The 140,876-nt window shown below is 34.8% G+C and overlaps 13 protein-coding genes, 2 long non-coding RNA genes and 1 pseudogene across 32 annotated transcripts in view; 7 read left to right on the top strand and 9 right to left on the bottom strand.

The window, feature by feature from the left end:
* Positions 1–3,475, top strand: part of LOC118041373 (squamosa promoter-binding-like protein 7) — a 3,718-nt gene extending 243 nt beyond the window's left edge. The window contains exons 1-3 of one of the 2 annotated variants that reach the window (XM_035048672.2): positions 1–962; positions 1,231–1,349; positions 2,613–3,475. The exon at positions 1–962 is cut by the window's left edge and continues 158 nt beyond it. In XM_035048672.2, coding sequence (XP_034904563.1) covers positions 289–962; positions 1,231–1,349; positions 2,613–3,058 — 1,239 coding nt within the window. In that variant the 5' untranslated portion in view covers positions 1–288 and the 3' untranslated portion in view covers positions 3,059–3,475. Of the gene's footprint in view, positions 963–1,230; positions 1,350–2,559 lie in introns of both variants that reach the window. The other variant, XM_073404314.1, reaches the window with a different exon arrangement.
* A 9,244-nt stretch (positions 3,476–12,719) lies between these two features.
* Positions 12,720–15,419, bottom strand: LOC118041374 (squamosa promoter-binding-like protein 8). Of its 2 annotated transcripts, XM_035048673.2 has the most exons (4): positions 15,069–15,419; positions 14,051–14,784; positions 13,281–13,438; positions 12,720–13,049 (listed from the first exon to the last, which is right to left on the bottom strand). In XM_035048673.2, the coding sequence occupies exons 2-4, from the start codon at positions 14,722–14,724 to the stop codon at positions 12,895–12,897; spliced, it is 987 nt and encodes a 328-aa protein (XP_034904564.1). In that variant the 5' UTR covers positions 14,725–14,784; positions 15,069–15,419; the 3' UTR covers positions 12,720–12,894. The 2 variants fall into 2 exon arrangements, with proteins under 2 accessions (XP_034904564.1, XP_034904565.1); XM_035048674.2 differs by having other exon boundaries at positions 14,051–15,419.
* An 8,691-nt stretch (positions 15,420–24,110) lies between these two features.
* Positions 24,111–30,904, bottom strand: LOC140954496 (uncharacterized). Its single transcript, XR_012167817.1, has 3 exons — positions 30,411–30,904; positions 27,040–27,200; positions 24,111–24,975 (listed from the first exon to the last, which is right to left on the bottom strand). It is a non-coding gene; the product is annotated as an uncharacterized lncRNA (long non-coding RNA).
* Positions 30,905–34,024: 3,120 nt separating this feature from the next.
* Positions 34,025–39,261, top strand: LOC118041375 (3-hydroxyisobutyryl-CoA hydrolase-like protein 1, mitochondrial). 2 transcript variants are annotated; one of them, XM_035048675.2, is made up of 14 exons: positions 34,025–34,278; positions 34,388–34,468; positions 34,546–34,614; positions 34,731–34,794; positions 34,885–34,964; positions 35,214–35,297; positions 35,819–35,903; positions 36,397–36,482; positions 36,575–36,696; positions 36,880–36,940; positions 38,270–38,368; positions 38,460–38,561; positions 38,655–38,696; positions 38,915–39,261. In XM_035048675.2, the coding sequence occupies exons 1-14, from the start codon at positions 34,126–34,128 to the stop codon at positions 39,032–39,034; spliced, it is 1,248 nt and encodes a 415-aa protein (XP_034904566.1). In that variant the 5' UTR covers positions 34,025–34,125; the 3' UTR covers positions 39,035–39,261. The 2 variants fall into 2 exon arrangements, with proteins under 2 accessions (XP_034904566.1, XP_034904567.1); XM_035048676.2 differs by having other exon boundaries at positions 34,142–34,278; positions 34,360–34,468.
* Positions 39,262–39,999: 738 nt separating this feature from the next.
* Positions 40,000–42,638, bottom strand: LOC118041693 (large ribosomal subunit protein eL15). Its single transcript, XM_035049168.2, has 4 exons — positions 42,505–42,638; positions 41,898–42,064; positions 41,542–41,739; positions 40,000–40,455 (listed from the first exon to the last, which is right to left on the bottom strand). The coding sequence occupies exons 1-4, from the start codon at positions 42,506–42,508 to the stop codon at positions 40,210–40,212; spliced, it is 615 nt and encodes a 204-aa protein (XP_034905059.1). The 5' UTR covers positions 42,509–42,638; the 3' UTR covers positions 40,000–40,209.
* Positions 42,639–44,431: 1,793 nt separating this feature from the next.
* On the top strand, positions 44,432–46,064 carry LOC118041901 (uncharacterized). 3 transcript variants are annotated; one of them, XM_035049410.2, is made up of 4 exons: positions 44,432–44,868; positions 44,942–45,071; positions 45,213–45,306; positions 45,704–46,064. In XM_035049410.2, exons 1-4 carry the CDS (start codon positions 44,546–44,548, stop codon positions 45,733–45,735), a joined length of 579 nt encoding a protein of 192 aa, XP_034905301.1. In that variant the 5' UTR covers positions 44,432–44,545; the 3' UTR covers positions 45,736–46,064. The 3 variants fall into 3 exon arrangements, with proteins under 3 accessions (XP_034905301.1, XP_034905300.1, XP_034905299.1); XM_035049409.2 differs by having other exon boundaries at positions 44,433–44,868; positions 45,697–46,064; XM_035049408.2 differs by having other exon boundaries at positions 44,434–44,868; positions 45,691–46,064.
* Positions 46,065–54,809: 8,745 nt separating this feature from the next.
* Positions 54,810–57,408, bottom strand: LOC140954532 (B3 domain-containing transcription factor VRN1-like). Its single transcript, XM_073404433.1, has 3 exons — positions 57,374–57,408; positions 57,095–57,161; positions 54,810–55,370 (listed from the first exon to the last, which is right to left on the bottom strand). The coding sequence occupies exons 1-3, from the start codon at positions 57,406–57,408 to the stop codon at positions 54,810–54,812; spliced, it is 663 nt and encodes a 220-aa protein (XP_073260534.1).
* On the bottom strand, positions 57,081–63,267 carry LOC118041442 (uncharacterized). The gene is given in 10 exon segments (XM_035048782.2): positions 57,081–57,502; positions 57,781–57,879; positions 57,965–58,052; positions 58,356–58,459; positions 59,474–59,551; positions 59,831–59,953; positions 60,459–60,537; positions 60,856–60,940; positions 61,379–61,544; positions 61,546–63,267. Coding segments are annotated over 10 exon segments (2,502 nt in total). The 5' UTR covers positions 63,142–63,267; the 3' UTR covers positions 57,081–57,418.
* Positions 63,268–63,699: 432 nt separating this feature from the next.
* LOC118041501 (carotenoid cleavage dioxygenase 7, chloroplastic) lies at positions 63,700–68,090 on the bottom strand. The gene is made up of 7 exons (XM_035048867.2): positions 67,273–68,090; positions 65,697–65,825; positions 65,477–65,608; positions 64,955–65,227; positions 64,720–64,805; positions 64,205–64,519; positions 63,700–64,064 (listed from the first exon to the last, which is right to left on the bottom strand). Exons 1-7 carry the CDS (start codon positions 68,030–68,032, stop codon positions 63,918–63,920), a joined length of 1,842 nt encoding a protein of 613 aa, XP_034904758.1. The 5' UTR covers positions 68,033–68,090; the 3' UTR covers positions 63,700–63,917.
* A 3,715-nt stretch (positions 68,091–71,805) lies between these two features.
* Positions 71,806–86,409, top strand: LOC118041382 (probable helicase CHR10). 8 transcript variants are annotated; one of them, XM_035048690.2, is made up of 17 exons: positions 71,806–72,055; positions 72,276–72,283; positions 72,943–73,021; positions 73,123–73,283; positions 73,427–73,558; positions 73,767–73,947; positions 79,357–79,492; positions 79,584–79,701; positions 79,854–79,943; positions 80,902–81,009; positions 81,105–81,302; positions 82,412–82,537; positions 82,619–83,283; positions 84,074–84,219; positions 85,147–85,311; positions 85,783–85,897; positions 85,983–86,409. In XM_035048690.2, exons 1-17 carry the CDS (start codon positions 71,866–71,868, stop codon positions 86,005–86,007), a joined length of 2,643 nt encoding a protein of 880 aa, XP_034904581.1. In that variant the 5' UTR covers positions 71,806–71,865; the 3' UTR covers positions 86,008–86,409. The 8 variants fall into 8 exon arrangements, 5 of the variants coding, with proteins under 5 accessions (XP_034904581.1, XP_073260480.1, XP_034904585.1 ...); XM_073404379.1 differs by lacking the exon at positions 72,276–72,283 and having other exon boundaries at positions 71,892–72,055; positions 84,074–84,192; XM_035048694.2 differs by lacking the exon at positions 72,276–72,283 and having other exon boundaries at positions 71,892–72,055.
* A 699-nt stretch (positions 86,410–87,108) lies between these two features.
* LOC118041881 (uncharacterized) lies at positions 87,109–88,107 on the bottom strand. Of its 3 annotated transcripts, none has more exons than XR_004686386.2 (4): positions 87,939–88,107; positions 87,770–87,862; positions 87,528–87,638; positions 87,109–87,438 (listed from the first exon to the last, which is right to left on the bottom strand). It is a non-coding gene; the product is annotated as an uncharacterized lncRNA (long non-coding RNA). The 3 variants fall into 3 exon arrangements; XR_004686387.2 differs by having other exon boundaries at positions 87,770–87,842; positions 87,929–88,106; XR_004686385.2 differs by having other exon boundaries at positions 87,770–87,842; positions 87,939–88,105.
* A 2,171-nt stretch (positions 88,108–90,278) lies between these two features.
* LOC118041934 (pentatricopeptide repeat-containing protein At1g02060, chloroplastic-like) lies at positions 90,279–95,775 on the top strand. The gene is made up of 6 exons (XM_073404432.1): positions 90,279–90,564; positions 90,659–92,742; positions 93,024–93,133; positions 93,216–93,280; positions 94,301–94,599; positions 94,685–95,775. The coding sequence occupies exons 1-6, from the start codon at positions 90,464–90,466 to the stop codon at positions 95,650–95,652; spliced, it is 3,627 nt and encodes a 1,208-aa protein (XP_073260533.1). The 5' UTR covers positions 90,279–90,463; the 3' UTR covers positions 95,653–95,775.
* Positions 95,776–101,265: 5,490 nt separating this feature from the next.
* On the top strand, positions 101,266–106,876 carry LOC118041491 (uncharacterized). 2 transcript variants are annotated; one of them, XM_035048852.2, is made up of 9 exons: positions 101,266–101,388; positions 101,525–101,590; positions 101,659–101,776; positions 102,624–102,867; positions 103,649–103,777; positions 103,859–103,908; positions 104,675–104,772; positions 104,849–105,136; positions 105,917–106,876. In XM_035048852.2, the coding sequence occupies exons 2-9, from the start codon at positions 101,531–101,533 to the stop codon at positions 106,403–106,405; spliced, it is 1,476 nt and encodes a 491-aa protein (XP_034904743.1). In that variant the 5' UTR covers positions 101,266–101,388; positions 101,525–101,530; the 3' UTR covers positions 106,406–106,876. The 2 variants fall into 2 exon arrangements, with proteins under 2 accessions (XP_034904743.1, XP_034904741.1); XM_035048850.2 differs by lacking the exon at positions 101,266–101,388 and having other exon boundaries at positions 101,432–101,590.
* Positions 106,877–107,569: 693 nt separating this feature from the next.
* Positions 107,570–119,248, top strand: LOC118041376 (E3 ubiquitin-protein ligase BRE1-like 1). 3 transcript variants are annotated; one of them, XM_035048677.2, is made up of 20 exons: positions 107,570–107,733; positions 107,882–108,079; positions 109,642–109,803; positions 109,950–110,034; positions 110,849–111,076; positions 111,173–111,334; positions 111,824–112,017; positions 112,109–112,192; positions 112,343–112,462; positions 112,564–112,750; positions 112,848–113,008; positions 113,090–113,161; positions 114,431–114,507; positions 114,883–115,077; positions 115,220–115,292; positions 115,375–115,461; positions 116,184–116,321; positions 117,059–117,261; positions 117,335–117,500; positions 118,484–119,248. In XM_035048677.2, the coding sequence occupies exons 2-20, from the start codon at positions 107,966–107,968 to the stop codon at positions 118,613–118,615; spliced, it is 2,640 nt and encodes an 879-aa protein (XP_034904568.1). In that variant the 5' UTR covers positions 107,570–107,733; positions 107,882–107,965; the 3' UTR covers positions 118,616–119,248. The 3 variants fall into 3 exon arrangements, with proteins under 3 accessions (XP_034904568.1, XP_073260394.1, XP_034904569.1); XM_073404293.1 differs by lacking the exon at positions 107,570–107,733 and adding an exon at positions 108,280–108,325 and having other exon boundaries at positions 107,744–108,079; XM_035048678.2 differs by lacking the exon at positions 107,570–107,733 and having other exon boundaries at positions 107,744–108,079.
* A 9,883-nt stretch (positions 119,249–129,131) lies between these two features.
* LOC118041936 (ethylene-responsive transcription factor ERF039) lies at positions 129,132–130,492 on the bottom strand. Its single transcript, XM_035049445.2, has one exon. The coding sequence runs from the start codon at positions 130,397–130,399 to the stop codon at positions 129,605–129,607; it is 795 nt and encodes a 264-aa protein (XP_034905336.1). The 5' UTR covers positions 130,400–130,492; the 3' UTR covers positions 129,132–129,604.
* Positions 130,493–136,602: 6,110 nt separating this feature from the next.
* LOC118041389 (dnaJ protein homolog 2-like) lies at positions 136,603–140,871 on the bottom strand (annotated as a pseudogene).
* Between the last annotated feature and the right edge of the window lie 5 nt (positions 140,872–140,876).

The raw sequence follows: 140,876 nt of genomic DNA, 5'->3' as shown, positions 1-140,876 counted from the left end.
GATATCACAGCTTTTTAATTCAAAGCTGATGATCTCTCTTATCACTCATCGAGGACAACAGGCACCTTCATTCAACCAAAGTTCTGTCTCTCTCAATACTTTCTTCTTTCATAATAGAAGCAAACCTCAACCAAATCTCTCTCTACCCATTTGCATTCTTCCTTGCATCTTTCTTATACTCAAAAACAGCGAAGTCCCTTACATACAACTGTACTGTCCCGGACACAGAGAGAGAAGGAGGACCAGAAACAAGAAGCAGTACAAATTAATCTTGTTAAAGAACGGAAGATGGAAAATGGCGGGAACAAAGGTCAAGAGAATGATCATGCAAATCTTCCCTGGGATATATGGGAGCTTAATACTTCAAGATTTGACTTGGTTAATAGTAGTAATAACACTGCTGCTGCTGCTGCTGCTACCGACACATTCTTCACCACCTCCGCCACTAGTGTGGTGGAGAGCGGCAGCTCCTGCACCCACCCAGAAGGCACTTCTGCACATGGGTTCTTGTTTCCTTACCAAAACAGTTGGCTTTACCACCACAGCAACAATAACAGTTATCAGCAACTCTCTCTTTATGCCGGGGATGGGTCCAACTTGCCTCCGGACCCGCACCTAATGTGCTTGAAGCTAGGCAAGCGACACTACTTTGAAAACAGTACTAGTAATAACAATCACAACAACCACCCGGTGAGTGACCGACACGAGGTTGGTGGGTTTTCTATAGGCAAAAGAGGCAAACCCTACTACAGCGTCGGTGGTGGTGGTGGTGGTGGTGCTCACGACGGACCCTCCTCTTCCACGTCAGTGAATGTGCCGAGGTGTCAGGTGGAGGGGTGCCATGTGGCGTTGTTGAATGCTAAAGATTATCACAGGAGGCATAAGGTTTGTGAGATGCACTCCAAGGCTCCTAAAGTAATTGTGCTAGGTTTGGAGCAGCGGTTCTGTCAGCAGTGTAGCAGGTAACACTGGCGTTCCTCACCGTCTCTCAATTACAGCCAGCTTATTTGATTTCGCCTATAGTAACTGTTCCTGGATTTTTGGGATTTTCCTCAGTGGTCTTTTTTTCTCTCGCTCTCTCTATCTCTCTCTCCCTCCCCCTCCCTCCCTTTGTAATAGTCGTAGTTTTCTCAGTTGTCTTGTCCTAACAAAAAATCTGGTGTGAAGTCGTAATTGCAAAAAAGGATTGTTGATGAGATTGATAGTGGGCTTAGCTTGTTATTTGTGTAGGTTTCATGTAGTGTCAGAGTTTGATGATGCAAAGAGGAGTTGTAGGAGGAGATTGGCAGGGCACAATGAAAGAAGAAGAAAGAGCTCTCAGGATCCTGTTTCAAGGAATTCCTCTCAAGGTATGTATGTAATGATCTTGTAATTGAGTTGGTTATCCATTCAATTTCCATTGTTGGAATTAGATAATGATGTCTAGCTTTTGTTCTAAAGAATTGTCAGGAATAAGACATATTGTTGTTTGATCGGGAAAACGGAAGGGCCCTATTTTCTAGCTTCTACTTTTCAAACCATGTTTTGATTTTTATCACTTTTTTAGCAAAAATAAATTTTAAAAAATAATTTTCAATTGAAAAACACTTTAAACAAACATTATTTTTCCTTTTTCCCAAAAATAATTGCAATCACGAAGCAGAAATTCGAAATAACGAAGTATTAATTAGCTGGATCAGATTTTGAATTAAAGGGCCTGCAAGACTGCTTTTGTAAGGGCTTGCTGGTAATAGGAAAAACGTGCTCCTGTCTGAAATTTTATTAGGTGCTTGTGTACTTGAGACTGCTCCTGTGGATGCCCAACACAAGAAAAAGATGAGCAAGTAAAATAAATTTTATGTTACTGAAGGAGGACTTGCTAACTAAACTATCAGTTGAATCGGACGCCTTTAGTTATGACTAGGCTGGCTGGATAGTCTCCCGATATGGTATCAATGCATTTATTACTACTTGTAGATAGGTTTAGCCGACATGATATCAGTTAACCTTGGTTAACTTCTGTTCATGCTAGGAAGGGAAGAGTTTTAGAGGAGAAAATTATCCTTTCTGGGTAGCTCAACGAGGCATTCAATTAAGGAGAAAAGCAATCATTACTATTGTAACTACATAATCTAGGGTTTGCTAGAACTTTCATTAATATTAATGCTGCATCATGAAGATTTATTTTTTAGATTTGAATTATTGATCTTCAATTTACACTCTCTAATGTAAAAAGATTTTTCATGATTGATATACCATATCACCATTATTTACTCGGTACTTTTCAAAAATCCCACCTTTTCGACTGGGGACTTCATGAACTTTAATTAGAAGTGAAGTAGGAAAGATGTTTGGACTAAACAGACAGAAAACCTGTTTGGGATGAGAGGAGTGTTATGAACTCGTGGCCTTTACCTCTCGGAGAAGGTGGAGATTGCTTGGCAAACATTATTACAGATGCTTTACGATAATCAACTTAAGTATATTCCTTTGAGGAAGATGGCAAGTGATTTTGGTTCTAATAGAATGATCTTTATGCTTTATTTGCTATCATTAATCATCGGTGAATTGCAAACGCAGTTGAAAATTTATGAACATGAAAGAAACTGAATGGACAATTTTCTCCTCGACAGAAAGATTGATGGCTGGGAGATTTCCATACATAGCGTCGCAGACAGGATGTGCTCTCTCTCTTCTGTCATCCAAAGCTGATTCCTGGGTTTCTCCATCTGATCTCTCCTCAAGATCAAGTGCCGCGCTCCGTGAATTGATTGCAGAACACCGCGCAGCCATCCTAACTAGACAGCTTATTCTTGAAAAACACATGCACCACCATGCCATGGAAGACCTTGGTGAGTCCCAACCTAGCTCCAATTTTCTTATAACCCATCAGCAACAAGTGCTGTCCGAGCCGCGCGATTGGGACCGGTTAAACGACACCAGCACACATGTGACCTTGGACCTCATGCAGGCTCCAAGTGCAGCATTCGGATTCTTGTCTCCCAGAGGGAAAAATAAAGAAGAGGAAGAAGAGTGTTCTGAGTTATGGACCACCTTGGAAGGAGCCCATGTAGTTTAAAATTAATCTACAACACCTTCTTTATTCTTTTGCATTTGGTGTTAATTGTTTGGTCAGTGAGGCTTTTGGATCGTTCAACTTGCTGTATAATTCTTTCTTGTTTGATTGGAAACTTTTATTTTGTTTTCGGTCTCTAATTTTTACCATAATTTTCAAAGTTCAATTCAATTGTGTACAGTGACTGGAATAATTAATGCACTTGGAGCAATTTGCAAATTGAATCACTGTTTTTCTTTCAAGTTCTAAGTTGCAGTAGTTGAAAGTAGATCTCACTTCAAAACTAATTCTAAGGATAGCTGATTATATATGTGAGTTTACAGAGGAGCATACACCATTTTCTTTTTCATTTTTTTTTTCTGGCTCTTAATTGACTTACATTAAGGATTTTTCCGAGTTGGTATTTTTACATGATCTGTGGCTTATCATTGGCAGTTTACATAGGGTTCCAAACTCGATAATGGCAACTAAACACGAGATTGCTCAATCTTAACCTAACACTTTATAGCACGAATTCGTGGCATGTCAAGTCTTGATAAGGTTTTTTGCTTTGCATTGAATTAAACCACATGCTCATCGTTTTGTGCGGGCCTCTCTTCAATTCTTTTTAATATGTTAGAGAATAATATAAATATATATTAAAATCTCATTTAATGACTAAATAATAATGAATTTGAATTTCATATATTCATTCTCTCTTCTAATTAAAAATCTAATTAATAGCAAAAGATAGTGTGGGTCTGTATAAGTTTCAAATTTAAAGGGTTTTTATATTTAATTAATAGCACAATATAATGTGATTTATGCAAATTTCAAGTTTAAAAAACTTTCATTTGAAGAAGTATGTTAGAGAATAATAGAAATAATATATTGAAACCTCACCTAACAACTTAAGTATTTAGATTGAGAAAATTCTTTGACAAAATAAAATATCTACAAGAATTTATATATTTATATAAAATATATTTTTAAACCTTCTTTTAGGATTGAACCCTAGCTAGATTGCTTTAGATTAGATTATGGAGACTAACTATGTTTGTTTACTAGAAAGTATTTTTATAAAATGTGAATTTTTGAAAAATAGATATATTTTTATGTTTGATAGAGTTATAAAAAATAAGCTGAAAAACAGTTTTTAGTATTTAGTTATATTAGAGAAAGTAAAATGAAAAACACTTATTAATGTTTTATTTTTTTAAATTATTAAAAAATAAGGAACAAATATGATATATTAAAATACTGAAGTAGAATGAAATTAAAAAAAAATTAATTTTAAAAAATATTTCAAAAAAAATAAAAAAAAAACCAAATCTAACAAGTAATAAAATTAAAAAATAATTTGAAAAATGATGTTTTTCTATCTATAATTCGTCACATCTTTCAAGATTAGAAAGAAATCAAAATCTCAAGGTGTCATGCTTGTGGGACTCTCTCCCGTATGAAATTAATTGATATGAAAGGCTTGTTTAATTATATAAACAAAACATGCCTCTAGCTTTCCATTGTGCCACGAAAAATGCAACATCAAACCGGTGCTCTACTTTTGGGGGGAAAATGTCAGGGAAAGCATATGCTAGAACAAAAGTTCCTTTAGTTAAATTAAAACCCCAAGTAAAGTCGGACTGCCTGCCATAAAGAACATATTGGAAAACCTTTCTGATCTTCCAAGATAAAAAAGAAAAGAAGAAGAGGGCCCTTCTCCTTCTTTTATCTAGGCTACTTCACAACTTTCAAGTTGTTCATCGTAAGCAAAGACAACATGCGAGAAAGATACCATGAGATAAAAGCATAATTATGAAATTTATTCCACCCAATAATTTGCCCGACCCAAAACAAACTCGACTTGGATTTTATTTAGTAAAAATCATCATTTCATTTTAGAAACTCTCAAAATAAAACTAAAAAAAAAACCTAGTTGAAATCATCAGTTTACTTTATTAACTACGATATAATTCTCAGACCAAATCAATTGCAATCCAGCTCTTAAATTGAACGAGTATTTTTGTATTATAAACTATTTTTTAAAATTATTTTTCTTTAAACTGGTGTTTTTGAAAGATTTTAATGTATTGATATCAAATTAAAAAAAATCTAAAAAATTTATTTTTATGCATTTTCAATTAAATAATATTTTTAAAGATATTTATGCATCACAACACCAAAGACACAACAAACAAACAATATTCCAAGTGATATAACTATGAAAAAAAGCTAGCATCCAATGTGCGCACACTCGAAAGACACTTCCAACACCACACATTGGAGAGAAATAAAAGCAAATTTTCTCATAATCTTCGAAAGTTGATTGAAGCCAATCAAGCTTCTTTCTCAAAGTGCACGCCTGCAATTCCAAAGTCGAGAAAGCGTCCTTCGCAACCAAATATAGTATGAGATTCCACGAGTGGTCTATTGATAGTTACAAGACTAGTTGTTTTCAAGTTTTGATGAGAGTTGCTTGGTGTTGAAGGCTTATTAAAGTATCACCATGCCTCCAAACAACTATTATGTGGCCACGCACCATGCACTGTTGATCCTGTCGTGGCACTAGCTAGCAGCATGCACTCCTCCTTTTTATCAATTTCCAGTGTATATGTGTGTGTGCATCACCATCTTACATTTCTCATCACGAAAACGATCCCTATACATGAATTTTGGAAGCGGAGATTGCCTAATTTTTTTATTTTTTTTAGATTCGAGAAAATTTTACCTCCATATTTTATGAGCCTAACTGAATGAGTAAAACCTCCAAGCTAGCAATTATGAAACTCTTAAAAGACTCTTGTTTAATTTCCAAGGCCTCATGCACCAAGGGCTTTAAATGTTTTAGAAGACCTCAATCTAGTCCCAAACTTGTATACTTGTTATTTTTAACTGAGTCCCAAACATGTAAAGTTTATCAACTATGTCCCAAGAGTTTCAAGAAATTCTTAACCAGGCTCTATTGTTAATGTTCATTAATGTTTTCATCAAGTATTTCTCAAATTAATGTCATTTTAGTGTATGAATATTCATATTAGACCGAAATTGCTAAAATCCATTAACTTTTATGTCAACTAAGCATATTAAAAGAATTCAATATGTTGATTCAACTAAGTTGTAGTACTGTATATCCAAAAACAAAGAGACTTCTGGTTTTCTTGACTATTCCAACCAAGCGAGTTTTTTCCCCCTTCAATAACTGGTGATGGGCTGCAGTGCTAGAGGCTAAATATCAAACCTATTTCTGTAGAGGTAAAGAAAGTCTTGTCATAACTTCAACAAAACCTAATCACCAATGCTAGCTCCTGGACATCTTCAGAATCCAAACAAGATTTGTATTTTTTTTTGCTAATTTAAATAAACTTCATATAATATTATTTCAGCTATACATAAGTCTACAAGGAAGGAGTTTTAATCTTATATTTAAACACTATTCTAAAAACACCCCAACTGCCAACTAAACAGTTAAAATGACCATCGCTCTGCTAATAAATAAAATTAAAAGAATTAGGCATGAAAATAGACCGATCTGTCTCTTCCTTTGTTTTTATCCGAAGAGGAACCAGGGTATAATGACCTCTCACAAACCACCACATTTCTGTCCAGCTGTGGATGAAGTCCCACCACCGCAAAGGAGGCAAAGGACAATCACTGAATACTGATCACGTGCAGTGCACGTGAATCTGCAAAAACACATATCACCCAAAAATCAGTTGCAGCCCCACAGTATACCTACTAACCCTAAAGAAAAGTCTCTGCGTACAGAGGGTTTGAAAAGTATTCCCCTCCTCCATGAGCAGTAGCAATGGAGTGAGCAGTTGCCTTTATTAATGGGCTCCACATCCTCATCACAAAGTTTATGATGATCAGAGCAGAGGGCCCGACTGCATTGATGAAAGATGAAAGATGAAAGATGAAAGATGAAAGATGATCGATGTGTGGTGGGGGCGAGCATAAAAACTGGGGATTGGGGAGCTAATGCAAATGCTGCACTTGTTCCATGGGGCAAGCGCCAATGTACCTTCCTTGCCTCTGTATAGCACAGAGGTTAGATCAATTTCTTAGTCACCAAAATCATGGACCACTTTTTTTTTATAAAAAAAACTAGTTCCTCCATGACTTGATGATTATGACAGCTAAGGGAGGATTTGTAACTTGCTACGTTAATTGTAGCTAAGAGAGTTTTTTTCAGTTGTGCTGTTTAAAAAAAAAATCTGTAAAAAATTATAGTTTTTTAACTGAGATTTTAAAAGATTTTTTAATGGGATGTATGTAAAATTATGATACATGTTAATCAACAAAGTATTTTTAAAATTATAATCGGAGTTAAAAACAGTTTCAGTACGCTGTATTTTTAAACTAACCCTAAATTTCAGATAATTTATTTATTTAATTACTTTATTTTGCATTGACTCGAATGCATAGCAGTCAAATTTAATTGTTCCGCTGACTTTTTTATACTCTTGCTCCTTTTCTCTTTTGACCATTTCGTTTCGTTTACTTTTGGGTTAATGAATAGTGGTTTCCTCAGGCCAATTTTGGGCTTCTAGGTCACTACTGCACTTTGTGTTTGGAAGGGTGGAAAACGAGGAAAGTAATTTTGGGACATAAGAAAATATGAGAGGAGAGTATATGGTCTCCTAAATGTGGTCTCCAAGCTAGGACAAGAAGAGAAAATGAAGAGAGAGGTACGAATTATCTTGCAAGGGGCTCCTAAATGTGGTCTCAGGTTGAAGAGATGATGGAATTTATTTTTTATAGATTTACAAATTTGTTCTCAATAATCAATATGAAAACAGGATTTAATCTTTTGCCAAAGGCAAGAAAGTTATAATTATAATTTTCTTTACCCCCCTTAATTTTTCCGCTTTTCCCTTTAATCCTAAATTCTAAACACTAAATCTTAAACTTTTAATTTTAATGTAGACTAAATGAATTATTTTCTGAGAATAGAATGAGAACATTTTGAATTGCAGTTAAATTACCTTCTTAAATTTTCATCTTAACTAGTCTAGATTAAGGGATAAGAGATCCACCCCCCCCCCCCCCAAGAGCAGAGCAAGGGACCAAGGGGACAAAAAAATGAGGTGAAAGGTGCGAGAAAGAGACCTTTCTCCAGATTCTTAGAGATACGATACATGATATTAGATTTTTGTTGGTCCACTTTAAGTTAATATGAAATCTATTGGCTGATGAGGGAAGGCTAGAAGTGATCAGTAATTGATAATTTTCATTGAATTTCTGCCGTTCACACCAAGGTTTCTTTGGTGGCCCAAAGGAAAGTCACCAGCAGGATTCACAGTACAAGTAGATAAGTACTATAGGCCCTTAATTTAGAGGCAGCAGCAAAAGCTTAGGAACTCCCTAAAATCTTGAATTAGGTGGCCTACGAGATTAAGAGAGTGTTTGGATGTGGGGTAATTTGTAATTTTTTTTAAATAAAAAATATGTTTTTATAGTTTTGAAGTGTGATATGGTTTTTTGCTTAAAATGTATTATATCTTTAAAAAAAACCACCATACTTCTAAATCAAACACCCTCTAAGAGACATTAATAAACAACTCATCACATAGGTTCAATCTCTTGATCCTCGTGGATGTATAGTTTGTTTTTGATTAAATCATATATTTAGTTAATTTCAGCGTATAAAAGTTGGTTTAAGAGTACCCATTTCTCAATGTAAACCCCCCCACAAAAAAAAAATAAATAAAAAATAAAAATATATATATATCACACACATATGATCATAGGAAAATCTGGCTACTTAACTAGACATATATGACGCACACATGACAACAAACCCTCGTAAATATTGCGCCAAGGGCTCCATTGCTAGGGATTGTGGCACCGTCATGTCACAAGAATTTAATTTCGATCCCGCGAATTCAGAGAAGGAAATTTCCTGGAATTTGATTCAATAGGATCATCAAGAGTGAGACAAACTCATGCAGAAGTTTCTTGCCAGTGTCCGATGGTGGACGATCCCATCATCATATATTAAATTCCCTTTGATAATTATTAGATCTGAGATAAGGACTGGGGGCAGCAGCAGCAGCAGCAAATAGAATGATGTTTAAGGTTGTCTTTTTCTCTTTACCCTCCACAAACTGGATTATTGTAGAAATAACACGAGTATGTGTATATATATATATATATATATATATATATATATATATATATATATATTAATTTTGCGAGAGGACATTGAACTTGCTTCTCGGTTTGAAATCCTTGAAGTTTTTTTTTCTTTTCTCATGGCTTGACTAGATATTTAAACATTCCTTCTGTTTTCTACTAAAATTGTATGTGCAATAAACCATGCCATAGATGGGAATAACATTGGACATCCAAAATTATCATTAGAAGCCAAAATGCATGGATCGAGAAAGGGAAATATTATATACTTCGATCGAATATAGCCATCCGAAACTTTGACAGAAGCTAGCTTTTTGTTGTATGACATTTTCGGTGTTAGTGTCGGGGCCCCAAATCAAGCTTCAAATCAATTTCTTGTAATTGACTCATAAAGATAAGGGTATTTAATTTATCGTTACATATAACCAAGGGTGTTAGACATAATGATTTGATTTGAAATCTTGTTAATTTTCTTGTCTTCTCTTTTGGGACCAAATAAATTAGCAAAATATGGTTCGGAGAAAGCACAATAAACAAATATTAAACAAGTACAAAACAGATGAGGCGTGGACCCACGATTAAATTTCGTCGAAGGTGCAAAGAGGCTTCAAGATCATTAAAAAGGTATCCCAACATAACATGTTGTAGCTAGGAGAGATTATTTCCTGTGAAAACTTTAGCCCGCAATCAATTGGATGCATGGACGAAACCAGCATGTGGGAAATGTGGTCGCTTGCAGAAAGTGCAAATAATAATCAATTGAAGTATATATGATGCGGAATTCCATAACGAGAGTTTTGATGGATAGAACAATTAATTAGAAGAAATTTAAAATTAAATGTGTTTTGAGAATGCAAAAATAATTTCAAAAAATAAAAATAAAAGTTAAGAAAGAACTGCGTGAAAAAAATATTGGTATGAACCCCGATTAAAAATCAATAACGTTACTATAAAATTGAAATAACTCTGTAAATGAAAAAATGATGAAAAAAAAATAAATATAGTATGGAATATGAAAATGATCTCAAGGACATATTAAAATACTTGATACGATTCTAGCAATAATTGAATAAGAAAATTCAGGTTTTAACGTAAAACTATATATATTGACCGGTTTTACGCTATCAAGCATAACTTTCAATTCAAATGTCGGATTGAGATGAAATTTTACAAGGATCCTCCTCAAACATTTCTTCATCTTGGGTTAAAATTTTAGGGTAATCAAAGTTTGAAAAGGTTATGCGAGAATATCAATAGTCTGGCAAAAAACATGTAGACACATTAATGGCATTTTCATAAATAAGTTAGAAAAATTGAAAATTCAGCTTCTTCTTCCCCTTTAAACTGCCTACCGATGCTGAAAAAAATTGAGTTTCCTCACTAAAACACTGGATAGAAAACAAGATTTAAAACAAGATAGATAAGGTAGAGAGTTTTAAACATATTTAACTCAAGAATTAAAGAGCAAAATTAAGTGAGGGAAATAGAGCAGAGAGGAAACTCATGGTATTAAAAGGAAAAAAGAGGACGAGCACAAAACTTTGACCGGTAAACATTCGAAGTTCATATCATTATTAGGCAAGATGTTATAAACTTGATTGTACAAGTTTAAGAAAATTTTAACAATGTTTATGCAAAATTCTTAAGTTTTGAATTAGGGTTCTTAAATGTTAAATTGAGAAAAAGTGAAATTATAAAAATGTGATTTTCTTAGGATGGAATATGATGTAAATGACTTTAAATATAACATAATTGAAAAAGAAAAATTGGATGTGAATGTTGAAAGTAGGGCTGCTCGTTTTAAAGTGGGGAATGCGAACTTTTGAAACCAAAGTAAATATTTTTTTGTTATGTTTATTTAGTATGTGTTGTTATGTTGATAGGATTGAAATGGATTTAATTATGTTTTAGTTGAATTTTTAATGTAACTTGAAAAAATACTATGCAAATTGATGAAATAAATAATTTATGGTTATGTGTTGGTTGGTTGAAATAAATAATTTATAGTTAGTTATGATTGGTTGAATGATTATTTAATTATTTATATTGAAAAAAAAATATTTGAAAGTGAGAAGATTTCTATGATGTTTTCAATAAATAAAGTCTTGTAAAAAGAAATTGTAAACTATATAAAAAAATAGAATTTTGTGAAGTCGTGTTTTAATATATATAAATTTTTAGACATTTTGATCTTAATTAATTTAGTTATATACTTATATTATTTTACCCCTACTGAAATTTGATGGGAATCCGTCCCTGATTGTATACTATATAATAAAAACTAACGTGAGATTTCAGCATCATCTTTTATAATATATAATCTATGATCCACTGCCATGTAACTTTATTATATGATGCCGCAGGATAATTAAGTCCATTAATTCTCAGTCAGAATCACACATGAGAACAATGCACGTTGTCCCAGGAGAAGTTAATTAATGATACCTAGTTCTTAATGGCAATTAATTAGGAGAGGTCACTATTGGAACACCATTTCTTTTGTAAGAATTATTTCTTAGAAAAGGAATATACATGTAAAGAGGGAAATGAGAAAGAAAATAAAAAATATATATTTATATTATTAGACAGAAATATTTAAATCATTTTTTAAAAGATTCATTGTGATATTGTATTTGACTCCTCTATTTTTTTTTCCTTAAAATGAAATCATAAAATAGCTATTAATTAATAATTACTTGCTAATAGTTTTTTTTTTTCAATTATATACCATATCATGTTTATATGTTTACCCTGAATATTCACTGTGGCAAATGCCTGCGAAAGTCTTTACTGAAAATAATTTGCAGTTTCTTCTGCAGTGCAGTAAATTTCATATAATTATCAGATGGTTTTTATTAATTCTCTTGTAATTGTTCCTTGCCACTGGCCAAAGGCTCAACGCACCAATTAAACTTCACATGAAATGCTATCTCAAAGACAAGAAAAGCGCGATAGAAGTAGGCTAAACCTCTTGTTCAAAGAACCCGAACACGAGCTCCCAAGACCTTCACCACCTGGCCTGGTAGGTGCGGCTAGAGGTAATGTGGCTTATGGGCGGTCTTAATATTTTCACAGCTGCAACACTCCCTTCATGAGACAGAGGGGAAGAAAACACTTACAGAGACTGAAAGGATAGGGAAAGAGAGATAAGCTCATCTGAGCTAAGTTCTAAATAGCTAACTATCCATGCTTAGTGCAGCTTCTCATCAGTGCTAGCAGACAACTTGATCTCCTTCCTATAAATTTCTTTGAAGATTATTGATAATATCGCATGCATGTTCATTTTCTTGTTTTTATGCATGTTTGATTTACAGCCTTTATCCTGGTAAGGATCCGACAAATGGATAATAATGGAATGCCCTAAATGATAATAATCTTGCATCCCCGTGCCTATCTAACCATTTCTGAAACCAAACAGATACTTCTGTTAGAAATGTCCTCCTGGCAGTGATTACTTTTTCCATTTTTGGATACATCTTCCGGTGAATACAGAAAAATGTATGAAAGGCTACCACATCAACAGGTATTAAATCGCTTGAAGAGAGAAATATATTAGCAGAGCAGATACTCCATTTTTTACTAACACAATCAAGAGTGAGCATTAATCAACAATAATTAAAGAGAGAGTAAATTAAGAGGGAAAAATAAATAAAACACTGGAGTAACACTATGTTACTGCTTAGTTAATATTAAATCCTCCTTGATGATCAGGTCATTGACATTTTTTACCCACTTGAGAAAAACAGTGAGCTTGAAGATGTAGAAGAAGAAGCAGTGGCTTGATACGATCTTTGCTTGAAACAATCCAGAGACATTCGAGGAGGGGACATCGCCACCGTCACCGATGAAGTAGGATGAGCTACAGAGTCCGGTGGAGACCCTATATAAATTCCCATAAGAAAATACCATGCAAGTTAAATTGATTTCCTACATATCTTGCTCAGACATGCATATACTTCTTAAGCCAAAAAAAAACAAGTGAAAAAAATTTAAATTTATTAATGTATATAAAAAATAATGGTATACAGGATAAACCATTTATAAATTAAAATGTTGATCCATATCGATTCAACATGACATTAATTATATGAACATGGAAAGCGGAGCTTACTTGTGAGAATCTCAGATGAGGAAATGGCGGCGTTTTCTAGATGCGATTTCTGATTTTCTTGATTAATTTGGTGTGATTTTCGCCTACGACGATTGTGATCAGCTAATCTCTTTCTGCAACTACGCTTTCCATTATCAAATTCTGAGAGAAGATGAAACCTGTTGAAAAATTCAACGTAACCAATCACTGTCAATTACTCCGAAACCATGCTCAGAGCTGCTAATTAATTACGTGCTGTCTAAATATGTGAAGAAGAAAAAATCAGTACGTAATGAGTATAGATACGGACACAAATGCCCTAGGGATTTCCACATGTACGGCCCAACCAATCATTGGTCGCCAAGCACAACCCCAGGGGTATTGTCGTCAGGCGAGTGTTCTCTGACCGTGCCCGGATATCAAAGGCAGAGAAGGAACCATTGAAAAGAAGAAAGAATATTGAGGTAGTTTTTGTAATTTCAAATCCTAAGCTTATATTATTATTTAAATTAAACTAATTCAAGTACGTAATGCTGCCTTGATATAAGAACAGAAGAAATGGTACGTAAAACGGAAGGTATATTTTACGGACTCAAATGCCCTCGGGATTAACCCATGTACGGGCAACCAATCATTGGACATCATCATGACGAGAAAAAAATCACAGGGGTAATAGAGTAATTTGGGATCGCATCTCCGTAGTCGGTTAATCACTATCATACAACCATCTACAAAACGTTGGATAAAATGGAGAAAGTGCATGGGAAGGGCAATAATGTAATTTAAAAAACCTGCTACACTGCTGGCAGAATCGCTGAGTCAACCCGGCGGCAATGACAGTCGAAGCTTTAGAGTGAAACTCGCAGACTTTATGGCGTCTATGGTAGTGTTTAGCATGAGTAAGATCAGCATTGCACCCTTCAGCTTGACATCTTGGAGCATTAGATGAAGAACCGGGATCGAGCGGTCTAGACCGGCGGTAAAGCCGGTTCACAAAATCATCCTCAGCCGAAGAAAAATAAGTTCTTCCTCCCAAATTCAGTCCTATCCTTGAAGTGATCAAGTCGGAATTAGAACGAGGAATTTCCTCACTTTTTGGGATAAGGAAATAAGAGGTTGCAGTTGCGACTGATGTGACTGTTGGGATTGGATCAAGGGAAAGGAGGGAAGGATGATGAGTGGTGGGAAAAGAGGAGGGGCCGGCGCCGGCGTAAGCACGAGGATCGAAAAAAGAGTTGATATTGTGATGTGTAGCGTTGGTGGTGGTGGGGTGGTTCTGAAACATTATTGTTGGAGAGTTATGTTGAGGAATGAGGTTGTTGTCGTTGAAAGATTGAGTGGTGTAGTGATCGAAAATGCTAGCTTGACGATTTTGATCTTGTACTTCGTGGTTGCTTCCGGCTTGTTGATCATCTCCACCTGATAACATTATTGTTGACGGGTTTCCCCATTCGTACTCCAACATTTTGTTCTTCCTTCTCTAGACAATATGAAAATCTTAATCAGTCTACCTAGCTTAATTTACCTGTAAAAGAAACAAAGGAAGGAAGAGGTTATGATCATCAAGAGAAGGAGCTGGTCCTATACATAGATGAATACAAAAGAGAAGATAAAAGGTAGTGGCTGGGAAAGATTTGATCTTTCTTAATTTTTTTTTGCTTCGCTTTGATTTATGCTGAGTGGTTTTGTTGAAGTGGGGTTTTTGCTTTTTGAAAGGTAAGACTGTCTTGAGGAGACATGTCGGTGTTAAGGTGGGCTTTTATGGGATATTACAAACAGTTTACAAGTTGAAAAAACACTCTCTCTCACCTATGGAAATTAAACCGAGTCAGTGAACTGAAAGAGAAGAAGAGGATGCGAATTTCAAAAACACTAAAATTGGCCATTTGCAGAGTTTCAATTGCTGCTTTCTTTTCTCTCTTTAACTGGGGTGTTGCCCATTTAAACTCTCAAAAGCCTCCCCCTTCTAGCTCCCCTCTCTCTTTTCTTTATTTAGCTCTCTGTCTACGACTTTTTAAAGCCACTAAACGAGTCTCTCTTTCCTTCTGGTACCAGTCTCTCTCTCCCCCTCTCTCTCTCTAGCTTGCTAGGTGAGAGTCTCCGAGAGAGAGAAACTGATTTATGAGGCGGCTTGTGCAGAGGTAATTGGGTGCTGTGTGTGTAAACCCGAAAACTACCATTTTACCCACTTGATGGTCGCATATTTGTAGATAGAGCCACTGCAATGGAATTCTGTGTTAAAAAAGTTAAAATACGTGGCTGGGGGTGTGGTTCCCCGACTAGTCGGGGTTCGTAGAAAAGCTGTGGCCTACCTCGTAGTAAATGTTGGCTGGCTACAATAATAACGGTGCTGTTGTTTTTGGTAAAGAGGTTAAAATGCCACGCGGTTTCTCCCTCAAGAACTTGGGACCTACCCACTCGCTGCTTTGCCCTTGCTAATTTTGATCAATTTGCACAGAAGGGCCACTGTGACTGTCTATGTTGAAGTTTCTGCTTCACATTTTTTTTCAAGTTCCTATTTTCGCGATGTGATTTCAGAAATTCAAGGCAACTTCGTCTATTTTGAAAGGGACTGGACTTGGATATGTAATGATGATGTGTTTTTCGCCTCATCCCTTGATAATTATGCAATGTGTTTGATAGAGCCATGATGTGCATGTACACAGGAAATGAACTCGATCGTGTGCTGGTGATGAAAAGAAATTAAAATTGAGATGATTGTAAGATGGGTTTGTCCCTTCTTGCATTTATTAATTATATATATTGTACTGGAAACCAAACCAATTGTCATTAATTTGTGAATATAAGTTGTTCCATGAAGAGAAAATCTGCCCTTGCCTTTAATTTTACATTAGCATACTGGTTTATTATCACGAGTAAAATATTTATTGCCTGTGTTTCATAAGATATACCTTCCAGTATAAAAATCGTATTTAAAATAATTTAAGTTAGCATGAGAAAAACTTATCCTGAGCAATTTCACATATTTGATATTCCCAATATAATATATGTTATTCTATGTACAATCATATTTAATATGGTAGAATCAGGGGCAGAGACAGGAGGGCTAGCAGAGCCCCGATTCCTGCAAGAAATTTTTTTTTTCAGCCCTTCTTTAATAATATTTATAGTTTTAGTATAAATATTAAAACATCTAAAATCTAAACTCCTTTTAATTTTAGTTTTTAGTTCTATCCTTGGGTCATGAAATCCCTAATTAAATTTGCAGTGAAGTGTTATTTTTTTAGTTTTGTCATGTTATTAATAATTTTATTATTTTTAAATAATATAACTGATAAAATAATTCATGAAGAGAAAGTCCTTAAATAAAAACTATGATGAATGTAGATTCAAACAAACACATTTATGTCATGTTTTATATTTATCTTTCATATCAATAAACCAACGAAACACACTATTTTAATTTTTAAAAATGTTAGATGATTTTTTTTTATTTATGTGAGTGTCCGGGCCAGCTTGCGCGCACCACAACTAATCCCATGGCCCACTAAACACCCTGCAAACCTAATGAGCATGTAAGGTACTACAGAGATGACAGACATGCACATGAAGACTTGAATTCAGGAGCAGCGGAAGGAGACAAGCTCCTCTCACCGCCAAGCCAAGGCCATCAGTGCAACGTTATTGCTTTAACGTAACAAGCAAGTTTAGGTTTTAATTTCTTGGTCTTCGAGCACTTTTCAACGAATCCGGCTTGGGATGTATGATTTTCTTCTTCTTTTGATCATGAGCGGCATGCTCTTCTAAATGCATGTCAATCAAATCGATGTTCTTGGAGTCATGGGTCTCCTATACTTACCAAAAATATATATGGCATGGAGAAAATTATGTAATACAATAAATAATTTATTATGGATTGTAATAATAAAATGATGTTTTTTTTATTGTTCCTCAAATCAAGTTAGAATACTAAGTTTGCGGTAAAATGATTTTTTTCATGTCATCCATTTATCATTTTTATTTTTAGTGGGGATACATATGTATTTTTATTTCTTTTAGTGAAAAATCTTCACTGCCCTTGAAAGAGTCTTTCTTAAGAATTTATTTCTTTTTGTATGGTTTAATTACTTCTTTATCTTTTATGTCATTGATTATTGATGCTTGCTTGTGGGGGTATTTGTGTATTTTCTTTATTCTTAGCATAGTGAAATCAACTTTTATCTTGGTTGCATGTTTTCATGTGGATTTTTAGTTATAAATAGGTTAGTTGAGAAGTAGATTGATTTTTTGAAGTAATTTTTTTTAAAAAAAAAGTTATCAAGCGCGTGGCAGAGGTTGTCGCTCTTTGGTGGTGTGTGCACCTTCATACAACGGTCAAGATATTCCTTTCATCATGTCATTGGATTCCTTGCAACATCCTCTTCCAAAGCAGGCGATGCGTGTTGCTTTTTGATGGACAAATTGTCACCAGAGAAGGTTTTTTTTTTTTTTTTTTCTCTCATCTCTTAAGATTCGCGTCTGACATTTAAAATTTCTGGTAGTTCTCTTGGTTGGGTATATTTGCGTATGAATCTTCACTCTTTGGATTTTCCAATTTTTATCCATGGCTATTCTGTAAGTTTTTTTTTTTTTTCAATTGCATCCATCAATCTAGAGTTTTCATTTTTCAGCTTTTCAAAATTGATCATGGTTATTTTTTTTCTTCATTTTTTCCTTGCTTTTTTTATAAACTTTCAATTGTTTTCAATTTCATCCTTGAATCAAGATTTTTCAAATTAATCTTTTTAGATTTGATCCTCATTCTTTGTCCGTTTCTTTCGTGGAATTTGTTTTTCTTTTTAATTTAGCACTTCAATCCAAAATTATCCATCCTCTCATTTTTTTTTCAAATTATATCATTGTTCTTTTATTTTTAATTTTTTTTGTGATTTTTTTTCAATTTTATCTAACAATTGATTTTTTAAAATTTAGGAATTGTGGTTTTTTCAGATTTGATGCCTCCAATCAAATGGCCTAGGTCACGAGTTTTATAAGCTAGCATGGGTTTCCTATTTTTTTTAGACTTTTTTTCTTTTTCGGTCTCATTAATTGAAGTGTTTTTTTTTTTAATATGCTTCATGGTTTTCTTTGTTTATATATATATATATATATATATATATATATATATATATATATATAGAGAGAGAGAGAGAGAGAGAGAGAGAATTATCATGATCTCATGACCTGACCAATGAGTTTGAAAAGTTAACCTAGGTGGTTCGCACCTGTTTTTTTTTTCTTTTAATAATAATTTTTTTTTTGGATCCTTTTGTATCATTGATTTTATTTTTAATTTTATCTTTCAATATTTAATTTATTGAGAATTGATCTTCATGATTTTTTCACATTTAATGCTTTTAATCAAATGTCCAGGGGCACGATTTATAAGCTAACAAAGGTTGTCATCATTTTTCTTTCGTTGTAGGGTTCTTCTAATCTCAATCCTTACTCATGAGTTTGACGAGTTGATTCAAGTGAGTTTAAGCCCTTTTTTTTTTCTTATAATTATTAATTTTATAATCCTTTCCATTGCATAACTCGACATTCAACATTGGTTTTTTTTTTTTAAAATGTAGGTTTTTTTTATTTTTTTTGTTTTATTTTTTGTCGAGTTATCTCAGTTTCATAACATAGCTTTTAGGTTAAGCAAGTTGGCCTAAGTAGCCTCAAGTTTTTTTTTAACCTATAATTGTTAGTTTTTCTCATTTGTATGTTTTTTTCAATTTAATCCTTTAGCATTTGGTTATTTGAAAAGTAAATTTTAAGATTTTTTTAAGTTTATTGCTTGTAATCAAATAACTTGTGTTATTAGCTCAATGAGTTATTATAGTTGACATCATTTTATTTTCTTGTTTTCCTTTACATTTCTATTTTCCAACATTGGATCACAATTTCTGTCTATCCACGGCAGAGTGCATATATATATATATATATATATATATATATCAGAAAGAATACGTATCATTCAAATGGTCACTAGACATAGAACTACTAACAATTAACCTAATTAATTCAAAAAAAAAATTAGCAACATCAAGGATTTATTTTCTTTGACAGATAAAGATTTAATATTTAAAAGCTCAAGGTTTGGCAGGGAATGAAGGATTCCAACCGTGAGATTAATTGCTGGCCTTATCGGTATTTCTTGAGAATTTACTTATCTTGCCATATTAGACAAAGCTAATAAAAGATGGCAAAAAAGCAATCTCCAACAGAGATACTTTCCACTCTCTCTCCAGGCCGTCGCCGACATATTATCACATTGACAAGATTGTCCCTGACGAAAGCTATTAATTATGTTTTAAATGAGAAATTAACGATGCTTCCTAACCTTTGACACAGACAAGAATCCATTGATTTTTTGTTTCCATAGCAGTAGCCATAGCTACATCTATCCCTAGCCTAAGCACACAGAATTTAGCTGTTTGGTATTGCGGTAGCTGTTGTGATTGTGGTTTGAAAAAAATTATTCTATAAAAAATATTTTTAGTTAAAGTTGGTTTGAAAAAATAAATATTTGGTTAAAACTGTGATTGAAATTGAGGTTAAAGAAAAAGTAGTTTAATGTGTTTGGTTAAAAAAATGCTTTTCAAATTGAGGTTATAAAATAATTAAATATATATATATATTAAAATAAAAATAAAAACTGAATTTTTTTTTAACTGGGTCAGGCCTAGCAATAACATAATTGGAATTGCGATCAAATTTCACAAATGCTACGTCATCATGTGATATCCTTTTAATTTATGTAATGTTATTAAATAATATTAAGTACTAGTTTTTCGAGCAAAACACAATTTTTTTTAAAAAAAAAATCAATAATTTCATTACGTACAAAATTCATTCGACAATAACTACAGTTATCATGATTTATCCTGCGTGCAATAAAATTAAGTAAAATATTATCAGGAATAAAATTGAGATTATAGTACGAACAAATTTATTTTACCTTAAACTAATGTTTAAAAAAACAAAAAAAATATTGTTCACGTTCACGTGAACAATACGAGTGCAATTAATTAACTGTATTAGTTTTTTTTTAAAAAAAAAACTTTGTGCACTGGTAAAAAAAAAAACTGTTTATGTGAACAGTGCGCAGTGAAGCCATGCTCCACTGTTCAGATTGTTATCTCATCACGAGAAGCAGCATTTTGCTGCTTCTTCGAACCTGTGGTGCAGCCGTTAAAATTGATAGGTCCCACCAGTAAAAATCACTTTTTTTATGTTACCAAACACTAAAATATATGATTGCGGGTGAACCTCATCCGCAACAAAAAAAAAAAAAAAAAACACCCACTAAATTAGAGAAATGAGCTTTTAGGGTTTGCAAAAGGATGCCTTAAAGAAAGCTATATATATCTACTACCATATGACAGCCAGCTGGGAGACAGCAAAAACCTTAATTAGTCCGATGACAAAAATAACTCAATAATAGCGAGCTGCTGCATGTCCTTTTAACCCTGTTTTTACTGGGGCATAAATATATATAAAATTATTTATTTTTTTTGTGAAAATATATATAAAAATACGAAAAAGAAAAAAAGAAAAAGAAAGACAGAGAGCAGGCATGCACAAAGCGTGGCTAATATTTTCCTGCATGCAGATGAATTCGATGGAAACTGCTAAACGCTAGCTATTAACATCAAATGTTATATTATGTATTTTAAGATAAAATGTGGTGATTGTTTTTTAAAGTATTTTTTTATGTTGACTTGTATTAAAATAATATTTTTTATTTTTAAAAAATTATTTTTAAAATCAGTATATTAAAATAATTTTTAAAATATAAAAATAAATTTAAATTTTTTAAGCACCACGTTACCGAACGTTCTTAATTATTCTCGTTGAAAATTGAGTGTCGAAATACTCTGATTGTATATGTACTTTAAGAGACCATATCATTCTTTTCAGTGAGCATGTGGTCGGTTTTCCAATGGCTGGGTACTGAGCGACTGATAATTCTACGGCCACCTTCCATTATTCTAAAATTAATATTATGATAATTAAGAGCTGCCTTTTCATGTTTCTCTCGAACCAACACCTTAATTTCCTTTTATACGCACCTCTTCGACGTCTTATTCACCTTTCAATTCTTCGGATGCTCATTAGTAAGCATGTGACTATTTTTTCAAATTTTTTAGATCTTAGATCTGTATATTTATTAATTCATATCTAATATGATAACAACAAGCCCATTTATTGTAAAAACCTCCTTCGTGAACTCATCAAAATTAAACTAGGTTTCCACTGTAATTATAAAATCTAACTCTAGTCATGGTATCTGGCTCAAGTTTTAAGTTTGTAAACCGGACAAGTCAACTGGTAGTTTACTGGGTAAAAGATTTTAAAAAATTACTTGGATGATCTCTTCTAGATCTAATTGAATCAATTGAATTATAAATAGATTTGTCAAGTTATCTGAATTTAATTAACTTTATAAAATTTTCAAAATCAAATTTAGTTTTCACCTGATCAATGATCAACCAGTATTTAAATCAAACCTATCAATGGGTTTGTTGCCTTTTCCACTCTTCTGTTACACGTTCAGCTCATATGGGTGTGTGTGTGTGTCCAAATAAATGCACATCCCCTCCTCCATAAATAACGCACCTAATTAATTGAACAAAAAGGGCTGGTCAAGATCCAAGGAGCAAGGAGAAATTTAGGGTTTGATCAAGAGGGGCATTTTGTGTGAATAACAATAAAGAAAAGGTCATAGTAGCAAAATCAGAAAAAGACAGGAGAGGAACCGATCGTATCTTAAACGTACGATGTATTGCAAGTAGTTTGTTTGTTTGTATATACCAAGCCAGAACTCTTCATGTAAATATGTATCCGCGCGAGTACACTGAAATCACACTCGCCTAAGAGTTTTTGGCTTTATCAGATTATATTTTTCTTTTTTCACTGGATTAAAGTTAAAAATTATTAAGATTAAATATTTAAATAAAAGTCTTAATTAAATATTAAATGGAATTTTTTATATATGATGTTTTTTTTTTAACTGGATTAGGCTCGCCTAACAATTTCCATCCGAGCACTTCATATAATTCTAAGATTATTTATTAGATTTTGTTTGATTAGGTATAAGAAAAGTAAAGATTAATTAGATGTATTAAATGATTAAAATTTTAATTTTTAAATAGTGACCTGCAATTAATAATCCATGTACAGACAACTCAACTAGCAGGTGTCATCGATAAAAGGGCGAGTTTAAATTAAGATACACAACATAGCGCGTAAGAAACCTCAAAGTTGAAGTAGCAGAGGCCGAGTTGATAGTTAAAGAGAGAGAGAGAGGGAGGACAGGCTGGTAGCATTTGGTAAAAAAAAAAGCTGACACGGACGTTGACTCTCATGTACGGAATGTCTGCCTCTTTTAGGCAGAGACTTATTTATTTTATCAACAAAACAATTCTCCTGCTTTTTTAATAATTGTTTCTCCTTTTGCCCTGAATATTGTTTAATATTTTACTGTTCTCTTTCTCTGATAGCTGTAGAGTAGAGCCCTAGTAGATAAGAGGGTATAGATTTTGGCATCCTGATCTTTGAAAATTCTCACATTATATTTATGTGTTGTCCTTTAGCAGGCACAAAGATGTCATCCACGATCCCCACCGCAGCTCCCAATTGCATCGCCCTTTTGGTGTTTCTTGGGGAGCTCAGCCGAGGTCATAGAGCCAAGTAGACTTGCAGGCCTGGTCAATGAAACGCATGCCATGCTGTCCAGGACTTCTGTGTACAATTGCTTCAAACACCTCAAATGGGCTGGGCGGAGGCATGTTAAGGCTCGGATGAGATACTATAATTAAGATTTTATTAATATTTTTTATTTTTTAATTTTATATTAAAAAAAAAATTATAGTTCTTCGTTGAGTTATTAAATTTTTTTGAAAATTTACATGCAATCTTCTAATATGATGCTTTAATAAGAGAATAAATATTGAGAGAGAATCAAGTGAAGGAAAGAAGAATTGAGTGAGAAAAAAATTTAATTACTTTATTTTTTCAGTTGACATAAGATTACTATTTTATCACGGTTGAGGGTTGTTACAATATCGATTCAGATTCGATTATAGATTAATTATATTTCATAAAATATTGAAGAATATAACTTCAATAGTGAGTTTATTTTTACTTTTATTTTAATTTTATGTACTTTCAAATTTATTTTTTAATATTTTGAGTAGTGTATTTGAATTAAAACTTTACTGTTAACTTCAAAAATTTATATACATGAATTAATAATTAATCCTTTTTTAAAAAAATTATATTTTATTTAATAGTCCAGGGAGGAAAAATTCCTGGCTCTGCCCTTTGATTACTGGGCATCGCTAATAAATTAACGAACAAAAAATCTACAACAACATCATTATATTCAACACAGATATTAAGAGAGGCTCAATCTTATCTACCTAAACAGACCTCGACCAAGAGAGGAAAAATGTTATTGAACCAGACCTAGTGATGAAGTCAGAATTTTTTAAACAATGAGGGGGTAAATTACTAATAAATACTTTATATTGTGCACTACATAGACATATGTTATATAGAGAAATCAATTTAAAACATGTATACTAACTCATATCAAATGAAATTAATTTAAAAATACTTTTAAAATAAAAAAATCTACATTATAATTGTTTTTTTTTGAGTTTTATATTTTGATACCTCTTCATAACGATTTCATTATCAATCTCATCAAATATATTTTTCTCAAAAATAGGCCAAATCATATAAAATAAACATTGCTGGAAAAACGATTTTGTAGTGTTTTTAATCGAATGCATATAAGAAAATCCAAAAATGAATGATTTTCCACTAAACATGCATTGCATGTTTGCTTTATTTGGACGTAAAGACGGAGTATTCTTTCTCTCTTTTTATTTCCCATATTTTTCTATAACTTTCCTTCCATTCCTGGGACTTTCAACTCATAATTTATGTTTTCTGCTTTCTGCACATAAACATGCTTATAAAAAGTTGAGGGGCAGTTGCCCCCTGATGCCCCAGTGTGGCTTGCCCCAACCAACATCATCCATGCAGATTGAGATTCTAAGGAAACAAGAACCGTCATGTTTTAAATCTAACCATTGATTTCAATAAAAAAAAATAAAATAATAATAAGTTAATTTCTATTCGATAGAAGTTTCAAAATCTCTACATTTTCAAACAACTTTCTCAGCATGGGTAAGGAGAGCAAGAGGGCTTCGCTGGGGGCCACAGCTACATTCTCTACAAGTTAAATGCAAGCACCATCTATGAGATTAACCCGCTATCATGTTTTCCTTTTGACATGGTAATTGCCCATGTCTACCGTATAAGAGTATCCGAATTTCCTATTATAGGTAACAGAGCATCTTCCTTGCCAGTAAAAAAAATAAAAACAAAAGCATGTGTAAATCTCATGAATGATGAATCTTCCTGCTTTTGGAGTTTCTGGATGCTTGGTTTGGCCACTTCATAAATGCTTCCATTAAGTATAAGCATATATGACAAGTAATGCCAACCTTTCATAAAACGCTACTACCTTCCACTAGTGAGAGGAATTCACAGCTCATACACGTAAAACAGTGTCATGGCAGAAAAAGTTGCAATAATCACATTACGATAATGGTTGGCCGGAGTAGTGATTTGTTTAACAGAACTTCTATGCATCTGAGAAGCTTCTTCTGGCCAGAGTCTTGAGAGGAGAATTCCATGCAGATCTCATTATCTACAACAATAAGAATGAGATTAATATAGTTTCCAAACAATGTTTGTGTAAGGACACGGAGGATCAGAACCATGAGCAGGTGATTCTAATAAGTGATAAAAATCAAAGAGTTATGATCCCACAAATTGATAACCAATATCCAATTATGATCCAAACCAAAATGGAATTATGCGAGGAAAAATTCAGCAATAAAATTACATGGAGCATATGTAATAACTGCTCTCAAGAGGGGAACTACACCTTTGTCATTACAAGTTTAAGGTTACAAACTGGTTGAATAATTAAGATACATAGGTAGTGGAATCAATTTTCTAAGTTCCAGAATTATCAAAGAGATGATGCATAGATTAATAAAATCACAAATCCAGTACTTGAGAATCTGAAATGCTCTAGAGATAGCAAGGTTTCAGCATCTATAGGCCATTCATGCAAAACACAGAAAGAGATTGGCTGAGTTTGTACAGTACTTCGATCTCGAAAACTCAAGGTCATGTCAGTGTACACAATTAGAAGAGCGAAAAAAAAAAGGAGAAAATAAAAACAAGATGGGATAGAAGAGAAACAAAAGAGGGTGAATTTTCGTACAGCTATGGAAACGATGTGAAAACTAAGGGTAAAAGGACCACAGGAAAAGAAGAAGACAAGGGTCTAACAAAGTATCTTGAACTGTTTGAGCAGTCCCCGGGAAACTTCCACTCTTTTTTGAGTGAGAAAAATAAAGTCAGATGGTCCCCAAACCTGACACCTTTCTCCATCCAATTTGTGTAGAGAAAGTGAATATGGGAAGGATGAAAGGAAGAAGCCATAAGCTTATTATTTGTGGTCACAAGCCCAAGTGAGACTCCAGACGATAATAGCAAGACAAGCAATTAACAAGATATGGTGCCTTCAGAAGGAGAATTAGGAGAGTGTTTTATTCTGCAGTATTTTTTAGCAATTGGCTTGCTTTATATTTAAACCTCACCAATTCTTTTGTCACCGAAACAGGCAAAGACCCTAGATTGATAAAAATGCAAGCATCATCACAACTATTAAGTGTAGATCAACATAAAAGCTATCTGTGTTCATTATCAGAACTACTAAGTATTGTCTTCAGTGACCAAGACAGAAAAAGAGCTCTTCCTAAACTATCATGATGTAATATCTGCACTTTCAGAGTGCCAAGTTTTGAGAGAGAGAAAAAGAATCCCAGCATCAGGAAAATACCCATAGTAAAACAAGTTAACCAATTTTTATTTCTCTAACATTTTAAAACCAAAAGGTGGATGCATGAACTTAAGCTTCAAACAGGTATAACAACAAAACACATGCATTTTTTTTTTTCTGGTAGACCATATGACCTAGTTTGGAAAGAGGAAAGCAGTAGAAAACAGAAATTACTGCAGAATAATGGCTAAGAATAGGATAAACTGAAGTTGGAACAGGATAATTAGGGTTTAGGGTTCATAAGAAACATCTAGAATCTGAATAGATTGATAAAATAACAAAAACTACTACGAAAGTAATCCTAGCAGCCTATTTATATTAATTTAAGCATTATATCCTTGTAGGAAAAGGATTCCTGGTCTTAGTCTCCAAGCAAAACTATTTAGCCTATAAAGGAAATACTTTAAAAAGTCACATGCTAATCACATGACCATAGATTAATTAACCCTAATATCAGAAATATAATAAAATAAATCCAAGAGAAGGCTTCGTCACCATATGATGAAGCCTATAATATGTTCATAATTTACTTGAATATGGAAACAAATAAGAAAAGACATAAGATGAAATGTACAAATGCATATCCACAGATGGACCATCATGATCCAGTCCAATATTAATATGAATGCTGCAATTGGTGGTCCAGCAAGATACAATAGTCAGAAGAAAGCAATTCTAGAAGCCACCATATAAGTGCAGCTAAATATGAAGACTCAAAGTAGTGGCACCAAATGAAATAAGGCTCAATCTTCATCTGAGTTGAAACAGAAGATGAAAAAATAAACCAGGGAGATAACACACAACATATGCAAAAACCATTATTGAACAGGAACACTAATCTCCCAATGCATAACTCACTTTGGTTTGTCTGGCTAATACTGTCAGCAAGCACACCTTTTTCTGAATTTAGAATGGACTTTTCCTTTACAAAGCTTTGCAGATTTTTTGCTTCATATTCAAGCTGTTCTTGATCAGCATCACAGCAAACACGAGATTCAAGGAATTGCCATTGACGCTTGCTGAAAGAAAAAATTGGCAGACTAAAAGTCTATATTGATGACCAACCATGTTTCAAGCATCATAGTTTCATAGTCTTCATCGATCATAGGTAGCTTTTATATGTCATTTGTGATTTGGCACTTGCAAAGTTTCATGCATTGAGGCTAACCATAACATGTTTTCACTGAAATTTCTCCATGAAGCACAAAAAACTGATAGTAATAGTTTATGGAGGCACCTTGCAACAATTTGCATGCTCTCTGTCCAAAAAATAAGCTACCAATTCACATAATGAATCACACCTTCACAAATTATACATGTCCAAGAACATTAATTGCATTTTGCAAGAACGAGGGAAATTGTATAATATCAGATCAAATGTCTACATATACAACTTTCTCATGATGCATTAGTTCCTCTTTGAACTAGGGTTCTAAGTTCTAACACCGAGCTGGGAGTATTGGTGCAATGCATAAACTCAATCTCAATCTACCATCTCCAGCAACAGAAAAAATCTTTATTCTTTGCCCCATTTGATAAGCAATATCAGTTCTCATTGAGAATTGGCAACATAAGACCTTCAAATACGAGGTTCTCAAAACAATAAAATCTCCCAAGTTTCTCCTATTTCAAGTCTAAATCTCGAGCAACCATGTATTCCAAAAATTCCTCATGTTCTGAGCAGAGAAACAGAAAACAGTAAAAACCCACTTTATTATTCATATCGGTGCACAAATCTAAAACACTAGACCAACGACAAACATGATAAGACAAGTTTCAAACTTAACTTCCAGAACATATTGCGCTCATTAAACCAACACAATTAGTAATTCGACTACATTGACAATGTTGGAATATTGCCAATTATGTTGACATTGTCAAAGAAGGAGGCTTGTTGGTGGCAACCACCAACCTTGACTTTGGTAGCCACCATTGTTGAAGAAGAGAAGAAGTTGGCAGCCACCTTTGTTGAAGAAGAGATGAGTTTGGCAGCCACCATTGATGACAAAGGAGCAAGAGGAGCTGCCATTGATGCCTATAAAAGAGGCATGATCTTAGAGAGCAAAGTGTGAGAGTTGTGAGACATGTAGAGAGAAGAAGAGAGAAAGAAAGAGAAGGGCTGCCATCAGCAGCCCTGCTGCCACCAGCAGCTGTTGCCCTATGTAGCAATGAGAGATGGGAGTTGAGTGAATGTGATCCTCCTCCATGTGTTGTATTCTTTCTCTATCTCTAAATAAAATGAACCTCTCCCGTGGATGTAGGCAATTTGCTGAACCACGTTAAATATTGTGTCTCAGTGTGCTTAACCCTCCTATGAGCAAAGATCAATACATCACCGGTCCCGGATTCCGCCCCATCAAATGGTATCAGAGCTTTTTGGTTTAAAGTGGTGTTTGATCTTTGCTCAAAAATGAAAGTTGTCAAAATTGTGTTTTGACCATCCCACCGTGTAGAGGAGGACGATACGAAGCCACTGGTGAAAACGACGTCAAAATCGGACGTCGGACATGGCCGCACTCTCCATCACTCTCCGGCAAGGCGTCTACCCACGCGCCCCAACGCGCCCCACGCGTCTTCTTCACCCGGATGAGTTGACCCGACCCATGTGAACAGTAGACATGAACAGTGACGTATCATGAACAGTGCCATGCAAAGGATGACGTCATCATGATGCAAGGATGACATCACATACACAGTCAGCAAGTCAATTGACTAGTCAACTAACATGTCAGCATAGCGGGACCCACCTGCCATGTCATCAGCCGCGAGCCGAGCCAGGCTGAGCCGAGTGGAGCCGAGCTGAGTTGGAGCCGAGCCGAGTCTCGAGCCGAGGGATAGGATCCAGTGTAGCGGATCCTACGTGCAACCGGATCTGAGATTGAATCTGAGTCGTTGATCAGGCCAGAATTGTTTTTGATCAAATCTTAGCCGTCTGAAGTGCGATTTGGACGATTCAAGACATGTTTCCAGCTAATTTGATCATTCCGGATGCAATGGTATGGTCCGATCTTTGAGATTTGAGACCGAAAATGACAGTGGTGAATTATTAAAGAGAGATTGCCCGATCAGGAGGCATCTAAAGGTCATCATGGTGGTCGATGGAGATGAAGAAGAAGAAGGTGCACATGTTTACCCAATTATATGTGCCAAACTATGAGCCATGATAAGAGCTCTAGTTTAGACCGTCGCATAACGACAAACGGAGACACCTTAGAGAAGGTGTGAGAGCCATGAAAGGAGCCCATTTCAGAACGCTCCAGAAAGCGTGTGCTGAAGAAGCAAGATGACAATTGCCCACATAAATGGCAAAGGGGGTGATTGTTGGAATATTGCCAATTATGTTGACATTGTCAAAGAAGGAGGCTTGTTGGTGGCAACCACCAACCTTGACTTTGGTAGCCACCATTGTTGAAGAAGAGAAGAAGTTGGCAGCCACCTTTGTTGAAGAAGAGATGAGTTTGGCAGCCACCATTGATGACAAAGGAGCAAGAGGAGCTGCCATTGATGCCTATAAAAGAGGCATGATCTTAGAGAGCAAAGTGTGAGAGTTGTGAGACATGTAGAGAGAAGAAGAGAGAAAGAAAGAGAAGGGCTGCCATCAGCAGCCCTGCTGCCACCAGCAGCTGTTGCCCTATGTAGCAATGAGAGATGGGAGTTGAGTGAATGTGATCCTCCTCCATGTGTTGTATTCTTTCTCTATCTCTAAATAAAATGAACCTCTCCCGTGGATGTAGGCAATTTGCTGAACCACGTTAAATATTGTGTCTCAGTGTGCTTAACCCTCCTATGAGCAAAGATCAATACATCACCGGTCCCGGATTCCGCCCCATCAGACAAATCATCAAATTAAAACCCATCATAAATATGCAATTCTCTTAAAATGAAAAATCAACATTTCTTAATTAAAATAACTAAAACAAAAGGGGGGGGGGTTCTCCAAGATAGTGTGGGCACCATGAAATGAAATAGAAGTAAAAACAACAGTTCCTAGAAACATTATCCAAGTTTTCTCCTTCTCGTCATGATTACCACAAGTCCCACAAATGTCTTTCACTAAAGGAGCAGCCCTTGATCTGGACTTTCATTATAGACCCAAACGGAGACTTTATGCTAGTTTTTGTAGTCTTAGCTCTCTTCCTTAGTGCAGTCAATGCTTCTCGGTTTCCATTCCTCTCTTTATCATTTTCAACCACCTAATAAGAAATAAAACAAGTGATTGTGAAGTTCACCTTATTTCGAGCTAATAAGACATGCTCGGCATCATTTTTCGAGCTCGACTAAGCTTTGTTGGAATTGCTGCATTCCTTCATCCATTTTTTTGGCTTATAAGAGAATATGTAAAAGCCCTAGTTTAGGGTTTTAGAATTAACTTGCTAGAGGTTTTGCAGAGTTTGCTCAACCGGAGAGAGGAGCAGTATCATCAGTGCAAGACAGTTTGTCCGTGGAGGAGACCTAAGAAATTAACTAGGGGTTTTGGGCTTTAGATTTTTTTTTTGATAGTAAACGAGATAATTATATATTAAATAAGCAGCCCCATCAAGTAAGTGGGGCTGAACGAAAGATAGAATACAATGGGAATATGAAGAAAGAAAAGACCAAAGTGATGAGGGACTTAATTAGTTAGTCCAGTTCATAATACATTCAGGATTTCTAAAAAGATCTGAGCCTGTATAGCTGAAATTTGTAACTGAGGACTTCAACCAGAAAGCCAAACGGTGAAAAGTGAGATAAAAAATCATATCCCAATCAGGAGCCTTGGAATCGAAGATTAGGCGGTTGCGCGCTATCCAAATTGACCAATACAGACCTTTACAGAGGAGTGTAATAGCACGACGCTGAAATTTTCCATTAATCAATCCGGGCCATTCCTGCAGATTTTGATTTGGGTCTTTGGGCTTTAGATTTATTAGAGCTCTTCGCCGCTATTTTGCTTCCAGAGCCTAATGATTGAAACCAAGAAGGCTCATGGGCTCAATCTTTTAACACAAATTAAGTACCTTCAGGCCGGCTTCTTACATATAGTATCTTTCAAGATCGATATTACACAAGCCCACATCCTAATGCATTCTTGAATATTTTTTCACAATCTTGTCTTGTGGAGAATAATTTTTTTTTTTTTTGGCTATTTGCTTATCAGAATGAGAGTAAAGCAGGCTAGAAACTCGAGCCTACCGATGATCATCGGCGACAAGTTCTCGGACCAGCTTCTCTGTGATGTTAGCTGTGACAGTGGCATAATTGGCATCTGAAGGCTGCGTTGAAGAGTGATTTCCCCATTTGCTTACATTCTTCACACCACTGTCAAGAACATTTAGCCTGTCAGATAAGTAGCTCAGGGCTCTGTTGTGGTCGAGCCTGGTGAGGCATGTGATGTTTTTTATCCAGGATTGAAGGAGCAGATTCTTTCAAGACGAGCGCCTTAGTGTTTACTGGATTTGCAACCATTAGGATCTGCAATGTACTAGCAACGTGAGGCATCAACTTTGGCGAGAAATAGAATATCAGAAGAGCATTAAAAGGAAATGGTTAATTCCGAAGCTCAACTTATTTTCCCATCTCTTCAATAACTATCAGTTCAAAGAATTTTGAGAAGAAAAAAAGGAAACTTTAAATTTCTTCAGGATTCCTTGGATTCTTGTTATGTTTGGCTATTGAAAATATTATGATTTTGTATCTGCAATTTCTGAATTGTCAATGATCAGACACCCTAAAGTTCTAAATCAAGGTTAAGAACGGATTAAATACAGGAATTCAATAAAAAAAAAAAGTAATTTTCATTCTTGCTCTCTACGTTTTTCTCAGCAATCAACCGGGCCATTAAAAACCTGCAATGCATATAGGAAGCAGAGATTACTAGTAGCTCCAGCTCCAGTGAACAGAATCCTGACTGCATCCTGTGTCATGTTGCAGATCAAATGATAAACACTGAACCAAACAAAAAGCAAAATGAAACGCTAGAGAGAGACCGGTAGCTAGAGAAAGCTTATATCATCGAATCACAGATCCATTAATGGTTAAAATCTTTAGAACTGCACCATTAACTGTGTGCATGATTTCACTTGTCCTTTTGAAGAAAAACCAGTAGATGATTTCACTTATATCTAGCCATTTGTTAAAAAAAATGGCTCAGCAGAGAGGATAAAAAAAAAAAAATGTACAGAGTTTCAAAGAAAAAGGAGGTGATAAGGAAGGAGGTTGGATTGGAACTGATGAAAAATATAATTTAGTGGTTTGCAGTTGAAAGGAACATGTCACCATGAAACAAATGTTGCTTGCCCCTTCATTTTTTATACGCGATCCCCATGTTTATTGTGCTGTATCTTGTGAACAGTGGCAACAAAGAAAGTTCAAATTAATTGTATTCTGCATTTTTGCTTTGCTACTCGAAGTTCTTTTTCTTCCTTTTCTTTTTCTTCGAAAAGAATAATAATATTCTTTTTTTATATTGCGTACACACTCAGGATATCATCCATGAGAAGCCACTTCTAAAAATCAAATCGTAGAAAATAGCTCATCTACTCAAAATTCTATAACAATTATACACTTGCGTATACAATAATTCCCAAAAAATTACTCATCGATCCTAGTATTACTTCAGCTCAACTATATTTTAGTTTAAAGCTCTTGCAGGATTCGATGTATTATGATAGATTTACAAGTGCAATGATATTCTATGAACTCGTGAAGAAGAAGGTTGGAATTCTCTCGCTCTGAATTCTGAAAAGGTCCGTTGATGAATTTTAAGGATAGTGACATGGGCATACGAGTGATAACCCTTTTTAAACATAATCAACTTTTTTCCATGCAGTCCCCTGATTGTTTTTTAAAAAAAATTAAAAAAAAAAATTATTTGTTTAAAATTAATATTTTTTTAATATTTTAAAATTATTTTGATGCACTAATATTAAAAATAATTTTTAAAAATAAAAAAATATTATTTTAATATATTTTAAAGTGAAAAAATGATGTTCACACTCACATAAATAACTAAAAACACATAAAAAATAAACACCACATAATTCCAAGAGCTAATAATAACTAATTTATACAAAAATAACACGAAGTTTTATTATAAAAATATAAATTAGATAACTAATCTATCTTGAAAAGGGAAACAAATTCTCAATTAATAACTTTTGAGTTATTATAAAGATTTCTAATTAAATAGAAATATAAAATTATCAATCTTATATCTAATTTCATAAATAAAATTAACTTACACTAAAGATCTCCTATATTGATTATATACCACGGCACCTAGTAAATCTTATATTAATTAAATTAATGGACCGTGGCTTCACAGCTTAGGGTAGTTTCTCTTCCACTTAAAAACTCCGCCTCATCCTTTTGCCTCATGATGAAAACACACCATGAGGTTCGAGAATAAATTTGTCCTTTTTTTTAAAAAAAAATGAGTTAATTATAAATTAATTATTAAAACTAATCATCATATTTTATTAAAAATAATTCTTTATCAATGTTGACTATGAAGTTAATATTTTTTTTTTTCAAAAAAATATTTTTCATCGTTTTATTTATAATTTATTTCTTCATTTCTGTTCATCTTAAAAAACAAAATAAATTAAAAAGAAAACATAAAATTGACAAAAAAAAAAAAAACTAGATTGAAGATAATTTTAGAAAGATTAAATATATATAGTTTCTAATTTATAAGAACTAATTAATTAATTTAGTTAAAATACAGAGATTAAGTTATAATCAACACTCTCTTTGAAAAAAAAAAAAATTAACTTAACAAAAAGCTTAAAATCTTTGTCATAATAAAGCAAAGCCTTTTTTTTAAAAAAAAAATAAAATAAAATAATTCTCTCTCTCGCTCTCTCCCCCTTTTTAAGGCCCCCAAAATAACTGTGCTTGCAGCGAGGAGTGGCATTTCTAATAGAGAGAAAAACAAGAATTGAAACGAAAGGAAGGAAAGCGCTAATGCAGGGTTTGAAATCAGCAGCGGCTCTATTGATTAGAAGCTGCTGTAACAATAATAAATCTAAGCTTTCCCATAGCTTTCTCGCACATTGCCCACAGCACAGCAGAAGCCTCTCTTCTTCTCCTCCAACTGAAGATGAGCTTAACAACCAAGTTAGTCTCTCTCTTTTTTCGTTCTTTTGTTTAAAAAGACCAAACCTTTACTGGATTGTTTATGTTTTTTTTCTTGTCAAGTTTAAGACTCGGGTTCCTTTTGGGGTAGGTACTCGTTGAAGACAAAGCTAATTCAAGAAGTGCCATTCTTAATAGACCTTCAGCTCTTAATGCTCTTAATACTAATATGGTGAGTGTTTTTTTGAGCTGGGTTTGATTCAAAATTGTTTCTTTTTAATCGAGTTTGTTTAATTTTGGTTTTTTTAGGGTGCTAGATTGTTAAAATTGTATAAAGCTTGGGAGAAAGACTCAAGTGTTGGGTTTGTTACATTAAAGGTAAGATCCCCCCCTATGGTTTCAGCTATGTGTTTCTTCTTCTTCTTCTTTCTTGATTGGTTGTGTTTTAATCTGTGCTAAGGGATACTTGGTGTGTTTGTTTTGAATTTGTGAAGGGCAGTGGCAGGGCATTTTCTGCTGGTGGAGATATTGTTAATCTATATCACCTAATAAACCAGGGTAAGAGATCAGAGTTTCATACATGCGTATTGAAAATATTATTGTGATCTTGCTTATTCGGCTGCTTAATATTTGTTTCAATCAATGCAGGGAAATGGGAAGCGTGTAAGGAATTTTTTGGGACTTTATATACATTCATATACGTGCTAGGTACATATTTGAAGCCACATGTAAGTATTCAAGATTTAAATCGTCAATAGCTTGTATAGATTGCTGGATTTTGAGTCTGGTTTTCTGCATTTCAGTGTCAATTTTTGTAGCTCTGATATTGACATGCATGAATTCCTTGTCGGTGATCAGTATAATTACACTGGTTGATTAATAACTCAAGGAAATGTGGCTGATATCTCATTTATAAGTTTACTTGTGTTAGTAAGTTATCAGCATTGTTACATTGGTGAGTAACAATTTCCTTGTAGGTGGCTATTTTGAATGGCATTACCATGGGTGGTGGGACTGGAATTTCAATCCCGGGAACATTTCGACTTGCAACAGACAAAACTGTATGTAAAAGAAAACAAGTATTGATCCTGTAATAATGCTGTTTATTTACCCCCCCTGCTGCCATTTAAATCTATTTAAAGCTAATCGTGTATCCTTGTGTTATGTTCATGGATGTGCATGTCACAATGGAGTTCTTTAATGCTAATAATCATGAAAGCTGGCACTTCAGCCCATTTAGAGCTTTTGGTGTGTCATTTTTTTTAAAAAAAGTTTTCAGTATGTCCATTGTCTTTTATGGCCATATAGATTTTTATTTGCTACATGTTTTATTGACAAGGGACCAGCTTGTTTTTGAGTTGCCCATATGAAACCCAAAAATCTTGTATTAAGAAGGAAATCTCATTTAAAAACCTTGTTTCTGTACCCTGGTAGTCATGACATTCAAGAAGTGTATATTAGTGATGCTTACTTTCCTATATCCAGTGATGTGAATGTGAAAACAGTGCAGAATCAGTGACTTGTTTAGCATATCTATTTGAGTTAATTGTTTACGGCTATATAAATTTTGCAACTCATGAAGGTTTTCGCCACACCTGAAACTCTGATTGGATTCCACCCTGATGCTGGAGCATCCTTCTTCCTCTCACATCTACCTGGTCACTTAGGTACTCTAGCAGTACTTTTTCTTTCTTGGGTAGTATTATTAAGTTCTGTTACCTGAACTGTTATTTTAGATTTCAATTCTTCTTCTGATTGCATTTCTTTTCTTCCCCTGTATCCCTTTTTTTATGGGCTTAAATGAAAACATCCTTATCTGTAGCCTCACTTCATCGATTAGCAACTATAAGAGACCATTTAGTATTGTGGTAGCTTTTGCTTTTTACCCAACCACAGAGAAAAAACTATTTGGTTAGCCAACTAGCTTCTGCCTTTTGCACCGGGCGCCATACATAATCGTGTTTCAAACATTCGTTTTGTAGAAAGCTAAAGTAACTTGTTTTTTATTTATTTTGCGTGCAAAATCTATCTCATAGCAATTTTAAGAAAACACATTTTTTAAAACTTATCCTTTTAAAACCACAACTTAAAAGTGTTTTTCTTAAACCTACTTTAAATACTCTAGTATGAGTATGGCATAAGGTGTATTCTTGTTTGCAGGTGAGTACTTGGCTTTAACTGGAGACACACTTAATGGAGCAGAAATGATTGCTTGTGGCCTAGCTACACACTACACGAATAGCGAAGTTAATACTGGTGAAACCTTTTCTTGTTTTGTCTTGATTTATTTCTCTGTCCTGGTTGTATGACATTATCCTATGTTGTTTTGATCCTGTAGAAACTTCGTTTAGTTGAACATCATCTTGGGAAACTGGTCACTGATGATCCTTCTCTCATTGAAACTTCTTTAGAACAATACGGTGACCTTGTCTATCCAGATAAGATGAGTGTACTTCACAGGTAATATATTGTCTTTCATTTTCGTTCTGTAGCATGTTCTTGTTTTACTGTAAAATAACATTTGCCTTTCGTAGCATACGCAACAAAACCTAACCCCCCCTCCCCCTGAAAAAAAAAGAAGCTACTATAGTTTAACAAAATGATAATCTTTTCAGTTGACCTTATGTTGTATTGTTTGTTTAGGATTGAAATGGTCGATAAATGTTTCAGCCATGACACGGTTGAAGAAATCTTTGATGCTCTGGTAAGATTTTATTCTGATAGTCACATGTTTTCCTTGACCCAGAACAATATATGCAATCAAATTTCACGTAATAGAATCTTTTTATATAGATCACTCCCCGAGAACAATTGGAAGTTTTAAGCTTTGCATTCTTTTTCATCATTATCGAAGAAAATAAACCTTGTCCAGTTATCGTTCCTCTGAAATTGGTTTTTCTGGGAGAAAGAATTTGGAGACATAGGACTAAGCAGACAGATATGACGTGCAAAGGGTGGGTGCATAAAAAGGAAGGAAAGAACTCCTTCACTTATGGGTATAAACTGAGTTAAAAACGTTCTGGGGTGGGAAATCTTGAAGATTTTCTAGCAGCCCCTTCTTTTGACTCCTTGTGAAGGTCTGAAAAAAGTGATGGTCCTGTCAGCTTTTATCTTGGAAGAGCCGTTAGCAAAGCTCAAGTACTGCCCATTAAAATGCAGCTTGCTGAACAGATTCCCCTGAAAAGCCATTATTTCCCCCATACCTTCCCCCAACCCCATCCCAGGGGAAGAAATAAACGCTAATTGTTATAAATTATAAATATCATAGCTACTAAAAGGAAACATGGATCCTACAGTTCCTTCTAGGTGAAAAGGGAAATGAATGCATATAAAGTCCCAAAACGTAGTTTTCTCAGACAATTTAAGTGATTTTTGACATTTTATTCACTTTGGTCCTTTGATTTTTAATTTAGGCAATATCATCCCTAAATCCATGCATTTTTCCCAAAAAAAAACTTATGTGGTTTTTGTAATTAAATTCACATTAATCCTTAAAATTTTAATACGTGTGATTTGGTCCCTTCATAGACAATTATATGTCAGGTATTTTTACATTCATTTTTATTTCAGTCCACTGACTTTAAATTTATTCAATATATTCCCTACATGTTAAGGCTTTTTTATTTTAAATTTTTCATTTTAGTTTACAAACTCTAAATCCAAAAAAATAGAGTAAATTAATGTGTGGGACGACAAGATTTTTCCATAAAAAATTAAATGAGCTTTGAGTTAAAAAAAAAAAAGAGGGGTTGTCGTGGGTTTTTGGTTTTCTTTAAATACATGTAATAAATAGAAAAATAAAAACAAATCTTGATGCTATAGATTTCGATTCGATATGCAAACTTTTTACTTCATTTGCATATATGAATATTTTTCAAACTTGATTTTAATATATTTGAGCTTTAATTGAATTTATTATAACAATTTTTCTAAACAGACCCATGGAAACACACTGGCCCTATGCTAATAAATTCTAATTATCTTTTTTCCAGCAAAAATTGCTATCATGATTTTAGATAACCATTTCTCTCAGGAAAGGGAAGCTGCTGAAACAAACGATCCATGGTTCAATTCCACTCTAAGAAGACTTAAAGAAGCGTCACCACTGAGCTTGAAGGTTTCCTTGAGATCCGTGAGTCCTCGAACCATTGTCATCTGGCTGACTTTCTCTTCTACAATCATTTCTTTGTTATGATCTAAGCTACAAACATCAACTGGTTCAGATAAAAGAAGGTAGATTTCAGACACTTGATCAGTGCTTGGTCCGTGAATATCGAATGAGCCTACAAGGAATATCCAAGCAAATCTCTGGTGATTTTTGTGAGGTATGAAATGTAATCTATTTTCAATTGAATAATATTTCAGAATCTTTAGCCATCACCATTTAATTTTGTGTTGTGTTTTTATAAACTTGTCAGGGGGTTCGGGCTCGAATGGTGGACAAGGACTTGGCACCAAAGGTATGGATGGAAAGTTTACTTGTATACCAAGATGGAATTTAGCAATCCCAATTATTTGCAGAATGTAGCTCTAAGATAATGTACTACACTACTAGAAAGGTTATCTGATGGATTATTGAAATCATTAGTTCGAATATAGCAACCCTAGCACCATTTATTTAAATAATAGGCGTGTTAGCATTACGTAATTGTATCATCATGCATTTTGAAATATGCAGTGGAATCCTCCAAGCTTGGAACAGGTGTCTGAGGACATGGTGGACCGCTATTTCTCTCCTCTTAGTGAATCCGAACCTGATCTAGACCTTCCAACAAAACAACGAGAAGCTTTTACATAGTTTCCACATAAATGGAATTTTTTTGTTAGAATTTTTATGTTTTTGAAAGATGAGGAAAGGCAGATGAAATAGGCCTTTTACTGTCTCAGATTATTGTAAGAACATATGATAGATACATGTATTCTGGGACTGAGTAGCTTCCAAAATAAGTTCAAATAACCTTTATTAGCTCGTCATTTTGTAACGTTATTAGAGCTGTGAATGGTGTTGAAGCTTGTTGATTTCAATTTTATCCTATAAAGTTCGCTCAGGCACAGCATGTGGAGCTTTCGTCATCTATTGTAACATATCTCTTGCATCAGAATTAATATCCTTTCCAGTAGTAGAGGGAGGGGCTCTGATTTAAGTTCTGTACTACGGTTGAAGAGTTCAACGATACCATAGAAATTCACTGAGAGAATATATATATATATATATATAATGTTGTTTTGTTTTTTAATGGATTTTAATCTCTTTAAATTAGAAATAACATGATCCATGAAGCAAACCCAAACCTAACCTTTGATTAGATTATTCATGTTTCTATTGTTTTTAAAAAATTTATTATTTTATTATTTTAAATTAATATTTTTTAATGCTTTTAAATTATTTTGACATAATTTTTTTTAAAATAAAAATAAAAATATTATTTTAATATATTTTTTAAATAAAAAATAATATTCCAGAAAGGATATTGGCTGATCACAGCAGAATTCAAGACAAAACAAATTAACTTTAAAAAGAAGAAAAATATACAATTTTTATCCCATACAAGATAAAAAGAATGAGATGAAAAACCAAAATCGAATGACATCTGATTCTAATTAAAACCTAAAAATCCCTGGACTATACAGCTATGTTTTTTCCTCTCTAGGCAGGGCATCATTTCATTCAAAGAACCAGTTATAAAATTGATCTCAAAAGCAAATACTCTGCGTTTCCTTCAGCTAAATAAACAAGATACGTCAAAGACGGCGATCCAATCATCCAACAACAAAAATCTAGTGCAATAAAGTCAAGGATATCCAGTCTTACAAGTGAATAAACTTGTATCAAAATAAGGCTACATCCAATGCAGCAAATACTTGTACTAAACAAACGGTAATAAACTATCATAATAATCTCTCAATGGAAAAGCCTGCAAGAAAGCACCAAGTCTGCAGAGAAACAAAAGCACCAATTACATGACCGTGCAATTACCGATAGCGACGGAGAGAAAGCGTTTGGTTCCTTTTCCATGTTGCCCTCCTGGAAGGCCGTGCCTTGTGGTGCAAGTGTCCCCTTCCTCGGAGACCCCTGTATTTCTTTCCCGCAGATGTGAGACCACGAAGCTCTCTATGTTTGTGGACAGGATTGCAGATCCAGTTGATCCTTGGATCATTGCGAATAGCATTGTGGGCAGCATCGACCAGGATGACCTCAAAATATTTGTAAGTGGAATCCTGAAAAGTGAAAAGTTAATTCAGCTACAGGCAAGTTTTTGAAAGCAACAGCTGACCAATAAAATTGACTAGAACTCGAAAAATAATTAGCATAATGAATTGAGATATTGAAAACAGCACAACCACATAGATTGCATTCTTCCCAACAAGAAGGTAACAAATTGAAATATATGAAAAATTTGTTTTGATATTCAATTTAAAACAAGACCTATCCTTTGCAAATCAAAACAAATGATTTATTGACATCATTTTATTTTCAATATTTATTTTATTTATTTTTAAAACAGTTCTCTATCAGAAAACTTTTTCCCAAAATTTTTTAGTTATCAAAACAAATGATTTTTTGAAGTCATTTTATTCCATTTTTTACATATTTTAAATAATATCATTTTCAAATTTAAATTTCAATAAAATTCCTTCGTTTGTCAAATTGAAATGGACTTAAAATAAAAAAATGTTGTTGAAACGCATAAAATTTCAATAGGATTTTATCATATACTATTAATTAATTAATTCACCGAGGAATCATATTGAAATTTAAATTGACTACAACTAATTATTTATATTTTAAATCCTTTTAAATTTGACAAACTAAGGAGTTTTATTGAAATTTAAATTGAAAATGATATAAGATGAAAATGATTAGTTATTTTGAATTTAAGAGGACAGGTATTATTTAAATCTTTTTAAAAAAATAGGAATAAAATGACCAACAAATAAGTTGTTGTGATAACTCAAAAATTTTAGGAAAACAATTCTGATATAGAAGTTTCAACTTCTATAAGTGGAATCCTGAAAGGTTAAGGTTAAATTAGCTTTAGAGTACAAGCCAACACGCATAGAGCCTAAGAAATATGAAAAGGGTTTCGGTAAGTAGAGAGGCAATAGAAGCTAATCATGTTATGACCCTCTTATCTCACTTGCCAAGTAAATATCATTGGGACATTCTTAGTTCAATTGAAAATCAAACATGCTTAATAAAAATAGGGTCCTCATCAAGTCATCATAAATCATATTGTAAAGCTATTGCCTCTTAACACAACATGGAAAGTTGAAAGAGCAAGTAAAAATGAACTTATAACTAACCTCATTAATCCAATATGAGTTGAGAACTTTGAGACCACCTAATTTCCTTCCTGCACGCTCCTCGGCAACAGATCTCTTGCTACGCTGGAACTTGAGCTGTGTAACACCCTGATTTGTTGGCTTGCCATAAACAATACCCTTAGGAACAGGCCTCTTCCTACCACCACGTCTCACACGAATGCGATAGACCACATACCCCTGAAAATCCAATGTATATCATCACCAAGAAGACATGCACCAGATAATGTAATTGCTAACTCAGTCACCAGCACCAAATAAAGTGATTTCTAACTCAATCACCAGCACCATGAATGGCAAACTACATAGATGAAAGTAACTACAAACAAAAGCTTCACCTGCTTTGCCTTGTAACCCAGACGGCGAGCCTTATCAGGACGAGTAGGATGAGTGACACGCACAATTGAAGGATGTTGCCGGTATTCCCAGCACCTCACCCTCTGCAAAAACCTCATAACGTCTGACTGTTTCTTCCTCCATAACTCCGAAACATACTTATAAGCCCCTAAACATCACCACACTCATTATTAAACCCCAGATCCCAGAATTCAAAAATCATAAACACAACCAAAACCCATGTTTCTATTCTAAATCTAGTTGTATTCAAGCAACGACAATACCAAAAGACCAGGAAAGAAACCCGGCTTGATAGGCCTATTTCATAAATCAAGTGGACAAAAAATCAGTGATGAAAGCACTAACCCAGCATAAAACATTCGGTTTTCCACATGATTTAACGAATTATTTAAACCCCATCAGACATCAAGTTCAATAATATCAACATCATGTTCATTAAATCATCAGATTGTATGCTAAAAAATCATCTCAAGCTCATTTTTAAACCAAATAAATAAATAGATTCATCCAAGAAACTACACAGACAGCGGTTAAAGATTGAAACATGAAAAGAGATCAATAAAGAGCAGTCTACGAGTGCTTTCTTACCCATTGTTGTGTGGCAGTGGAAGTCGAAAACGGCCCCCTCTCTTCACCTCCAAGGCTTATTATTGTGAGGCGTGATGCCCTAGTTTTTATTTATGTATCAGAAAGTTAATCCTGGCCGTCAGATCTTATCTGATTTTGGGTCATGTCGGACTCATAATATATCTGGGCTGGATCTAGCGGCTCTGACTGGGTTTAGTTTAGTTCGGCTCTAAACTTAAGTTGTTGTTAGTCATTTTGCAGGCCCATGTTACAATGTTACCTCAAAATTGATCTCCCTGGGGAAGGTAGTTGATAAATATGTTGATGGCAAAATAAAAACGAACGTCTTCCATATCTACGACACAAGAATGTTCTAACACCACAAGTGTTCAATATCATTACATGTTTTTTGATGGATCGTATAATTAAAATCTTAGAACAAGCTTGTAGATTAATGATACTCTTGCATGAATACGAGTGACTTCTCATTCGAGTGATATCTAGCCGCAACTCTGTACAATCAATTTTTGCTCTGCCATGTTGTATTCCTGTACAACTATGGCCGATTAAATAAAATTATCATCATTTTAAATAAATACATTAATTGATGATAATCTTAAATCTAAAAAATTATTTTTCACCATGTTTGGATGATACATGATTATGTGTTCATGTTAATCGTTCATTTTATATAACTGAGAACTCCAAAAGTTCGTAACATAAATTGCAAAACAATCTATTTTTAAGGATTTTTGGAATTCTATGATAATTAAGTCAATAATTTTATAACAAGAAGTTAATAAACATTAAATTTTAAAGATAAAAAAGTTTATTCTTAATTTATATATAATAAATGTTGAGAATAAATTATAAAAAATGAATATTATAAACATTCTACCTAGATTGTTCAAAGTATATTTATAATCTTAAATTTTTCATTTTTTGGCATGAAGAGTCATTTCTTTTTCCTTTTTCATGTTCAAGTATGAGAAAGACCTTTCATGTTGATTGTAAGTGTCTTTTTTAATGGCATTTAGATTGATGGAAGTATCCCATGTTTATAGAAGACATCTTACATCAATATGCCTGAGTTCAATGTATAGCAAGCTCAAAAAGGATTGGATATGACATTTTGTAAAACCTATAGGCATTTGGGCTTGACATGTAATTGAGCTCAAAAAAAGATTGGGTTTGATATTTTACCAGATCCATAGACATATGGATTTGATGCTCAATTGAACTCGAAAAGAGACCGAGTTTGGCATCTTATCGAATCCAAAAGTACTTAAATCTAACACGTAGCCATAACCAAGGGGGTTGGACTTGGTACTTTGTCAAACCCTCTTGTTATGGTCTTGGTCTTCTTTTCTTCCTTTTTTTTATATATATATATAAAAAATTAGTATGAAACAGGTTTATCCATCAATTATTAATTATTATATATCATTACTCAATACTCATGGTAGTTTTTATTATATGTAAATATATTTTTAAAAAAAGTTATAAATGATTAAAAAAAAATCTAAACCAACCCCAAACACAATCCACCCCCTTAAAACAGAACAGAGCCCACCTGATCCATTGCTTTCCCACAGTAAAGTATGGGCAAATTTGTACTTGAGATGTTATGAAAATAATGTTACAAATACACAGTTATATATGCATATATATAATTACAAATAAATAAGTTAAAATTTCCATCTAATTTTTGTTAAGAGTTCGATAAATAAAACTATAACCTGCCCAAGGACCTAAGATTTTTTAAAAATATTCTATAAAGATTAACTAAAATTTACCTGCACATAAAATTAGTGATTTATTTTCACCTACCAATCAAACCTAATATATCTGTTGAATTTGACAGTAAGAGACCTTTTTTTTTATCTGAATTAATGAAATAATCTAAACTAGGCAGGTGATTTGTTAAATGGTTAGAAATGAAGCAACATGTATTTTGTTGTTGAGATACATTGCCAAAAAAATCTGCCCAGGTCCTGTTCTCCTATCTTCCTATCCTCCACTCCTTTACAGCGAAAGGAGTAAGCAGATAAAAAAAAAAACCATGGGAGGAGGAGCCATGCATATGGACTTAATTCCTATGATTCAATTCAAACCTTCCACTTCTGCCATCCCTTCTTTGCCTTCTACTTCTACTAGTCTCAACTTTCCTGTATCAGTTAGTGAAACTGTTGCATCTCCTGGACAGTCTTGTACTGCTTCTTCTTGTTATTGTCAAAGGGGAACTTGTCCAAGAATGTTACAGTCTGCTGTAATACATGGAAAAGATCATGATACAAGGACGAATGGGGTGTCTCCATATAATGTTGTTCTAGGCACTGTGCCATCACAATTGGAAGTTGAAAACGCCATAGCTTCCCTTCAAAAGTGAGTGATGTTTCCTTCTTGTTTTCTCTAGAAAGTTTGCATGAATTATTCTGATAAATTGTTATGTTGACAGTTTTTTGAGTGAGGTTTCTTCATCTGGGCAGATGTTGTTGGACTGTTGTGGTGTTAGAACATTGCTGTCTCTTGGTTATGGAAGAGTTCGTGATGCTTTTAGCTTGCTGCAAACTGATACATCTATTAAGGTGCCTCTTCTTGTTCTGGTTGTTGCATATTTCATAATTCAGCAACTACGATAGAAGCGAAGAATGAAATTTAATTTTACTTTCTACTTGTATCACATTAATTTTCTGAGTTGTCACTTATGGAGTCTAACATGAAAGTAGAGACTGGTGATTTCTCTAGCATCTGATAAGGCTGTCTGGGATGCTGTTATGAGCAATGAGGCGGTGAGGAAGCTGCAAGGGTCTTGCTACCCAGGTTTGTATTCTTAAACTACTGTCATGACATGTATTGGATAGGCATATTAGAAACTAATTTGCATCGATTCTAGGCATGGTTTAAACTGGCTCATGAGTTTGAGCTCTCCATTATCGAGAAAATCAATAGGTCTAGCCCTTTGGTTAACAGAAATGGGGCATTTGGTTCTTTCATTGCAACAATTCTAAGCATTAAAATTGTAGTAATGTCATGGGGAGTTGGAAAAAGATGATTGGATTGACCCGTGGAAGGAGAAGGAAACCTTGCAGTTCAGAAGGAACTGATTTGCACAGTCAAGTGCTAGTTTTCCAGGCTTACATTTGCTTAAAACTTGATAATTAATTTGCCTTCAATTTTTACTACAGTGTTAATTAACTTGTGCAGCTGAAGATTGTAGGAAAGAAAGCTGCGAGGAAGAATCGGACATAGCTGCTCGCGTTTTGAGGTGGATCATGGACATCACTAAAGCCAAAATTATCGAACTCCTTGATAAATTCACACTATTAATGAATGAGGTTTTTCAACCAATTGAGAAGGAAAAACCCGGAGAAGAAACCAATCATAATGTGGATGACAAAGTTAGATCATCACTGCTTCTCTCCATTGTGATCCTCTTGATTGTAGTTGTGGCAAGGATTCGCGGAGCTTAACTGCCTAGCTAGTTGATGGCTGCCCTAAACTATGAACTTGTATACCCTTATCTGTTTATATTCATAGATGAAACAATTTTGTTTTATAAATAATCTCAATTGCTTGAAGTCCAAATCTCTCTCTCTTGCAATCAGAGCGGAGAATTTTGCACAGAATGGAGGGATCGGATCTTAATGTCTAGCAAGCTGATAAAGATACTTCTGAAGCTATTGTATTCAGGCAAAAAGCAAATCAAACAGATGGCTACAATGGCTCCCGATCAACAGTACAGTTCCAATGCTGAACAGACCAGCAATACAGGACATAAACTCCCATCATGCAATTAGATTTGTATGCTCCATAATTCTGCATCTGCTTTATAAAACAAAATAAGATTAAGGGAAAAATGATCTGATTAAGCCTTCTCAATCATACTTAACTTAACAGGGCAGAAACCAAGCCCTAAGTGGGTGCAGGATGTTCCTTGTTAGGAGAGCAGGAACTGGTGCTTGTAAGTGGAGTGAGTGAACCTACGAATCCAGGAGTCTATTTAAACTCTTGTTATTAAGGACAATATGTGCTTTACAGTCCTTAGTAGAGCTTGAAGTCGTACAAATATAAATTTATTTTTCTAGGAAAGTATGTGTGTTTTGAGTTACCTGCCAAGGTTCTTTCTGCAGGTCCTGTGATCCTATCAAGTTTTATTTTTCTATACTTCATGAGTTTGTTCTCTTTTAATGGTGAAATTACCAAGAACAACATAGAAAACCCATGTCTGACAGGGTAAAAGAAACAGAGAAAAGGAGACCAATTAAGGGATAACAGTTGACTGAGAGCTTAGCTTCCATAAAAAGTAAACAATGAAGGGCAAAGGACAGCCAAGCCCGTCGAATGCCTCATCCACCCCTTACATGCCTTGCTTATGTTACGGTTAGAGCTTAATGTAACCTCCTTGATTATTATGACATGATTATTGGATTTCATTTTCTAAAAATTTCACTTGAATGGGGAGTTGGAACTAACAGAACCTTCTATCAAGAAAAGTGGACCTGAAAACAAGCTCATAACCTTAAGGGTTAGCTTAAATTTCTGTAGTTTTCCTAAAAAGAGAACAGCAAGGGATCCAAGAGCTTATATCATCTAAATTAATTCAGAGATCAAGAAAGTTGTGAAAGTGAAATAATTAAATTCTAATCTAAAAACAAGCCCCATAGAAAAATCTGACTTGGTATCTCTCGTTAGAATTCTGATTTAAACAGAGGAGGATCACATGTCATATGAAGGAAATTAGACAACTTGTTATGGAAAGGTGGGGTCTTTGGCTAAATCTTCAAGGTTTTTTCGCTTGTACATGGAGTGAATAAAATGTATAGTTACAGTAAGGGATTCTGTAGCCAAGTGGTACAATTTCTGTTTCCAGATAGGTAGCAGAATCTGACAGATAAAAGAGAGTATTAACTTTTGGAATACTGCAGAGACGATGAACATGCTAGTTGCAGATATGGACCCTATGGTCATGATGCTAAAAGACCCTGGTATTTGATTGCTACATTCATGCCTTATCCTACTCGGGAAAAAGAAATGTACTTAGAAGTGTGCATTCAATTGTTTAATTTATTTACTGGGTTGTCGGTGCTGAACAAAGAATCTGACACCACAAGTATCAGGAAATCAACTCTCATCATGGAATTACATTTGTACGCGCAATAAAATTAAGGGGAAAATGTTCTTGAGAAGCCTTTTCAACCACATTGAACTCAACAAGCCAGAATTAGAATCCAACTTTGAGAAGAGAATGCCACTCCAGTTTCACATAAGTAGATCAATGAACTTCAAATGAAAAAAAATATGATCAAAGGCTTAATCCAAAATCATAATAACTGGGGATGGCAATGGTGATAACATGCAGCAAGTATTTCTTTCCATTAATTAATGAACATGATGCAATGCTTGTCTGTACACTTTGTATAAAGCAGAAAATTTGAATACTAACATTATTGTACTTGATTGATCATGCTGGCTTTCACCAACTGCTCAACTTATTTGATTGTAGATTGCAGACTCATTGAATGATTCCTCCAGAATCATATCTCCTGGTTTCAGAGTATCTTTCCATTAGCGCACTTGATTTTAAAACCTGTTGTTCACTTTTCAAAATAAAGAAATTAGGATGCTAGCATTGTCGAACCTGATTGATGCTGAGTTATGGTTAAATGTCTTCTTAGAGTATACCTTACAACCAAAAACAAGTCAACAACCAACTCTGATAAACCAAAATGGAACTACTCAAATGGAGTTGTTAATCTTCCATCACTAATCTCAAAAAAACATGTAGCCATCTGCTTAGTAATGGATTAATTGAAAAGGCTAGATATAACACCTTCAATTTAAAGTTTGGCACCAAATATGCAGCAGATCAATGGCAATGAACCTGCATGCTCTGGTTGTTTCTAGGAAAAAGATAAAAGCACACCACCAAATAAATCCTCCGAGTAGACCTGTGAAAACAACAGTCAACCACTATAAGTGTTCATATGGCTCCCTGAATGTTTTGTATATTCATTGTATGAACATTAAATCCATGGCAGTACTATAGACAAATATATCTGGGGAGAAAAACAGCCAAGGGTGCAAGATCTTACATTGTAGGAGAAACTGAAGCACTTGACCAAGTCAATACCTCTGCGTCATAAAAGAAACCTATTTTGCCAACTCCACGCCTTAGCTCATGTCAAACCATAATCATTACCTCACTTCCTTTGTCAAGCTACTAGAAGCTGATTGAAACATTAAGGCCTCCAAGAATTGCGTACTTTTAGACCATGGCTAGTATTGTTGCATAAAATTTCTTCACCAACACCAGAGCTCACATTTAACAGTATCTTCTCTTTTCCCTCTTAGAAATCTTCTTGCCAATAGGATTGACAAATGCTGGAAAACTAAATGATACATTGAGACTGAATTGACCCTCATGATATAGTAACTTTTGAGACCAGGTCTCTTTGATTGAGAAAGTTGACCCTCCAACCCAAATTGAAGAACTCTTCTCTAGTATGGATGCTCATCCACTAGCCGTAGTGGATGAGCATCCATACTAGAGAAGAGTTCTTCAATTTGGGTTGAAGAAGGGTAAAAGTGACTTGGTCCCAAAAGTTACTATATCATGAAGGTCAATTCAGTCTCAATGTACCATTTAGTTTTCCAGCATTTGTCAATCCCATTGGCAAGAAGATTTCTAAGAGGGAAAAGATTCTGTTAAATGTGAATTCTGGTGTTGGTAAAGATCATGGTTGTGGATGCTCTTGGTAGCCAAAGGAGTACATTTCTGTTTCCAGCTTTGTAGCAGAATTTGACAGATAAAGAGAGTACCTTTATGAATACTGCATAAAAAGTGAGCAGCGATAGACACGCACGTGCGCATAGTTCCAAAGGGTGGCAGGGGCGGCCCTTGTGGCCATGATGCTGAAATCATGCCACATGCATGCCTAACTTATCTTAAGAAAAAGAGAAATGTGCTAAGAAGTTGCAACTTTGCAGGAAAGACTGTGAAAACTAGTACAAGTACAGTGTTCTTTTGAAAAAATTCTCAAATTTGTTTTTAAAGCCGAGTTTTTTGGGGTTAACAGCAAAGAATTCTATTAAATTCAGAACAAAAAGTCACCGTTTTAGAGCCAAGTACACAGCACGAGATTACAAGCACTAGAACATATATTTCTTAATACACCCTGATCATAATACTAGGGCCTTCGTTTCTTTTTCAAGCATATATTTTTAGCTTTCCTTAATATCAAAATAAATGATCATTAACAAGCTTTCTGCAGAAATGCAGGTCAGCTTGTAATAATCCAGACTTCCAGACTAGAAAACCTGCTTTATGAACTTCTTTTTGGTATTTAGTGGAAGAGTTTGCTGGTACATTTCAGAATCCACATGAAGTGGGTTTGTCTTCACATGTCCTCCATAGTAACTTGTTGCATATGAAGATGACTTGTGCTTTATAACTTGTTGCATTGCAGAGATTTCAGAATTACATCCATATAACCCGTGGGGTTGCATTGCAAGAATAAAGAAAGGATTTTCAGATTTTAACCACTAAAAAGCCTCAGAGGCCCTCCTGCTTTTTGAGTTTTTGCAATCTGAAGTCATTACCTAGTTTTCTACGTCGTGTAAAATATTGAGCTCGATAATGATGATATGGTAAAGGTAAGAGTAGAGGGACAGAGGCTCTGGCCAAATTAAACTCATTTAACACTCAAGCCATGACCTGAAGTAGACATTCATTTTCTATCAAAGAAAAGCTGACGTACTGAGATTGAAGGTTAATGGCCATTATGCTGAAAAATCAAGCAATTCATAGCTAAATGGATTAGCATAAGATAGATATCATATTGCTAAGTAGGGGAAAGTTACATCCGGTCTTGAACTAATTAGAGGGCTGCAAGGTTACCATAACATACAACAAAGAAATACTTCAAAAAGTGCACTGGACTGAAAACAAGAGACCTTACAACTATAGAGCAAAAGTCACAAACCCTATACAACAGCCCTAAGGATCCCAACACAGAATCTAAGATAATAAAACATAGTTTAAGCAGATAAAGTAGAACTCAAGCTCTTCAGAATGCAGTAGCATATGTGGAAAATCGAAGCTGAAAGGTGCCTGGTGCAAATAAAATTAACCCTATGTAATCAGCAGGCACAGTAATATAATTTCAGGAGGCAAAGCTTCGAATAGTTTCTTTTTGATCTGGCCGGGAAATTGAAATTTGGAACACCACCTTGTTGTCTTTGAGCAAATGAAAGGAAGAGATACCACCAACTGCCAAGAATCTGCCCCAGCCTTCTTTCATTCTTGCTCCTGATCCCTTGCATGTCTTACAAACATGGTACTTAGCTGACCAACTTCCCTCATTCAAAACTGTAAGAGTGACATCGCCTTCTTCTTCTGTCAAATATTTTCTCCCAAACCATGAGTGTACTCTGCATATAAAATTTAAAACCCCAAAAAAGAAAGAAAGATTAGAAAATTTTGATTAATTAAGAAAAGAAAAAAAACCTTTTTTTGGTCGAACAATGTTTCAATTTGGAGATTACCATGTAGACCGCGGGGGCAGACGAGTTTCTAGCGTTTGGATAGTGAAACAAGGATTATCAGCAGGAACACCATTTCTGTCTAGTGCTTTAACATTTCCATGCTGCCAATGGTTGGTTTCTCAGAAGAACCACACCTTGATGCCTTTTCTTACCAGCTTGCTTTCCTCCAACACCTTCATATTTTCTTCAGTACAAACAGCAAAAACATGAAAACAGCACACAAAGAAATATCAAATTAGATCCTAGTTTTCTTGAAACAAAGAAAAAAAGAGAAGAAAAACATGCAATATATTTAGGTACCTTTAGAAGAAAAACCTAATTTTACCTTTCCCTTGATTAACTATCTATCCATGCTGCTAAACTGAGCTCCATTAGCAGCTTTAGCTGAATCAGTTTCCACTGACTTGCGAGGTTGAAAATCCAGAATCGAGTTGTGTTTCTTCTGAATCTGAAGAAACTTCACCAATTAAGTGAAAAGAGCTGTCATCGTCTTCAGCTGAATCAGTTCCCACAGACTCAAAAACTATAAAATCACCATAGTGAATAAAGTAATAATCTGAAAATCTTTCCCGGCCATCTTGAAAGAAAACCTGACCATTAAAGCTTTGCTAATGCAACTTTCCATGCTTCACCACGTGGAATGTTAAGAAGCACTAATTTTGACAAATCGTTTCCATGTTTTCTCTCAAACTTCTCGGGAATTGACTGTAAATAACAGAACAGGAAAGGAAAATGTTTGAGATTTTGCTCAAAACTTGAAAAAACAAAAATGATGTAGAGAACAAGAAACACTGGAAGGATGCCACGCTGAGAATTAAAAGGATACTCGCAAGCTTCTGATTCTTCATTGCATCATTCATAATTATTTTTACAATGTATTGTTTCTTTGGTGTAAACAATGAGAGATTCTTGCCTGTTCTACTAGAAGAAGCCATCTTCAACAGCTCCTAACAAGCAACAATGGTCGCCGCTACTTTAATTGCTAATGAACGCGGCTCCAGTGATAAGGAAGCATCAAAAGGAGCCAATAATTATAGAGTTTAACGTGTGTATGTTAGGAGTGAATCGGTTCAACCTTAATCACACCCACAGCATGTGCGCTTCTGTAGCAGGCTTGCAGAATCCCAGACCAAAAGTAGCTCTCCAATCCAATTTTTACGATGTGGAGCTGTCAGTGTGTAATCTGAGAGCTCTGTCAAGGTGCTTTGTAAGAACTTTCTTTTGATTCTCAAGGATTCTCTTTGCTCGTTAATGCATACAGAGCAAGGAACCTCTTTTCTAAAGATATTCTGTGAAACTGGAGTATTTGCTAGAAGGTCCAGTCGATAAAACTCACTTAATTTGCATGAGAGTGCCTCTTTGCTCACAGCTTAATGATGCATGCTGCATACAGCTAGCTTACATTGCTCAATACAGCTGTGGATCTTTCGATAATTTAATGCATAGCAGTCGACCACAAGTAACATCGAAAATTTCAATCTTCAAAAGCATTGGATACAAGGATTGATTTTAAAATCCCAACCAAAATTGCAATGTCACGAATGCAGTTATAGTAAATGTGAGTTCCATTACTATTATTCCCATGAGCTTACACGATAATTCTTATATACCATCCAAGAAGATCGAACGAAGGGGTCTCAAGCTTTTTTGATAATCTAAACTTAACAGTACAAACAAATGCTACCCCAAAAGTAAAATGATATTGATGTGAACGACATATTAACCAGCATGTCTGACAATGGAGACATTTGCAGCATTGGTCGCTTGAAATTGGCTCAAACAGAGAAACAGCTCCCACTTCTAGACCATCAAGCCTATAACAAAACTTCGCAAGAATGTCGATAGTCGTGTACCTTTCCAGTCCAGCCTGTTTTGCTTAAGATATGCAGTAATGACCACCTTTGCCAAGCTGCACCAAGGAATTTAAATACTATAAAGTAAAATTTGATCGTTAACAATAACGACGATGACAAGAAACCAAAAGCTTATCACAGCAGTGGAAGCCTTTCCTCAGCTAGCATTTTGATCATGGTACTATAACTAAATATTGAATGCACATCGACAACAGCATTTATTAAATATGTTAGGAATAAAAGGAGAAGGTAAAACAAGATCAAGATCAATAACTGAAGTCTTAGTTTGAATTGAGAATGCAATTCATCACTTGGATTCCCTGCTTGCAGAATGAGGGACACCAACTCGCATCTTCAGTACGGAGAATAACAACATTCATTCCAAGTTCAGTTGCCTTAATCAGCTCAAACACACAGACATCACCTACTTCCAAATTAGTGTCCCGTGCAAACTCCATCCAGTTATAAGAACAGAGGAATGTTTTTTTCAACTTCCAACTATAATCAACAGTCCAAAGTCTTCCTTCTGAAATCTGAAGGATAACTTCACCATTCTTCTCCTTAAAATATCTATCAGCAAACTTGAATGGTAAATTCTGCCATGACTAATTGAAAGAAAGTGAAAGGACATAAAGAAAGATACCGTTATTTCAATAAAAGGAGTGAGAACCAAAAATATATAATCTTGAACAGAAAGGGAGGCAACTCTCCCTTAACTTCTTTCTATATCTATCCAAATTTAAGCAAAAGAAATGAGCGTGTGCAGCTTGTGCTGGTTGATGAACTGCTCGGTTTTGAAAGCATACCATATTAGATCCACTGCAAACATATGCTGGTTGTATGGCTATGACAAAAAAGGGGTTCTCAGATTTGAAAGCATGAGCTCTGCGCAGAGCCTTTTCTTTTTCAATTGCAGAAAGTGGAGCCAATCTTTTTGTCTTCAAACCGCTTCCAGCATCTTTTTTTGAATTGTTAACCATCTTGTGAGGCAAGGGGTTCTTAATCTTCTTCTCTGGAGGAAGGCTGTCGTCTTCTTCACCCTTGTTCTTTGGTTCCATATTTATGGTGTGAATTTGACGTGCCATCTTCACCATCTCTAGGGAACTCAGGATCAATATCAATCAGCACGCTTCTTTTGGGTTTGACTTGGTTGGCTGCTTCATTATTCAAAAGGGTATAAGCATGAAAACATATCTATACATGTTCATGAAGTTTACTAGCAGATCGTTACTCACCTACAGCCAAGCGATGGCTTTCATCTTTATTTGCTCTGACAATGATTACTTTGAACGACATTTCAATGCATTTAGTCAGTTCAAAGACGCAAACATCACCAACTTCCAAATAATTGTCCCACGTAAATTTGTTCCAGCCACTGCTGATTTGTGTCTTGGCTTTCCCATTACCTGGGTAGACAAAGCACTTAACAGGCCAAGTTCTCCCATCCAAAACACAGAGGACAGCATCACCATGATCATTCTTGAAATATTTCTGAGCAAAGCTTTTTGGTATAGGCTACAGAAAGCACATTAAAGGAAAAGAACTAAAAAAGGACTGATACAAAAAAAATTAAAACATGAAAAATGACTTTCATGGTCTAAAAGAGTTTCAATTGAATGCTTACCAATCTACATCCAGGATAAACATATGATGGCTGCATGGCAACCATGAAAAATGGACTTTCAGGTTTTAAAGCAGCACTGGCTCTTTCAAAAGTAGCAGCTTTTTCATCAGCTGTCAATGATTGTGCCCGGTTAATCCCATTTAACCTTTTTTTCTGACCAGGCAAGACTCTGTTCCCTCTCGTTGCTGCAAACTTAAAACCTCCAGTTGAGAAATACCAGCCATTGTAAGCTATGGACAAGCATAAAACATATGAAGAGAGCACTTTATTTGGTTTTCAAGAAAATATTGTGCAAGTAGAAATTACAGACCTTCACGCTGTCTCAACAGAGAGCGTGAATTTACTTTTCCAACGGAATTATCTTGCTTAGTTGCAACGGATTCAGAACGAATTTGCAACTTTGAAGTCCCCTCAAATTTACTAGCAAAATTGGTTCTCGTTCTCTTCTGAGGCTCAGGACATGGTGCGGAGGATTTCTCATTTGTTTTGTGGTATGAGGGGAGATCACCCAAGATTTCAACAGAGACATCATCATCAGTTTCTTCTGTCTTCGGCTGTTGAAATTCTCCCTCAAGGTCAGGCTCCTCATCACCATCCGTCAGGCTAAATGAATAATCTATTTCCATGGCAGTCTTGTCCATTAAGAGAACATGAAAGTGACAACTATTCTTATATTCAAAAACCAGCAAGGAACCGAGGGCTAGGGAGTAATGCTCAGCAAATTCTTTCCAGCCGTTTTGTAACCATATTTTACCATCACTCTTGAACAATTCTACCTCCGAAACTGTACCATTAGGGACCTCAAGGAGTACCTTATTTGACAGACCTTTTCCATACAATCTCACAAACTTCTTTGGAATTCCCTGATAAAAGCTTAAAAAATTAAGTCTAACAACATGAAATACAGAACAAGACCATATCAAATACAGATCCTGAATAGGAAATTACTACACCCAACCAAAATGAAGTAAGGAATTAAACTCGACAAAATTCGGCTATCTTGTCGAGATCTTACTGCTTTTTAATGGTAAATTATGAAAAAAGAAATCATCAAAAAGAAAATGAGTCAAATAGGCCTACATGCATGACATAAATTGCAGCATTTGCATGTCAAATGCCTAAAATTCCTTTCCTTTTCCCCTTTTGCTTTACTCTTTCTCGAAAAATCAAAGGGAAAGAAAGGAACACTTACAAGCTTCCATCAGCAATAGTTTCTTGAAGAATTATCTTGAAAAAAATGGGGTTTGTCTGCATTAAACATGAAGCTTCCATAGCCTCTCTTGAATGGAGAACCCATCCTTGAGCGCCTCTGATATTAACTTCTATTGATTATTTTTATTTTTTAATATTAATACATTAAAACGACATGAAAATTTAAAATAAATAAATAAATATTGACATGAACATGAAAAAAGACGATTCCTGTGTGTTTAGTGATGCAACGCAGTTACGCAGGTGCTTGAATAACATAAGCTTCAGCAGTGACAAACAGCCAGCACTGTGTTCCTTTTAAGAGCTTGGATTTTGTTGGAAATGATTATATATCTGACAGACAGATTAATCAACTCCAGAACTAGAAGCCGCTGTCTTATCAATCTAATCATAGGCATGCCGATGGCAGGTGCATAGTTACTAAATCACTGGTTAATCGAGGAATCTGTTTGGTTTCTATTACAGTTGAGAACAAACCAACTAGTTACTTGTTCTTGTTTACTTTTTGACTCCAGTCCTTTTCTTTTTTTATCCTTCTTGAAATCATCAAGAGTTTACTCGGAACGAAAATCTATGGTCATGGATAAAAAATATGGAAAAAGTAATCTGCCCCGTGCTCTGATGATTAGTCCCACCTACCAATAAAATTCAACACGGAGCACTCTTGGATGGATTATTGGTGCTTGGGAGATTTTTTATTTATTTTTAGATATTTTTTAAGAGTATTTTTTAATTAAAATAAAATATTAAATTAATAATTTATAATAATTTTAATATGTTGATATTTAAAATAAAAAAATTATTTTATATCACAATTCTGAACACACATTTAAAAATAATTTGAAAAATTACCCCAACTCTCTCTCTCGCAAACCAACTAAAGATGCCAGAGAAGACGTGAGAAGTGAGAATAAATTTGGTTCAGGAGGTGGGAGACATTAGTTTTCATTGTTTGTATATAATGATGAAAAGGAGTACAAGCAATATTATTCTCTTCTTCCACTTACATCACTCAGACATGAGATGTGTTGTGGCATGACAAGGCTGGTGTTTAAACCGTGTTTCTTCTCTAAAGATATATTGGGAAAATTTGATTTCAACATTTTTTTCATTATTTTCCTCGAAATCTAGGAAAAAAAATTTATGTACTAATACGAAAATTTAGAGATTTAACTTCTTTTATATTTCTAATTTTAGAATCCCAACAACTGAAGGAGCTCAGATTTCACTCTCATTTCCATTACTTTCCCTCAAAACACGCAGAGTGAAAAAATGCTACAATCACCCATGCACGCACAAACCCTAGCAACTAGAGTGAAAGGATCTGAGAGGGAAACCCTAACAAATTGCAGGGGTTAATCTGTTCAATAAGTACCATCTTCCAACCAAAGGGGTTTTTCCACCCAGTACTTACGGGGCTAAAAGCCAAGTCAAGATCCTTTCTGAAGCAGTTGGGTTCAAACAAATGCAGGCTGATAGCTACAATGACATGCAGATCACAAGCACAGTTCCCAAGCTATGCCTTTGCAGGATATCAGAATATATCAATTCTCATCAAGGAATTACATTTGTGCATTTAATTTATGAAGCAAAAGAAAGGAAAAGATGACAAAGCCTTTTCATCTACAATGAACTCAACTAGGCAGAAACCAACTTCCGAGTAGACACAGGGCAATACACATCATCCATGGTCAAGACGTCAAAATTTTAAACCCAAAAATTGTCGATCAGCAGCAGAACCTTGGCTAGCAAGCTTTTGAATACGTGAAGAAAACTCTTCAGCCTGTTTAAGATTTTAAGTAGAGATCAGTGTTCTTCCAATGGAAAGTAAAAAGAAACAAAACATTAATCCACAAACAAATTTATGATTCCTTTTATATCCCAGAGCACAGATGGCAATATCATGAAGTAGAGTTTTTTTTTTTCTTTTTTTGTGGTTCAAAGTTAGGACCAAATTAATTTGTGTGAAAAATCTTCCTTGACACACTAAATTGTGAAACTCTAAATAATAAACATCACATTGTTTTTTAGATAAAAAGGATCAGGGTAAAAGATATTAACCTTCTCATCAATCCACATTAAAGAACTTAGTTGATTGTTGAGAATTCGGACAACCATGTCCAATGGAGTCATCCCATCAATAGCATCAAGTTCACCGCCCTGAACAAATCATATGGGAAAATCATCTGTTAGTTTATTTCAAATAGTTCATTGACAAGTAAACTATAAAAATGAAGGCTGTTACCTGGTTGGCATTGACGGTCTGAATTACTGATTTTATCTGTTCTGTCATCTGTTCCATTTCCCTCTCTATAAATTCAGCCTGCTCATACCTGAAAAATAAAACCAAAGATAAAAAAATACAAACAGATGTAGTTCAAGGTGGAAGGATACTGGAATCGCAAGTTCTTAAAGCACATTCCAGTGACCTAAATAAAATTTTAAGAAATTCAGTTTTCAAACAAGAAAAATATGGTGTCTTTAACTTTGTTATATCCCACATATTTCACATTTTATTGATTTAATGATTTTTAAGTCAGGTTAATCAGCAATTAGTGAACAAGTCAGAATATGAAGGGTAGATCAGGCCTGCAAACCATGTGAAAGCAAAAGGAAATCAAAGACCGAGTTCTCACATAGCATCTCTAGTCGATGCAGCTTCATCATCAAGAAGCGATCCACGCTCATCCTTGTAAATACGTTCAGCTTCTTCTTCTATACTTTGCAAAGCCTTGTCAACCTGACAATATAGAGAAATTAAGTAAATGGAACCATTCAAAAAAAGATCACGTTCAGATTGATGCTTTGCATGCTCTTGTTAGAAACACTTCTAGCAGGGTCAGACAGAAATTGACAGGAGGACCAAACTAGGACTTAGCACACATTTATGCAAGGCCCAAATTTCCACAATACACAAATAAAGGAATTTTCCAGCCTTTATAGACAGACCTCAATCTTCAATCTTTTCCAAAGTCATTTTTGGGGCACTTAAGGTTCCAGCATGAATCTCTTCAAAAGGGCTTGGTTCAAAGACAGGTAATGCTCATACAGATGAAGCATAAGTGACTGGTTGACGAGTCAGGTTGGCTTCCAGATAAACTAGTGAACAGGGAGATGCATCATATTTCAATTAACCAGATAAAAGCTTAATTTATGTTATAATTGATTAAAGATGCTAAACTTGCAGCTAGTCAAACACCATATGTTATGTCTCATAAATGCCTGATTACAGCATGTAACAATTTAAACAAAGGCCAAGAGACACCCCAACAGAACGCTTTCATCTGGTATTGGTAGTGATTCAGAGGATGATAGTGGCTGGCTCACTATAGAATTTTGGATTTTATGTACAGCAAGCTAATGTCTTTCAGAGGATTGAGCAATAATTAGCCAGACGTTCATTGTAGTTATTGGCCACCAGCAAATGCGCACACAAAAGACATCAACAGCTAAGTGAAAAGGTATAATTAGGGGATTTATCTACCGCCAAATATTTGATGAAAGAAATGGCCAAATATGATAAATCTACCATCATCAAGGTAAGTGCTTGCTCATCAACAGCAATCATTTGATGTCCATCACACCATAATTGAAAGAGAAGCCAAGAGGGGATTTTCTCTCATATTGCGAAAGCATACAAACTCTTCATACACAAACCAGAAGGCGAAAAATATAATTATCAAATAACAAAACATAAGGAGAGTAGTTACAGGAAAAAACAGGAAATGAAGAACTTAATAAAATACTAAAATACCTCCTGTTGATGAGTCTCAATTAACTCCAACTTTCGCTCCAAATTAGCTTGGGTCTCAACCACTTTTGCCACTTCAATCTGAACAAAAAATAATACGTAGGTGACACAAGGCCTTAGATGGACGCAAATGGTTGAAATTCATGAAGCATGGGGCCAATTTCATAAATCAGACATCACTCAGTTTAAAACAGTTAATTCAAATGTAAAGAATGATAATAGTTATTCTTGTATCAAAACAAATAAGATGGTATGACTTTGTCACTTGATAACATCCATAAGGCACATGAGGATACTAAAATTATGTTATCTCATTGAAAAATAGGATTTCTTTTGCCAAGAAATTATAAATAAATTTACCTCAAGCCGAAGAAGAACATCACGATTTTGCAAGATCCTTTTATCCCACTCAGCTATGGCAGTAGCTTGCTTCCGAAATTTCCCAGTACGCTCTTGCAGCTCAGCATTCCACTCTTTGATGATCTTCAAAGAAAATAAATTACGTGCATGTTTAGAACCAAATAACAAAGTAACAGAGAACAAAAGGGCCTAAAATGTAAATAGGCCCAATAAAAGTACCAAGATAACAAGGTAGTTGGGAAGTGGTGGGTTAAACGTAGCAACATTAGATCCTAGAGGCATAAAATTCCCATTCATATCTTTCTCTTCCTTTCATTAAAATACAGAATATGAGAAAAGAAATTCATGAATAAACATGAAACTGGTAAGCAAACTTGTCATATCAATCCTAAATGGAATTGCTGATTTTTGTGGAAGATAACTATGGTCTTTTTCTGCTCTTTCATTCTCCTCTTGCCAGAGGACAGCTAGTGATATATATTTGTCATTGTAAAATAAGGTAGATCATAAAAACTACATCACAGGATAATAACTCTCCAGTACATGTGCACAGAGAGATTTATAATACACATTTATATCACCCAAGAGACAAAGGCGCAGCAAGAAGAATAGATGAAACATGAAGTACCTCCTCAACAGTCTTCCCTGTAATCTCAGACGGCAATTTTGGTGTAGCGGTTAAGGCAGTGCTAACACTTGAACTTGTCCTGTAAGATAAGGGGAAACATGAGAGGACAAATCAATTAATCAAAACATGTTAAATACCGTAAAGAAACTTCATTTTTTTTCAATATACTTCAATTATAGAGTTAAAAAGGAAACCAATTGCAGAACTTGAAAAACAGAATGTAATATACAAATCAAAATCTGGAAAATAAAGTGTAGCTAAAATTCTTACAGGCAAAGATGACAGAAATTATATTTTTTACTTTTTAGTAACCATCAACATAAACAATGATAGGTGTTTTAGATACTAGAAAAATGTTGGAGAAAAAAAAATTGCCACCAAGACTAAGCATACAGACCCACTAGTGGAAGCCACACCAAGCAATGATGTCTGAGTAGTAGTGCTGGAAGTTGTTGTAGGTGCAGCAGTTGAAGCAGGGACACCTGCAAAATGAATTCCATGAGAACCTAATGGTGAATAACCACTACTTGACTAATTGGAGTTCAACAAGGAAGTCGTATTTAACTAGGGGGGAATAAATCTAGAACATACATGTCTAAAACACCCAAGAAAAAAGATTCACCTGAAAATAAGATGGGAAAAGGAAAGTTTTCTAAAGGTCAAGGGTTGTTTGATGCTCGTTTTGCTAGCATGAAAACAAAGAATGTGATTCAAATTTTTCTGTAGCAACCAAATGTGACAAGAACATCACCTGCTTCATTTTGCAGTCCAGCATATATACAACTTATCTAACAGAACGCATAAGCAAGCAAAAGGGCACATACATATCAATTCAATTTAAGTAACACCATTACCATCTACTTTGTCCCAAATTCCAATAATAAACAAAAATAGAAAGAATAAATAAAATTAACACTCACTGAGTAGAGGCGCAGAACTACTAGCCGATTGAGTTTGTGATTTTGAAGTAGGCGCCGGTGATATGCTGGACAATGAAAAATCCAGTAAACGAGCTAGCAGTAGTCCCTGATGACGCAGCCACACTAGTTGTAGCAGAAGGAAAACCTGAAAAAGAAAACCCCGCAGAGCCAGAAGAAGCAGCAGCAGCACCTGTCCCAGCTGTAGTTCCTGAAGTCATACCAAATGCAGGCAAACTCGACCCCGAAGTAGTACTGCTAGTAATAGTAGAAGTAACTTCAGTAGCACCACTAGCTGGAGTAGAAGCAGTTGTAGTAGTAACTGTAGAAAACAACGGCGATACAGTTGTGGATTTCACCGATGACGAAGAGGCTGCGTTGCCAAATAATGAAGGTTGTGAAGGCGCTGATGGCTGCGTCCCAAACGAGAAAGAGGTTGTCGTTGAAGGAGCTGGCGTGGATGCGAAAGCAGCAGTACTAGCAGTAGTCGGTGCTGAAGCTGTAGTGGTTTTTGGGAAAGAAAATCCGGCAGATAAGCTTGGAGCAGAGCTTGCATTAGAGAAAGAAGATGAAGAACCAAACAAATTAGTAGTGGTGCTGGTGGTTGAAGCAGTGGATGATGATGATGATCCAAACAGAGACGGCGCCGAACTTGTGGTGGACAGAGAGTTGCCAAACAAGGACGAACCTGTACTTGATGCGGATGAGGGTGTACCAAATGAGGATGGAGTAGAAGAGGCACCTGTTCCGAACAGAGGAGAAGCAGAAGCAGTTGTGGAGGAAGTGGATCCAAACAAGGGAGAGGGTGAACGTGTGCCAAACAGAGGCGAAGCGGAAGCAGTTGTGGAGGAAGTTGATCCAGACAAGGGAGAGGGTGAGCTTGTGCCAAACAGAGGCGAAGCGGAAGCAGTTGTGGAGGTGCCAAACAGAGGCGAAGAGGAAGCTGTTGTGGAGGAAGTTGATCCAGACAAGGGAGAGGGTGAGCTTGTGCCAAACAGAGGCGAAGCGGAAGCAGTTGTGGAGGTGCCAAACAGAGGCGAAGAGGAAGCAGTTGTGGAGGAAGTTGATCCAGACAAGGGCGAGGGTGAGCTTGTGCCAAACAGAGGCGAAGCAGAAGCAGTTGTGGAGGAAGTTGAGCCAAACAAGGGCGAGGGTGAGCTTGTGCCAAACAGAGGCGAAGCGGAAGTTGCGGAGGAGGAAGTTGAGCCAAACAAGACTGAGGATGAAGTTGTTCCGAACAAGGATGAGCCTGTACTTGTTCCAAACAGAGGCGAAGGAGCGGGTGCTGATGATGATGAAGTAGTTGTGCCAAAGGAGGAACTTGCGTTTGCCGTAGAAGAAGAAGCGGAGCCAAACAAGGGATTAGGGGGAATGGAAGCGGCAGAGAGAGAGCCAAACAGGGATGTAGTTGTACTTGTGGAGGATGAGGCTGTTGCAAAGGAGAATGGGGAAGAATTTGAAGCTGATGAGCCATACAGGGTGGAAGAGGGAGTGGAGGTGAAGGTATTAGAGGAGGAAAAGGACAAGGAAGGGGCGGAGGTGTTGGAGCCGAAGGAGGGGGGTGTGGGGGTGGTGGATGGAGCGGAGGAAGATCCGAATGAGAATCCGGTGGGAGGGGCTGAGGAGGTGTTGGAGCCGAAGGAAGGGGGTGCGGTGGTGGTGGAGGGAGCGGAGGAAGATCCGAATGAGAATCCGGTGGCAGGGGCGGAGGAAAGGGAGAAAGGGGAGGATTGTGTAGAGGAAGAGGAGAAGGGGAAGCCTGACATTGTTGAGGCTCTCTCTTTCTGTCTCTATGAAATTAATTGTTTAGGGTTTTCAGTTCTGAAATCGGAGGGTTTTTGGTTTTTCGGGGAAGGAAGGAGAAATGGAGGGAGGAGTACTGCCATTCTGGCCACTGGCACTGCGGCATTTATATTAGTGGGCTTTTTTACTTTGAATAATTATAGTGAACGGGCTTCTAGCCTATTTCGGTTTATTTATCTTTGATGGGCTCAATATCATGTTTTATAATTGGGCCCTGGTGTCATTTATTTTTAGAGGACTGCCCACTTGTCTGCTAACAGCTACTATATCTTAAATTTCTATTTTTTTGACCCCATCAATTAGGTTCTCAAGACATCATTTTGTGCAGTGTAGAAAGATTCGATTTCTATTCTGTTTTTGATGAAATTGAATAAATCCATATAGAAATTCCTTTTGAGAGCATTAATTTAAAATTGACTTGATGAAATCAAATTTATCCAATTGATTTGGTTGAATTAGCTCTGGAAAATTTTTTTAAAAATAAAAAATTATTTAAAACAGTGTAGTTTAGGATTGGCTTTACAAATTCACAAACCCGATATGAATCACTTAGATTTAAATTTTAAAATCCAAAAAACACAGATATTTGATGTACTAACACCTTCTATGATTGATTTCATCTGCATACATAGATATCATTTGCTAAACCAGGAATCTACCAGGTCTGTAGGAATCATTATAACACAGCTATATTGATTAAAATGATGATCTCAGAATATAGCATTTTTAACTGATTGGATTAAGAACTTTTGGCCCAAAAACCATGGAAACCAAGAGGAAAATTTAAATGCCTGGGGACCTCTAATCTTGCTACAAGTGCATCAGCTTTCCCTATCCTCTTTGGATTCAAAATTACAAGATAGCACCTTTGTATTGCAACTGCATACTGCAAAACAGCAAGAATGTGTAGCAAAGTTGCATTAAAACACATGCAAAAATCTTGTATTTCATTTATTTTATTTTTTTACCAGTAATGCTGCGGAAGAACATCGGAAAAAGACTCTTGAGTGCGGATTGATTTCTCACCTCCACTACCAGAAGATATCCATCGTCTTCTTCCCTTCCTTTTGGAACAAATATAGGCTCCCCGATGAATCTCCTCGCACCAACGGTCCATGCATGGATAGATTTGTCTGACAAGTTTAGCTTCACCACCATATCGAAAGGGAAATGCGGCAATGCTTGGCGTGAGCCTGAAGAACTTGCTGCATAAACATATTTGTTTTTATTACCGGAGAAGTCAGGATTTATGACAGGAAAATCTGCTGGCTTGCTCCACTGATTCAAGGGTTCCACGCTGCTTTCTTGACAGGTCCCATCAGCATCCAAATTTATAGAAACCTACATTACATATAAATCAATATCTTAGGTCCAGGATAGCACCACAATTGTGGTTGATCATAAAAATTTGAAATTCACAATTTTCACCATCTTTGTAGAGAAAAATCATCTTGGCTCTGCATCTTGTTCTTTTTTCCCTCGTGCATTAAACTAAAGCATTTCAATCCCTTACAGATTTATTCACAGAGAGAGAGGAGTACCTGAACAAGATGGGGCAGTAGCTCATCTCCACCTTCCTTCACGTTCATAAAAGAAGGGTCTAGCTTAGCATTTTGCCAATTATATCCTGTCCAATTGCAAAGATATCACAGTTTCTGTCAAGAGTTGTCTAGATTCTTACTTGAAACATCAAAATGCTTTAACTTCAAAAAACTACGCTGATTTCTCTTTACTTCCGAGATAATCTTAAGTAATAAGTGCTCAAAAACCACCCACCAAATAGTTTTTGGAAATTGAACCATTGGTAGGAGCAAATGCAAGCATGTATTTGAATTTGCAAATTTCCATTGACATCTTGGGCCTCATAAGCATTGCCAACATGTAGTAGCCACATTGTTGAAGGTGCTTCCACTGGCACTCTCCAGTTTCTTTTTCTGGGTGATTTCTCAGGAAATCGAGGAAGCAAGTAGATGGGAGAGGTAGACTTGCTAGGATTCACTGACAAAGCTGATATCATCGGAGATAATCCACAAATAGCAGTCATTGATCCTGCAAATCCAGGTTATGTATTGCTAAGTAATTAATCGTATCTGCCAACAAAATCCATATTTAATGCTACTGTGATCCCTAGTCATTTGTGCCATAGCAATTCTTTAAGACAGCACATGAAAAAAAAACAGCATTAGTTTAACTAAAATGATTGACTTGAAGATGTAACACTATAATATTAATTGTTTTCATTATATAATTTAAGATCAGACAAGATAACACAAATGTTCTTTGCATGCAGATAATTACCGATGACATCAAGCTTAATGCGGTTGGCGAATAATATGTAATGAGTATCTGTAAATGCCCAGTCATGGATCATCAAATGATCGGGAATGTTGAATTCTTGTCTCTGCAACAACTTGAAATTTTCATCATATTCTGGAAAGGACAGATTGTTAATCAACAATCACCAGATTAGATTTTTATTTCTAAGCATAAAATTACTGCCATTCTCAACATTATTTACCATAAAAAGTAAAATTACTGCGGGGCAGTAGCATGTCCTCGGCGTTGCATGAAGCAGTAATCAGTCTGTTCCTTTTAGCATCGAGCTTATAATGGGACAACAATCTCTTTGGTGGCATTTTAAACACTCCTGTGCAAGTAATTTTTCAGAAGAAGAGAAAAACACTCCTATAGTCAGCAAAAACGCAAACATTAACATTTAACCCTCTGCAGTTTCCTTTAATCTATCAATAAAATCTTTACTAGTAGAAAAAATTTAATTTGATGCGAGTAATCTTTAGCCACCCTAATGTATCCTTACTTTATCTTAGATGGTGTTTGAAAACGGTGTTTAAAGGATGTTTGACAATGTGTTATTAAGTGTTTAAAAAAAAAAAATCTTTTTTTATATATATTTTTAACATTAATAAATTAAAATTATTTAAAAATATATTAAATTAATATTTTTTAAGTAAAAAAACATTTTAAAAAAAAATATCTAGAAATAAAATTAGAATTTGTGTAAAACACTCTCTTAAGTCTTAATTATTAATCACAAAATCCAATAATCCATAGTCCATACTATACCAACTTGTCTTCTAAATGTCTTATAAATGATTTCTCTGTCAGGTCTCAAGCATATTTGAGAATATAGTTATAATTAATTTTTTAAAATATTTTTTATTTAAAAAAGTATATCAATAATATTTTTTTATTTTTTAAAAATTATTTTTGAAATCAGTACATCAAAATAATTTGAAAACATCAAAATAATATTAATTTAAAGCAAAAAAATTTTCAAATTTTTTAAAAATATTTTTCAAACACAATGTCCAAACACCCTCATGGATGCATCTCAGAAGGTCTGTTGAGTTGAGAATTATTAAATAAACTATAATTTAATCCATGTGTTTTTTAAAAAAAAATAATAAATTATTTATTATATTTTTAGAGGGTGTTTGAGAAAATGATAATTTTTACTTTCAGTTATATATGTTTTAAAAGTGTGTTTTATATTTAAAAAATATTAAATTGATTTTTTAAAAAAAATTATTTTACCAAGTTTAATAATTAATTTATTAACAGATCTATTACCTTTTCAATTCTATCTGAAGCGTTAAATCAACATATTCCTAGTAACTAAAAACAAAAGAGGAACTGAGTATTGAAATACAGAGATTAATACGGGGTACCATTTTTTACCTAATGATTTTGGAAACTATTTTGTCAAGTGGAATTAAGACTATTTCACCAAATCAAGGAAGCTAGTGAATAAAATAAAATTAAAAACTATGTAGAGTGTTAATTATATGTTTGCACCTTTTATAAAAAAAAATGCGATGCGTTTAGAAATAAAATTCTTTTTTTAATGTTTTACTATGGATAAGTGACAAAAAAAATATTAATTAGGATTTTTTTTTCCGAGCCATTTTCTTTTTTTTTCTTCTTTTTTGTGATGAAAATGATCATTTTACTCCTTCTTTTACATAAAAGAATAATATTGATGGAAACACCTTCTAATTTAGTGTATAGATGATGATTATTTTCTTTGATCAAAATTAAATATTAATCAACTTGCCGAGAGCAAAAACACATACCATATAAGATTGGCTTCAATAATCCAGCGGCTATGTCCCATGTATCACCACCATTGCTTCTATTATCCATCGATGAATCACATCCGTCGATCATATCAAACCTCCCAGTAGTATCCAACGTCCCTAGCTCAATCTCATAAGGATCCCCACCTTCCCACAAACACAATAGCTTACCACCCCACCTCAACACACTGGTATTTGCCACATTTTTCATCACCTTGGTATTACCAAGTCTCTTGCCTCCTTTTAACACAGAAAACGGACCACGATACGTAAACCGCCACGTGTTAGTCTCTGGATCGTGTTCCTCGACTTGAGCCTCTGTTTTTACGTACCTAGCCATGAACTTGACCTCTCTGTTGACTCCATCAATACTAAATGCCCTAAGATATCCATGACCATCCAAAGGGTGCACCGTGGAGCCATGATCATCTGTAAATAGCCCTGGACCGGTTAAATAATACGTGCCGGAAGGGAAATCAGATGGGACTGCTCCATCGACGACTCGAAGCGTTACTGCCTCGTTTGTCTCTGATCTTTGTGACACGAATAAGAATTGATAATCCCAAAAGGCAGCCACATGATCATCTATAGTATCCAGGGATGTACGGCTTGATGCATGATCAGTGGTATCCGGGGTGGAAATGGATATGACTCTAGGTGTTTTAATCTTAGCCGGCGACGGAGTCCGATGAAATCGAGGGAGTTTACTCAGTGAAGGGAAACTCGTGGGAACTATATGGCATGGTCTTGCTTGCATTGTTGTTTCTTTGAGCCAAGGATTTTTGAAAGCGAGTGAGATACGTTTTTTTTTTTTTTTTTTTCTCGAAGGTGTGTGATAATTAAGGTGTCGCGGGGTTCGAATATATATAGGATTTCCCAGTCATGTAGTTGCATGGTTTAAGGTCGATCTTCCAATATGTTAATGGTGGGGTAGGTTTGCTGGTGGGGCCATGATGAAGGACATTAAGAAATTTGGACACTGAATGGCAGACACATTGTCTCGTTTATATAATTTTTTTTGTCTGTTTTTTTAACTTATGCTAAGAGCATCTATCTACATATAAAAGCCATAATTATGTTATCCTCCACTTTTTTTTATTTTCCCTTGCTCTGTTTTGATGAGCTTGGAGGGTTATTGATACACTCATGGGTCACCGGCTCCAAGTTGCTTTGTGGTGCTTGGAATTCCGAGGTGCTTGGCTTTGGCAGCAAGTTATTATTGATCATAGCCACTAAGCTGTGCTGGAAAATATGATTATATTTTCTTATTTTGTCTTTTCCACTTCTACCCCCACAATTTTAAACCAGTGTTTCATTTAGTTTTTACGAGTCTCGGTTTTTTCTCTTACCACTAAATAACTAATGAAAATATCACCTTTTTCAACCTTTTATTTTATTCTATCATTTTTCCTCTTCAATCCCTGTAAATGTTCTAATATCTAGTAAAAAAAACAGTTAAAAATCAAAAACCAAAAAATGGTTATTTAAAAGAACTTGGTGGTAGGGTTGAAAAATATTAAATTGATGTGTTTTTTATGATTTTGATGTACTAATATTAAAAATAAAAATATATTTTCAAGTATTTTTAAATAAAAATAATGTTTAAAAAAACACTCATATAAAATAACAAGTTTAGAGATGAAATTAAGATTTTTAAACAAACAACAAGGATGATTTGCAGGGAATTTAAACTATAGGGTTAGAAGTTCAATGTTGATAAATGTATAGGTAACCACATTTTGTATAATTGAAGTAAGAATGAAGTTTAACCACAGTTTGTATAATTGATATAAACCCTAATTGATATGGTTTGTATCTAATTAATGTAATTTGTATCATCAATGATTCTTTATAATTTTAACTTGATTTAAATTTAGTCAAACCCTAATTTTTCATATAAAACCTAGCTCGTCTAATTTATATCTAGTTGATGTAAGTGGTTTCTAACTTATTTAACTTATACTTAATTGATTTTTTAAAATCAAACAATTTCTACTTTCACGTGTATTTAATGTTGATAACTACCCTTTATCTAATTGATTTAATCCCTGATTAATATAGTTTGTACCGCTTTGATATGATTTGTAGCATTATTAATAATTCTAAGTTTATTTAAATTGTACTTTGTTGACTTAAATTTAACCAAGCCATAATTTCTCACATAAAATCTAATTTGTCTAATTTAAATTTAATTGATGTAATTTATTTCGGAACCGTTGAAGCTTAAGGTTGTTGATTAATAGACGTTGAGGATGATCCCCAAGCCATCGGCGGTCGAGTATGCCAATAGATTAGATCCTAAACGGGTCGGCAACGACGGCGAGGGAGGTCAATGATTCTACGATAATGGCAACTATAGTAATTTCGAAGTGGTTTGAGCTCGTTTGTGCTAAGAAGAAGATTCGATTAAGGCACTAACAAAGACAATGATTAGGAGTTTGATAATCTCTGGTGTTGTTGGCATGATACTGCCCATACAACGACAAGAAAGGGTGCATCCTCTGCTTTAGCCGTCTGTTGTGGAATCTGATGAGCACATCTTCAACTTGAGCCCTTGTTGGACACTACCGATTTGCCCATACAACTTGTGCTCACATTCAGAACATGTATGTGCATGGGCTTCCGAGCAAACTTTGATTTGAATATTATTCGACCGTCTTTCTGAAGCTGGAGATACTGCACTTTTTTATTGGCTACACACCAGCGGATTCTCGGCGAGGAATGTTCCGTGCTCTGGATGCAAATGGTAGGAAAACTAGGCTTTTTACTGATCCACTCCTTTCAGAAACATCGGTACCCCTCCACTTTCTCGAAAGGATTGCCCAACTGAACTTGATGGCTATTATATATAATTCCTCTGTTTTTTTTTTTTATCTATTTAATTATAGCCGCAAAGGATCGTAAAAAGAGTAATTCGTAATTTTTAGTTTTATACCGGTTAGTTTGCTGAAAAATTATTTTTTCATGGGAGGTGAATTTATAAAAATTAAATTATTTTTTGATATTTGATAATATCATAAAAAAATAAATTAAAAGATTTTTTCAATATTTATTTATATTTTAAAAAATAAAATTGAAAAATAATTTATTAATGTTTTAAATTTTTTTATCAAGTTTATTAAAAGAATGTTGACTAAATTTAATAGGTAAAAAAGATGAAAGGGGATGAAATTAAAAAAATAATAAATATCATAGATTATTTTAAATAAAATAAATAGCAATCAAATAGATCCAAATTATATAAATTTGAAAGAGAATGAAATAGAAAAAAATAATTTTATAAATTATTTAAAATAAAAAAATAACAATAAAAAATAAAAACTAAATTTGATAGATAAAAAAAATTCAGTTGAGAAAAGAAAATAAAAATAAATAAATAATAAAAAAAAATAAAAAATTAATATAAAAATCAATTAAATTAAGTTTCATTTACCTTGCTGGAAATTATCTATTTTATTATTTACATGTACCAAGTAAATTCGACTCAAATTTTACTCAATAAAAAATGGGATAAATTATGACAGAGACCAAATCCTTTTCCAATCATTTGGGAAAGCATGAAATAGCTTAAAGTTGATAAAATAGCCGATTTGAAAAATAAATATGAACTTGGCTGGTCTTGATAAATTGCTGTTGCCGATTATATATTAAACTTTAGATTCTATATATTTTGCAGAGTTATTAATATGTCAAAATCACTAAAAAGTTTGATCTGAGTTAAATTTCTAATTGAATTGAATACAGTATTAATTCAGATTGATCTTGACTAATTTTTTAATAATGCGATTATTCAAGTTAAACCCATATAAGTTAGTGTGTGGTAGATATTATATTAATTTTTATGTATTTATAAAATATAGATTTAAAATAATCATTTTTAATTATTGTTTAGTTAAATAAATTAATTTTTTTGATTAAAATTATTGTTGAAATTGTTATTTATAATAAAATTACTAAAGAAACATGTAGTAATTTAAATTATACAAACTACATTATTATATACATGCAATTATTAATACATATAATAAAGCAACATTAAAGTCTTAATTTTATTGTCTTAGACTCTTATTAACCAAAGGTTAGACCTCATTTATTAATTGATGCAGCCCATTTTTTTTTAACACTGCCTACGTATTATTTATGTGTTTTTTCAAAACATAAAAACTATCTTTTTTATCAAACAGACTCATAATATTTTTAAAAAACATAATTTTCTAATAAAAACAACTGATCAAAATTAACTTAATAATCAAATAATCCAAATTTTTTCCAATAAATCTTCAAATCAAAACCTGACAACTGTCATATTTCATTATCCTTTAAACAAAAAATTCACATTCTGGAGAAAAGACAACCAAACGTAGAAGTTTCCTCAACGCAGTCAATATTTGGCTTTAGCTTCACACGCACGCAGACTCACGATCCATATGCACGCCGCGCAAAATCCCAAGAATAACCCCACGAACTTATGCTTACTCATAAGGCTAGAACCGTCATTACGTAACCAAACCGGCTTTTTTTTATTTCCCTCGCGTCCCCTTCAAGCCAGTCTTCGATATACAACGGCTACTCTCAAAGAGACCGAGAGGGATGAATTACGAGCAGAGGCTCGCGGCAGCCGCAATGATCATCGAATCGAAATCACACGGAGAAAGCGGTTGTGCAACTTCTCCTTTTGACGCCACAGAAATCGGCGTCACGGCGACGCTGAAACCTCACCAACTTGAAGGCATCTCGTGGCTTATACAGAGATATCACCTCGGTGTTAATGTTATCCTCGGTAGGATTTTATTTTTTCACTTCTATTTTTTAATCTGATAAAATCGAATTGAAAATCTCAAGAATACAAGAAATCAGGGTTTTCCAGTATTGCTTGGTGTCTGATTTGATAAATTCAATTTTGTGAATTTGAAAAGGAGTCTAGGGTTTCACTTTAATTATATGCTGTTTTATTTTTAACGCGCATTAGAGTGACTCTTGAATTGGTATTGTATTTGCAGGAGATGAGGTACATAGCTTGAGGACTTGAACGGTTTTCAAGCCTTTATATTGAAGGAAACCTGAAATTGTCTTAAATTTATCTTGATACCTGATATTTACTTTTAAACATGTGAAAATCAAGTAATATAGAGATTATTTGTGACCATCATTATTTTTGTCATTTGAGTATGGCCTGGCCCTTTAGGTAATCACACAGACCTGCGAAACTCAAAACTCTTCAAGTAAAAAATCTACCTTTCAATTGTCAATTAAAGCTTCAGATAAATCTCCCTGTAGTTATTCAATGTCCATTTTTTGTTTTTTTGAATTTTTCGAAAGTTTACTAGTGCCAGATCTTAGGGGGACTGTATTATTTACTCTTAGAATTTTGCAACTGCCTTGGTATTGGATAATTGATTGTTGCATCTCTTATAACTGAATTTACTCATAACATATTGTAACATCTTGCTGGGTTTGTGAAGTAATTAAGTTTACAGCTGAAACCCTGATGGAGTTTTGTCGTTCTCAGCACTGACACAATGGTTAAGAAAGTCCTTATTTTTCTCATTACTTTTAGTAATCTTCACGTGCCTCATTATTTAGTCAAGTAGAACAGATGAGCATGATAATAGCAATGGCAGTGTGATTCTGTTCATTATGTTTTGAATTGAAGATATTTGCTGGCAGATGGGATTAGGGAAGACCTTGCAAGCCATCTCTTTCTTAAGTTATTTGAAAGTTCATCAGAAGTCATCTGGACCATATTGTGAGTTAAGAAAGCCTTTCGTTTGACTTCGAAGACTTTAGGGTATCTATTCTGGTAGTGACTTTGATTCACAATTTTGCTTGTTATCCAATTATATGCAGTGGTGTTGTGCCCTTTAAGTGTGACAGATGGATGGGTGTCAGAGATAGACAAATTCACCCCCAAACTAAAAGTCCTTAGGTATGTCGGTGAGAAAGAACACCGGCGCAGTTTGCGCAAGACAATACATGAACATGTGAAAGAGAGTCCTTCATCATCTGACGTGAGTTTGGAATCTTATAATGCATATTTACTAATTGGAATGATATAATTTGTTAGTTTATCCTGTTCCTTATATTTTTTCATGTGTCTGGGTTCTAGTTTGAAGTTCTTTAAAATCTAAATTGATATGTTGGCTGTTTACAGGTATCATTGTTGCCTTTTGACGTGCTATTGACAACATATGACATTGCATTAGTGGATAAAGAATTCTTGTCACAGATTCCATGGCACTATGCTATAGTTGATGAAGCTCAAAGACTTAAAAATCCTAAGAGCGTATGTTCAAGCTATCACACAATGTCTTCTCGTAAATATGAACATAAATTCCTATAGTGGTGATGGTTTCAAGCTATTTATGCTACCATGGTGCAATAACAAAAAAATATGTTTATATTATAAATTGCTTTTGTGCCTCTCCTTCTATACTTCTTGAGCTAGACTTGAAGAGTTTCTTTTTTTTGTTTCAAAAATTCAATAAGAACAGGTTCTTTATAATGTTCTCATAGACCAGTTCCTTATGCCAAGACGGTTGTTGATGACTGGCACACCCATCCAGAATAATCTCACTGAACTCTGGGCTCTGATGCATTTTTGCATGCCTTCAGTGTTTGGAACCCTGGATCAGTTCCTTTCCACGTTTAGGGAAACTGCTGATGCTTCATCAGGTTATTTATCCTTTTACTTGGTCTAAGTGTGTATTTAAATGTTAACTTTCTCCTGAAACCAGGCTTTATATTCTTGTAATTTTCAATATCCTCATTTTTTCCCCTTGATATTGGTATTCTGCTTAGGAGATCACATGCTTTGATGGCCCCTCAATGTATCATATGACAATTTAGAGTCTTTTGAATAAAATTGTGTATCTTCTTATTGAGAATTGCTCATTATATAGGTAGAATTTACAAGCTAAGAATGGGAATAATATAGGCTGATACAGGAAATAATATAGGTTGATTTTCAGCCTTAGAAATAGCTAACCTACAACTAATATATCCCAATAAAGGAAAGAATAAATAGACAGAATCTGCTGGCATTAAATGTGTAGGTATAGGTATTTCCTTTGACACCCCCCCTTAAATTGATGCTTGTAAATTGATAAGCATCAATTTGCAAGTAAGGAAATGATGTCGTTGACGGGGCATGGATTTGGTGAAGATATCTGCAATCTATAGAGTGGTGGAGATATGTGGAAGGGTGATAATCTGATGATCATATGCTTCCCTGATTGAGTGACAGTCAGTCAATCTCAATGTGCTTGATGCATTCGTGATAGACAAGGTTGGCTACAATTTGGATGGCATTAGTGTTGTCAGCATGAAGTGGAGTAGGATGAACTGGACAGAAATCGAGTTATGTGAGGAGACCGCACAGCCAAATGATCTCAGAGCAAGCAGCAGACATGGCTCGATACTTTGCTTCAGTAGATGATTTGGAGACGTGGTCTTGTTTCTTGTATTTCCATGAGATAAGGGCATCACTAAGAAAAATACACCAGCCGGTAGTAGATTTCCTAGTGTCAGGGCAACCGGCCCAATCAGCATCACTATAAGCTTGTAGTTGAAGTGAATAACCTATAGGGAAAAATAAGCCACGACTAGGAGTGCCAAGAATGTAGCGAATTATACAGTGTACAACAAATAGATGGAGATGCCTTAGTGCTTGCATGAATTTACTGACATTGTGAACAACATAAGAAATGTCTGGTCGAGTAATAGTTAGATAGATAAGACTACCAACTAGCTTCCGATAGGTAATAGGATTATCAAGAAGCTCCCCTTCGTCACAGCAATATTTCACATTAAGTTCCATAGGAGTGTCAACCAAAGTAGTGTTGGTGAGGCCGGCTAACTGAACTAGTTCCTGACTATACTTGTGCTGATGTAGGAAGAGGCCGTGAGGTTGATGATGCACTTCCAAGCCCAAAAAATAGGTGAGCTAACCAAGGTCTTTCATGTGGAATGTAGAATGCAACAAAGTCTGAATCGCAGAGATTGCCTCCAAGTTAGAGCCAGTGATGACAATATCATCCACATAAACAAGGAGGACAACGATACCCATGGATGTCTTTTGTAGAAAGAGAGAGCAGTCATATTGACTTTGAGTGAAGGAGAAACCCATGAACGTGGATCGAAACTTGTCAGACCATACTCTCAGTGCTTGCTTTAAACCATACAATGAACGTTTCAGTTTGCAAGCATCATTAGATGAGGAAGTGGACATACCAAAAGGAAGTTTCAGGTAAACATCTTCCTTGAGATCACCATGAAGGAAGGCGTTCTTGACATCCATTTGATGTAAGGGCCAGGATTGAGATGCAGCAAAGGTGAGTATAGTTCGAACAGTGGTCATTTTGGCGACTGGTGCAAAGTTCTCATCATAGTCAAGACCATATTCCTGTTTGTTGCCAAGTGCCACTAACCGAGCCTTATAACAGTCGATAGACCTATCAGAACGACGCTTGATAGAAAACACAACAGATGAGGGGCATGGAACAACATCTCAGGTTTGGTTTTCTTCAAGTGCGAGAAGTTCAGTTTCAATGGCTTTTCGCCAACACTCATGCTCCATTGTTTGTTTATAAGATGAAGGAAGAAAAGTAGAAGACAAGGTGGCTGTGAAGGATGAGGGAGGAGAGTACCCATACCTATCAGGGGGTCTACGAACCCGAGTACTTTGTCGATGAGAGGAAGTTGTAGTTGCTGGAACAGGAGCAGCAGTTGGAGAAGGAACTTGAGGGGGCTTGGGAGGGTCTGGAGGCTAGTGGGAAGTAGTAGATGAACATCTTTGATATACTAGGAGAGGCTTAGAAGGGACTAGAGTTGCAGAAGAGTTAGTAAACATAGGCAAAACAGAAAATGAAGGAGGAACATGATCCTGATGCATGGAAAAGAAATATTGGTTTTCTAGAAAGATCACATTTTTAGAAATTTGAATGCGACGCAAATTTGGGTCATAGCAAAGAAAACCTTTCTGGTGTACTGAATATCCTAAGAAAGCACATTGAATTGATTGAGCCGTGAGTCTTGTGCGTTCATGTGCAGGAAGATGAACATAACAGACACAACCAAAGGTATGGAGGTTGGAATAAGTTAAAGGATGACCAAACAACCTGATGAAAGGAGTGTCGTGGTTCAATGTGGGGGAGGGCAATCTGTTTATGAGGTGGACAGCAGTGAAGAGAGCTTTACACCAAAAACGAGAAGGTGTAGACGACTCTAAGAGGAGAGTACGAACAATATCAAGAAGATGACGATTCTTTCTTTCAGCCACCCCATTTTGTTGAGGTGTTGAAGGGCAAGACCGTTGAGAAATGATGCCATGATGCTGTAAGAAGTCCTGAAACAAATGAGACATATACTCACCCCCATTGTCTGAACGAAGGATTTTGATTTGGGCTGAAAATTGGATCTGGATATGTGCATGAAAAATCTTAAAAACAGAAAATACTTCGTCTTTAGAATGAAGGAAATAAATCCATGTGAAACGGCTATAGTCGTCAATAAAAGTGAAAGTATTTGTAATTAGCATGAGAAGTGACTGGTGCCATACCCCACACAGCACTATGTATCAAATCGAAAGGTTGGACTACTTGTGGTGTGTGAATAGGAAAGGGCAGAGTTTTACTTTTGTCAAGCCTGCAAGAATTGCAATTAAACTGAACAGCACTAAGAGATGGTGAATCTTTATTTCCAAGAAAACTAGATTTCAATAAATCATGAAGAACATTAGAGTTTGGATGTTCGAGACGTTTATGCCATGCTCGGTAATCAACATGAGCAGAATTACAAGTGACAAAGGGAAAAGAAAAAGGAGACAAAGGAAATTGAAGAGGAAAAAGACATCCCACTTTAGGCCCCCTCGCAATCATCCTCCATGACTGTTGATCCTGCACAACACAACCAGATTTGAAAAATTCCAGTTTACAATCATTTTCAATCAACTGACCGACAAACACAAGGTTGGTGGTAAGACCAGGTGATACAAAAACATCAGTGAGAGGGAGAAACATCACCAGTGGCCGTGATAGGTAAATGACTGCCATCGACAATATGAATTTTGAGATTTCCAAAATATTCGTTGATATTGGTAAGAGAAGCAGCATTGTTTGTCATATGATTGGAAGCCGCGGAATCAAAATACCAAGGAGATGATGTAGAAAGATTTTTACCTGAGTCCCAAAGCTGAAAATACAGAAATGATCATTTGTTGAATCATGGCAGGAGTCACGGATTGGACATGAGGAGTACTTTGTGTCAGAGGTGAAGAGCCAACTAAGACAGTATATGCTGTCTCTGTTTTCTTGGGAGGTCGAGTAGGGCATTCTTTGATGATATGACCATCTTTTTTGCAGTAGTTGCAGAATTTTCTAGGACAATTTGCAGCATAATGGCCAAATCCCTTGCAACAAAAACACTGAATAGTGCTCATATCCCTGCCTCTTGGCTTACCTTGTGTTGCATAGGTCACAGGAATAGATGTAGATCGTCGTTGTTCCATGGTGGTTTGAGGGAGAAGGCGTTGTTCTTCGCGAAGGAGGTCACTAAGGCATGTATCCAAGGAGGGAACAAATTCTCGGTTCATCAGGTTGGATCTAGTGCCTTCAAATTCAGGTCTTAGTTTCATTAGAAACTGATCCCGTTGAGTAGTTTCATGAACAGTTTAAACAGAGCTAAGACCTTCAAATGGTAAGCCAACATAAACTATATCAGTGTATTCAGTCCAAAGATTAGTGAATCTAGAGTAAAAATCTAAGATAGAAAGACTATCCTGTTGAAGAGTGCTTAATTCATATTCAAGCTGAAACCAACGAGCAGTGTTTTGTTGGCTGTAGATTTTCTTCAGGTAAGTCCACATCTGAGCTGCAGTCTGAGAGGATCGAAGATTCAAGATGATGTTAGGCTCGATAGATCCTAAGATCCAAGCCATAACTTGAGCGTCTTTGACTTCCCACTTGGCGTGCTGGTCTATGTCTTTGATTTTGTCAGGAGTTGGGTTAGTTCCATCAACATGTCCCCATAGCTCCTTACCTTTGACAAAACTCCTGAAATGAAACGCCCAAGCAAAGTAGTTCTTGCCATTGAAACAAATCATAGAAATATCAGACTTATTTGAAGACATGAGGTCAAGAGAACTTTGATCAAGAATAACCGAGACTAAGAAACTTGATAGTAAATAATAATTCAGAGTTGTAGCTCTGATACCATGACAATTTAAAGTATTTTGAATAAAATTGTGTATCTTTTATTGGAATTGCTTATTATATAGGTAGAATTTACAAGCTAAGAATGGAAATAATACAGGTTGATACAGGAAATAATATAGGTTGATTTTCAGCCCTTAGAAATAGCTAACCTACAACTAATATATCCCAATATAGAAAAGAATAAATAGACAAAATCTGCTGGCATTAAATGTGTAGGTATAGGTATTTCCTTTGACATCATAATCTCTCTTCTTATCTTAGTGAATCCCCCCACCCCCCCACTCCTCACCCCAATTGTTTCTAAAATATTACAGAAGGGAGGTCATGGATTGAAAGTTTTTCTTGAAAAGTATATAGTATATGATGTGTGGTCAAGTCAGCTCATTATTAAAAGGTTAGTGACTAATGTCACATCATCATTCATATAAATAGAACATTGACCCAGATCTTCTAGGGTCCTCTACTTACTGATACACCCAACTCCCAAGTTAATGGTTTTCAAAAGAGAAATTGTTTGAGTTTTGAAACAAAGTGAGATAATATCTGGACTTGCTATGGGATCATTCCTCTGTGTTTCTGAAAGTTACATCTGCAATAATCTTTCAAGGAACTGTCAATAGTTTATGGCAAATCCTTGCAGCTAAAATCTATATCAGGGATTGGCCTTTGATTCAGAAAAAAAAAAAGCAGAAAAATGATGTGCATGCTTCTGGGTTATTCTCAATTCCTTCAAGGTTTTATGAGCTTCAAAATTATTATTTAATTCTTTTTCTCTGCTTCTGCTGTGAATCTTGGGTTGATTCTCTTGAATACAACAAAAGCTGAGGTTTTCCATATTTGCAAGAATGTTAAACCCGTTGCTTTTGAACAGATCATGATGCAACAAAGGTCAAGCGGCAATTCAAGACTTTAAAAAGTATATTGAAATCCTTCATGCTTCGAAGAACAAAATCTACGCTTATAAAGTGTGGAAACCTAGTGCTGCCATCATTGACTGAGATTACTGTGTAAGTTGTCTTACCTTATGAAGACTGAGCATCTGGTGTTTCATGATGGGAACTCTCCTAAAAAGACTAAAATTTTTATTTGCCTTGATAGGATGGCTCCACTGGTCAGCCTGCAAAAGAAAGTTTATGCCTCAATATTGAGGAAGGAGCTTCCAAAACTTCTTGCGCTGTCTTCTTCAGCTTCCAATCATCAATCTCTGCAGAATATGGTATACTAGCTTCTCAATCTTTGACTTGAGCATTGTAGCTAACTTGCCATGCCAAACTGCCTTTCTGCTCTAGTTATTGAAATAGAATGATGTTTTTTTCTGACTTGAATATTCTGTTAGTTTCAGCCATTAATTCCGTCTCTTTGGTCCAGGTAATACAACTAAGAAAAGCATGCAGCCACCCTTACCTCTTTCCTGGTATTGAGCCTGAGCCATACAAAGAGGGTGAACACCTAGTTAAGGTAACCTCTACATCTACTAGTTTTGTGGTATATGAAAGTAGTTAAGGTAACCTCTACATCTACTAGTTTTGTGGTATATGAAATGTTAATGAGCACCTGTTTTCATCTCCAAAATAAAAAATGCTAGTCTGAAATGAGTTGTGTGTAGCCATAACTTTGAAAGCAAAGAAACAAACAGAAACAAAAAAACCATGTTCACGTAAACTTTCTGGTATAGAAGAAGCAAACCTTTATACTGAATATCCAATTTTGATAATGAAAAACTCCTTTTCCCCTTATGTCTCGTTGTATTAATTAACTTGAACTTCATGTAGTCTTGTTATCTTGCAACTGTTTGATATATCAAAAGTAATGAAAACCGAGTTTGAATGATTTGTTTTTTGTCATAACTCTAAAAGCAAACAAAGAATTTATATAGCTTTATCTCCGATCTCACTAACGTTTCCATAACTCTATAAGAAAACTAAGAATTGTTTAAATCTGAAAGAGGCAAGTACTTGTGCTGTATCTATGATTTCACTATGTTCCCATAACTCTAAAAGCAAACAAAGAATTGCTTAAATTTTCTGCCTTGAAAGATGCAGTCTTTCTGCACGGCATCTCTGATCTCACTATTTGAAACCTGCCTGTTGCTGTCCCTGTTGTCCTCTTGATTTTATGACTTCAGCTTCAGGTATCCTTGCTGTCTAATAATTTTGCAGTGTGTGAAATATTAACGATTGCTTAGTTTGGAGTGGTTGCACATTTATATAGCTTGAAAAATAAAGAATTGAAGAGGCATAAAGGGGGAAAAAAAAACTAAACTTGCTTAAACTTTCTAATCCAAAAGAGGCAAGTTTTGTGCTTCCTCTCTGATTTTGTTAATTCCTTTGGGTCCTGTGCAAACCTCTGATCTTGATCTCTGATTCCACTAATTGAAATCTGCTGTCATCTCTGTATCTTATGACATCATGTTCAGGCCAGTGGGAAACTTACAATTTTGGACCAACTACTTGAGAAGCTACATGATTCTGGACATCGTGTGCTTCTCTTTGCTCAAATGACACACACACTTGACATTTTACAGGTACATGTTTGAATTTGAAGTAATTGCCTCTGCTTGTTTATGCATGTCAGTATATTTTGAACAATTATTAATGACATAATTGGCATGTAATATAGGATTTTCTAGAGCTTCGAAAGTATTCATATGAGCGTCTTGATGGTTCAGTTCGAGCTGAGGAGCGTTTTGCTGCAATAAGAAGTTTTAGTGGACAGTCAGGGAGGTCTGGTTCTGAATCTGATCAAAATAGCTCTTTTGTTTTTATGATATCCACAAGAGCTGGAGGAGTTGGCTTGAATCTCGTGGCTGCAGATACGGTGGGTTATCTCTTGAAGTTTTCAGAAATCACCATTTGGCGTGTGAACTCATTCAAGTTGAGAAAGAGAAAAAAAAGATATTGTACAAAATAAAAGAGAAAAAGAAGCATAAATGGCTCCAACTTTGTACAATAAATTTCTGACAACCCCAACAAAGAAAAAAGTTGGCATCACAATAATAACTACACACTTTATCAGCTAAAAGTTGCTGGCAAGGGAAAATGAAATTAAACCTTACAAATGGTGACACATAAAGTTCCAAAATAAATCAGCAATCTACTTGGAGGCTTTTCCTGCAGTGTTTAAAGACGGATTTTTTCATTGATTCATCTTGCTTGAGAACATGTTTTCTGTTTTTGGTGGGTGGTCTTTTTTCCCTGTAGAGCCGGTTCAGTGTTTTCTGGGACAAATATGCTATGTGTATGTCACTTATATATGATACATATTCAGTTCCGTGCCAGCCATTCTCATATTGGAGATGAATTAATTTGATAGCTTATGTTTTTCACTTCTCTCACTTCTCAGCAATTGCCTGAGTATAAACAGATACAACTTGCAGGACTTGAAGATGTATAGGCATTTCTATACCGACCTTGACAAGGAAAATTTATAAATGCAATTTTCTGAGTTGAAGAGAGATAAACTTTGTTCTTTATTTATCCATATACTTTTCCTGACATGATTTGGCTTTTTGTAACAGTTTAAGCTCCCATTTGTCATTTTCTGTTAATAACTGTATTTCTTTCATGCTTTATGTTGGAACGGTAAGTTTTGTTCTCCATGTAGATGCTTCTTTAATTGGAAAGGTTCTTACTGACTTCTAATGTTCTATGTGATTCTAATAGCTAATAAATTCAGTGGTCTATATAAGATTATGAAAGAAGTTAAGGTTTTTACAAGACTTGTGGCATCTGCTTCTAATTAAAACAACTTTAATGGAATGGATTGGATATGGTGATATTTATTTTCATCTAAAGAATTTTAAGTATAATATGGTAAAGCTTGAAAGAGTATGATGGGTTGTCCAAGTAGACTCCATTATTTCTCAAAAAATTGGTTGGAGTTATACATGGTGTTCTGAACATTCATAAACTTTCATTCATTGACAGGTTATATTCTATGAGCAAGATTGGAATCCTCAGGTTGACAAACAGGCTTTGCAGCGAGCACACAGGATTGGTCAAATGAACCATGTCCTGTCAATAAACTTAGTTACAAGGCATACTGTGGAGGAGGTGAAGTTTTATAATTCAAACCTTTAACGTTTAGTAATGTCTTTCATATTATCATTTTGAATTTAAAATGTGAGAGTGTAGGTTATTATGCAAAGAGCAAAGAGGAAATTGCAGCTTAGCCATGATGTTGTAGGAGATGATGTCATGGAAGAGGACAGAAAAGAAACAGGAGGAATTGAAACTGGTGATTTGCGATCTATCATATTTGGGTTACATAGGTTTGATCTTTCGGAGGTCAACAGTGAAAAATCAAATGAATTAAATGCCTCAGAATTGAAAGCTTTGGCACAGAAAGTAATTGCTCTGCGATGTGAGCAGATATTGGACAAAGATGATAGAAAGTTTGAGGTCAATCCTATTGGTCAAGAAAAAGGACTTGATTTTGTTAGTGGAGGAGATTCTGCTCTTGCAAGCTATGATCCTGGTCTTGATGAGGCATCATATCTATCATGGGTTGAAAAATTCAAGGAAACATCACAATCAAATGAAAATCCGGTTATGGATTTGGGAAATAGAAGGAACTTGCCTGATAATAAGTATCTTAATCTTGAGGCTGCAAAGAAAAAGGCAGAGGAGAAAAAGTTGTCAAAGTGGGAGGCCCTTGGATACCATTCATTATCCGTTGGGGATCCCATCTACCCTGTAGATGGGGATGCATTGTCAGACTCAGGTTTTGTTCATTTTGTTGTTGGGGATTGTACACATCCAGATAAGCTCTGCTCGTCTGAGCCCAGTGTCATATTCAGGTAATTCCGTGGAGACATACTGAAAATCCCTCCAGTCTACTTCTTTATAGTTGTGGCATGCAACTTATTGATGATTATGGATACTTTTCTTTTGTTTCTTACTTCTAATTTTGTTCTGAAACTCTTGAAATTGTTTTCTTTGGTTTCCTACTCTGATTTGATATCTGAAACTCTGAGAATTACAAACATCTATTTTTTCCAATCACTATCAGTTACAAGTAAGGTTTTACCATGAAACCAATCCCTTTCTGCTCATTCTTTTCAACTTGATAATAATCTTAACATTAGAACTGATCAATTCGAAGCAGCGTGTAGTTGGTGCAATTACAAATGGGACATTGGCTATGAAAGAGTTGTTTTTATGTTTACTTATCCAAGCCAAAGAATCAGCTCGCACTCCCTTAGATGGAATTTGAAAATGTGTCATTTGTATTTCCATCGAATTTAAATTCAGTCTGCGGTTAGACATCATCTCATTGATGGTTACAACTGTTAATATCCTGTTTTGGTATGTTCTAAAAATTTAAGTGTGTTTGTTTTTACTTTTGTGGTTGGGTACAACCCATTTATGCACAAACCTCAACCACAAAAAGCTATTTTTTCTTGTTTTTTCTTGCTTTTTAATGGGTCCCACACCTAAACCTCAACCTCCACCTCAAATACAAACACACACTAAGTTGAACTCATCCCACTACTCCACGGGAAAAGAATGCACTAGTTATAAGGGTGTGAATATTGCTTGGTAATCATCAGTTTTTCTTGTAGCCTGATTCTGGTATTAATTTGGCAGTTGTGTAGATGAATCAGGAAATTGGGGCCATGGAGGAATGTTCGATGCACTGGCCAAACTGTCTTCAAGCATCCCTGCTGCATATCAACAAGCCTCCGAATTTAGGGACCTTCATCTTGGTGATGTCCATCTTGTAAAAATTATTGGTCAGCTTTCATGTTCTCTCTTCCTGCTTTTTTTCGTTTTGGCCTTTTCCAATAATTAATGGTGGTTCAAAAATTTTAAGTGATGTGCATAGATACGAGAGGCAGTTATAACCTTCCAGGATCACTGAACATATTCACTACAACATGCATGGTTTTTTTCATTTTCATTTTGTTCTCATACTGCCATCCCGATTGCCACCACACTTTCAGGCCTCAGTTCATGTTCCTTACTGGGGTTGATGTTAATTGTGACCGATGTTTTTGTTCCTTGCAGACCAATCCTTCTAGAACTAAAAAGGAAAAGAAAAAGGTAGTGAGTGAGCAAAAAGCAAATACAAAGGAAGACTAGATCTGCAATTTCAAACATGAAAATGTAGTGGCCTAACCAAGGAGGGATCTTCTCCATCTCCACTCCCTGTTATAAATATATTATCCAAGCTGTGCTTCTTATGGTGATTAAATTTAATTAATTTTGCTTCTAGCTGTGAGTGGAGTGGTTGAGATTAGTAAATATTTATTAATCATGGAACTGTTAGCTGCTGGCTGGGATGACTTATATATAGTTATTAATCAAATAGTTTACCCTGGTGGTCTCAAAGTTCCTTGCTATGCTTCTTCCTGATGTGCAAAAGATTGCTTCAAATGGATTATCTTTATAACTTCATGTTTGAACTTAATGACTTGAATTTAATTTTGTAGCTCCCTGTGACTGGTTTTCTTTAATGTTCTGATGAATGATCATGAGCAAAACTTTAGCTAGGTTAATGAGATCACTATTTGGTGTAACTTGTTTTCCTTTCAGAAAGTTCTGATGATTTGTCTGACATACTGATGTGAATGGTTTCTATAATAAACCCTGTGACCCCCCCTCCTTATCGATGGATAGTTCTTTGAATAAATTCATTTAACCTGTTTGTTGTTGCACAGAGAATACTGATGGGCAGAACATGGAAGGTGATACTCCACGGTGGGTTGCTTTGGCTGTTGTACAATCTTATAATCCTAGGCGCAAAGTGCCTCGTAGTGAGATCTCAATTCTTGACTTGGAGGCTTGCCTGTCCAAAGCGTCTTTTGCTGCAGCTCAAAATTCAGGTATGTTTCTTCTAATGTTTGTTTTGACGCTGTTGTATTCCATTGTAATGGCAAACTTTAAAAAGAACAATGAAAATTGAAATAGTTGGTTTGCTTGCTTGCTATGAAGAGTCGACGCTTGGAGATGCAAGTGATTTTCTTGTTTGGAATTTATTGTAGTCACCCAACAATTGTGAAAATATAGTTAGCAGGCTGGCATGCAACTGTCCATAGAACAACTTCATAGGCAAAGCACAACCAGGACGAGCATGAGCAGTAGTGAGCAACAATAAACATGATGAGAGAGGCAGTCCTCTTATTCATAAGAACCTTATTTATTATCATTAAAAATGATTCAAATTTCAGAATTCTCAGATTGTTCACGTTCAGGGACTGCCTTTGGCTGTGTGAACTTAGCTTGTTCTTACTCTTGTTTGTTTCTTTCATATATATTTGAATTATCTGACATATTCTCCTGACTTTTCCATGTAGCCTCAATCCACATGCCTCGTATTGGTTATCAAGATGGAACAGATCGCTCACAGTGGTATACTGTTGAACGTCTTCTACGAAAATATGCTTCGGTTTTTGGAATAAAGATCTACGTGTATGTCCTCTCTCACACAGACCTGTATTCCCCTCACCGTTTGCTGTGTGTTCCAGCAATTTTACGTCATCTGATATCTTTGCAGGTATTATTATCGACGATCATCTTGAGGCTTGTGCTCTGTCCTATGATACCATGGCCGCTCAGTTGAAGCTCAAAGAACAGAGTAGAAAGCGTTATGTTTTTGTATGATTTAGCCGCTTCTGTAAACAGTAAACTTTTTTACAGCTGGGTCATCTGTTGGAAGCAAATGAGTTATGGGTTCACTTGTGTGTGAACCAAATGGAAGCGAGGCTCAGCTAATGTTTTTTTTGACAGACTGTTCAGTTCCGTTTCTACCCAGCCCTGGTTAGCAGTCATTGAACCCAGGTTAGCAGAGACCTTCACCTTAGTTTTCTAGAAAATTTGATTTTTTGTGCGATTTTGAGTTTATTTGTCTTACTTTTGACTTTAAGTCATATTTTGGAAGTTGTTTGTTGTGAATAATAAATTTAGTATCATTTAACTGGTTACTATTATATTACTAAATAAAAGGAAATAAAGATTTATATCCCTACAAAACAGCCAGGAGAAGGGCTAATACTAAATTTATAATTTTTTTATATACATGGAACAATAAAAGTAATTTTTATCAAGTTTTAGATAAAATCTTATCCCAAATTAAATATTTATTATGTGTGCTGATATTCAGAGTAAATCATTGGAGATTAGGATAAGAATGAGTTGTCAGCTTATAGATAAAAAATAATATAAAAATTTATTCGCAATTTTATGATGCTAGGGCGATTGGTGTGACCTTGTTAATCTCTCTCTCTCTCTCTCTGTGTGTAATTGTTCAATTTCCTAAATAATTTTGGAGACAGCTGTTTTGAAGAAAAAAAGCCCCAATAATCGTTATTTCCTTGTTCGTATGCTCGTAAAATTTACTTTCATGAATCTCCATAGCCAAAGACCAAAAACCATATCTTGCTATTTCCCCCCAACAGCCACCGGAAAGTCAGACAACTCTTATCTCAGAACAAATTCTCCTAATAGAAATTAGCAGCTAGGTTGATATCATGATTGAGCTTGTGAAGGGTAAACCTAGGTTCATAAATGCGGAGAAAACTGATTAGGTTTTGTTCAGGGGCTAAAAAAAATATGATTAAAATAAGTGTCCCAATCTGAACATAAAACTAATGCTGCAGCAATTCAACTAGAAAGATTGGAGATGACAGAGAACACTAGAATTGCACAAAGATACAACTGGACATAGGAATTTCATTCCAACTCAGATATAAGCCACAGGTTCTTCAGAAGCCAACATCAATGCTCTTCAAGGAAATGCACAAATGGTTTATTAAATCTCAAATGACAGAGACATCACTCCAGAAAACCAGAAACCAAGACCTGATCTTGTACAATCATTCCCACCTACACAAATCTCTATGCCTCCCTATCAATTCTTAGTGCTTTTACCTCCTCCGCCTCGGGCATTATTCCCTCCAGCCGCTGCCTGCGCAGCCTTTCTCGCTGCCTTTTCCTGTAAAGCCTTCGCGTCTCTGCACACCCGAATCAAGAAAACATAAATCAAGAACCAAATTTCTTAAAAGATGTTTGGGGGAATAAGAAAAATATATGAAAAAAAAACCTTTCGCGGCGTTGTTCAGGTGTTAGTCCATCATCTTTGGAATTCTTTGTTTTATGGCCTGCCCTGGCTTGAGCCCTTTCACGGTCTCTTTCTCTTTGGTTACCGCGTTCGCTTCAGTTAAAGCCAAACAAAAATTATCACAAAACCAAAGGGGCCATAATTTACAGGACACGACAAGTTATAAATTATTCGAGATCCCAAATATTATAAAGACAAATAAAGAGATAAGAGAAGCACAAAACTGATCGTCAGCAAAGGATATGAGTCATTGTTGATCGACTGGTTGACTGAGTGGGCAGTGGTCAATCAGAATTCCTGAAAATTCAGGCAGAAACCTGGGCTTTACTGCATTATAGTTAACAAAATAAAACTTGGAAGAAACACAGAGACAAGGGCAGCACCTGCACCTACCGGTCGGAGACGGAGACGGAGACGGAGAGGGAGAGAACTAGTGATCCACAAATTTCGCACCTTTTGAAACAAAATTAGTCTCTGTTTCAGACAAGAAGCTGTGGCAACTAGAAAAAGAGTGGCACTTGATGCTATGGAAGACTCCAGAAGCTGACCTGTCTGAATAAATAAAAAGTAGTGTTGGTATTTTCTAGAATTGAAATAAATAAAAACTGTTAGATTTAATTATTACGTAGTATCTGTAGTTTAAAACAAGTTATTTATTGGTCCTTGTAGAGTTAAAAATAATTAAATTGTACCTTAATTAGATTGACGATCCTCGATTTAATAGTTCTTTGCCCCAAAAATGTCATCTTTCACATCCAAATTTCACCAATCAGGTACTTCTCTTCTCTTTGTTTTATTTTTTAAAAAAAGATTAAGCTAACGTCTAGAGACTTTATTGATATTTTCTTTATATAAAAACAATGTATTTACTATAATACCATCGGTATCAAGGAATTTAAAACTTGGTCTATATATATTCACACGGCATTAGAGGTAATTTAATCCTTTCCAAATTATAAAATATTTTTTAAAAAATTAGTTGCTAATGAGCAGCGACGTCCGGAAGTAATTTGGTCTTTTACTCTTTTTTTTTCTTTTATATTCACATGGCATTGAGGGTAATTTGGTCCGTTTCAAATTATAAAATATTTGAAGAAAAAAAAGTTAATCCAGGGATGCAGTGTATGTCTTTGTGGGACCAACTATTGGGCTCTGATTATGTGTTTTTCTTTTGCTTTGTTAGTGTACCTTTTATTTATTTTATTTATTCAATTTGATTAATTTTTTATTATTTTTTAATTTTTTTCCTGATCATTTGATTTAAATTTATTTTTATATCAAATCTGTTAATCATTCTTTTTTATTATTATTATTTTACTAGATATTTTTTTAATTTATTTTCATGTCAAATTTGAATTCCTATTATTCTTATAGCTATTTAGTTTTCTAGTACCCTTTTTTTATTGCATTTGTTTTCAATTTCATCCATTATTTTTTTTATTGGGGATTTTGCTTCCTTTTCTTTTGCCTGTTATGGAGTTGGTCTCAGCCTTCTTATTACAATCACAAGTTTCAAAAGTTAACACAAATTGATTTTAGTTTTTTTTAAGTTATTGTATAAAATTGATTTATTTTTAATTTTATCATTTGATATTTTTTTAAAAATTAATTTTCATGATTTTGTTTCCTATTTTCTTTCCACAAGGGCTCATCATTTGATATTTTTTTAAAAATTGGTTTTCATGATTTTGTTTCCTATTTTCTTCCTGCAAAGGCATCCCAATTCTTATGCCCATATTCGTATAGTTAGCAGACTAACTCTGGTTAATTCAAATACATATTTGTTTTTCAAATCATTTTTTTTATCTTATTTCTTAGTATTTTTATATGAAGAATTTTGATTTATTATTTATTTTTTTTATCTACCTTTTATGTAGTCAATCTTGACACCATGAACATGGCCATATATTTTGAAGGTCATGGTGAGTTGAATTTGATATTTTTTCTATATTTTTTTAATTTCATTGTTAACTATTTTTTTTTTGAGGAATTGATTATTGTGCTTTTTTTTTTCACTTTCTTCTTGCATTTATTTATTTTTTTTTTATCAAATATCTTATTGTTTTTAGGAATTGATCAAATATCAATTTATTTAATTAGATGTGCATATAAACATTTCCTTTCATGATCAGAAATATTTTTTTATAAAAAACATGTATTACTAAAGCATCGGGTCTCATAGCTAATATACTAGTATAAAAGTATATACGTGTGTGTGAGTGTTATTTGAACACAGCACAGGGATATTAAATAGTTAGTTTTGTCAAAGTACATGGACTCAAAAAAAATAACTTACTCAAAACTATTATAGCCCGACAAAAACGGTAGGAGGATCGCGGTTGGATTTGAATGGATCTAGATTAACAATACAGAGTGGTTCCTTAGCTGGATTCCAGCCTTACGATCTAAAGATATTGGTTGTTTTGGCATGAACGTATTGTCACCTTCCGATTTTTCAAAGTCAACATTTCTGAACCGTCCGTTGTTTCTGCTGCTTTAGCTGCTGGAAAAGTGAAGGCAACTGGCAGCAGCTACTTTGGACTGGACTGTAACAAGGCAAATACATGGGCCGATTTTTGGTGAAACTAAAACATTTACCGTGGATCTTTCCCCAGACCAGCCCAATGTCTTTCTAATGGAACAGGCCCACCATTCTTTTTTTATCAGAATGTAAGAACAGGCCCACCATTCTTGTACTGATCTGAGTGTTACGGCTCCGATTTGAATAGGTGGATGCTAGACATTTGATTTTCTTGATTCATAATCCGGTCTCGAGTTGGGTTTTATAATTTGAAAAAAAAAAGGTTGCAAATTTCCAAAAATCGTAATAAAACGAAACCAGCACTTTCCCAGCTTCCGCTCCACAGATACGAGAAATCCTTTGAAATCATCACCTCCTACATAACAAATAATTCCCCATGACCCCCATTGCCAATTCTCGGACGCGGGCACTCTTTGGAAGACATTTCTTATTCAACGTCAGCTCTCAAGACCAAGCACAACTCCTCTTAGCTCTCAGGTAACTCAAAATTTCCCACTTCATGCCTCTCCTTTCTTTCTATGATTTCTTAACCTTAACTAAAAAAAGAATCTGTCTTTTTACTCAATTCCAGGCACTACTCATCTTCCAATGAAGAACAACTCGACGCTGATGATGTTAAGGAGCCAAGAAAATCCTCAAACAAATCCAAGACAGCTAAATCAATGGCAAGACTCATTAACTCAAAACCCTGGTCAACTGAACTTGAATCTTCTCTTTTTTCTCTTTCTCCTTCAATTTCTAAAACCACTTTCTTTCAAGTTCTTCGCTTTATTGCTTCCCCACCAAAAGCTTTTGAATTTTTCAACTGGGCTTCAAGAAACGGGTTCACTCATGATAGCCGATCGTATTTTATGATGCTAGAAATCTTGGGTCGTAATGGAAATCTCAATATTGCTCGTAATTTTTTGTTTTCTATTGAGAGAAGGTCCAATGGGAGTGTTAAGATTGAAGATAGGTTTTGTAACACTTTGTTGAGGAGTTATGGTAATGCTGGGTTGTTTAATGAAGCTATAAAGCTTTTTAGTTTAATGAAGTCAAGTGGGGTGTCACCATCTGTTATTACATTTAATAGTCTTTTGTTAATCTTGCTTAAAAGAGGAAGGACCAATATGGCACATAGTGTGTTTGATGAAATGTGTGGGACTTATGGGGTTACGCCGGATACATATACTTTTAATATCTTGATTAGAGGCTTTTGTAAGAATTCGATGGTTGATAAAGGGTTTAGGTTTTTCAAGGAAATGTCAAGGTTTAATTGTGAGCCTGATGTGGTTACTTACAATACACTTGTTGATGGGTTGTGTAGGGCGGGGAAGGTCAGGATTGCACATAATGTGGTTAAAGGGATGGTTAAGAAAATGAAGGATTTGAGTCCTGATGTTGTTACTTATACTACTTTGGTTAGAGGGTATTGTATGAAACAAGAGATTGATGAGGCTCTGGTTGTTTTTGAAGAGATGGTTAGTAGAGGGTTAAAACCGAATGATATTACCTACAACACCCTTATAAAGGGTCTTTGCGAAGTGCAGAAGTTTGATAAGATCAAAGAGATTTTGGGGGGAGCTGTAGGGGGTAGAGGGTTTGTTCCGGATACTTGTACATATAACACTTTGATGAATGCACAGTGTGACGCAGGGAATTTCGATGAGGCTTTGAAGATGTTTAAGAAAATGAAGGAGTTGAAAGTCCAACCAGACTCAGCTACATACAGTGTTTTGATCAGGAATTTGTGTCAAAGGGGGGATTTTGAGAGAGCAGAGCAATTGTTCGACAAGCTATCTGATGAGGATATTTTGTTACGTGATGATGGCTGTACTCCTCTTGTTGCGGCTTACAATCCAATTTTTGATTTTTTATGTAAAAATGGAAAGACTAGCAAGGCTGAGAGAGTGTTCAGGCAGCTAATGAAAAAGGGAACACAAGATCCTCCTTCATACAAGACCTTGATCATTGGGCACTGTAAGGAAGGTACTTTTGAGGCTGGGTATAAGCTCCTGCTCTTTATGTTGAGAAGAGATTATGTGCCTGATTTTGAAACCTATGTGCTGTTGATTAACGGTTTCTTGCAGAAAGGTGAACCAATTCTGGCCTACAAGACCCTGGAGAGGATGCTAAAAAGTTCCTATCTACCTAAAACTTCTGTTTTCCATTCTATACTCTCAGAACTTCTGAAAAATGATTTTGCCCGTGAATCAGCTAGCTTTGTTGTATTGATGATAGACAGAAAAATTAGACAAAATATCAATCTCTCAACACATACCGTGAGGTTGCTCTTTGGTAGTGGACTGCGAATTAAAGCATTCCAGATTGTTGAATTACTTTATGATAATGGATATGTGGTTGACATGGAAGAATTGATTGGTTTCATTTGCCAGAATGGGAAGTTACTAGACGCACAAAAGATGTTGTCATTTTGTTTGGAGAAGGGTCACAATGTGGATATTAACGTGTGCAATGTAGTTATTGAAGGTCTGTGTAAAATGAAAAGACCTTTAGAAGCATTTGGGTTGTACTACATGCTAGTGGAGAAAAGTAATCATCAGCAGTTGAGCTGCCTAGAAGGTTTGAGAACTGCCTTGGAGGCTGGGGGAAGATCAGAGGAAGCAAAATTTGTATCTAAGAGGATGCCCGATGAGAGGCAGCTGGCAGATCTCTGAAAATCAGATCTGGCAGCAATCTCAAGGTGTGATAGCTCTGTTCAAGTGGGAAAACTTAACTTCTCTGAAGTCTCTTTGAAGTGGTTTGACTTATTTTGCGGATTAGCACCCTATACGAACATTTCAACAGGGCACAAACACTTTGACCATGCATATCCTTCTCACTTCAGGTCTAATATAACTAGGCCATTGCTGAGTTCAGTCACTGGACAGTAATGCTATTTTTCACCCTTTGAATAAGTTTGAGATGATTGAACCTTTCAAGTGTATATGGACCAGGGAACTCTAGCTTTAGTGCACTGCTTCACTGCTCAGCAGCAGAACCAGCTGAGCAGTATCAACTGAACCTGTTCACATGGTCAGGTAATCAACCAGGGCCTTTCCTTTCTGTCTGTACTTCATAATATTACCACTTTCTTTCTCAAATTAAGCTCGATGCAGCGACATTTTAACTCATTTATTGGCGTGCAGAGGGCTGTCTTGATGGAGCGCGGACATGATTCTTCTGAATTCCTGGCTTTGGCTTATGTAAAATTGTTTGAGCCTAAACATAAAATCTCTCTGCGTCAAGCTGTTGCTCGCTTCTGCACAAGAATTTACTGAACAGTTCCTGGAACTAGAAGAAAATTTCCATAATTAGACCGCATTTCATTTTCAGATGGAGATTTTAATTTTTCCTGCCATCTTTCAAAATGTAATATTTGTTGTTGACTGTGTTAAAGAACCATCTCAATTTATTAATTTAAGTTGTTAAGTGAAACTCTAAGATATAATTTTATATTATTCTCTAATACATCTTAAAACCTATATATGTCTATATTAACTTATATTATGTTATTAAGGTTCTAATATCATGTCAAATAACTTATTTTTGTTTAATTTAATTGATTAACCTTGTAATACTTTAAAACATAATCTCGTGCTCTTGCATGTGTAATCTTGTTTATCATGTTCAGTAGGCACGAAACAATGTTTAATAATGCTAATGGCATGGTGTTATTATTGTTAGATGGGAAAATCTTATTATTATTTACTTTTATTGATGATTGGTTTTTTGAATTTATATGAAATTATATTAGTGATTACGGTTTAAAGTATTTTTTATTAGAAATACATTAAAATAATTTTTTTTAAAATTATTTTTAAGATCAACATATTAAAATGATTTGAATATATAAAAAAAATTTAATAAATTTTTTTTTAAATTTAAGAAAACACGAACTCCCAACTAGCTCCATGGTCTACTTCACTCATTTTGTGTTTCTCATGTACCATGCAAGGGAGAAAAAAATTCTTATATGTATTCACATTAATGCTAGGTGCTGCTTGGTGTGAGCATGCAGTTTTATTAGCACACAAGCTTTGCCAACATATTTTTCTCAAATTTTATATAGAGAAAGAAGGTAAGTTTGAATTCGGTTAAAAAAACAACTTGTCACCCCCTTCAAGCCTTCTTGCTTCCAACCAAAAAAACCAGAAACATTACCAGAATTTTATTAAAGTAGACTTTTTTAATTTTTCATGCTTCTCATCTTTGACACCAACCTTTCTCCAAGATCACGTTTAGCTCTCGTTTATATTTCCCTGCTTTGTGATGCTTCATCCATTAAATTCTCTTTGTACCAAACTATCTTCTTCCTAAACCTGTTGAAGATGTCTAAAACGATTGGCAACGGGGTTTCAAAGCACCATGCCACACTCACCAGGCGCGCACCCACTCCAGGCAAGGCAACAATACTTGCAACAGGCAAGGCCTTCCCCAGCCAACTTGTTCCTCAGGAATGCTTGGTGGAGGGTTATATGCGTAACACCAAATGCGATGATGCTTCCATTAAGGAGAAACTGGAGCGACTTTGTAATTCAAATTCCTCCTATTAATACTCTTTTATTCCATTATATGGCAGGTTTCTCTAACTTTGAATTTCATTCTCTTTGGCTAGGTAAATCCACTACTGTGAAGACAAGGTACACAGTCATGTCCAAGGAGATACTAGAAAAATACCCGGAACTTGCAACAGAGGGCTCTCCGACGATCAAGCAAAGACTCGAAATAGCAAACCCGGCAGTTGTTGAGATGGCACTGGAAGCAAGCATTGCTTGCATCAATGAATGGGGTGGATCGGTAAAAGACATCACCCATGTTGTCTATGTTTCTTCCAGTGAGATACGCTTACCGGGTGGTGATCTCTACCTTGCCAGTCAGCTTGGACTAAGGAATGACGTTGGCCGAGTAATGCTTTACTTCCTGGGCTGTTATGGAGGCGTCACTGGACTTAGAGTTGCCAAGGACATAGCTGAAAACAACCCAGGAAGCCGTATCTTATTAACTACTTCCGAGACAACGATTCTTGGTTTTCGCCCTCCAAACAAGGCACGCCCTTACGACCTTGTGGGGGCCGCACTCTTTGGTGATGGAGCTGCAGCTGTGATTATCGGAGCTGACCCTGTGATAGGTAAAGAGTCTCCTTTCATGGAGCTGAGCTATGCTGTTCAACAATTCTTGCCAGGTACACAGAATGTGATCGATGGACGCCTTTCTGAAGAGGGCATAAACTTCAAGCTTGGGAGGGATCTTCCTCAGAAAATTGAAGACAACATCGAGGAGTTTTGCAGGAAGCTTATGTCAAAGGCTGGTCTAACTGAGTTCAATGATTTGTTCTGGGCAGTCCATCCTGGTGGCCCAGCAATACTTAACAGGCTAGAGAGCAATCTCAAATTAAACACAGAGAAGCTGGAATGCAGCAGGAGGGCTCTAATCAACTACGGGAATGTCAGCAGTAATACCATAGTCTATGTTTTGGAATACATGAAGGAAGAGTTGAAGAGAGAAGGAGGGGAAGAATGGGGACTTGCCTTGGCTTTTGGACCAGGCATTACTTTTGAAGGCATCCTTCTTCGTAGCCTATAATTAAATCCTGCAGCTACATATATGCATTTGGTTTTTATTTTTCACAATGAAGCTACTCATGTTATGCTGTTTCTGAAGTAGTAACTCAAAAGAAATGAAATCTGAGAAATTTCCACAGAACTGAACTTTTTGACTGTCTTTCCATTGCAATTTATCATTACAACCCGAGCTTGGAAATATTAATGCTTATGTAGATCTTAAAGCGGAAATAATGTTGCAATAATATTTAATGCTTATGTAGATCTATATGCCTGCTTCCTGACTACAGTTTCTTCCTTTACCTTGAATGGATTGAAGGTCAGACATGTAACAGGCTGCATTTACCTTGATAGAATAGCTCTGCCATTGGATGGAGTAACATCTGTTAATAGGTCTTTAGGTTGAAAATGAATTTTGGATAAAAAAAATCTTGTTTTTCTTGGACACTTCAATGATCGAATTCTAGGTTTCCAGATAAAATATCATTTACTGATGCAGGTAATGAGTCTTTGTTTTTAATATATACTTATAGGGGCTGTTATTATTATTATTATTTTTTATTTACGTGGGTGTCCGAGCCAGCTTGCGCGCACCACGACTAATCTCACGACTCACTAAACATCCTGCAAACCCAGTGAGTATGTAAGCATCTGACAAGCGTACATGTTGAGGTTTGAATCCAGAATGCAGAGTCAAGAAAACCCTTGCCACCGTTGGGCTACAAGCCTTGGTGTGGCGTTGGGCCTGACTTATCGGATCCAATAATGTTTGGCTTGTTTTTTTATTTTTTATTATTATTATTTTTTAGTTTTTTTTAAAATACTGTATTTTTTTTAAAAATAAATTTTAGTTAATGGACTAACTTATGATGTCCATGGCCAATTTGTCAATGATGTTAATAATGTTAATAGACATAAACTATTTGGCCCATCAAATTATTGTCAGCCCTCAATCAAAAACTACTCTGCTCGATTTACTATTGGGATGGGATCCAATTCCGAGATCAATTCGGAAAGGATAAAGTCGGTGGCAATGCACTATATAAAAGAAGCACGTAATAAACCCTATCATATTATTTGCCAGCCCCGAATCAAAGACACCTACCATTCTCTCGCTAATCTTCTTTGTTTCGAGAGCAATCTGTTTATATTCACAATGGCAAGGAGAAAGTCGAGATCAAACAGCCGTCCTATGAAGAAGCCAAAGCTAAAGCTTGATACAGTCTTTCGTTGCCCTTTCTGCCAACTTGAAAACACTGTTGGGTGCTCCTTCGACAAGGATCTGAACATCGGTGAAATCTCATGCTCCATATGTCATGCTGGCTACGACACCAAACTCACTCCACTGACCGAGCCTATAGACATCTACTGCGAGTGGATCGATGAATGCGAGCGGGTTAACCGAAAATATTAGCCATGTTTTTTTTTTTAGTTTTTCTGAGGAAGTTAACATTAGTGTTTTATGTAAGGAAGTTTAACAAGTAATCAAACGTTTGCAATGTTTCTTTTCTATGTTTTCAAGTTAGTGTTCTTAGCGTAGTAGATTCTGAACTTGGAAATCATCCAAAAAAGAGTAAGCTTTATTATATCAATCATATTAATTTTTAAAAACTTCTCGAGATCAAAACAATTTACATCAAATCAATATCCTATTCAATTTATTTAAAAACTTTATTTAATCAAGTTTTAAGACCAGAGTTTCTCTAACTTGAGTTTTTAAAGTTAACTAATCTAATAAATACAATTATTATGTGATTATGGTTTTCTTGTGAATCATGTATTGTATTGTCGTAAATATTAACTTCTAGAGCCCAAAAATAACCTCAGCCTAATTTATAAGCATGCTTCATTATTGGGCCATCCAATGGCTAGATAGAAATTACCCTTGTAATAATTAAATATCCCTTGATCAGCACAAATCAATTCAGCGGTGTAAGATTTTTAAGTAATCCAGGCCGAAATCTATAAATACAGGTGTGCACTCTCTTATAATGTAATACATTGTGGATTGAAATAATATATTTTTTTTGGTAATTTTTACTTGGATTCTTAAATTTTTATTTTGCTTCATTTAATCTTTCTTAGCTTAAATTAGCCTATTTATTTTAGAAAAAAAAAAATTGAATTGAAAGTTAGAGAACTGAAATGAAAATCTCAAGTAACATAGTGGGCAAGTTGAAATTTTTGTTAATACATTCATTTTAATCCCCTATTTTTTTTAGATATTAGGTGACAAGTCCCTTTAATTTTTTTTAAAAAATATTTTGGTATCTAACTTTATTCTTTCTCTCTCTTTCTCTCTTTTTTTCAGGTTTTTTTGTTGAAAGAAGAGAGATGGATTTTTCATACGAGCAACCTTGCATTGTTTTTTTTAATTAATATTCAATAAATTTTATGTATGTATCGATTTCTATTATAAATTTTATATGTTTTTCTATTACAAATTTATTTTAATAGAGGAATTCATTAAAAATAACCAGATAAATCACCCGTATTGCGATGTTAGGTATCTTAATTTTTTATTTTTTGCTTGGTTTTTTTTAATTTTATTTTTGTTTACTATTGATGAATTTGTTTCTCCTTGCTTTACACGATGGTTGTTAAGTTGTTTAATTAGATTCATGCATAAGTTTTTCGATTTACATCTATAAGTTTTTTTAGTGAAAAAAAAACACCTTGAAGAATTCTATATATTTATTTATTTTTATTCTGTTTTGATGTTTAAGATTTGATGTTTAATCTTATGATTTTTTTCTTTGAATCTTTTATAAGAGTTTCATTGGTTTTAGTTTTACCCTTCAATCTAGATTTATAGTGTATTGTTTTTTTTTAGTTTTCGTTGTTTTGATTTTTTATCTTTTTGTAATGATTTTATTCTTTTCAATTTAACTCTTAAATTTAAAATTTATTGTTGTCGTTTGATTTATTATTTTTTTTTTTCAATTTTAACACCCATTATTTTTTATTGTATTTTTTTTTATTTTGAATTTTTATTTTGTGATTTTAACTCTCACGATTTTTTCATGTATAACACTTTTAATCTTTTAACCCTGGTACCAATTTCAAAAATTAACAGTAATTAATTTTTTTTGTCTTATTTTTTTTTAAATTCATATATATTTTTTTTTCTTTCCATGTAATTATCCTATTCTCATTTAATTTTTATTTTATTAACAAATAAGATCACAACGACATTTTGAGAATATTGTAAAGATGTATTTCTATAATATTGACAAACGTTTATCTTTTTTATTGAATCGTTTTTTTTATTTGTTGTTGATATTTTATTTTTTAATGATATTATTAAATTAACTGATTTTATTAAACTTATTCAAGCTAATTATTTAAATATTATATTTATATTTTATTTTTCAAAAAAATATTTACATTTTTTTAATATTTTTTATGCGATAAAAAGAAAAAGTTAACCCACGGTGTGATGCAACCTAACTAGTATCAAAACTTAAGATGATATTGATAATTAAACATTCGATTACTCGTTAAACTCCCTTGTATATATTGAAAAAACTACCGCCAACTTCAACAACAAAATAATTGAAAAACAAATCTTAAAAATACATACGATTTAATATATCGACTCCTTGCATCAAAGATTTAGCCATAGACCATTAATCGATTGTTGTCAATGGCGCGCATCATTAATCTATTCCTGTGATCACCGCTGTACGTACTGTGTGAAGACAAGATGCAGTCATGTTCAAGCAGATAGTAGACAAGTAACCTGAGCTTGCACCCGAGGGCTCTCCAACAATCAAGAGAAGGCTTGAAATAGCTAAGCCGTCAGTTGTTTAGAAGGCATTGAAAGCAAGCGTTTCTTGCATCGAGGAACGGGGGAAGGCCCTTCGAAGCTATCACCCACATTCTCCATGTTTCTTCCAGTGAGAGCTCGCTAGTCATCTGGGCCTACGCAATGATGTTGGCTGTGGAAGGTTTTACTTCCTAGCGAGGCAGTTATGGAGGTGTCAAAGAACTTAAAGTGAGGACATAGCCAAAAACAATCAAAGAACCCCAGTTTCTTTGTCTAATGGACCATGGTAACATCAGCAACAACACCAATGTCTGTGTGTTTTGGAAGATATGAGGGAAGAGTGGAAGAAAGGAGGGGAAAGGTAGGGACTTTGCCTTAGCATTTGAACCAGGCATTACTTTTGAAGACACCCTTCTTCGTAGCGTATAATCAAATCCTGCAACCACACATGCATCTGGATTTTAATTTTCAGAAGAAGACGAGTGGAAATCAAGTTTATTGGACAACTTCCAGACATGATTTCAATGTTGATAGAGATCTTGTTCTTGCTTCTTGCCTACACCTTTTCCCTCGAGTGGACTAAAAGTGATCAAATTAACATGCAAACATTCTGCATTTTGCCCGGATATCAGCTTGTAATATTAGGGTAATTCATTATAAAAAAAGAACAAAGAAAAATTAGTTTGTAATTCGGGGCCCAACCATTCCGAGGCCCGCTCGGAATTTTTCCAGAAGGAGCCGGAGAAAAAATACCCATCAACCATCTAATCCGATGTGGATCAGAACTCCAGGACTCTCGTTATAACAGGATAAAGTCGGTGGCAATGCACTATATAAAAGAAGCACGTAATAAACCCTATCATATTATTTGCCAGCCCCGAATCAAAGACACCTACCATTCTCTCGCTAATCTTCTTTGTTTCGAGAGCAATCTGTTTATATTCACAATGGCAAAGAGAAAGTCGAGATCAAACAGCCGTCCTGTGAAGAAGCCAAAGCTAAAGCTTGATACAGTCTTTCGTTGCCCTTTCTGCCAACTTGAAAACACTGTTGGGTGCTCCTTCGACAAGGATCTGAACATCGGCGAAATCTCATGCTCCATATGTCATGCTGGCTACGAGACCAAACTCACTCCATTGACCGAGCCTATAGACATCTACTGTGAGTGGATCGATGAATGCGAGCGGGTTAACAAAAAATATTAGCCATGTTTTTTTTTAGTTTTTCTGAGGAAGTTAGCATTAGTGTTTTATGTAAGGAAGTTTAACAAGTAATGAAACGTTTGCAATGTTTCTTTTCTTCGTTTTCAAGTTAGTGTTCTTAGCGTAGTAGACTCTGAACTTGGAAATCATCCAAAAAAGAGTAAGCTTTATTGTATCTTCAAATCAACTCGAGATTCATAGTCATTATTTTTTATTAAAATAGCATTGTCTCGTACGTTAATTTTATGTCTTGGTTTTAACCTGGTACTAATAATTTTACTAATCAAGTTTTTAAAAACTTGTGAGATGGAACGAGTTTTATTAAATCAATATTTTATTTAATTTAACTAAAAACTTGTTTCAATCAAGTTTTCAGACCTGATTTTTTTCAATTAGTTTCTTGTATTAACCGAATGAATTTAACAATTATTGTTATCAAGTGATTACGGTTCCTTCTGGAAAATATTGACTTCTAGAGCATAAAAATAACCTAACCCTAGTTTATAATCATGCTTCTTTGTTGGGCCATTCATAGGCCCAAACTGAAATTACCCTTGTAATAATTAAACATCCCTCGATCAGCATAAACCGAACTGCGGTGTAAGATTCTTAAGTAATCCAGGCCCAGATCTATAAATACAGGTCCCGCGCGGTCATCGAACACTAGATCCTACTTATTTATTATCATCCCCTCTTCTACTTTGCCGTTGGATTTCGGATTCCTTGCGTTTATTTGAAGAAATCAAACCAACACCAGAAAGCACGCTTCACTTTCTTCCAATTCCAAGTAATATCCCCAACAAATAATAAATTTCCTGATAGGTAATTCAATTAATCATGATAGGTAATTCAATTAATCAATTTTAATCACCGCTGTCATTATCTTGAATTACTTCTCTTTCAATTTCGCTAATTTTTGAAAGATCCTGATGGAGGAGGAACCAGGAAATCCTAGAAGAAGTAGTGAAGAATCAACCACGCCTTTCTTGGTAATTCTTTATTTGTCTTTTTTAATCATGTGGAGTATTTTATTGATTTTTCTTTTTGGTTTTTGCAGTCACTGAATGATGGGCTAATTCCGCAGTTATTCACATCAGTGCCATCATTAAATGAAGCTGCCTCTTATCTAGCTCAATCTACTTCGTTGTTTACTCGCTGCTTCTCTGATTATTCTGGTATATTAATTTTCAATTATAATACTTGTTTGTTTTAAATACGCGAATTAGGATAATGATAAATGATGATTCTTTTGTTATTATATATAATTTGTCAATAGACAGTTCTTTTATGTGTTTATTGGTTGGGAAATACTTACATTTTTAGCAATATAAAAATAGTGAAGTGGAGTTCGCAATTGCCTATTTATTGCAGCCTTTGGAATCTGTTCTGGACCTCCTGTATCCTTATTTACTTATGGGACTCATATATTTTTCTTAGGCTTCTCACTCATTAATGTAAATGCTGGTTTTTTTTTTTAATCTTTGAAATGAGATTCTAGTTGTTACACTTCCCTGTTCGTGCATGTTTCTCGTTTTAGGGAAAATGGCATGATTACCATACTCTTAAGTTTCACCATTTCCTCATGTTTCTTGTTGTTTTGATTTTAAAATGTAGACTCGGTTGAGGGGGAAAGTCAGTATCATCACATCTTTTTATCACTGTTCGTGACTGATTTTTAAATCTTTACCTCCTGTTCACTTATTTGAGTAGCACTACAGATCCAAATCAGCAAATATTGTCCTTCCCAAGACAGTGCCTTTCTGTGATGCCACTATTTGCCATTTATGCATGTAATTTCCAGACCTCTTGTCCATTAAGAGGCCATTTCTCAATTATGATCACTCCAAAGCGGGTCTTGGGAGAAAAATTACTGAGACCCTACGTTTTTTGCTTTTTTCCTTGAAACGCTGTTCTGAAAATTCAAACATGCTTCCTTAAGCTTGTGAGCTTAAGAATTTTACCATTATGTGATGCAATGGACCACGGTTTACGTTGCTAAAAAGAATATTGGATGTGTCACAGTGGAATATCCTTCTTCTGGGGTTTCTGTCACACATGAACAGGAGTTGACAACGTTTTCTTCCACACAAAATGGGGCCTTGCTGGATAGTGATCGCTCATCTTCAAGCGGAAGTCATTCTGCCACCGATACCCCTCCTATCCATTCTGGAGTAACAATAAACTCTTCTGAAGGACCATCTCAAAATACTAGTGCACTTGTACAATCAAATAACAGTGGTCAAAGCGGACTTTCAATGTTTCAAGGGTATTGGGTTCTTTCTTTCTTACTTTTGCTTCAGTATTTCTTACAGGATAATTTTGCCAGATATAGTATTTTACATGATAAATGGATTGCAAAATGTACAGGATGTTAACATGGTACATAGTGAGCTAGTCATTTAGTATATGTCACTCCCTCTGTCTCACAACGAATGATCATCTTTCCTTCTTGGTCAGCCCCAAATATATATATCTATTATTAAAAGTGAAAGTGCCGATTCTTTCATGTTCCTTATCTGCAGTTCATTAAAGAGTGTTAATTATTCTATCTTTTGAAAAGTATTCATGGAAGTGTAATTCCAGAAAGTTAATACTTAAATAAATAAGGCAGGACAATATTTATTAGCCATTCTTAACATGTATGCATAGGCAAAGCAGACATTGTAAATTTTTGTTTCATATTGTGGGATAGAGTTGGGGTAGATCCTAGGATTAAAAGCACAAGTTTCTGGTTTGATAATGAGATGTTTTCAGTTTCTCGATAGTTTGCTTTGCTATCATTTGCAAGTACATAAACAACAGTGGTTCTTTGTATTTCCTAGCTGACAGAAAATTGTTTATCTCATTTATCAAGATTGAGTTTTTACTTTTACCCATGTATCAGGAACTAGAAATGAGTGAAACAATTTTTTTATCCATTTCTTGTGATTTTTTCAAGATGTGGGAACAGTATTTGAAGTTTCTCAATCTGTTTTATGTGTGGATGGGTTTAGCATATAATGAGGTTTTTTACCTGTCCTTTTGAATCATGTGATGATTGCTTGTAGGCTTATTGAGCGTGCACGGAGGACTGTTCGTGGATCTGCTGACGATATAGGGTGGCTGCAACATGCTTCAGGTATGCCTTCAGTTGAAGATGGAACTGGAAGGTTTATGGAAATTCTTGATAACATAAGGTACATAAAGCTTCTTTGGATCCTTAATATGTCAAACATGGTCATTCAGTTGGTGATTGATATCTTTTCTCTTTTTACCAGGCATGGTCTACACAAGTTGCCAAATTCGATAGTTTATCTGTTGGTGCCAGGTAGCAATTTCTATGTAGAATAATGCCAGTGTGTAGCTCTATGAATAAAATATTTAGTCATTGGGTGATCATCACTGAGCATATTGCTTGTTTAACTGAGCATCTTGCATGTTTAAAGTGTTCTAGACTTGATCTCAATGACATGATCGTGTGCAATTGTACTTGTCATATCAGCAAGACCATGTTTAAGTTTTTTGCTTTTCTTCCTGAAGTCCTCTTGAACCATATGATATTATATTCATACAAGTTCTAGTCTCCTTTTAGGTAGGCCATAGGAGTTAAGGTCAAGGTCTTGAACAGGCATTGTAACTTTTATCCAGCATTGGTGTGTCGAAAGGCATTGAATGTCACAAACTATATGGTAATATGACAGATTGGTTAGTCATTTTTTGGCAAGATTTTCAAGATGAATTCTCAGACTCTGGCAATATAATGAAAAATTAATCATCTAGGCAAGCTTTTGTGAGGAACTTGACCTCAAAATATGCCCTGTCAAATTGTTACCCAAAAACCACTCAATTGGATAGAAAGACAGCCACAATGGCCTAATTTCATTATCATGCAATTTAACACTTTTGGAGGAGTTGATATGATTATCTCTTTTCAAAGGCTTAGGTTATTATTGAATTTTTATATAAAATTTCACCTGACAAATTAAAAGCCAGATTCAGAGGGTATGGTTTGAATTTTTTATTTTTTATTTTATTTTTTCTATTTTGTATCCCGGAATCAATGGGTTGTGCAACTTTGCTGGTTAACTTGTCAGGTCTTTTCAGTAATCATGGACCGCTTTATTTTGTTTCTACAAAAACGAGTTTCTCAAAGATGGGTCTGGCATGTCACATTGCCAAGATTCATAGTGAGGTACTTATTGGGTCGTTCTTCCTTGCGTGATCATGCTGTAAATATTCTATACTGAGCTTGTACAATGGCTAACCAGGCTTCAGTTGAGAAAAATGCCAGAGAGATAAAAGAATACATCGAGGAAATTTACTGGGGTTCACAGAAACGCGTCATGCTTCTTGGACATAGCAAAGGGGGAGTAGATGCAGCGGCTGCTTTGTCATTGTATTGGTCAGATTTGAAAGACAAGGTTGTCGGATTAGCATTAGCGCAGAGTCCATATGGTGGTAGTCCGATAGCTTCGGATATTTTACGTGAAGGACAGCTTGGAGATTATGTAAATATACGGAGACTTATGGAGATTATAATCTGTAAAGTGATTAAGGTACTGGGTATTTCCTTTTTTTTTTTTTTCCTTTCAATATGACTACACATGCACCTGCATGGACACATAAAGGCATGTGACACACACACCCATATGTGTTTGTATTTTTTTACCTATTTAAACGAAGTTGTTAAGAAGCACTTGATTGCAATACTCAATCTATTGGCAGTTATTCCTTCTTTGTGGTGGCCATCAAAATGTAAATAAGATATTAGTTAATGGGCTGTTAAGCATTATAATTGTTAGAAAGCAAACAATGTAATTAAATAGAATGCCATCTTTAGATAGATTGAGTTGAGAAAGGATCACCATAGGACTATAACTGTAAGCCAATTCTGGAAATCTAGTTGTACCTACTGCATAATTGCTGATGAAGACACATTGACACAGTTATTGCACCAGTAAGCCGGGAAAAGAGAACCAAACAAGATATGAATTTGTTGATAAAGGCCTCGTGCTGTGTTAAACAACTATCTATTCCAATCTAAACTGGTATCAGTACCAAGAGAGGGCCAAACAAGATTTGAATGGAAAGTTGAAAAGACATAGCACACTGCTGTGGATATTGCATGCAGAGAAGATCTAGCCGAGTCAAATTAGTTGGGGCATGGCATGATATGTTTATTGAGCTGGAGTTGGATTTTGTTTTGTTTCTAAAATAAGTCTGCTTTCAATATTTTTCTAAATGAATTATGTTTTAATGGTCAAGTTTATTTTTCATCTCTAGGAAATCGTTTAATTGACTTGTACTAATTCTTGTGTTATCCATAAACCTTGCAGGGTGACATGCAAGCTTTAGAAGACTTGACTTATGAGAGGAGGAAGGAATTCTTGACGAAACACCAATTGCCAAGCGAGCTTCCTGTTGTATCTTTTCATACTGAAGCGGGCATTACACCTGCTGTTCTAGCCACACTGTCTCATGTTGCTCATGCAGAGTTGCCCTTGATGGCACCTCTATCTGCTGGTGAATCACCAAAACTCCCAGTGGTAATACCCCTCGGTGCTGCAATGGCTGCGTGTGCCCAACTACTACAAATCAGGTATGGAGAGAAGAGTGACGGGCTTGTCACATGCCGGGATGCAGAAGTCCCTGGATCCACAGTAGTGCGACCCAAATGTAAACTGGATCATGCTTGGATGGTCTATTCATCTCTGAACGGCGACCCTTCTGATTGGGATGCTTCTCAAGTGTGTGAAGCTCTGTTAACATTGCTTGTGGAAGTCGGTCAAAGGAAGAGACATGAATTTGCAATGAAAGATGAATGAGCCCAGTGCGATCTTGCTTTTCGCCTCCTCGTGCTGTTGTTGTGCTTAACAATTTGCTCATTTGGGTATATAGAATCTAAACTCCTTTTCCTTTCACCCCTTTGGTTGAATAGGGTAAGATATCTGGGTTAGTTTGCATGCCTCTAGACAAGATCCACCCTCCTGCTTTGGTAGAATGAAGGCCATCAACAACCGAGTCTAGCAAGTGTCCTTGTAACTACTAGGAAACTCGCTCTTCGACCACTTGAAACTGATGAACCTCGAGAGCTCGAGCTGGATTAGTTGAGCCAACTCTCGTCGAGTTGCATGCAAATTATATTCAGTGACGTTAGGTTTGTTTCCCATCGAAGGAGAACTTTTCCGTTTTTTTATTTTTACTTTTTTTTTGGGATGGAGGGGCTGCTGTAGTGTATCCTCCATTTGGTAACAATACATTTTATTTAAGATGCACGTGTAAAGTCGCCTCGTGAATGTGAGCGTGTGTGCATGCATGCTCGTTGGATCTATCAATTAAACAAAATAAGCTAACTTAGAAATCTATTAATTAATTTGATTTAAAATTAATTTAGTACCGTAAACAATCTATGTGAAGCAAAAACTAAAAGAAGCCCAACATTGCGAGGTCTCAAGATACCCGAGCCTCAAAATTCTTTACCCCTTTCCACCAATCATGTTCCAGCATTCACTTTAAGCTAAAACCCGTTATTTGCGTAGTGTGTTTTCATTAAATTTCAATCAATCAAGTTTAACTCACTGAAGTTGAAAAAAAAAAATACCACTCATCGGAGAGTAGAAGAGTGAAATAAGTGATGATATTAATAAAAATAAAATAAAATAAAAATGATAATAATAAATCATTGCTATTAAATGGTAAAAATTAGAAAGCAAGGCCGCATTTCAACGAAGTTTTGTATATTTTTATTTTATTTATTATTCCTGATATTAAAAATAAATTTTAAAATATATTATTTTAATATATTTTTAAATAAAATAAAATTTTAAAAAATAATTAATATCACTTTCCAGACAATCATGTTGCTTCTCTCACCTCGTCGTGGCACTAGCAGACCACAGATTCCTAGCGGTAGCATTTAATTCCCAAAATTACCCTTCTGGGAGTCACGGAATTTCACGCTCTCTCTTTATGCTAAAATATCACTCGCAACAAACAAACGAACTACCGTCTCGTCTCTCTCTCTCTCTCTCGCTCCCGAGCAGAGACCGAAGAGGAAATGAAAAATAAAGAAAAAGAAAAAGAAAAAGAAAAAAGATTCAAACTTCTTTTGTTCTTTTAATTCTCAGTTTGAGAAAGGAAATCAAATTTCACAGTAAGTTATATACTCTTTGATTAGGGTTAGGGTTAGGGTTAGGGTTTTTTTAGTGAAAAAGAAAACCAAACAGCTTGTTTGGCGGTTTTGAATTAGGGTTTCGAGAAATTTAATTGTTAAATTTAGTGTTTGATTTGTTTTGAATTAGGATTTATTGAAATTTGTGCGCGCGCTAATGTGAGTGAAGTTGCTGGGGGAGGGAGTTTTGTTTTGTTGTCGCAATTTTTTTTCAATGGGGAGTACAGGTGAGCCAGACAGAAAACGGCGTCACTTCAGCTCCATATCATCACCAACAGCTGCTATGGCTAAAAAGCAGCCGTTATCGCACCTGTCCGAGGACAAAAAGGTTTGAACTTTTTCGCAATTTGATTGCTTCTTTTTTTTTTTAATGGTTTTGAGGAATCTTGTGCGGGTTCTGTTCTGTTTTATGAATCTGATGGTCTTGATGCTCTGGGTTTATCGGGTTATCAGTAAAAAAATCATATACTTGTAGGGTTATGGACTGCATCACTTGGATAATTATGTGTGTTTGTTTTGTTAAATCAGATGATGGTGATTAAATGAGAGTTTTGCAGGGATGTGTTCAAATGAGGTCGGATTGTTTTATCAGCTTGAATGTTCTACTCTTATAGCCTATGACTTTTTAAGCTAACGATCTTCAATAAATATTCATACATTGAATTTTTGCATTGCTTAACTTGTCTACAATTTGTCTCTTGTAATTTACTCATCTATCATTGTAACTCAATGAATGGATATCTAAGTCCAATGAGGTTGCTACCTGTCTGTCTCTAAAATCTATTTTTCATTGTAAAAAATAGATTTCCAGGCAATGTGTTCTCTCTCTTTGCTTGTGAATCATTTATATGTGTAATTCTCTAGCTCTGATGCTTGATGGCTGCAACAGTTTAGCTGCTATTTTAGATTTTCCAATACTGGGTAACTTGGCGTTTTAGAAGCTTTATATGGTACTGCACTCAGTAATTTCTATATCTATAAGTACCAGTGCTGTCAAGAGGTGCTGATGTGCTTGCCTAGGCGTTCCAGGCGAGGCGAGGCCCCAGCGCTTTTATTAGCCTCAGGCGTTGGATTTCAATGGGGCGCTGCCTAGGCGAGCACCTTGTGAGTGGGTGCAAGGCGCTAAGGCTAGCGCCTGCTTGAAGTTCTTCCTTTTATGTTGGATTTTTTTTAATGGTTTATGTTTTGACCTATTTTTCCAATTTTTTAATTCACCACAAGAAACAACTTCGGGGTATTTTTTGTAAAAAAAAAAGATTAGGGTAAAAAAATCATTAAAGTGGGAGACAAACAGACAATGAAAGACACTTGGAAGAGAAACACCAGCCACACTTTTTTTTTCAACAGTGGGAGTCGAAGAACAGCACATCTGTACAACTAATACTTTAATTTTTTCTAAACAAGTGCAGTATAGTTTGAGAGATGAGGAGTTCAATTATAATGATGAAATGGAGGATTCAAGTGAAGGAGAGGAAAGCATGGATGGAGATGTTTTTGAAGATTAATGAATAATGATGATGATATTTAATTTTTCTTTTTAATTTATTTGGCTACTTACTACTTTAAACTATCATATTTTGTTTTAAGGGTGAAAAATATAACTTTATATGACTATGTTATGGTATTTTATATTTTCTTTTGATTTTTCTAATGATCTAATCTTAAGTGGGAAGATATGTATCTTCCATTTATATAATATAATATATATATATATATATATATTTAATTTATAGCTTATTGCCTTGGTTCATTTGGGCGAGCGCCTAGCGCCTCAGTCATTTTATAGGCTTGGCACCTTTTGCTTTTGACAACACTGATAAGTACCAGACTGTAATGTCACCAACGAGTAGCTTGTTTGTTGTGAACTCACATTTTCTTTTGATGATATAGCTTGATACTGCTGTTCTTCAATACCAAAATCAAAAGCTTCAACAGAAGTTAGAGGCTCAGAAGGTTGAGCATTCTGCACTTGAAAACAAGTTCTCTCTACTGAAGGAGAAACAGAAACCATACAATTCCACAGTGAAGGCTGTTAACAAGTCTTGGGAAGTGGTAATTCCTTGGGTTTTTTTGTTCCTCATATTACCTTTCCTTTTATACACTAGTTTAGAGAATTTAAAGCATAAGATATTTTTCTGTGTTATCTACACACAGTACCTTATTGTAATTGTGGGAATGTTGACTGTTTTTAACAATAGCTGGTGACTGACTTGGAAACATGTTCCAACCGCACAAGAGAGTGGATCAATGGGCAAGATGTCAAACATGTACCAATCACGAGAGGTGAGGAACCTGTAATGTATTACTTCTCTCTGGTTTTTTAGTTTTCCCCCTTAGCAATTTACTGGTAACACTTGCTTAGATAGCATGAACTCATTGCTATCCATTCCTAACATGTGCTTTCTTGTGATAGCAATTTATGACTAATTAATATATATATATATATGGGAGAAAACTGTACAAGGCGAATAAGAATCCACCTATTGGCACACAACATAATATAGTTCCTGAAATTTATCTTGTACAGGCCATACTTGGTGATTCCTGGCTTTGCATGCATGTTTATTATGCTTGTTTGATTACAGCAAGGAAACTTTTTTGAGTATCTTTACCTCTCCTTTGCAAATTATTATCTTACAACTTTAATGCTTATAACATCCATGAGATGCCAATTATCTTGGAAGTTGGTTTAAATTTCAAAAATATTTTGGGAAATTCATGTGTTGCGGTTGGTAGGTTGGCGGGTGTGTGGCTTTTGGAACTATCCCTGTGTGCGTAGGCTTGCATGGTCATTTGTGTGGGTATGTTTCAGAAACATATGTGTGTGTATTTGGGGGGAGGGTATTTTAGCAATGTGTGCGGCATTTTATGCAGTTCAAAGTGAGCAGCTAGGAAAAAGTTGGCTCCGTTGTTTTTAGATTCGATGCATGTGTGCTTTCAGAGTGGACACAAATTTGATAACCGGTGTTTTTATGATGATTAAAAATTATCAATAGTTTTTTTTTATATATATATATATATATATATATATATATATATATATATATATATATAGCAAGGCCATTTTCTAATAGGGTATTATTAAATTTCCTTTCAGACGGGGGCTCATCTTCTCTCAAGGATGCATTTCTTAGCAGGCTTATGGAAACTGGTGCAACTGAAAGTTCCTCTGCAAGTAACGGCCCTGATCAGATGGAAGTGGATAGAGAAACTGCCTTTGAAAAGAATATAAGCATTGTACATAATTTAGTGGCTACAATCAATGGCCTTTGGTATCTGAAGGATGGATTACGTGCAGCAGTTTTGAAACAGCTTACAGAAGATGGTATGAGTATATTGCCACAGGTGTCTGTGTTATATTTGTCTTGGGCTACTTCCTTCAGACTTTTCTCAGTTCATATGCATGTTTCTCCTTTGCTAGATGCTTGTAGGGAAACAATATCTAATGAATTGGAGACAGAACTTAAGAACTTGAGGTTAGGGCTAAGTGACCTTCATTTGAAGCACAAATCACTGGCAAGGGAATTGCAAAACCGTCGAGACAGTGATGCAAAAAATAAAGCTGAGCTTAAGCATCTAAAAGGTAAGATTTTGAATCCTTTAGTGATCATCTGAGGGCCCCTCCTCCTTTAGTCAAATTAACGTAGCATATCCTGTTTATGATACATGCATAGGTACATGTCCTTTTTTTTTAAAACGGTCTTGTTCAATTGTATATGTTCACCAGCACACTAGATCACATTTAAATACACATCACGTGTACTTGGTCTTAAGGTTTGGCATGTTTGGATAGCTGTTCTCGCTCTCTACAGTTATTTACTAATTTTGATTTGTTATTGTCACAACAATGGAATGAGTTTTATGCTATTATTCTTTGATAAGATCTTTTCAGCCATTCATCTAGTGTTTGGAAAATCTGGAGAAAATAATTTGGTTTTGCAAGAGCAGGTGTATGACTGAGCAAACTACACACTGCATTATGCTATTCATTTTTTTTGCTTGAAAAATTAATCATCATTGACTGATATGCTTTTGTAAGTGTGACTGTTGCGCATCTGCTTGTTTTCCATAGGTGAATTGGAGACCACAGTTGCAGAATTAAATGACAGTAACTGTAAATTGGCAACACTTAAAGCGGAGAGAAATGCAACTAAAGGGGCATTCTTCCCTGTCTTAAACTTGGGAAGCAAGCATGCTGCTGGTGATCAGGTCAGGGATAAACAAAAGGATCTTCAAGAAATGGAGTCTGCTGTCAGAGAGCTTTTAGTGAGTTGTTGACTTTTATTTTATTGGATTCCTTCTTGGGAATTTCTTGAACTGGAAGAGATAGGCATGTTAATTAATTTGAGTTTCACAGGACCAAGCTTCCTCTCGACTACTAGAACTAAAAGATCTTCATGAAGAAAGGTTAATAATATTACAGAAGCTATCCAATTTGCAGGTTAGTAGTTGTTTGTGTTTTTTTTTTTTTTTTTTTTTTTTGGGGGGGGGTCCTTAAATGCAGATTCACTTATTCGATATTATAAATAGAACGAAATGCAGCTTTATTTATGTGCTAATAGAAGTGGAATGAAATTATTTTGGTTTACAGCACTCATTGAAGAATGTGAAGGTTATTTCTTCATCACGAGCCTTCCTTTTGCTGAGAGATCAACTAGAGAAATCAAAATCAATGGTTCTCCATTATCGTGCCTTATTTGAGAAACTACAGGTTGTAACTGGTTGGTAGTTTCATTTATGCCTGAGTCTGTAAATGTATTTTGCATGGATTAGTTTCTGATGCTGACAATATTTTGTACCTGGAAATTACAGGTTGAGAAGGATAACCTTGTCTGGAAGGAAAGGGAATTAAATATGAAAAATGATTTAGTTGATGTTTGTCGAAGATCTACTGCGGTTGTGGATTCTAGAGCTGCTGATTTAGGAAAGGAGATACAGAAACAGATTAACGAAAGAAACATGATTGAGACTAATCTGGAAGAGTCATCAAGAGAACCAGGTGCATTACTGCTTGATGCTTTTGTGTGACTTGTAATTCATGCTGCTTCTTCCCTCTAGTTTTGTGCCCAAAGCCTGATAAGTACTCTCTATTTTAGGAAGAAAAGATGTGATTGCTGAATTCAAAGCATTGGTTTCTTCATTTCCTGAGGAAATGGGCTCTATGCAAAGCCAATTAAGTAACTTCAAAGAAGCTTCTTCTGATATTCATTCTTTGCGGGCTGATGTGCAGTCTCTCTCTACTGTTCTGGATAGGAAGGTGGGTGCATTCTGGTATATGCATTTATATGTGTTAAATTTAAATCAGTTAAAGGTTACTAAGATTTGTTTTCTGAAGCAGGGAAAACAGTGTGGAAGTTTGTCTTCCAGATCAACGAGCCAAATTGCTGAGATACATAAGTTGCAGTCTGTGGTATTTTTCCATTCTTCATTTTCTTAGAAATTTTAGGGGCTTGTAAATGACTTCAAAGCCTTCCTTTTTTCTGCCCGAGGATTGTATAACCTAGGTTAACTTGGAACTTGAATATGGATGGAATGAAAGCTTTTTGCAAGAATTCTTCATGCCGTGTACTGTTGTTGGTCACTCTTAAGGAATTATAGCATTTTAATCCTGCTGTCTGACATTATTTCCTTGACGTGTTTAATATCCTATATTGTTAATATCTTCCAATGAAATGTGGTCATTTTAGGTTTTTAAGTGTGTTATTGTGTCGTAAGCTTCTAATAGGATCTCTGAAATGCCAATTCCAAGTCATGAATTTTTTTTGCCATGAAATGTGACATGGGTCCTACTTTTCCTTGCCATATCTTTCAAGGACTTGTATTTCAAGACTTCAATGGATGCCTACCTTTTCTTTGGAGTTGAAGAATTCCTGAAATTAACATTTTTTTTATTTGAAAAACTCATCCATAGTGTTCCCTTATCTAGATGCATAAAATTTTGGCCATGGGAATGTTGTCGAGAAAAGATCCATTTGGTTCCCGTCTTTCTTTTACTTGCTAGCTATTTTTTGAGACCTTTTTTGTTTCGGATGAAAAAATGGGCATCCCTGCAGGGTATGCTTTTGCTGCATTTATAAATTTGTACCTCTTGATGAAGTTTGATTTGAACCCCATACAAGTTTTAAAATTATATAGGTGTCACTTTCATTTACTCTAGCAGAAGAAACTCTAGCCACGTTTGTTGACTATGCCATAAGGACTACAGCCAAATGTTTTATAATATTTGAGAACCCAAATCAGCAAAATGATTGTCGTGGTGTATTCTTAAACAAGAGATGCTTAAAAGATTAGGTACTGGATTATTTCCTGTTGAATGCTCATATGTTTCATTTTTTCCAAGGAACCCAAAATATGGTTATAGATGTACCTCAATTATGTTTTTGCTAGTACAAAAACCATGTCTCTCCAAGCATTAAATTCATCATCACATTTGACTTGTTTTTCTGGATCTAGTTTATTTTTCTTGTCCTTGTGAACTTATCTTTTTTTTTCCGGAAATATTAAATTACTGATAAATTTAAATGTAATCTATGCTCTGACAAATGGTCTGATAACCATTTGCCAAGGTCTGCTGGAACACGGGTTAGAAGAATTTATGATGCCTTGTTTTCTTATTTTAAGGGTATTAAACTGATATGATCTGATTTAGCAATTGAACCCCTTTTTTCCTTGGTTGCAGGTCCAAGATCTGAAGGAAAACATACTGGAGTTGAAACTGATTTTGGACATGTATCAACGTGAATCCACTTATTCAAGGTCAGAGTCATCTATACATTCTGCTTTCCCCATAATAGCTTGAACTTCTACTTGATATTCAACCAACTACAGATAGTTTATTTTGTATAATCATTTAGTATTCTAGTGAGTGTTTGTTGCTTTATCCTGGAAATTGATGTACATTGAATGATTGTGCTTTGTTTAAATTTGGTGTCCAACTTCTTGCACCGGTATAAAATCATTATTTTTAAGATACCAGCTAAGTAATGCTAGCTGTGGGTTGCCCTCGCCATTATGGTAAAGTATTTGATTAAATCATTTATTAGCATGATCCAGTTCATACCATTTTCTCGTCATTGGTTCTAGATTATGTGAAATTATGTGTTGGCTTAGAAATTTATTCTGCAATTTTAGGGATGTCTTGGAAGCCAGGGATCTGGAATACAAGGCATGGGCTCAAGTTCAAAGTTTTAAACTCTCTCTTGATGAGCAAAACTTGGAATTACGAGTGAAGACAGCAAATGAAGCCGAGGCCATATCCCAGCAAAAGCTAGCTGCTGCAGAAGCTGAGATTGCTGATTTGAGACAGAAACTAGAAGCTTCTAAAATGTAAACCTTTCCATTGAACAATCATCCTTTCATTGTAATTGTTTTTGGTTAATAGGTGGGCCTAATATTTGTTCTCACCTAAATTTTAACATGCTAATTATGGGAGAGCAGTGTGTGAAAATGTTGATTTATTTTCTTTCAGGGATATGTCTAGACTTTCTGATGTCCTAGAATCAAAAAATGAAGAAAATGAGGCCTACTTATCTGAAATAGAGGTCAGTGTTATTTTCATTGCAGGCTTTCTTTAGACTGCAATAATGCATCTGTTTCAAGATTGTTTATTTGGTTTTGCTCCAGACAATTGGTCAAGCATATGATGAAATGCAAACTCAAAATCAACATCTGTTGCAGCAAATAACGGAGAGAGATGATTATAACATTAAGGTTAGCATATTCCATAATCTGTCTTGAGTAGACTGTTTTTTGTTGCATGCAGTGTCTTTCAGCTGTTAGTGCTTAAGCCCTTGGTCTTACTCTGTACGTTCAATGTTTGCTTTACTGTATGATGTGATATTGGTATTTGCATTGCCAACTTGTATTTTGAAACGTTCATATTCATATAAGCTTTGGAGTTCTTAAGACTTGCAATGTGATTCATCTTTCTATATTTTGCTATATGAACTGTTAAACATGTAATATCTGACCTTACATGTGTCTTAACATTTCCGATTTTGATCCAGCTTTTCTTGATTACTTGGGCATGGAAACATGTTTTACCCTACTGGTTTGTAATATCTATAGAAGGACCAATTATGGACTGATTTGATATCTTAAACTGAAAAGAGATGTATTAATAGTTTATAGCTGGAGATAGGGTCTTCATTCTGTTACATCCTTGACACCTTGGTTGAGTTTCCCTCATCCTGGAACTTCAAAACATCAACATGTGACCGGCTATTTTTGTATGGTTTTAACAGGCATTACTTGTAAACTGGACATAATTTTACTCTTGCTTATCATGATGCTGCTCTTCTTGTATTCATGTAAATGAATTCTTGCTTACATTTACTTTTAGATGTGAATGGATTCATCTTAGAGTTCAGGTAAAGATATGAATGCATATACTCGAGAGTATGATTTAGTGGACCTTGCTATTCTTGTTTTAGCTTGTTTTAGAGGGTGTGAGAGCAAGACAACTGCGGGATTCTCTGCTCATGGACAAACAAACCATGGAAAAGGAGATTCAGCAAGCCAATATTTCCCTTGATTTCTTTGATGTGAAAGCTGCAAGAATAGAAGATCAGGTATTTCTAAGTGGTAGTTATTTTGATATATGCAAGAAATAGTTGTTATTTTGACATATGGCTTGCATATAGAGTATTCATGCATATAGTATAAAAATCGGCCTGTGAAATAAAATAAACATTCTTGTATGTGATTAAAAAAGGAAATAAAAGGAGAAAATGTCATTTTTTTTTTCAATTGATAAATAACTAATATGTTTTTAATTTGTCTTTTTTTATTTTTTTATTTTTATTTTTCTATTTTAGAAGATGATTATCTTTTAATTAAACCAATCTTCTTTTTCAACTAAACCCTTGTCTTTTTAATTTCTAAAAAAAAAATAAACGTAGGCGAATATGTTTAAAAAGAACAGGCAAGCCATGCACTATTATTCTATTCTTCTTTCATATCATTTTTTTTTTTTTTTTTGTAGATTAAGAATTGAGGAGTATCTTGTTGATGTTATGTATATGGTATTGTAGCCTTGGTACTTCACTACTTCTCTTACTATTAGATGAGCATAGGCATGTCTCCAAGTTAGGTAAAGAATTAGTGTTATGTTGATGATTTTCCAGGATAAATGTTAGTTTAGATTAATTAATTGATAATAATGGTATTTAGTCTTATTAAATTATTGAAGAGCAAAATAGTAGATCAATTTTTTTTTATGAGTTCATACATAGTTGTGGATCATTTTGTAGTAGAGTCAACATTACTGGAACATGTATAATCAGTATTGAATGCCTCTGCCTTGCAGTTAAAAAATTGTTCAGACCAGGTTCATAAACTTGCAGAAGATAAGTTTCAAAGGTCGGTTATGTTGGAAAATACACAAAAGAAATTGCTAGATTTGAGAAGATCATCTAATCAAGCAAGAGAGTCATTGGAGGATTCCCAATCTAGAGTTGAAAGAAGTCGAGCTGCTCTTTTGGAGGTGCAGATAGATCTAGAGAAAGAGAGGTAACAAAATAAATCCCATTCCACTTCCTATTTGTATGAAATGTAGACATTCACGTCATTGCTTGTTTATCAGATTTGACAAGAGAAGAATGGAGGAGGAATTGGAAGTTGCAAGGAGAAAGTTTTCTCATCTTCAAGAACATACAGAAGGGTCTTCGATTGTAGAAAAGCTTCAACAGGAACTTAGAGAATACAGGGAAATAGTTAAGTGCAGTATCTGCCTTGACAGACCAAAAGAGGTGATTTGCAATCCCTGTTCTGTTATTTGTGGGATTCAATGTCCTGTTTTGATGAATGAAACCAGCCTTACTAGTTGGATAACTTGATATTAAAACAGGGCATGCAAAGCATAATCAAACCATTATTTCTAAGATAAGTTTGACATGTACATTATCCAACAAGTAGGTTTCCCATCACGGGAACTGAATTTTATGAAGTGATAATGTTGAATTATGATTTTCTGGTCGAACTGCTGCTCCAGCTTTTTTCCTAAGTAAGGCAACTGGTTTCACGTTTACTAGCAAGATATTATATTTCAGCTTGCTTGTACTCTCAGTGGAACTTTAGTATTAGGTGGCAATAACAGTAGTTTCAATTGAAAACAAACTTGTACTATTCTCAGTAGAAAGGATTGACGAACACTATTCTGTGGTATGCAGTGCTTGGTATTGTGATAGCATGTTTTTTAATAAATCATATAGGCTAGAAAAAGAAATTACTGAACCTGCAGGAAAGTGGAATGACGAGTGTTATCCAGAAAGTAACAAAATGATTGGCTTGGAGTTTGATTGAAGGAATAGAAAATTAGGCAAAGAATCTCACATTCTGGTGTGGTAAAAATTGGTTGTTATGATAAAGTGTCCTAAAACATTATAGAATGGAGGAAGAGCTTCTTTGAAGCAACCTCAACTAGTTTAGGAGAGAGGCTTGTTGAAATTTGACTGGTTGTAATCTCCACCGTATTTCCCTAGAGGTTCTAAAAAACTTTTGGTGATTTAGTAAGTGTTTTTCTTCATAGTGGGTGCTTGAGCTCCTTTGGGATTTGGGTTGGGTTACTAATAGGTTCAATATTAGAATACTACTGTTGCTGTATTTATTGAAATTGATCAATAATCTCCAAGATTTTATGATATACATACCAGTCAATTATATGACTTAATTTTTGCCACTGTTTATCCAAATATATTGGTTAGGGATTCTAATAATTTTGTTTTCCAATCAGGCTGTCATTACAAAATGCTATCATTTGTTCTGCAATCCCTGCATACAGAGAATTGTTGAAAGTCGTCACCGCAAGTGTCCAGTGTGTAGCATGAGTTTTGGGCATAATGATGTGAAGCCAGTTTACATCTGATGGCATGGGAATGAGGTGTACCGTGCTGTTTGATGATGAGGCTCGTTTTCAAAGTCAGGTCCCAATGAGGCTTGTCTGCCCTGATAGAACCTTGACCTTTGGATGCCTGCTGGTTCATGCCTATTCTTATGTTAGAGAATTACCAAGAGAATAGTGACAGGAACCAGTGCAATTCCTGTCCATATCATCCCCATGCAGATCATTTTAAATTTGATTCTAGGTTGATTTCATTTGTTGCTCGACTTCCATGTATCTAGGATGTTGGTTCCTTATTAACTGCTAGGAGACACTATAGTGTTTCGATTTGTTGCAGATGATCAGAATCCAACAAAATGCCATTGCTGAACGCCTTGGAGGTTGTACAGATCACCTTGGCACATAGCAATGAGAGTTGGCTCATGCATTTGATGTCAGTTTTCTCCATCCAGTGAAAATACCTGGAATGGAACTTAATTTTTGACTGTACAGGTTTTAGTGCATACATTAGATTGCAGGAATATCAATCAGTTTACATTTTTTGCTTTTATAAACTAATGACGTTTATAGTAGGAGTTTGTGCTAGATGTGCTCAACATTGCTTCATGTATGTACGAAACTTTTGAAAGTGAATGTTGTAGTGCTCTATTTCATGTATGTTATTTCCACTAGTGGGCATTTTTTCTGAAAATTTTGAGCAATTGCGGGTGTTCAGTAGAGGTATGCCACCATTCTATGGAAAAGTGAAGGAAAACATGAAAAACGGTGTTTTTATTGAATAGACCAGTGAGCATTTGTGGTTTTTGTTGGTATGGGAAATAGCAGTGGCTTTTGGTTGAAAAGGCGCGATGGTGAGTGAAGCTATTGGGAGAACCCCTTTTTGGTGTAAGAAGTACCGCCGTCAGTTTGGAATGAGTTTGGTTTTCAAGCTTACATGAGATGGTTTGCCATGGCTTCTGTTCGAGGGTTTTTAGCTTTTGGAGAAAAGAAGGTATTTTTACAAGGTGTGTTATGTGGATTCGGTTTGAAGTAGATTTCCTGTAGTTTTTCTCCTGATCTTTTAGATTTAAAATTCATTTTTGACCCCACTTGAGTCGGTTTAAACCTGGATTCTCATTTCCTTTTGGGTTTCCTAGCATGAAATGTGTTGGGTTCTTAGAGGTGTGGCTATGAATTTACTAATGAAAATTTAGGTTGAAAACTCGGGTAGAAAATGGGTCAAGCCATATTTCTCTATCAGATGTTAGCACAAGATGCTTGGTGGATATTGACAAGCTTACAGTAAGTTTCAGTTATCTGCAATTTAGTCTCTGAGGTTGAAGATAATGACTAATTCTAACATGTTAAATATGTTTAGTTTAGTCTGATATTGTTCGTCACCTGTTTTTTGTTTTTGACTTTATTTTTTCGACATAGTTGATATGCATGAGTATTAGAAAGGAAGGAGAGTCAGGCTTAATAGTGGCCAGAAAGGGTATTAATCTGATCATCATAATAAAGATTAGGGATTAATTTTGACCATTTTTGGATGCAGGATTAAGTAGAAAACTAAAAGGCTGTGGGTTTTTTTCCTGGTTGAAGGTTGCATTGTTCATCCTCTTACATATCATATGGACTTTGCAAAATTTTTTGTTTTTTTTTTAAATTTGATTCTCAAATTTATTTTTTCTCGATTGATTGCATTTTTTGGGGCCAAATTCAAGGGGATTTGAATAAAATTTGTTGGCTAAGGATAAAATTGATAGACCAGGGACTTAAATAGAAAAGATGTCATAAATTGATGATGGTTTTAAAGTTAGTATGAAAAAGTTTAATGTGGTCCTCATACTTTAGAAATTATAAATGTTTGTTACCTTAATATTTTACCAATTATCTTCTGTGCAAAAGTTTATTTTATTTTTATTTATTTTTGTATATATTATTTAACCTATTTCAGTCAATAATTCAAATTATATATTTTACAAGTTAATCCATAATAATAGAATTATTATTTTTTTAATTTTGCTTTTTTTTATTTATACCTTTTTTTTAACATTTTTTTTAAAATTTTTAAATTTATGTTTCAAAATAATATCACTCAACTGTGATTTGTTTTTAATTTTTTTATTTAACACTTTTTGAATATAGATTGTTTTTAAAATTATTTTGTATGTGTTTAATTTTTTAAGTGATTATTTTTATTCATATATAATTTTTTAAATATTTTGTATGAAGTTTATTTTTTAAAATAAAAAAAACAGATTTTTTAGATAATTTTTCTAATATATACAGTTTTGCATGATATTTTTTTTTTATTTTATTCAAACAATTTAACGTGCATGTCTATTTCTATTATTGTTTGATTGGATAAAAATATTATTTTGATTAAAAAGATTTATTAAACACGACCGGATAAATATCCTATCTTGTAAGATTTAATATCCTGATCTATATTTGTATCTTGATTTTTTCAGTTTTATTTTTAGTTAGTGTTAATAATTTTATTTTAATTTATAAACACACATAGTTTTTAATTTATTTAATTATGTATATACATAAATTTTTTGATTTATACTCAAAATAGTTTTTTAGCTATAAAAATGTGTCAAAAAACTAGTATATATAATCTTTTTAATAAAAGATAAAAATATATTACCCGCGGCGGGGGCAAAACACAAGTTAATAAGTTAAATAACTAGTGAATTCCTAGCATTCGTCACTTCGTAGGTACACAGAGCCAAAAGGCCCATCAGTGTTTCACCAACTTTCGAATGGCTAAGAACATCATCTATGGAACATGTATATCCTTGCTCTGTCTCCTCCCTCTCTGTAAATAGAAATGTGTAACATTCGTAGCACTGAACATGGATAAAAAAAACTTATGTGCCATATTTAATTATTCTATGAGAAAGCTACTCTGTACTATCGCAAATAATTCCATGGTCTCATAATTTATTTTGTCATGTTCTATTTGGAATCTATTCTTAAATCTTTAGTTAAATAAAAAATATATATCTAGAGATAAAAAGAGAATATATTGACCCAATTTCCAATTGCTCTCCATTTTTTTCTAAATATAATATTAAATTTTAATCTGTTTTTCTCGTCTAAATTGATGAAAATACACTCAGGTGTGAAACTCAATCCTAGCCTCATATATTAAAAAATAATAATAATAATAATAAACATGAATTTTTTATAAAACCACATGGAAATTTGTTTTTGATCTTTTTAATAAATTAGTTAGAGTTTAAAAGTTTTTCAAGTGAAGGTATTATTATTTGAGAAAACTGCAATTTGAGTGCCCAATTTTTTTATTTTTATTATGTTTGAGTGAAAAACCTTTTATTCTATTTAACTTTGATTATTTTTTTTCTGTTAAGAGTTTCCTCCATCATCTAGCTTTGAAAATGCTGTCATAGCCGGGATGAACGGACACATGACAGAAAAATGGGCCCCGCTCATATTTCTTAAGAAAAATAAAATAAAATAGGTACTAGAAATTGGGGAAAAAAATGAAAACAGTAAAATGAAAAATATTATCGTTTTGACTTGTTTTTCTAATTTTTGGCACCTTTTTTCTTTTACGAATATTTTATTATTATTTTCCACGATAAACATGGGTGGGGTCCATTTTTTCCATGTATTATTGGTTAGAGACTGTCATATATCAGCATCTTTACAAGAGGGATCTCCAATAAAAATATTTTAAAAGAAATTTAAATTTTTTTTTTTATTTTACTTTAAATTATATTTTTTTGGTATTTCTGAATTATTTTGATGCGTTGATATTAAAAAATATTTTTAAAAATAAAAAAAATATCATTTTGATATATTTCTAAATAAAAAACATTTTAAAAAATAACTACAACCATACTCTACATGCATTAAATTTAAAGCACTCATGTAGGAAGAATAAAAGCTTACACACTTAAATAGAATTGGACACTTGAAATCGTAGTAGTGTTCTCATTTTCATTGGTTTGAAAATTAATGTAAAATACAAGGACAAATCGAGAGCCAGTTATAATTTTTTTTTTATTAATATGGATGTTTGGGCTAGTTGATGTGTATCTCGACTAATCCTACAGGCGCCTAAAATTAATGATCATATAAGTTTTAGTAGCCATCATATTAGCAATTATAAAATTCAAATCTAAATCATAGAAAAAATAAATATCTTGATACCAAGTTTTTATAACTTTCACCTCTTAAATGATTGGATTTACAATTTTAATGATAGATTGGAGACCGAGTGTAAAATATAAGTAGAAATTGAGCTAATTTCTCGAGATATACTACCGGTGGCATGCATATAATTCTAATGATTCGGACAGAGAATACCATGAAGAAGAGATTAAGAGCTCACTTATTCTGTGGGGACATGTTGTGCACTGATAATCAAATAGAAGTTGAATTTTTGTGTTTCCAACTTGTTTTCCATGTGCTCTTCTATGAAAGCTTGGAGACAATCCATGCCCCCTTTCCTTGCCTTCCAATAATTCGGTCATATCATGCATGTGATAAACCTTTGCCTCTGTTCAACATTTCCCTCTCCGAAGAACAAGAGCAATTCTCTTTTATCACTTTGTTTCTTTTGTTGAATTATAAATCTTTTTTCCTCGAAGATAGAATCATGCAGCCCTTAGTTTGGCATCAGCGGTTCGAGAGCTAAGAAAGTCGTCACTCATACTACCACGACAAAGATTATATTGATTATCTCTGCAAGATTAAGAGATTACTCTAATCTTTTTTAAACTTTTTCTGAAAGAGAATTATCATTTTTAAGATTATTTAAAGATGGTTTGTTTTCGCGTTATAATCTACTTTTTAAAATTAATTTTTATCTGAAAAAAACTTCAAATTAATATTTTTAAAAAGTTTTGATGTTATAATATTGAAAATAAAAATAATTTTAATATGTTTTTAATTAAAAAGTCACACACTACAATATTAAATAAACAAAATCAAGAAGGCAGCGAAAAGTACCAATCTATTGAGTGAAAAGGGGTGCAAAACCAACCCCATGGGCGATGAAACAGGAGCAACTTTTCAAGAAAAGACATCTTGGATTCACGTACGAGAAACAAACAGGGAGCAGCCACAACATTATTGATGTCATCAAAATTGATCATTCAAACAACTGAATAAGATGTGATTGCCAAAAAATAAAATAAAAAATTCTCAGAGAAATTGATTGCAGAGTTCTTTGTGCCGTGTAAGACATGATCGTGAGAAAATTTAACAACTCTAAATTAATTCTAAAGGATCTATGATGGTGTTGTTGACAAAAGCGATGAAAAGTATTTCAAAGACTAAAAGTATTAGAAACTTTTATAATGTGGAAGCACGAAAATAACATCAAGTCAATATTTATGGACCATGATTTTTCTGTTTATTTATTCTTTCTTAATATGGGTCGTTGAGAAATTTATTTGAAGTCATTACCTTTTCTTTTCAGATGGTAATTTCGTTTGAATTAAAGGGGCCTTTATTTAAATATATATGTTTTTAATAATACAGTTGCATGATATATTTTAAAAATATTTTTTAATTAAAAATATATTAAAATAATAGATACCTTGCGTTGCAATGGATCTGTTTAGAAAAAGTTATTATAAATATTTTTAATTAAATCTAATATAAGTTGAAGTATATCAAAATCAAGTTCCAAAAACATTTATACATAGATGAAGTGAATGATTGTTTATTGAATTGATAAATCACACATTAAAATATCTATGACATCAAGATTTTATTAATGACTTTTTCTATTTTTATGTGTTTTACAAAAACTAAAAACCCAGACAGCCTTTAATTTTCTATTTTTGTACAGATCATTTAATTTTTATGGACAAATCACGCCGTCCAACTCATCAAATTGCTGACTATTCTACTAAATATGAACAGAGGCCATGTTACATGGGTTCCGAATGTGTTCCTAAGGTCTCACCGACCAGAGGCAATTTCAGGCTAGGGAATAAGGGTAAGTTGAGCCCCAAATTTATCGGAATTTTAAGATTCTAGAGAGGGTTGGTGTCATCATAAAATCAACGTGACAAGTCTTCTTTTTCTAATCCTCATTAGGTTCCATGAGGAAATACAATACATTAACACCTTAATTTTTATAATTTTTTTTTATGATTCTATTTATTCTTTTACTTGACCAAAAAAACTTATTTATATACAAAAAAAAAAAACTTGTTTATATACAACAATTATATTATAGCAGGTATAATTTAGTGATAAAAATACGATTCAATTTATTAATCCTACTATTAATAGTTAATGGCAAAAAAACTTATTTATATATAATAATCGTATCATAGTAGTAGGTATAATTTAGTGATATTTTAATATATTTAATCCGTAATTGGCACAAAAAAATATATTTTTAAAACACAATCCATATTACCAGAGATTGACCTGTCAATTGTTGGTTCACTGGCTGATTAATATCCTCATTTCACTATTAAGGATAGCATAGCACTAGTGATTTTTCTTTGCATTAATCAATCGAGTTAAGATACAATACTTCAAAAGACATCGGATTCCCCGGCCATTTGTTGTCACTTTCCTCTCAGAACAAAACATACATCCATATATAGCTCCCCTGCATCTGGAACATGGTTGTCATGTCTTGGCATCTCTGAACAAAGTAACAAAGATGTGCGAATGTAGTTTTGGAAAATTACAAGCATGTTAGCCTTTTTTCCCCCTCGTACACTTCATCTTTGAGCACCCAGTTGAGGCACCTGCTGTTCTTTTCTTTTTGTTTAACACCCTCTTCTTAAACCAGCTAACGCAAGCTTATAATTAAGGATGCATGGTAAATCACCGAGAATCCATAATTTATATACATTCCAATTTCTGGATTTTTGGAGTTTTTGAGAGCTTCTACAGGGATCATGGATGCTAAGACCTGAATGGGATTTGCGATCATCTATCCATACATATTCTTCACTCAATAGGACTTGGTAGCCCTAAAATGCCTCAATTGTTGAAAAAAAAAAAAATCAAATATGGTAAAACATAAACTTACTCGGAGAATGCTTCTGTAAGTTCATGATAAAACCATCACCATCATCCTATTTGTACTATCTATTTGTCACCCACATATTCTCTTTGGAATTCTCTTCATATAGTTCATACAAGCCACACACAGCTTGGCCCAACCATTAAATTCAAGGGACAGTAATTAAGGAACTGTTTCTCTTGCTGTCCTTGTGTTGTTTGTATTCAAGCTTGATTAAGAAAACTTCCAAACAGTAATACTCCATGCTTTACACTCTTTGATCAACTCTTCTCGGTAATGTTTTCCTTTTATTATTTGAAAATTAAAAATTCGTGTTAAGATCTTGCAACATCTCGACGGCCGAGTTTCTCTAAATTAATCTAAAGTCTAGCTAGCTTGTAAAGGGCAACGGCCAACTACTATCAAACAAGGTCCCACGCTCGTGTCCCAGGCTGCGAATGCATAAATCAGACAAAACTTCGGCTTATAATACCTTAATTATGTTCGCATGTGATGAATTCCATAGATGTCACAGATCTTGATGGTAATCAGCATGTATAATCTGTACTTTAATCAATGGCAATGATTCAAAGCTCTCCTCTCTCTAAACAGGAAAGCAGAAAAAGGAAACATGCATCAAAAGCATACAAGTATCTTATGATTAAGGCCAAAAGCATTTGATGCACCCCTTTCCAACTTAAAAGAACAGACATGGTTTTGATTCTCTGCTCTCTTTTTTTTTTCTTTCTCACCGGTAACTTGACCGTTGGTCCTATTTATGGCTTCGTTCATCGTGACTCATGACCCCCCTCAGATTAAATTCTTAAATATTATATATTACAGCATGTGTTTTGATATATAATTAAAGGGTTTGTATTTTTTAAAATAATTTTATGTTTGAAAATATATTAAAATAATTTTTTTTAATTTTTAATATCAGCATCGTAAAATCATATAAAAACACCAGCTAAAATTACTTTTGACAAGCATGTAAAAGCAGAGAAGTTGTGTTACCCCCTCAATCATCCGTTAATTATATATAGTACTGCCCACACCCCATCATATTCGAACGAGTGATTCCTGTCATTGTCTCTCATGTTACATGTTTCATTCTCCCACATGCATGGCCCGACAAGATGTCATTTAGTTTCTGATCAGGTTTTCTATGGTGTAACTAAAGAGAACCGTCCAGATTTTATTGTTAATATGCTCAAATAATAGTAATCAGGATGTTAATGCAATTAATTAAGACTCAATTTAACAATCCCTTCTTAAAAAAGGGATTCAGGCAATCTGAATTGATTGTTCTTCAAGATATTGTGAAAGATCATCAGCCAATTATTCATTTATCAAAATCTGCCAACAATAATCTCATGCCCCATGCTTCATGATTAATGAGGAAAAACTTGTATATTGTACTTCAAAGCACATCAAGGAGTACTTTAAAGGATTTCAGCAGAGTAGACGAATCAATATCCCTAAAATTCTGTATCTTGAAATTATTGGATACATCGTTCTTAGTCAAAGGCATAATTTAAATGGATTTTCTTTTCATTTATGTTGAATTTTTCTGATATATAAATGCATATATAGCTATGATAAAAAGCTAGATGTCACGAATTCATGGCGTAAATCGATAGAAAAACATATAAATTGATTGCTAATAAATATGGGAAAAAAAAAACAACCTACCATCGTATTTGTGGTGTTGTTCCTTGTCATGGTGTATTATACTCTTCTCTATGACTAAATATACATTCACGATCTACATGTTTCAAGAACTTTAATAGCTTGGACCATCGCTAGATCATATCATAGTAATGATGCCCTTGAAATTAGGCACGAGGTCATAAAAAATCCACCGGAAATTGCAGAGTCAGTGCTATATATGCCTAACATGCTATGTTTTTGCACGCGGTATTCATCAATCTAGGGTTTGCTTCTTCTTTTTTTTTTTTTTTTTTTTTTTATCCCCGTTTGTTAAATAGTAAACCATAACACGGCTCTTATAATAACTGGTGTATCCAGAACAGCTGTTCTTAGTACTGCCTTAAAGAAGCGAAGTTCGAAAGTGACCTTGCATTTCCTTGGATTTGCTAGATGCCAAGCCTGCCATTAAACATACCAAAAAATGTTTCATCTTTCTAGTACACACATGAAAGACGCTAAAATCATTTGACTATAACTATCTTCTTACATCGACAATTCATTATTCTATAAAAAAATATCACAAGAATCGGGTAGAAAACATTATTTTATTTTATTTTGATAATGAATTCTTACAATGTGATTGATTTAGTGCACTAGTTTTTCATAAACATTAAGCATATCTAGACTGTTATCATTTTTAAATATCATTTTTCTAGTGTCAATATCAGGCCAGCACCACCATTGAATTAGGGTTTGATAATAGTTACAGGGAGAAGCAAGGGAACAATAATCAATTAAATTCAAGGCAACAGTCTTGAGTTTTGGAGCAAAAATGGTAGGATTAATTCTTGAGAACGATGTATCCCTTTCTGTCTCTTCTTTTCACATCCTTCGGCAGGTTGCTTGCATGATTGGTGAAAACCCAGTTGTTGATCACAGCTAATTAGTTCTCGAATCAAAATAATCACGCTAATTAATGATTAGGCGCAAGGAATTAGTTGTGAATCGTATGTTCAAGACTTGCTTATTGGCGCAAGATGTTATGTTTTCGTCCGTCCTAAATGTTAAGCCAATAGCTAAACGAAGCGTAGAAAAAAAACATGGAGGAGAAGTAGAACACGAATTAGAGAGAGAGAGAGAGAGAGAGAGAGAGAGAGAGAGAGAGAGAGGTTGTTATGGGGCGAGGTCAGTTATCACTAATACAAAGTGGACTCAACAAGTTTAATGGAACGTGAGGGCCCTTTGCTTTTTCTAAATAGAACGGCACTTTCATTAAAGAGAGGAACTTTGAAATGAAAAAGAGAGACTTTACTTGGTGTTGTATGTGATCACAGCTTGGGAATCTATGTACATATATAGGTTCTTTGGCCTCCTAAGTTCGGGAAAAAAAAAAAAAAAAAAAAGAAAATCTGTTGACACACTCACAGACATACACTGATCATCCTAGATATATAATATAGCACATTGTTTTTTTTCCTTTTCCTTTTCCTTTTTTTTTTTTTTTTAATCTTTATGTATGGAAATGCAATAAAGAAAAAGAAAGAGGGGCCGGTTTCTAAAGAAATAATTGCCATATGATGCAATTCGACCTTTGGACAGTCTCCTACTTCTAAAATATTAATAGAAGAGCGTATCTAGATTTATCATGGTGATTCACTTTTAGGTCAAAATGCTTTAAAGTTTCACTATCTAGATTTGGGTATCTAAATCTAGCAAAGGTTATTTCCTTCCAAGTCAATTGCACTAAACCCACCATAGCCCCTCCCTCCAATCCACAGACACGCACCAAAAAACAATTACAATAAAAAGAATTATATGTATAATATTTACTGCCCCACTACTTTATCCAAGGATTAAATTCTCTTGGGTAAAGATCCTAACCGTATGTCTCTTCTTTTGGGAGAAAAAAGAAAGGTCACAATTGCTCAAGTGGCAAAGAGAAAGAACACTACTAGAAGCAAAGACATGGGGTAAGACAAAGCTTGGAATAATATAACCACGAACCTCTGTCTTATATAAAAGAACAGAACAAATTATAATATTTTTTGTGCTCTCGTATTTTACAGTGCGGACATGTTTAAGTCCCTTGTGTCGAGGGCCATGTAATTAATCTAAGCAAGCAAGAAAGGGAAGCAGCTTTCTCTTCAATCTGTGCTCCTCCGTCGCAAACCCAAATATTGGGATGATGCTAAGCTGAGATTACCTTTGCTCGTACCTCAACTCAGTACTCTACATCCTCGCTTCAAATAGATTTTGGGTTCGAGTCTCTTGACATTAGAGACTCCAATGAGTTTGGTGACAAATGCATTCGATATTGGGAATTTATTTACTTGTTTCCAAAAAAAAAACAAAAAAAACAAAAAAAAATTCTAGTACTCCCATAAAAATGGCTCTTCAAGCCGGAAGCCAGTATCAGCAGAACATAATTGCCATGGTGGAGAATAATAACAAAATCCATCACTGTGATTGACGCCGTCGATGAAGAGATCAGGAAGGTCAAACAACTTGTCATCAACATCAGTTGAAGGAGAACTGCTTGACTCTTGTGTGATGTCCATGGCCAAATTATCTGGTAAACTCGAAACGTTAAGCTCGGCATGGCTCAGATCAGCTTCAGCTTCTGCTTCACAGTGTCTTGTTTCGGGGAATGAAGCGGCGGCCGCCTTGGCAGCTGCAGCTTGAATGTCCTTAGGAGACTTGCTGAGTGGACGAGGCAGTTCATCAACCAATTCAGGGAAATTGAGGTAGGCTGAGCCGCCTTTAATGGCTAAGGCGGCTACATCATGGGCTCGAGCAGCCATTTCGGCTGTAGGGTATGTTCCAAGCCATATTCTTGACTTCTTCCTTGGCTCTCTGATCTCACACACCCATTTGCCCCAGCTTCTCATTCTTACTCCTCTGTATGTTGGATGCTTCCCATTATTCTCATTTCTGGTAGTCTTTCGCTTTTTATTACCCTCATTGCCACTTTGCAATTCTTGAGATTTTCTCGATCCTTTTGGATCAGCAATAGAATTCTCTTCTTTTTTTGAGATTCGATCAGTGTATGAAATGGTGGTAGAAAAAGAAGAGGAGGAGGAAGAAGTGGTGGTGGTGGAGGAAGTGGAAGATGAAGTAAGGGAATTGTCTTGGGCATCAATCTCAAGGTTGATATGTTTTTCCATGATGGGGAGGTCTCTATAGCAGCTAGCAAGTTGTGTGGAGCTAAAGAGAAATGTTGAGTGATCGATACATATAGTAGCAAGTGTTTGATAGCTTTGTATGATTACTTCTTTCATTTATTTATATTAAAGTGAAATGCGAAAAAAAAAAATGTAAATATAAAGAAAAAAGAATATAAAGAAAGAAGTTCGTGGGTCCATTACATAAAGGGTCTACAGTTCATCTAATTTGTTGCCCATGTGTAGCAATTCATATAATAATGCATGCTTTCGTGAAGCCCTTCTTGGCTTCTTCTCCATGTCAAATTATACATATAAATAATTTGTTTTTCATGACTCATCCATTTCCATTTCTCATACAAATGCTTGTGTTTTCTTAATCTTCCCTTCTATTTCTCGAGAAGTTGATGGCAGGTGTCACTTTGCTCTCATATACACGATGGATTTAGCATGAATATTTTTCACTGGACCCCTTAAAGGGCCCTCTCTGTTTTTCACCCTAACTCTGCTTCTCGGCTTTTACGGATTTTTATTTGTGTTTTATAGAAGGTGATATAGCCAGGAAGCAGACAACATGAATATCGAAAAAACAAATCAAACTATGATCTTATGCTTTGTTGATATGTCTGCTTCAACTTGACCCAACTTGGTCTCTACACGGCTGACCTCTGCTAGAACACATGCCACGCTGCTTCTACATATATATATAAACATTTCTTCTACCAGAAAACCAATAATTTAATCATGGTGTAGTAGTGGGCAAATTGAGAGAAGTTTGACCTCTGAAGATAGAATATTTGGTTAATTGGAGTTGAATTTCAGAAGCAATAATGGGAGTGTCGAGTTACAAGTTACAGGGAGTGAACAAGTGGGTTCTGCAGGGAGTGGATGAGGACAATCGATGCAGAATACGAACACATGAAATGATGAATTAACAGTAAGAAATCGGTATTTCGAAGATTATTAAATTTTAATCTCCTTGTGCAAACATATGAAAAGAGCTACGAACAAGGATTTCTTGGGTTTTCGACGAATCAAAACGAGCGCAAGTAGTTAAAGAAAAACGCATCGCAATCTCACACATGATGGCTCACATGGTAGGGGTCCAACGCCAGATTTCCTAGCCAATCCGTGTAAGGAATTGTTCTTTTCTCTCAACTTTTTTTAAAGGGTTAAATCCTCGAGACAATTTACAACCTGTATGATGAAAGTGATTGGATGGCCTACATCATTCGGTTGTTATTGTATTAATTCACTGTGATGGGTCGTCTTTCCTTGCTTTAAAAAAAATAAAATTATTATTAATATAAATATCTAACTTAGCTTATTTTAACTAATCATACCAACCTTAAATTGAAATAAAAAAGTTATCTTTTGCTTTCTTCCCATTTCTTTAGCCCCTAGCAGGTTAGCACTTGTTTACTCTAGTTAGCCTGGTTAATTGAAATATTTTATTATATTTATTTATATTTTGAAAGTATATATAAGAACTTATTATAAATTATGTTGTCAAATATAAATTTATATTTATTGGAAAAAATAGTAGAAAACATTAGTAGGGAGAAAACACTTCACACAGTTTAAATATAATCACATTAAATAAAAAAAATTTTCTTCTATCAATTCACTTTTCATGAGTCTTCTTCTCTTTTCTTCTTTATATTATTTTTTTTTTTTTTTTTTCTCTTTCTTACTTGTCTATGTTAATATACATATTTATTAGAATGAAGAGTTATAATTTTTTTTTATATATATATAACTGAAGAGTTAGGATCTAAAAAAGACATCCTTGATATATTTGTTTCTAAAAAGTTATGATATGTTTGAGTATATTTTTTATTATTTTCTTTTTTTATTAATATAATTAATATTAATATGGGTTGGGTTGACCTATTATTGATGACTCAAATACATTTTTTCCCTTCAATTTTATATTTTTATTTTAGTCCCTTTAATAAAATAGGTTCATGTTTTTGTTATTAACCAATAACAACTCTATATATTTTTGTCCAAGAAATCAATACAGAACGTGTCATCCCCAACCAAGTCAACTTATTTACCTATTTTTTTCACAAGTCATCCCAATCCATTGCGTAAATTTTGCAACATGCACGATCGCTAGATTCTTCTAATATCTTAGCTACGCTGAAGTTGAGTTTGGGTGTGTTTGGTTCTATTTTAAAAATATTTTTTGAAAAAATTTAAGTTTTTATATTCTAAATTAATATATTTTTTATATTTTTAAATTATTTTAAAGTATTAATTTTAAAAATATTTTTTTAAAAAATACATTTATTAACATATTTTTTTAAATAAAAAATATTTTAAAAAAACAATCATAACTATAATTCCAAATAAACTAAACATTTCAATTATACAGATGCCATTGTTGATAAACAGTAAAAACCATGTTTTTTCAATGGAGTTAGCTTTTCACATAAAGTTGAAATAGAAAGAGGCCGGTGCATTTTGATTTTAGTACTAATCTTTAAAAAATTGATGGGCATTTCATGTCGTCTTAAATCAAAGAGCCTATGAATGTGTCATGTCATAGATAATATATGGTCCATTGCTTTCACAAATCAAATTTCTATTTTTGTTGATTTTCAGAACTTTCCTTGTCAGTAACTTCTGTCACAACTCAATTCTCGGGCTCATGATGGGACAACACAAATGTAGCATCTGAAGGTGCACTAAGCCTTATAATTTACACATTTAATATTATAAAAATATAAAATAGCGTAGTATTAAATAAAATATTGAAAATTAAAAAATTTAATAAATAAATTAAAATCTATTCTTTCATAAATAATTTAAAATGAATTCAAAATACAATTATTATGTGGAGTATTTATGAATAACAAGTAAAAAATAAACTGATAGCCATGAGGAACAAATGAGGTGTATTGTCTTAAAAAAATAAAAAAAACACAAAACAAAAATCCTGCTATTAAAACTGAACTAAGAACTTAAAAAATATAAATGAAGAGGTGAGTCCAAACATTCAATGAGAGGTATTAATTATAATACATGCTAATATATATTTTAAGATAAGTGAATACATTTATATAAATTAGTATCGAATAAAATAAGTATATCAAGTCTCTAAGGGGTGTAGCGTGGTAGCAAAGAACTTGAGATCTGTATAGCAGGTCTCGAGTTCGAGTCAGGGCGTGCACCTCTTATAAGAGCCTGGGACGGCTCGCGTTTTACTTGTTCACCTGAGCCCATAAAATACGCTTTTCGGGGAGTGGGGTTTCCTCAAATCCAAAAAAAAAAATAATAATAATAATAAATAATAAATATATCAAATATATCATATCAAATGGTATATAAAAGAAGCATGCATGTCAGAATTACATATTCTATTACTGATATCCTACTCGTCAACTAGGGAACATATATATTTATTTTTTAAAATTTAATTTGAACACAAACATATCAAAACACAATCCAAAAATTCATAAAAATTTTGTTATTAATCATAAGGAAACCTACATCTAAATACGTGGATAAATAAAAGTTATCCTCCTTAAACCTAACTTAAATCCCAAGTATTACATTCACAGGTAACTTGAACCAACGTTCTAAGTGGAAAACATTGGATTGATTTTTTTATCACATCTTCACCGAAACAACACTTAAGAGAGGAGCTCTTTGTATTACTTAACTTTTTGAAGATCCTTCTTGGAAACTACCACTAGAAGAGTACGGACAATAGGGCCACCATACATTAACCTTTTACGAAATCATATCCCTTCACCTATTTTCATCCAAAATTCTTAAAAAATTCGAAGCCTAACTTTGGGCCATCTCATATCTAATCTACGCAAGTCATTTTGGTCAATAAAAGCACAAACTTTTTTTCTCAAGTTGATAGCTTTGCACTTTTTTGAAAAACGTTTTACAATAAGTCTATGGAAATTTACTTAATTTAATTGGGATCCTTGGTCAAGTTGCATTTATTGGTGAGATCTTAAAGGTCTGCCTACCGAACGATATATGGGATTACTATAATCTCTTATAAATATATCAATTTAAATATGCATATGACAGCTAATTTTTGATTGAGATTTAGTCCATGAAAGAAATCTTCAGATAAAAAAGTGCTCAAGCAATATTTAAATCAATAAACATAAAAGGGGAGAAAAACAAGAGAGAATTAAAAAGTAATTTTTAGTAAAAAAAAATATATTTTTCTCTCTCGAATCGTATTCAATAATTACAAGTTTGATATCATAAGAATTTTCCAATGTCTTGTCAAGATATCAATCTGATGACTTTTTGAATGGTCAATTAAGAGGTGCATATTACCTGGATGCGCGTCTTAATAATTAATAATTGCTAAAATGAAGTATGAACTACCCTGTTTTAAAGACGGAATGAATCGAGATAATTAACAACGATTTCTCTCCTTAAGACACCAATTAAGATCATATCTTCTTCTTTTTTGTGAAAATTCCCAATATCATTAGCCCATCATTATTCAATACACGAGGCTGCCACCATATATAAGCTTCCAAAATCATTGGAGGAGGAAACTCAATTGATCTGAAGATATATCCCTCACTACCGGGGGAGGAAAAACCTGAGCATACAAGACTGACAAATTCTTGAACAAGAACCATCTTCATCAGACAATTACGTTCCATTTGCACTCCAGCAGAACAAGGTACAGTCTGACATAAACAAGTAGCAGGCATGTTAAAATCATTACCCATCATCGTCACCTTACGTCTGCAATTTGCTTTGCCATAAATAAACAATCAAATGCGTCCATGGTTGATGTCAGTGACCAGTACTGGGCTCCATGCACGACCATTTCAGAAATCTCAATTATTGAATTCTTGGTTGCATTCTCATGCTGGGGGTTTAAAAGAACACATGCTTTGGTTAGGGCATTATACAATATGAACACCAAGAAGATGGAGTACGAGATCTAATAATGTTTAAAACCGACAACTCGATTAATTCATTCAACACGCACACGTATAACAAAACATACCTAACACCAAAAAAATAAAAAATAAAAAATCCCCACTCACCCATAGAAAAAACGTTTTGGCGTGGTCGTCTCAAGACTCAAGTTGACTGCTTCCATATGCCTGATGATTGTCTGAACCACCGAACTCAAATCTTGCTGCCGGCTGCAACCGAAGCCCCCGATGGAGCGAGCTCGGTTGAGCCAACTTGCTGAGACATAAAATTTATGACCAAACCAAAAGGTTTTTTTTTTGTGCGTGTTCGGTATGTTTTGATATACGTGTCCCTGTTCATTTATTCGTCAAAGAAAGTCCCAAAGAGATTTTAGACAAATGACGGAATTATTTTTTAAAGAAAAGAAATTGATTATGTTTGCTTTAGAAAAAAAGTTGTATACAGGTATGCTGACAATGACGCTGTCTGGATTGCATTTAGGATTGTAAGAGTCAAGAGATATAAGCAGAAGCATCAAGTGAGACTTGTGTTTTTCAATATGGAAAATTTGATAAAAAAACACCCTTTTCCTGTTTTCTATAAAATTTAAATTAGAAAAAAATGTTTCGAGAAAACAAATCTCATTTTAAACTACTTAATGTATTCTCTATAATTTTCGCTTTCCTAGAATTTTTTTTCTTAAGAACTGAAAAATATTCCACAAGTAAACATGATCTAAATGTTTCTCGCATCCCTCCTGCGAAATATCAGAAAGCAAATACAGGCAACAAAACAACTTGTTAGCTTAGGGCTGTGACTCGAAACTTTACAGCAGTTTATGCCTTCAAAGTAGATGCATATCATGAACAATTGAAGGAAGCAAACATGCCGCGAGATGATGGCAAATCCCTTAGAAGCAGGATTTAGGCAATTTAAATAATAGTGAAGATTAGTGAAATATCTTGACAACAGGACCAAAATGACGAAACCAGGGAAACAGATATACGAAAAGCGCAACCAGGAGTGCTCCTCTCTCCGCACTGGCATGCATGCCAAGATTAAATAAACTAAGAAAACAAAATTTAAAGAAGATCCCACCAGTCTTTCGCTAGTTGGTCTCACAAATTCATTTCCAGACATAACAAAAACAAGCCAACACTTTATTATTTGAGGGGAAGATATCCAGAATTCACTCTCTTGATCACAAATAAGTTGCAACTCCGCAACTGCATAGCACATGATTTGATTGGGCAAGATGTTGATAATTATGACAAGCCAACATTTTGGGATAGTACACGCAATAAATCATCTATGAATCTTTTTATGTCTATTATGAATATTGGTACATCTTAATTTTATTGTCAAAAACTTGAGACTAACCGGAGATAGATAACACAAACCATAAATACACAGTATATAGTGAGGGTAAAGAGTCTAACTAGAAACACTACAGATTATAAATCGATTATAATTAACTCCAGAAGACAAATATGTAGAACAAATTATGTCTTCACACTTCAGATTATAAATCGATGCTAACCCATCGTTGCAGAATTCAGCTTGACAGAGAAACAGTAATATATGGCTTACTGTTGGGTACACTGCGCTCAGGACGTGGATGGTTCTTCATCCTCATCATATGCCTCCTGCTGCTGGTGCTGCCTTTTCTCCTCCTCCATATTGACATCATGCATAATTGTCTCTTCGCACTGCTGAGGGGGGAATAGACTCCCAGAGTCAGGGAACTCCACATAAAACGGATATAAGGCTTGCCCTTCATGAAGGGCCTGTGATAATGTGGCATTCCTTCATCATTAATTGCTTTGTAGTGACCTGAATTCAGAAGGATGTCAAGTGATCAAGAGTGAGGAGCTAAGAATGAAATTTACAATGAACACCAGGTTTTATGATCTCGCCAGGATTTGATTGGATAAGAAGCTGCCGACCATCAAGATGAGTAAGGGAAAACTGATGCCCACAAAGAGACTCTGTTAAACTGATAGTGCGTTTCACATAGAGATCATCCAATTTCCGTTCAAAATTGGGGTGCTCTTTCAATTGCAGTACAACTACAACATCCCCTTGTAATTGAGTCAGGCTGCAAACATGATGAAAAATAAGATTTTGTTTAATGCAATTGCATAAGAGAAAATTCTGTTAAACTATAGACATTATTGGAACAACATAGAACTAAAAATTATTTTGAAGTCTAATGGCAAGAATTAAATTGCAGATCAACCCACTATCTTAAAATGCATTCGCAAAATTGATTCTGAAGGGCCGCAACCGCATCAATGTGGGCATTCAGAAAATTGATAATAAAATGTGCCAACTCTTGCACCAGTTAGCAGGAACAGAAAACAAAAACCTCAAGAATGCTGGTTCTTGGAACTCTTAAAAACTGAAATCTTGTCCAAGGTATGGTACCCCCCCCCCCCAAAAAAAAAAAAAAAAAAAAAAAAGCATATCTTTTCTTTCCATCTTTCATATTTAATAAAAAATGCAATCTGACTTTACTTACAGCTTCATCAGCTTGACCTTCAAAAACCATTTTCTGGCCATGTTGCATTCCCTTCTCAACATGCACCTCCAGCACCATCTTTTCTTGTGTCACCCTGTTCCCTCTGCATAGGGGGCATTTATCCTTCTCACTAATGAGCTCACCTGCAACCATGATAGATGCATTTCAGAATGGAAATAGAGCAAAAATGAAGAAAGGGGAAGAAATCTGTTTCAGTTAATAACCTGAACCTCCGCATTCAGGACACACATGCTGCTGCATTTGTTGGACCATGCCCAATCCGATCTGTTGAATTGGAACTTTCATTCCGGAATCTTGGCAGCCATGACATGTACCAGAGGCGCCACTCTTTGAACCTTTCCTGAAATATTAGCTTACATATAAAAACAAAAGTCCATCCACCTACACACTAGACAAAAAGGTTTAAAACAAACCCAGGCTGGTATAAAAAAAAAACAGGGTGGTGAGGCATGAAGAAAAATACAGCCAATCTCATCAATGAAACTGCAACTTGCAAATTATTAAAATAGAACTTGTGAGGGCCACACAGGCAAAAACAACTTTCTAGCGAACTAATAAAGTTAAAGTAAATCCTAGAGGGTGTAGCTCAACTAGTCAGGTCCTAGGTTTGCTCTTTAGAGGTCAGCAATTCAAGTCCCACAAACCTCAGGGCCTCTTGAGACTTACATGGCCGTTAACTTCAGGGCCCGTAGGATTAGTCGAGGTACGCGCAACCTGACCCGGACACTCACGTTAATAAAAAAATAAAAAAATAAAGTTAAGGTAAAAGAACATACCCTTTACATTTGGAACACAAAATGTTTCTAGAAAGAGAGTTTCATGGATGTTCCATTGTACAAGTCCTCTAAGGAAACCCTCAGAGAGTGCACTCCATCTTCACCTTGCTTCAGCCTTCTTCCTATTGAGCTGCCACCACCTGAAAAATACAGATACTTGAGAACCTTTATCTAAGAAAATTAGTCAATAAAAAGCAAAATGCATCAAGGAGTCTCTCAGCCTCACCGCCAAAACCACCTCTGCTAAAAAATGATTTAAAAAGATCAAATGGACTATGACCACCACCACCTCCTCCCATTCCCTCCTTGAGTGCATCTACACCATATTGATCATAAATTTCTCTTTTATCTGGATCACTAAGGACTTCATAAGCTTGAGATAACTCCTTGAACCGGTAAAAAATGATCAATAGATGAGCATCAGAAGGCACATATAAACAGACTAGATCAATCACACTATGCTAATGAACACCTTTACTTTCAGATTTTGCAACAATAGCACTAGAAGTTGATAAATAGATGATTGTAACAAAACACAAACCATTGCAAACTTGTTAGCACTGTGTTTTTATCTTGATGATTAAGGAAATTCAACACCCAGAGATCCCTGGATGGTCTTCAACCAAATTTTTAATCTTTACATGTCACATATTTCTTGTACATGGATCGTAGACATTCAGACTTTCCTAAAGTGAAATCGATATTTTCGCAACCTAGTTTTAGTTATAATACGAAATAAAAGTTATGACTTCCTAAAAGTAAATAGCATCCACCACCATAGCAAACAAGCACCCAGAGGTTTAAAAAGAAAGAACTGAAAAACCATGACAGCAACTATTCATTTAGAATCATCATGATGTGATTGACAAGTCATGACTCCAATGCACCTATGCCTCGGCCAGACGCAGATGTTAGCGCCTCAAGCACTTGGCTACCAAGCACAACTTAAATATGGTTCAGAGCCGAATGGGCATCACATACTCCTTACACAACTCAAATAAAGCGGTTTTTAATAAACTACCTTTTCAGGATCTCCACCTTTATCAGGATGATTCTTTATGGCAGCTTTCCTATAAGCCCTCTTCAGTTCATCTTGACTTGCACTTTTTGACACGCCAAGAACCTCGTAATACTTGGTGTTTTTACACATCCTTGGAACACTACGCCCATACATGATTACAACACCTCAACAATGCTGTTCCAAAGCTAGGTCAAGTCAGGACATCAAGAATAATCATCCACACATGAAATCATCAAACTCTAGCCTAACATAAAAAAACTCACCTTTCGAGGGAGAAAAAAATAAAGGCCAAGCCCTCACCAATTAGCGATACTTAATCGTGCGCGCAGAAAAACACATGTATGCGCTATAAACCTTGCACTTCAATAGTACACTCCAATCACTTTCAGTTGCCAATATCTTTTAGACATCAGAACTTAAAGTTCTCTAACTAATACACAAAATTAATAACTCTAATTAGCCAAAACTTAACAAAATTAACAGAAATAAACCCTCTTTTTAGCTCGAAATTTGCTGTGCTGCACTCAAAATTGCTGCTTTTGTTACTGAATGCAAACAATCTATCCTCGGTTAGCCAAAACTTAACAAAATTAACCCCCTTTTTTAGCTCGAAATTCATTGTGCTGCATTCAAAATTACTGCTTTTGTTACTGAATGCAAACAATCTAGCCTCGATTAGCCAAAACTAACCATTAACAAAACCCAAACAACAACACAAAAATAACAACTTTATAACTTTCCAGCATCGGAAATCAGAAATTGAGACACGAAACGACAGAATCGATTATCACAAAACAAATATTCAACTAGAACAGATCAAAAGAAAAGAAAAGAAAAGAAAAGAAAAGAAGATTGTAGATAAATTATAAATTACCAGTTAAACGCAAGAGGACGTTGTCGCTTCGTTTACTTCAGGTAGAGAGAGAAAGTGGAAGGAGTTGAGCGAAAGAGAGGGGAATTTATAAGGTCCCTCGCTAGAGTCGTTGCTACTTCCTCTTCTTCTCTCCTTACGAATCGCAGAGCTTTTTAACTTCTCTCTCCATGTGTTGCTGATGCTGGCTGCTACAACAAAGAACTTGGGAAACCGGAAAAGACCGGGGGCGAGGGAAGTCGTTAATTTATAACTAGTGTTTCCTTTCTAGAATAGGATGGCAATGTTGGCACGCGGGAAGATAATTATGAAGAAAGCTAAAACTTTTATCTTTTTATTGTTCACCAAAACTG

The sequence above is a fragment of the Populus alba genome, chromosome 14 (genome assembly GCF_005239225.2).
Source record: "Populus alba chromosome 14, ASM523922v2, whole genome shotgun sequence".
Classification (NCBI taxonomy): Eukaryota; Viridiplantae; Streptophyta; class Magnoliopsida; order Malpighiales; family Salicaceae; genus Populus; species Populus alba.
The sequence above is the reverse complement of the archived record's forward strand: the minus strand, read 5'-3'. Positions and strand labels throughout refer to the sequence as shown.

Excerpts from the sequence above, each read along its gene's own strand:
- LOC118041374 (XM_035048674.2), bottom strand. The coding sequence starts at position 14,724 with ATGTTGGAGTACGAATGGGGAAACCCGTCAACAATAATGTTATCAGGT. Across the intron at positions 13,439-14,050 it reads TTCTGCCAGCAGTGTAGCAG|GTTTCATCTTCTCTCAGAAT; the intron begins GTTTTTTAAATT and ends ATTTTTCAACAG. Across the intron at positions 13,050-13,280 it reads CTCATCTGAGATTCTCACAA|GGTCTCCACCGGACTCTGTA; the intron begins GTAAGCTCCGCT and ends GAATTTATATAG.
- LOC118041375 (XM_035048675.2), top strand. The coding sequence starts at position 34,126 with ATGCAGGGTTTGAAATCAGCAGCGGCTCTATTGATTAGAAGCTGCTGT. Across the intron at positions 34,965-35,213 it reads GTACATATTTGAAGCCACAT|GTGGCTATTTTGAATGGCAT; the intron begins GTAAGTATTCAA and ends ATTTCCTTGTAG. Across the intron at positions 35,904-36,396 it reads ACATCTACCTGGTCACTTAG|GTGAGTACTTGGCTTTAACT; the intron begins GTACTCTAGCAG and ends TCTTGTTTGCAG.
- LOC118041693 (XM_035049168.2), bottom strand. Across the intron at positions 41,740-41,897 it reads TGGGTTACAAGGCAAAGCAG|GGGTATGTGGTCTATCGCAT; the intron begins GTGAAGCTTTTG and ends TTGGATTTTCAG. Across the intron at positions 40,456-41,541 it reads ACTCATATTGGATTAATGAG|GATTCCACTTACAAATATTT; the intron begins GTTAGTTATAAG and ends TTCACTTTTCAG.
- LOC118041901 (XM_035049408.2), top strand. The coding sequence starts at position 44,546 with ATGGGAGGAGGAGCCATGCATATGGACTTAATTCCTATGATTCAATTC. Across the intron at positions 44,869-44,941 it reads GCCATAGCTTCCCTTCAAAA|TTTTTTGAGTGAGGTTTCTT; the intron begins GTGAGTGATGTT and ends TTATGTTGACAG. Across the intron at positions 45,307-45,690 it reads GCAAGGGTCTTGCTACCCAG|CTGAAGATTGTAGGAAAGAA; the intron begins GTTTGTATTCTT and ends TAACTTGTGCAG.
- LOC140954532 (XM_073404433.1), bottom strand. The coding sequence starts at position 57,408 with ATGGATGATGTGTATTGCCCTGTGTCTACTCGGAA. Across the intron at positions 57,162-57,373 it reads TGCCCTGTGTCTACTCGGAA|AAAGGATCTTGACTTGGCTT; the intron begins GTTGGTTTCTGC and ends CAACTGCTTCAG. Across the intron at positions 55,371-57,094 it reads ACCCCTTTGGTTGGAAGATG|GGAATTCCAAAGAAGTTTGT; the intron begins GTACTTATTGAA and ends AGCTTTTATCAG.
- LOC118041501 (XM_035048867.2), bottom strand. The coding sequence starts at position 68,032 with ATGCAAGCAAGACCATGCCATATAGTTCCCACGAGTTTCCCTTCACTG. Across the intron at positions 64,806-64,954 it reads CAATTTCCAAAAACTATTTG|GATATAATTGGCAAAATGCT; the intron begins GTGGGTGGTTTT and ends GCAATTGGACAG. Across the intron at positions 64,065-64,204 it reads GATATCTTCTGGTAGTGGAG|TATGCAGTTGCAATACAAAG; the intron begins GTGAGAAATCAA and ends GCTGTTTTGCAG.
- LOC118041382 (XM_035048690.2), top strand. The coding sequence starts at position 71,866 with ATGAATTACGAGCAGAGGCTCGCGGCAGCCGCAATGATCATCGAATCG. Across the intron at positions 73,559-73,766 it reads GACTTAAAAATCCTAAGAGC|GTTCTTTATAATGTTCTCAT; the intron begins GTATGTTCAAGC and ends CAATAAGAACAG. Across the intron at positions 85,312-85,782 it reads TGCTGCAGCTCAAAATTCAG|CCTCAATCCACATGCCTCGT; the intron begins GTATGTTTCTTC and ends TTTTCCATGTAG.
- LOC118041934 (XM_073404432.1), top strand. The coding sequence starts at position 90,464 with ATGACCCCCATTGCCAATTCTCGGACGCGGGCACTCTTTGGAAGACAT. Across the intron at positions 90,565-90,658 it reads CAACTCCTCTTAGCTCTCAG|GCACTACTCATCTTCCAATG; the intron begins GTAACTCAAAAT and ends ACTCAATTCCAG. Across the intron at positions 93,134-93,215 it reads AACCAGGGCCTTTCCTTTCT|AGGGCTGTCTTGATGGAGCG; the intron begins GTCTGTACTTCA and ends ATTGGCGTGCAG.
- LOC118041491 (XM_035048852.2), top strand. The coding sequence starts at position 101,531 with ATGGAGGAGGAACCAGGAAATCCTAGAAGAAGTAGTGAAGAATCAACC. Across the intron at positions 101,777-102,623 it reads CTGCTTCTCTGATTATTCTG|TGGAATATCCTTCTTCTGGG; the intron begins GTATATTAATTT and ends GATGTGTCACAG. Across the intron at positions 103,778-103,858 it reads GAAATTCTTGATAACATAAG|GCATGGTCTACACAAGTTGC; the intron begins GTACATAAAGCT and ends TCTTTTTACCAG.
- LOC118041376 (XM_035048677.2), top strand. The coding sequence starts at position 107,966 with ATGGGGAGTACAGGTGAGCCAGACAGAAAACGGCGTCACTTCAGCTCC. Across the intron at positions 109,804-109,949 it reads TTAACAAGTCTTGGGAAGTG|CTGGTGACTGACTTGGAAAC; the intron begins GTAATTCCTTGG and ends TTTTAACAATAG. Across the intron at positions 117,262-117,334 it reads ATAGATCTAGAGAAAGAGAG|ATTTGACAAGAGAAGAATGG; the intron begins GTAACAAAATAA and ends CTTGTTTATCAG.
- LOC118041936 (XM_035049445.2), bottom strand. The coding sequence starts at position 130,399 with ATGGAAAAACATATCAACCTTGAGATTGATGCCCAAGACAATTCCCTT.